The 144,179-nt window shown below is 40.8% G+C and overlaps 2 protein-coding genes across 2 annotated transcripts; both read left to right on the top strand.

The window, feature by feature from the left end:
* The first annotated feature begins 25,529 nt into the window (after positions 1-25,529).
* Positions 25,530-111,001, top strand: LOC121864849 (small conductance calcium-activated potassium channel protein-like). Its single transcript, XM_042364015.1, is given in 12 exon segments — positions 25,530-25,567; positions 30,346-30,625; positions 48,521-48,711; positions 49,587-49,740; positions 78,369-78,623; positions 80,926-81,092; positions 84,482-84,639; positions 84,642-84,814; positions 93,185-93,295; positions 103,951-104,078; positions 105,882-105,951; positions 108,620-111,001. Coding segments are annotated over 12 exon segments (2,205 nt in total). The 3' UTR covers positions 109,100-111,001.
* Positions 111,002-117,431: 6,430 nt separating this feature from the next.
* Positions 117,432-123,723, top strand: LOC121864841 (collagen alpha-1(III) chain-like). Its single transcript, XM_042364007.1, has 9 exons — positions 117,432-117,683; positions 117,812-118,240; positions 118,535-118,717; positions 118,887-119,408; positions 119,640-119,873; positions 120,176-120,592; positions 122,566-122,926; positions 123,192-123,437; positions 123,665-123,723. The coding sequence occupies exons 1-9, from the start codon at positions 117,432-117,434 to the stop codon at positions 123,721-123,723; spliced, it is 2,703 nt and encodes a 900-aa protein (XP_042219941.1).
* The last annotated feature ends 20,456 nt before the right edge of the window (positions 123,724-144,179 follow it).

Raw genomic sequence — 144,179 nt, 5'->3', positions numbered from 1 at the left:
GTGGGTCAGTGGGACAGGAGACGTGGTTGTGTGTCGTGGTGGTGGATCAGTGGGACAGGACACGTGGTTGTGTGTCGTGGTGGTGGATCAGTGAGTTAGGAGACGTGGTTGTGTGATATGGCCCTGGATGATGAGTGCAAGCAATTAAGCAGCAGACGTATGAAAGCCTTGTGAGGGGGGTGTGGCGGGAGCAGGGGTGGCGGGAGCAGGGGTGGCGTGGGGGCCGGGATGTGCCGGGGGCAGGGGTGTGGGCGAAGGCAGGGGGGGTGGCGTGAGGGCAGAGGATGTGAGTGAGGGCAGGATGTTGTGTGTGGGGCTGGGGGATGTGGCGGGGGCAGGGTGTTGCAGGGGGGCAGGGTGCTGCAGGGGCAGGGGGTGTGGCGGGGTGGCAGGGTAAGGCGTGGGGCAACGGCAGGCGTGGGTAAGGCGTGTTGAAGTAGAAGGCGTGGCATCATGATATAGTAGACTGGTGGTATGAAATATACTTATTGAAGCGAAGACCCGTGCGGCTGCAGACCTTGAAGAGTAAATCACACACACACACACACACATCGCACGCAAGAAGAACCTGAAGGACTCTTGTCTCTTGTAGTGCATAAGGAAATGTCTCGCTGGTAGAGTGGGTTAGTTGGTTCAGTGTAAAGTCTCCATCAATCATTTATCTATCACTACTGTATATTAAACTACTCACCCGACTGTCTCCGTAGATTTTGACTGTTTTACAAGAGTTGACTAATTACTGTGTGTGTGTGTGTGTGTGTGTGTGTGTGTGTCATTTGTACACATTCCCCCTGTACCCATACACACACAATTAATAATATAGGGCGTCATCCTTTTTAAATCAATACACACATACTGTTTTTACCTATTGGAGATTATTATCCACGAGGGTAAATAGTGTGTACGTGATTTATTGAACATTAGACTTGATATTAGTGGTCATTGGAGAGCGATAAATCTCTCTGTTCCATTTTTAATTACCATTATGTCTAGACGAGCAATGGCAGAGGCAGTTCTCTTTTATATTTTCTCTATGTATATATGTGAATGATACGTCAGAATATACATATGATTTCCCTCTATATATATAAGAGAGAGTCAGTTCGTTGATGTGAGTTATATTTCTCATCACATTACCATAGGGCAGCCATAACGTGAGAAAGGGGGGGACTTCACAAAGCTGGGAGAGAGAGAGAGTGTGTGGTGAAGTGTGGTGGTGCAGAGCGGAAGAGGAGGTCCGCTGACAGCTGACATTCAGGTCTGACCATTGCGGGAAATTGAGAGGCCTCCAGATTTTGTTCCCTTTCCTGTATTTTTGGCTCGCGTCTACCTTAAAATTGTGCTGGTGTGTGTGTGTGTGTGTGTGTGTGTGTGTGTGTGTGTGTGTGTGTGTGTGTGTGTGTGTGTGTGTGTGTGTGTGTGTGTGTGTGTGTGTGTGTGTGTGTGTGTGTGTGTGTGTGTGTGTGTGTGTGTGTGTGTGTGTGTGTGTGTGTGTGTGTGTGTGTGTGTGTGTGTGTGTGTGTGTGTGTGTGTGTGTGTGTGTGTGTGTGTGTGTGTGTGTGTGTGTGTGTGTGTGTGTGTGTGTGTGTGTGTGTGTGTGTGTGTGTGTGTGTGTGTGTGTGTGTGTGTGTGTGTGTGTGTGTGTGTGTGTGTGTGTGTGTGTGTGTGTGTGTGTGTGTGTGTGTGTGTGTGTGTGTGTGTGTGTGTGTGTGTGTGTGTGTGTGTGTGTGTGTGTGTGTGTGTGTGTGTGTGTGTGTGTGTGTGTGTGTGTGTGTGTGTGTGTGTGTGTGTGTGTGTGTGTGTGTGTGTGTGTGTGTGTGTGTGTGTGTGTGTGTGTGTGTGTGTGTGTGTGTGTGTGTGTGTGTGTGTGTGTGTGTGTGTGTGTGTGTGTGTGTGTGTGTGTGTGTGTGTGTGTGTGTGTGTGTGTGTGTGTGTTCAAAAGATTTGTGTAGGATTTTGAAGATAACACACACACACACACACACACACCTTCAATACTAAATAAAATTACACATTTCCCGATATATTTTAAAGAGGATCCTTTTATTTTCATGTCAAGTGTTTTTTTTTTCGCGGTGATTGTGGTCTACGACTGTAATGTATTCAGCCCGCGAAATTGGCTTAGGAACATCCTCAAACCTGATTACAATTGGCTTCCGCTGATTAGGTATGGATTTGCATTTTCTCAATAGAAGGGGAAATGGGGTCCCAAAGATGAGATGGAGCGAAGGAGGGTTTAGTGTTTATAAGTAGGGTGGATCTTTGTCCTAATTGATTGGAGGTGCTTAAATAACTCATCTGTGTTAGTATATTAAATAAATACATCTACAGCTGCTAAGGAATAGTAACTGATAATATATATATTGAGATAAATTTCAAGCTTAATATTGGGAGTTATAGTGAAAGCGAAACCTATGATACTTATCTGAATATATTCTATAAACCGAAGTCAAAGTCACAATCAGCTAACGGACGAGCAGTGACGTCATAGCCCAAGTGACCAGGCCCCGAAAACCCTTGCTAACAGAGGCGACATACATACCTCTAGACGTGTTTCTGTGCTGTAATACTTGATTCTGGAATTAGAGACACCAAGAATCGCCCAAATCCCTTTACGGCTGTTACAAAAGACTGGTGTTAACATAAATGTGTCCATTATTCCAATATGTGTCATCTGGCACGTGGCAGGATCCTGGCATCCAACTGGGGTGGGGGGGAGTAGGAAAAAACGGCGCCATAATTTAGGTGAGATTTTTGGCGACTAAAAGTTAAAGTTTGTGAATACTGTCTCGAGTTAGGGAGTAAATCCCTGCGGAGGGTAATCACTCCGCCGCTCCCCGCACCGTGTTGGGAAATTATCAGCTAAAAATGTTTAGTTGATGTCAAAACCAAACACCAGACACGTGTGAAGTGGCGAATGGCGCTGGTGTTGCCTTGATCTAGACTGTGACCTTTGACTCATTGACCCCCAATATATAGCTGCTGTTGTCGGGCTTATGAGAGTGAGTACACGTCATGTATAAATATTTTACTGTCTAATGGTTTATCACCTGACAGTAGTGAAGGGAACTACTGTATCCTACCAAACAAGAGGCTATTGGTAATATTATAATCATTTAGTCCTTTGTTTAGCAATATATTTATCAGGTGAAGAAAGTATCTTTACTCTGCAACACTTCACTACATTGTTACACATCTTTTATCCCCAAGCTGTCATTCTGGTTCATTCCAAGTCTTGAAGTAGACCATCCAAAAGCTTATCAAGAGATCCTGTTCCTTGTAAACTGCAGTCGTCTATAGTTTATAAATATTAGTGTTGTTATTGTAATGCAGGAAACAACGAAGCTAAACTGATTCACATTCTTTAAACTGATTCACATTCTTGAACTCTTGAGAAAATCATTCAGCATCCAGCACCAACATGAGGTTCACTGTGACTCTTGTTAAAGCTGTCACCAGTGTCACGAGCCTGTGTTTGCTGGACCCGTGTTGTCTCCCCACCAGTCACTGCCTCACCAACAAAACAGATTTACTGATGGTTTAAAACTTTAGATAAAGGTATACTCCTGTAAAAAACTTTGTTGAAAGTTTTATAATTAAAATTTTCTTTATAGTTTTATATATAACATTATAGTCAAAATATTAGTATTGTATTAGAGTTTTGTTTACTCCAATTGTGAGTTGCTGAGGATTGCCAGAGTATCGTTTATCCATTCTTCCATTATCTTAGTCGGTGGTAATTCGTGTAACCTTTTTTTGTCTTGATGAAATGTGTTAACGGAAAATCCTAAGTCTGACGTCACCATTGTTCTGAGCTGCCGTTGGTGGTCTTAGTAGCGTCATCAAGTGTTAATACGTGCTTAAGAAAATATATATTTATTCATCAATGGACGAACGAAACATTTGATGCTAAATCGTATCTTAAACCTTTATCAATTAGTTATAAAAGAATTGTTACGAGTTGGGGAGTTAGAAACTGGTTTAGAATATAGTTAAAAGTCTACCCAAATCCCAACAGGCAACAACAATAAAAAAACTAGACAAACAAAGACAATCGGACTATAAAAGGGTAGACAAAGGATGCGAGTTTTTGTTGTGTATAATAAAGTACAATAAATTCCTTAGCAAAATATCCAGCTTTCTATAATTTACCCTTAACCATACTTAACTTAAACATATGCAACATTGGCTTAACAGTATATACATATTTATACAACATACAACAATCTGAAGCAAGTGGAGGTGGGAGGTAATATAGGGTTACAATACTCAAGTGCGGTGCTGAAGTGTCTGACGAGTAGGGCTGAGCATTGAAGAAGATGGTAGGTAGTCACTGTGCCGTAGGTTTCCAGGATAGGTAATCCAAGTGTGGTCACTTCCCAGAGTGAACTGTTCTCTCCTCGATCCGGAGCTGATGAGGAAGAGTTGGAGGAGGTGACTCAACAACCAGGATATGGAGAAAGGAAACCCGGAGTGGTGACTAAGACTAGTCATACTCGAGTCGCGTCCCTAGATGGCGTTGCTCAGTAGTGCTGGGTAGTTAGATCATGACACAATAGATGGCGTGGTTCATAATAGAATTTATAGTTTATGGAGTTTTGTCTATAAATTATTAAGTATTACTGTAGAATCTGTAGCCCCGTTGTCAGAGCTGCAGGAGAACAAGAAACTACATACTGTAATTTGATCATGGGTTCCACGTCATCGGCTCCGGTGAATTGATAAAAAACATTATTGGTTCAATTCATCTAAAACTGACACAGTTTTTGTTAATTTCACGAAGTTGTTGAAGCTACTTACCGTTTCCTAGTAAATTCAAAGTAATTCATTTTTTCCATATCCAACACTTGGACCGCTAACTAAAAATATATCCAAGTACCAGACGATATATAAATACAATTCATAAAACTGTTAACTTAGTTTTACCCGTTAATATCTACCGTATATACAATTCTCATAACATTCAAATACACATTAAGATACACAACATACGACATCGCAAACACAACATCCACTAATTACCAAAACCCAAAATCACAAAAGAAAATCACTGACCATCTCCCACGCCCTCTCTCCATCACCCAGCACCCTCATCATCCCATCTTACACAACACACAGACGTATCTACCAGTTGGGTCAGGTCAAGCGAAGGACCCAGGGAAGAGATAGCTGCTGCGTCAGAAGATATTATCAATTGTTCTACCTCTCTGGTATCGACAGGGACCTCAATCAGATTTTCTTTACGTTTTCCGATGACATATGGTGATGGTGTTGGAACCTTATGGGGATTTACCAGCCCAAGCGGTGTTACCCCTCCTCTCTCTCTCTCTCTCTCTCTCTCTCTCTCTCTCTCTCTCTATGGTGTCCCTTACTTCTTTTTTCATCCACTTGCTCTTCCTTTCTCACCTTTTCTCTCACAACTCGCTCTTCCTCCCCTCTCCCTCGCGAATCTTCCTCCCCTCCACTTTTTTTTTTATCCTACTCTCCTCGCTTCTACCCCTCCCTCTTCCTTACTTCCTCTTCCTCCTCTCGAATATCCCCCAATGACCTTCTGGTGGAGTGGGGGGGGGGGAGATTGTGATCCCATTTCTAACAATAATTTCCTATACTGAACGTCCCCTATAACTACCTATACTGAACGTAACTACCTATATTGAACGTCCCCTATAACTACCTATACTGAACGTCTTCCCAAACATCTTCCAACTTTCTTCAGTAACTCGCAACTTCCCACAAAACTAATGCAATATCTGTACCTCCTGTCCGCTGTAATGGCCAGTGCTAAATTGTATTGAGGCTTTGTGATTGTCTGTGTGTTTGTCTGTGTGTTTATGTGTTTTTTGTTTGTTTGTTATTTTTGTTGAAGGACCCAGGATAGTATATTGACATTAACAAAAGGGTTATTAGTTTCCGATGAATTTTTCTTGGGGATTTTTTTTTTCTTTCTTGGAATTACAATGGCGTATTGAAACAGTATTGGAGGAACGTATTCTTAGTAAAAAAAGATTATCCTGTTTTTAGGTTTATTTCGATCTTTTTTTTTTTAATCTGATGAGGCTTTAATTTTTTTTTTTATATTGGCTGGTAAGAAATTAAAAATAGACAAGTTTTATTAGTACGATTCCATGTTTTTTTCTTTTTTTCTGATAGGAGGATAATTTTTGCGTATTTTTTAGACTTTTATAAATTATGATGCCATATTGTTTAGAAAATAATATGTTAGGGAGTTTTTTTTAGTTTTATATATATTGTAGCTTGCATTTCTCTCTCTCTCTCTCTCTCTCTCTCTCTCTCTCTCTCTCTCTCTCTCTCTCTCTCTCTCTCTCTCTCTCTCTCTCTCACCTCATTGTCTTTACCTACTCAGTTCTTTCAGTGATTCTTTTTCCGAGTTAATTAAGTGAGGCAGGTGTGCTCCGAGGCTCCAAATAACTCCATAATAAAGATACTTTTGCCGTCGAGATTAACCTTAATTTAATTACAAGCAGAAAGGGGAACCATGTAAGGTGGCTGGGAGTCTTTTGAAGTGAACTCATTACCAGGATCAACAAGGTTTTTTTTTTTTTTTTTGGTCTCAGGTAAAGGAGATTGAGGAGGTCAGGTCCTAGAGGCGATGTTCACTGAAGTTCTTGTAATTTCGATCGTAGGATTTTGATGTTTAGGTTATGGTTATCCCCATTTTTTACTGAATTCTTATATTTAGAGAGTCCCCAGTAAGTTCACCTCCCATGTTTACACTTACGTAAAAGGACAAAAGTTTCACGAGCACACAGCCGCGACCTCACCAGCTCGATCCCCTGTCCAAGCACATATTAACGAGCGCCTGAGCCTCCCCTTCCCCCCAACACATAAAAGTAGTATTTTATGTATTATTCACGGAGGTAAATATTCCGCTACACATTGAAAGCTTTTAAAGGTATTTATATAAAGTACTGAACCACATTGTAACATTTTTATGACAAATAGTGCTTGCTCTACTGAACACACTTGTCATATGAAATTATTCTGCATATTTCAGTGACAAATTATAACCATAAATGTGTCCAGGGCGAACTGTTGTTGTTGTTGTTGTTGCAGAGTCAGCATCAAGTTGTGTTACTGGCAAAATTCCTCCGTCCTAAAAAAGTATATTTATAAATCCTTAAGTAAAGATGTTGATCATTGTAATAAACATTTACTGAAGTGTTGTAAAAATAAGTTTATGTGTGTGTGTGTGTGTGTGTGTGTGTGTGTGTGTGTGTGTGTGTGTGTGTGTGTGTGTGTGTGTGTGTGTGTGTGTGTGTGTGTGTGTGTGTGTGTGTGTGTGTGTGTGTGTGTGTGTGTGTGTGTGTGTGTGTGTGTGTGTGTGTGTGTGTGTGTGTGTGTGTGTGTGTGTGTGTGTGTGTGTGTGTGTGTGTGTGTGTGTGTGTGTGTGTGTGTGTGTGTGTGTGTGTGTGTGTGTGTGTGTGTGTGTGTGTGTGTGTGTGTGTGTGTGTGTGTGTGTGTGTGTGTGTGTGTGTATATCTCTTGAGTCGGTGGTGGAGTTAATGACAGGAGCCAATATTCCTTCCTCATATAAATTTATCTCTGTCAGAAAAGATGACATAAGAATTGAGTCATCATCTGTTACGTTAAGCTGTACGTAACAAAACATCCCTCACGCGGGTAGGACATATCAGTAAAGTCATGAGCTGCAGATTTGATTAGGACATAATACAAACGATTATCACTTTGAAGAAATATTTAGTTACTTCCTTTCATTTCAGGCAGAACGTTTCCATTATTATCAGTCCATGTAGCAGTTCTCTCACGGATGTTCCTCACTGATTCACGTAACAGAAGTATTCCTTAAGTGTTGGGCTGAGTCTTATCACCTTATTCAATATACGAAGGAAAATATATAGTCACTCAAAAAAACTATCTGTACTTGGGGTGATCGATGAATTTCAGAATGAGTGCTGTGACTCCTGTTGTCTCGGTAGGGTTGTCAAAATCCTTCATCCAACGTGTCATATTTTTTCATCATAATTTTGTATAGATAGTTTTTATGTGTATTCTGAACATTTACACTATTTTTCGCACCTTATTATTTTTAACCTTTAAATACGATGGCATAACTCCTTCAGAGGTCATCGTTATCAAGGGGGCTAGGCGTCGTACTGAAGGGAGGAAGTTATTGTAATGAAGAAGTTAAATTGTCGTACTCAAGAGTTAAATTGTCGTACTCAAGAGTTAAATTCATGGATTAAGATCGTACTCAGGAGGGTTAAATCATCGTACTCAAGGGTTAAATTATCACACTCAAGGGGTTACATCATCGTAATCTAGAGGTTAAATCATCATACTCAAGAGATGTCATCGTAATCAAGGGGTTAAAAATCAATCTACTCAAGAGGTTAATTCATCGTACTCAAGGTGTTAAATCATCGTAATTCAAGAGGTTAAGCTCATAATCAGACAGCCTCTTTGCGTCAGCCTCCTCCTCTTCACTTCACAGTCCTCCAAACACACACCACCGTCAGTACCGTCCACACCACCACCACCACCACCACCACAACTGAGACAGGATGATCCCCTCCCTTGCCTCAGCCTCTCTCCTCTGGTTTACTCAGTTCAACATTATCTCCTCGTCTCTTCTCCTTTACTTTCTCTATTTTTACCATTTTTGTTTACACATTTTCATTTGGTTTCTTGATTTTCTCGCGTTATTCAGTTCCTTCCAAATGAGGTTCTTGTGCTCGTTAAACCCTTGTGATAACCTGTCTTCTCCAGCTATCATCTCCTCGCCATTTATATCTTCTCGTTAATGTTATTTTATTCCTCTTTTTCTTACGTTTACTTCCTACTTGCATCTGATACTTATAGGTCGTTATGTTTTTATTTTTAATTAGCACTGCCAGTTTCATTGTTCCGGTATTTATTGTTATTCCTTTTCCTTCCCATTATCTCATACCAACGTACCTCAGTTGCACCTATTAAGAGAGCCCCCCCCACACACCAACCACCAACACAACAACCCACCACCACCACCACCACCATCACCACCACTTTAACTCTATTTATCTTTGTTTGAATTTATCGAAGCACAAAAATTCATAATAACATCAACAATATCTCCCGAATTTTCATATGTGACTAAAAATTTCAATCGTGTGTGTCTGTCAACCAGTAGTCTTATATACACTCAAAGTCACGTCTGTGTATATGTTATTGTATTCCTGGGAGTTATCTTTGTGTATTAATTGTTGAGGTAATCGTATATGTAATCTGTTCTAATATCATGAACTTATCGGTAACTCGAGGTAGCTTACAAGGATGGATATTTTCGACAGTTTCTCACTATAACAGAAGACCTGTCGTACTCAGGGTCAGTTCTGGCTTGTCTAAAGATGCAAAATAAATATATGTATAATGTGTTTTTTTTTCCTTCCTCGTTGGCCAGAGGGACGAAGATGACTAAAAAAGGAATTACGATTTTTTTTATAAGAAATATTTTACGATAAATCAAATTCAGTTTCATTAATATTCTTTTAATATATTGACATAAAATTAAATTATTTATCGGTTTTCAGTGTTTAGAAGTTTAAAGGTAATTAGTCATATTGGTTTACGGATTTGTTTAATTTTTTTTTTTTTTTTCATATCGTTAAAATATTATGAAATGACACTGAAGAGGTAGGAAAATTTCCAACAACTTTAGAAACATAAGATAAAACCCACAGAAACTATATTTTGATGTGATTGCAATATTTATAACATGTTGCAAAACGATTGACATACGTTTTATAAAATTTGAGGCAGTGCAACATAATCAACATGCACCAGTATGTAAATGGACATAATATTAGCCTACACAAACAGAAAAAACATACACACGTTTACAGCAGGAATGTTTAATAGAAAAAAGAACAATGCAAACATGAACAGTTTTACAGACTGAACGGCGCAAATAACCGTGGCCGTGGAAGCAACTAAAACAAGTAACAATAACACGTAACAGATATCGAACTGAGCAAATAGTCCTGGTAGTTGAAGCATCCAAAACAAAAACACAAAAAACAACAAAACACATACGGCCAAATTACAAGTGGTGAGAGAAAGTACACACACACATATACACACACACACACACACACACACACACACTTCAGGAACATCATACACCGTCATGCGAAGATCATATTTACTGGTGAAACTCGAGGGAAATTACTTTTTATTATTATTATTATTATTATTATTATTATTATTATTATTATTATTATTATTATTATTATTATTATTATTATTATTATTAAACTTGGCAGGACTATTTTTTCGCCTTCAGGAGCTTGGGTGTGTTTAATAGCAGGCGTGGTAGGATTAAAATTGCAGATCTGGTGGCCATATTTATTGCATGATGTGTCCGAGGTTTGGTTAGGTTAGGTTGGTAAATATGTACTAGTCATCAACAATTATCAGTAAGGGTAATGCAGCTCTCTAGTTACCTGGCAGAAGACTACTGCAGTTGATAGTGTTTTGGGATGATGTCTGGGGTCATTATACAGGTTTATGTCTGGGGTCATTATAAAAGTCTGGGGTCATTATATATGCCTGGGGTCTTTATAAACGTGGGTGATACTAGAAAAGGTAAAGTCATATAGGTAATTAGATTTCTACATTACACACTGTAGCCTGGGAGGGGAGCTGAAGGCGTTCGGGGATATATCACGTGTTTGACTTTAGGAGGAAAAACATACATGGTTGGCGCCTGTCGCTATGTAAACAGACCTGAGGTAAAAATGCCAACATGGTCGAGCCAATCCTGGGTGTTATTCTGTTAGCTTTACACAGTAATAGGTGCTGGCCAATTACAAGTACAGTACTATTTGAGGGCGGCTGTAACTCACCCTTAATTGGTGCTGTGTAAATGACGTAGAGCCGACCAATCAAAACGAAGCTGTTATACTATGTTAGAAAAAAAATTATTATATGGGGGGGTGACTCTGATAAAACCCACAGCTTCTCTGCCTAGATTCCAACTTAAACATTTTCTATTGTAAGTAATAAACAAAACTGACTTACGGTATTTGGTAATAAGCTTATAAATTCACCTTTACTGTTAAAATACATTACACTTATAATATTTGTGTACATGAAAACAAATTCCTTAATAATGAAATAAAAGTTAACTCCAGGTGACACATTCAACAAAAGTGGCCAGAATGTTACTAATAAATAATAAGAGACGAAACATCTTGGTACATACGCGTCACTCTTCCATGCACATCATTTATGCTATCGTGAAATTTTTTGACTCATTCTTGGACAAGTTTTTTGGAGTTCTTTTGTCATGCAGATAACTCATGATTACAGGCATGGAAACACGGTGACTTCTCCATCACCCCCGGCCTGACCGATGGGTTAAAAATATGTAGAGTGTGACCCAGGGAGAGAGACAGGGAGATGGTGAGAGATGGAGTGAGTGTGGAAAGGGAGGGAGGAGAGAGAAGCGGAAAGTAGTGACACATAGGTAAGCTTTACACCCGCCATTCATACTAAAAGCAGAACCATAACGCTGTCGTGAGTTCCCCTTGTAATTCATTGAGGCAGACCAAACTAAGCTAGGTAAGCCGCCTGTGTGCCACCAGCTTAAATATCGAGCTTACATCCGCCTGAGTTATCCCACTCGTGAGATTAGGTCATCGTACTAACAAGCTTACTATCGAACAGCGACGAGGTCAAGTGACTGTGCAGGTAGGGACGCGAGGTGCAATATCTTATCAACCAGGGACCCTATCTATATCTTTCCAGTCTTTATCTATCAAGAATATCTATCTTTCCAGTCTTTATCTATCAAGAATATCTATCTTTCCAGGCTTTATCTATCAAGAATATCTATCTACCTTAAGGGGGGTTAATCATCGTCCTTTAAGCCTTGAATAGTAGGTAACCCAAACAAAATTACTCCGAGACTCTTGGCGTAGCTGGAGAGAGACCAAAACACAGTCAGGTATCATGTGAGAAGTAGATGCATATTGCCAGTCTGTGTGTACCAAGGGAGTCACTGGGTTCTGTTAGTGATATAATCGAGTCCAGGAACACAGAGAGAGAAAGAGACTTCACTTTAAATCGTATTCCATCTAACTCAGGGGATTAAAGTAAGTAAATCATTTTGTTGTGGAGCGTGTCAAGGGTCTTGGCTCACTCCCAGAATACATAATTCTTGTGTCGTCTTGGCTAGTGTGTGTGTGTGTGCCAAGTGTGTGTGTGTGTGTGTGTGTGTGTGTGTGTGTGTGTGTGTGTGTGCAGTGTGTGTGTGTGTGTGTGTGTGTGTGTGCCAAGTGTGTGTGTGTGTGTGTGTGTGTGTGTGTGTGCCAAGTGTGTGTGTGTGTGTGTGTGTGTGTGTGTGTGTGTGTGTGTGTGTGTGTGTGTGTGTGTGTACCAGTGTGTGTGTGTGTGTGTGTGTGGGGTGTGTGTGTGTGTGTGTGTGTGTGTGTGTGTGTGTGTGTGTGTGTGTGTGTGTGTGTGTGATGACATATGTTCCGGTTATTCATTCTACTGTCAGTGTCAAAGTAACGTTTTTTAAAATATAACTGATTAAAAAAAGTGTATATTAATTTGATACACAATGCAGTATAGATATAATATACACACAAACACTCAAACACATACACAAACACACACTCAAACACACACAAACACACACTCAAACACACACAAACACACACTCATACACACACAAACTCAAACACCTACACACTACCCAGCCAGTCTCTTGTATCAACGTGGGTCATTAACTCCGTCTCATCACACCGACCATCACTCCTCCCTGTAAACCCTCGTAAGTTCCGTCGACGTGTACCTCCCATACGAGCCATCATTAAGCCTTCACTGCGCCTGATGTATGCTGCACATATTAGGCCACTCAACCACCGTCAACCTCCTCTCTCACTTTGGGTGTGATCCAAGACATTTTTTTCATCCTACGCAATAGATTAATTTATGGAAGATATATTTACTTTGGTTATATAACATGATTTAATTAGAAAGTGAACAGATATGCAAGTGGTATTGTAGGAAGTTTTGATTGTGAGTGAGTGAGTGAGTGTGTGAGTGAGTGAGTGAGTGAGTGAGTGAGTGAGTGAGTAAAATCAAGAGATAGGAAGAGAAGAAATAGCACAGATGGGAGAGGAAAGTGATTTAAGGAGGTAATCGAGAAAGTCAAGGAGAAACATTACCCGTAAAAGCTTCCAAATTGTTGCTCAGAGAAACTATTACTGTTTAGACGTACTACACAATGATCCACAGAGATGAAACAAAGAGATGTGTAGCCTTAAATCTGTTCGTTTATTTGTCATTAATTAAAACAAAAAATCTATTCACTGTTATAATTGTTAATTTTGTCATATTTTTTTTTCCATTTAAAGAATTATTACATTTGCTGGATTATTACGATATTGTATTTTTCACCTGTTTTTCTTCTCTTCTACAGGTAATTGGTGTCTCGTTTGTGTGTTCCATCGACGCAGGTGAGAGTAAGTGAGTCTCAGGTGTCTATCACTAATTGGCCCTCGAACATTGACAGTTTTAGTGGTTTGTTGTGGTCTGTCTTATGCTAATCTGGTACATTTAATCTTAAGGTAAGCGTATATGTCACACACACACACACATACACACACACACACACACACACACACACACACACACACACACACACACACACACACACCTGGCCACTCTTTTATACATATTACCACCACAATCTTTACAAGTCTTCTGGTCAGTTCACTGTTACTTTTGCATAATGGACCCCTACCAAATTATTTTAGGAAGGAATCTAGTCTTTCCATCGTTATTATAAGCAATTACTGTGTTCGTTTATCGCCTCACTCCCTACACAACGAGAATAATATCACTGTTTGGTCATCCTGTTGATATTAAAGTAGTTCCTGTGTTTGGTGTTTGTTTAGACCTGTAGGCTTGGTTTACAACAACAAGACTTTCAGCACCGGATCTAGCTTCCTCGCGGGGGTGGTAAAACATGAACTAAGGTAACGAAGCTCCGCCTATAAATCCGGAGGTATTTTCTCGGCCTTGAAGGAGTGTGTGGTGGGAGAGCCGTCGCCTCAAGGCTTCCTCCACCTCTTTGGAATTTGTTTTTTCTTTTTCAGAGGTTTGAGTTTTTTGAGGTACCAGTCTTAAATTTTTTTTATTTTTTTTATGAGGTAGGTTCGTCAGTTGGTCGACTCCTGTGTAAACATTTTATGTAACTTAAGAAATGAATCCGACTTTTAAAGGCAGAACTTTCCAGATGAAGTTACATTTTCCACAACTCTTTACCGTAGGTGTTGTCACTGTCATTTATGGATATTGTCGACCTTAATTATACACAAAAATAAACTTTCAAATCATGACGTAATAGATATAATTTTTATTTCTACAGCTGTGATTGACGTAGTCTTATTATACCTAAAGAATGGACTCTTTGATGCCTGGTACAGTTTGTAACTTTAGTTTTACTTTGTGAAAGTTTGTTGAACTCCATTTAACTTGAATGAAGTCTTTACCTCTCGTAACTCTTGTCAATGTAATCCATTATAGGGGCGAGGGGGGGGGAGGGGTAATTCAGGCTCCCCTACGCTACCAAAAAAATAAGCATATAGCTGGATGGAACTCATAAGATGTCCATTTTTCGAGTCATTCTCCCTCCTTGAAACTTACATTACCCATTGTTATACGGCCATGTGTAGTGTTATATAATTCTAGATTTTTTCCATAAACTTTAGTAAATGGTAAATGATAATAAACAAAGAGGAACATGAGGCTAGAGTACATATGTTAAAGAGGATACATGACGTGGGGTACTGCGGGTGTCTGTGTTGTGCTGCATTCTGGCCAACCTTCGCCATTCGGGAAGAGTAATGCAAAATGAACGAAAGCTTAGATCCTTGATATTGGTATAGCTGCATTCCCGGGGGCTTTAGGCAACACAAACATATCGAGAAAGAACATTCCAAAAAGGATTTCACAGATTTTTATCACGAGAACATCGCTAAGAAAGTATTTATTTCCAAAGGTGAGATTTCGGAGGTTTATTTCGTAGTATAATGCAACGGTACACTACATACTGTAAGACTTTATGGAGGGATAAAGTCTGTATGTCATGAATTGAGGATAATAATGCTTTTAAGCCTCACTCGGGGTGGCGTTCTCCCTGCCAGTAATTCACTTAACACCGAGGCCAACACAGAGGCATCTTAAATTTGCTCCTCTGTTTTAAGAATTTTAACTTATTTGCTTATTATTTGTTCACTCTTTCTCTCTTGTTGTTTGAGAGTTTTTTCCTGCTTAGTCGGACAGGGGCGTCTTGAGCCCTCCAGAACGTGACTTGTGGTGAAAAAATCCCAACAAATCCTACCAGAGGAAAATTATGTGGCTATCACCCCTAAGACGAATCATTATAATAATCATAATACAAAGATAATGAGGAAGAAAAAGGGAAAAACAAGAAAATAGAAAATATTGACGATATCTCAAGACGAAATAAACTTCTGGGGTAATATTTTTTCCTTCACTTTCCATCCTCTGTTGCTCCGGGTGTGTTCTTCTAAACTTCTTGCATCCCGAATCCGTAGCCACCTGATGGAGTTACTGCCGACTCGCTCTTCCGAATCACTCCACTTCAGAAACAACGGACGCGAGTGAGTCAAGTCTTGGGACCGAGTTTGTGTCGGCACTTTGTTGGCGACTCGAATACTTTTAAGGCTGGGAAATATACCTTCATGATAGAGAGAAATATAGAAAGATACGTCCAAAACACAACTACTACTCAGCAACCTCTTGTCTTAAGCCTCTCTTATGGCTCATTGTATTACCCATCAACGCCATAACTCACCCCGCCTCTTCAAGTCAGCTTAGCCGTAAAAAATATTATGAACGTAACTCAGCTTTGCCTCAGTAAAATGGGCTTGGAGTCTACTTAAGTTTACTTTAAGGGAAAAAGTTTTTATCTTCTGAAAAATACTGATTTTGTCTTAGAAAAATAACGTAATTTAGATATTATTATTTAGAGGTGTTGGTGATGATTGAGACTGACGTATTGTAGAAGAGGATTGTCTTTGTAAATATGTTAACATCAAATAGAAAGAATAAATTTACATGATTGATGAAAAGAGAGAGTGTGTGTGTGTGTGTGTGTGTGTGTGCGTGTGCGCGTGCGTGTGCGCGTGCGATTGATGTAGAGGGAACATTCCTAACATAAATATATTTACTTTTCTCTATATATTTGAACAGAAGTATATTCATTAATGTTCTTTTAGGCGAGAATTATCGGCTGTAGGTTAGTTGGCCTTGTTGCCATTATAGGATTAGGGTCTGTTAAAACTAGGGCCCATTACGTGTTCATTTGAGAGAGAGAGAGAGAGAGAGAGAGAGAATCATGGAAAAAAGTAGTTTAAAAAATACATGAAATCGAATAAGGGAGTGAGCAGAGACGCCAATAATTGATTGAGTAAACGAGTGAGCAAGAAGAGGGAGTAAGTGAACGAGAATATAGGAGAGAAGGCCTCAGTCTCAGAGCACTGCGGCTGCCTATTTAAAGTCCTGAGCAAGTTCAACAGACTGAAGTGTAGGCAGGCTATCCTCTCCTCTCTGATTGGTTGAAGCCCAGGCAGTGTTGGTGATCTGGCCATACTTACAGGCAATCTTATCAGTCCAACAACCGCACACTGCCATTGTCCCCACGCGCTGAAGTCAAGTCACGGGGGACCTGGAAATTGTATTCGTCTGTGGGTATGTTTATTATGTTCCGTCTCGGCATATTGTAGACGTGATAACTTGAACACAAAGAAAGCGTTTTTTTTTGTCTTAACCTGACCTGACCTGACCTGACCTGACCTGACCTGACCTGACCTAACTTTAACAAATTTGAGTCGTGTATAATTATCCATATATTTTTCTCGTTTTTTTGTGGATTTATTAATTTATCGTTGTCATGGTGTACAGTTTGGTCATGACATTATCTACAAGGTTCAACTTAATGACCATGAAAACCAGTCACTCCAAAAAAACTATCTGTACTCGGGGTGATCGATGAATTTCAGAATGAACACTACGACTCCTGTTGTCTCAGTAGGGTTGTCAAAATCTTTCGTCCGTTGTGTCATATTTTTTGAACACAATTTTGTATAGATAGTTGTATGTATTATGGATGACTGTACATGAATAACCGAACACGTACGGTCTTAAGTACAGTACGTGAATAACCAAACATAATACAAATTCACAGTTCCATAAGATTACATTTATTTCATGTTCCCAGAAAATATAATTCAGATAGTGTTTCAACAGATATAAATATTCCAGGGAAATTTTGCCAGATATTTACGGTATTTTGTTAAATAAAAAAAAAAACTCTACCAGCTGCCAGGGGTTATCGTCAGTGTTTTTCAGTCACTCAAGTGTGTAAGTGATAAAGAACCAAGAGTGTTATATATAATAACGATAACGAGAAGAGAATATTGTGTTATAGTGAGCGATAAAAGCCTGTGTGAAACGTGACGTCCACACTTCGTTACTCCCTTTACGTAAACACAAAATAATTAGATTTCTTTTTGTTTTTCGTCAGCGTGGATATTTTTTTTTTCTGTCAGTGAGGTAATGACTTTGTGGTTGAATCGGTCGGTCAGTCAGTAAGTCAGTCAGTAACAGAGAGAGAGAGAGAGAGAGAGAGAGAGAGAGTTGAGGGTGAAGGTGAAACTGGTAAGAATTTATTCGTGCATTTTCATATCATTCATTTTTGCACAAATATAAAACCTATTTGTCTTAACTTTTACACTAACACGTATGTCTGTCTGTCCGTCTATCAAGGTCAGTGAATTTTACTTTGACCGAAGCATAAATCATATATTGGTATAGAAAAATAATGATATAACTTAAGAATATATTGTACCATATATCCTCACTAAAGTCAAGGCTCCGTTTTGGAAGTTGACCCAAGACATGACTGACTACAAATACAAATGACCATTAAAGTGGACAGCTCCCCAACCATCGTTAAAGAGCCGTAACTTTAGACAAGATGGCGGAGAATATTGAGTACTGAAGTGCTTGAAAGTTTGTTGTGATAAATCCCCGAGCCAAGTTGGGTTAAAATTGTTCAGTGTTTGTCCTAGTTACCTTGTTATCAGCTAAATAGACAGATTCATGGACTTACAGCCTCAATTCCTATTTTCTTCTCCAGGGACTGCAGCTGAGTTTAGGCACAACCTGCTCTTTTGATGAAATAACTTTACTTAATTATATAATCATTATATATATCACATACACACACAAGACCAGATGAGGCCCTCCACACATACACACAGGACCAGATGAGGCCCTCCACACACACACACAGGACCAGATGAGGCCCTCCACACACACACACAGGACCAGATGAGGCCCTCCACACACACACACACACACACACACACACAGGACCAGGTGAGGCCACACACACACAGGACCATGAGCCACACACACACAGGACCAGATGAGCTCCACACATACACACAGGACCAGGTGATACACACACACACAGGACCAGGTGAGGTCCTACACACACACACACACACACATACACACACACACAGGACCAGGTGAGGTCCTACACACACACACACACACACACACACACACAGGACCAGGTGAGGCCCTACACACACACACCTGATGTAGAGGAAAAATGTATATAAGCACCAACTACCCAGTGACAATGTACCCGAGAGTTTCCGTGTAAAATCTTCAAAAGACACTGCTGCAGAAGGGTGGAGGAGGGGGGCGGCCCCAGCCCTCCCTGCTGGCTACTCCCAGCTGGGGGAGAGAGAGTGAGGAGCCTGGTGAAAAAGAATGAGACTTAGTGGAGTGCTAGTTTACCCCGGCTGAGCCTGTGTTATAGAGCCTTCGACCGTCATTAGCCGGCTCATGGAGCTTGGCCGGGTTCAGTGTAATATTCTCACCCTGGAAGACTACGGCGTGTTCAATGTTTTTTCATCAGGATTATATGTTTAGAATTACTGCTGGTCATCATATATTAATCTTACTGGACAAGATTGTTTGAACACGTGCAGAAAACAAAACAGAATATATATATATATATATATATATATATATATATATATATATATATATATATATATATATATATATATATATATATATATATATATATATATATATAATTTTTTTTATGGAACTGTGATATCTTTTTATTTTGTGTGAGAACTGGAGCGTCTCTGCCCTTATCCCAGGTTCGTACAGTCAACACCAAGTTTGCTGGTTGGCGCTTATGAGGTGCGCGCTAATTTCCGGCACCCAATCAACGATCAGGAAGCGCTGGGCCTTGGCAGGAAACTCTGGTGTCAGGAACCTTTGCTTTTTTCTGCCCTTAGACTTGGACGATTTTTTTATCGTCACAAGTCATTATTTCTCGTCTTGACTGATCCTATGATACATGTATGCAATTTTCCTAAGCACTCTACATCATAATCATTTTTTTTCTTTTCCAAGAGTTGGATAAAGTAATATTCCTATTGCCTTAATGCTTCATTATTGAGATATGCAGGTACAATGACAGTAGTGAACGCTGCCTTCCAACATTGCCAGCTAGGAAGGAGCTGTAGGCAGCGGCTAATCATTGTTGAGGCAAATTTAGGTGGACTGGGAGGGTGATGCAAGCTAGAGACGAGCTGTGCTTTACTCCTGACTTGATGAAGATAGATCGTCTACTCCAGCTAATACAAGACGCTGCTTCATTATTTACGACGACTCGAGTGACGTGCGGTATACTGGATGAGAAAGAAACGGTTATGAAGGATCTGGTTTTTTGCTGTTTGTTGTAAGAGGAAAAATTTTCCTTTTGTTTGCTGTAATTAAGAGCCAAGCACAAAGGCAGAGGCTGTGGGCAGACTTATGCTCTCCAAGTTAGAGAAGGAAGTGTAAACTGCGGCCCACGGTCATGGCCGATGGAGGTGTTCTTACTGTAAGGTGATGAGTGAGAAGAATCATAAACGAATAAATTATTATTATTATTATTATTATTATTATTATTATTATTATTATAAATACTGATGATACTAGCAATAAATACTGTTCTCCACAGAGGTGTTTGCTCTGCCTGGATCTTGCTGTTTTTAAAGTTGTAACGTTCACTTCCGACCTTCTCCCCGTCCCTAATTAATCATCGGTTTAGGTGGGAAAAAAATATGGAATTGTTCAGATTATGAAGAAATAACCAAAGATGGTAGAGAATCAGTTGGGCAGACGTGGCGTCATATATAAGTTGGACCCATCTCAGGTTTGTAGTCCTAAAGTTGTTAAATTGATATATAAAAGTGACCATCGCTGTCATGAGAGAAACTTATTGAGCGAGTGGTCATGAGTGTGTGTGTGTCTTTGTAGTTATAATTAAATTTTAAGTTCAACAATAAAAGTTTTTGTCTCATAAATCATCATGAGGTCAAGGGGGCGTGTCTGCTACATTGTATTCATTGTAGGAAGTTTTTTCTTTCTTTCCTTAAGAGAATTTTATAATGAACTTTAGATTTGTATTTTTGGGGCCAAATTCTGGTCATGTGTTCAGTCATATTTTTAGTAGCATCTCTCCCCTCATCACAGCCTTAAGATTAGACACTGCGTTAAATATCTTCCAGTTTCATTGCGGTTATCCATCACTCGTGGATTTTTGCTGACTGGCCGCTGACTGCTGACAACACACCCAACGTCAGCTTGGGATTTAAAGAAGATTATTTACTTGTATCATGATGTTGATGTGTTTGTTCAGTCGTTAGTATTGTGACTACAACCACGAACGTAACAGGTGATGGAGGTCGACTGAGGAGGTGCAGGTCGAGTGAAGCGGTGAAGGTCGAGTAATAAGGAGGTGGAAGCTCGACTGAGGAGGTGGTGGACGTCAGGAGGAGGAGGAGATGGTGAAGGTCGAGTAGCAAAGAGGTGGAGATCGAGTGACGAGTAGGTGGAAGCTCGACTGAGGAGGTGGTGGAGGTCAGGAGGAGGAGGAGATGGTGAAGGTCGAGTAGCATGGAGGTGGAGATCGAGTGGCGAGGGAGTAAGAAAGAGGAAGGCCATTTTCAATCTGATTTAATGTAAATAGAATGAGAAGTAATGGTAGCCTTTATCGTAGCAAAATTCGCGTGGCTGCTAGTTGCTAAGTACAGAGTTATGTAGCCAAATTTCCTCTTGTTACCTTCCTCTTCTCTACTTGTTCCTACCCTTTTCCACCTCTCTTTCCCTTCCCCTTCTCTACTTGTTCCTACCTTTTTTCCACCCACTTCTTTCCCTTCCTCTTCTCTATTGTTCCTGTCTTTTTTTCCACCTCTTTCCCTTCCTCATCTCTAGTTTGTTCCTACGTTTTTTCCACCCACTTCTTTCCCTTCCTCTTCTCTATTGTTCCTGTCTTTTTTCCACTTCTTTCCCTTCCTCTTCTCTAGTTTGTTCCTACCTTTTCTCCACCTCTCTTTCCCTTGATACTTTCTCTCCAACGACCGCTTATTTTTCCCTCCTACCTTAAGCTAATATACTTTAGTTACTTTCGTGCTTACAATAACCTCGGCGGCAGAAACGTCATAGGCGATTAAGAGAAACAGTAAGTGAGTTGCCGCTAAGTAAATATTGTACCTGGGATCCCGCCAACGACCGCCGTAATAAACAGTCCATTGCGAGGAATCCCAAGACGTTTATGGGGGAGGACACAGGTGGTTGCGAGTCGCGTCAAGAGAGTTAGGGGCCAGTGAGAAACAAGCAAATGACACTTCTTGTCGACCACGGCTGGGGAAACTTTAGTAAACTGTGACCTCAAGCAAACTACGAGAAGAGGGTCGAGAGGGTGATGGTGTTGCAAGGTTATAAAAATAAAATCTAAAATCAAATTTGTGAGAAAAAATATTTGTTTATGTTAAATAAAACATGAAATTACCAGCTTCTAACACTTAACGTTACAGGTAAAGTGTACTGTAAACCTTTAATGTATGTGATGATAGTTGGTATTTTTTTTATTAATATATACAAATGTAACGTGTAATTATATCCTCCTTTTTCATTGAGAACTCTTATGTTAACTTGAAGGACAGTACAGTAGTAACAGCATAACGTCACTACGGGTTGAGATGAAAGATTCTCCTCCTGACGATAAGCCGTTGGATTAAGTTGAATTTTGACGGAAAAAATCTCGACGATACGTTCATATTATAAGTAAAAACTACAAGTAACAGTCACATCAATTTCCTCCTCAGTAGGGAAATTCGAACTGGGGGCACCGGGATTACCACTCCGCCATCGTACCCACCAGGCTGGGATATACGCCACTTTAGACGTAGGGAAGGGGAGGGAGGGGGGATAAATATGCAGCCAGCGTCAGGGTTGGCGTGACTGCGGCAGACCTCAGCATCCCTGGCCCTCACATCAAAGGTTCGTGGGTTGGGAAATTGCATACTTGAGCCCCAGGAACCGCCGGTCCCTTGCGGTTCACTCATCCCGGAATGTAGTGCATTTCATAGTCAGATTACTCGTTACAGTGATGACGGTAGCGGACATGAAAACTGTATCGATTTCCGGTTACAAGGTCTCTTCCTGTGTATTAGTTCCCGATGACAGTGACGCTCCCTGTGTTAGTTGCAGTGACGCTTACTATCGCGTGCCAGTTACAGTGACGCTCTTTGTATCAAGTGTCAGTTGCAGTGACGCTCTTTATATCAAGTGTCAGTTGCAGTGACGCTCTTTGTATCAAGTCCCAGTTGCAGTGACGCTCTTTGTATCAAGTGTCAGATGCAGTGACGCTCTTTGCATCAAGTGTCAGTTGCAGTGACGCTCTTTGTATCAAGTGTCAGTTGCAGTGACGCTCTCTGTATCAAGTGTCAGTTGCAGTGACGCTCTTTGCATCAAATGTCAGTTGCAGTGACGCTCTCTGTATCAAGTGCTGCAGTGACGCTCTTATATCAAGTGTCAAAGTGTAATCAGCAGTGACGCTCTTTGTATCAAGTGTCAGTTGCAGTGACGCTCAGTGCCAGTTGCAGTGACGCTCTATCGCGTATCCAGTGCCAGTTGCAGTTGCAAGTGACAGTGACTCTCTATGACAAGTGCCAGTTACAGTGACGCTCTTTGTATCAAGTGTCAGTTGCAGTGACGCTCTTTATATCAAGTGTCAGTTGCAGTGACGCTCTTTGTATCAAGTCCCAGTTGCAGTGACGCTCTTTGTATCAAGTGTCAGATGCAGTGACGCTCTTTGCATCAAGTGTCAGTTGCAGTGACGCTCTTTGTATCAAGTGTCAGTTGCAGTGACGCTCTCTGTATCAAGTGTCAGTTGCAGTGACGCTCTTTGCATCAAATGTCAGTTGCAGTGACGCTCTCTGTATCAAGTGCTGAAGGATGTTGAATTGATTTTATGTAAATTTAAAAAATAATTTTATTGTTTTAGAATATTGCTTTTAATGTGTAAGAGAAATACCGGGTAGTTTAGTTATTCCTCTGAATGAAAAGAGTATGGAAGCCAGCTAGGATTGTGAAATAATTAGTGATCGTTAAACTACTCCAAGTATAGTGTGAAAGAGCCTATTGATTGAAGAACCTTTTGATAGAAGAAGCAAGTCCGGTAGTGTGTTAACTCTGTAAATTATGTGAAATACGTTTGTATATTGGAAAGACTTTGTTATTGTAATACATATGTAATTTCCTCAATAATTTCACAACGTTAATATTTTAAATATTAACTACAATATTACTCAATAATTATAGACCAATTTGATATAACTGACAACCTATAAATAATTCAAACTACTTTATATATTGTGAGTAACTGGGGGAACGTTTGGTGGAAATTTGGGGATGTTATGAGTACACAGAGGCAGTGAGGTCCCGTTATATTTACTTAAGATGTCTGAATGCCCGATTCATTATAATGGTAACGTATCTAAGAAGAGTATATTCACCGTTATGAACATTGATATAAGTTGTATAAATTTGTAATATTTAGAATTATAATAAAATGTTTAATATATATATAAACCGGAACAGAGTAAATTATAATTATTAGTAAACTGGAATTTTTAACAGGATTCGAACACCAGCCTCTGATTGCGTGAGAGATCGGAGAGCGAGAATAGAAGTCCGAGTCCCTATTGTATTTCATATCTTGAAGAGGCCAGATGTAGTTGTATTTCCCTCTCATAGTTTTTGTAAATAAGTGATTATACCCCAACAGATGGTAAGACAACTGTTATTTTTGTATTTATTTATCAGTTCTAGATGTAATAATATTTTATACAAGTGAATTATTAAGTGCTTAATTATTGACGACAGTAATACAGTGTTGACGATCGGCAATACAGTGTCAGTTGCAGTGACGTTCTTTGTATCAAGTGTCGGTTGCAGTGACGTTCTTTGTATTATTGAGTGCCACTTACAGACAGACACAACAGACAGACAGACAGGCAGACAGACAGACACAACAGACAGACACAACAGACACAACAGACAGACGATAATCAGCAATTAATCAGATGGTGATTGAGCGAACACCCAAAGAAAATCTACACCTCATTTATATAAATTATAAGTAAGTTGTTCTAGTATGCCCTAATGGAGGCGAATGCACACACTCGACCAACACTTCTCCAACACCTGGGCACGATGGGTGTGAGAATAAACAGAATGGGTCTTGTCATCTGGGAATGGTTTCATATTCTACGTTAATTTTTGTTCAGATTGCATAATGCTTCTAGCGTCCCAGAAGTGTTTGTGAGAGTGTACAGTCAATAAAATAAGTATCGATCACCCTCAAGGTTCGGTGGAATAGTAAATGAACCCTAAGAGCCACCTGACGCCGGTAACCACAAGTTTACAGTTTTCTCGTCCTGTTTCGTATTGTTGTGGACGGCAGGTGGTCCATACTTGTGTTAGTGATCTAATTGTGCTACTTGGATTATACCAGTTATAATTATAAAAAATATCTATCATTACTATTATTAATATTATCTTGTTACTTTTATTTATTTATTTATTTATTTATTATTATTATTATTATTATTGGTGGTGGTAGTAGCAGGAAGAAGTGGTGGAGGAGGAGCAATTCCAATATATAGAATAAATTGCAATTTAAATTACATTTTATTTTAAAATATCAATTACAATTGCAATTACGAATAATGATGTAATTAGTTACTCAACTTTAATTACAATTTCTCCAAGCCACACCGAGCAACTGAACCCTTGCAGTCAAGAAAAAGAAACAAGAGAACAAGTTTCACTTTAAATCACCGCACTCTATTATTAATATTGAATGTGACAAACAGTAACTCATTTTTTTTTCACTTTCACTTCACTAATTACAAACTAATTTTGCAGTACGAGAGCTGCTCATATATCTCTCGAGTACACGTTTATGAGCATTAGTCCCAGAAGGACTCTACTCCCAGTTGGGGTGAAAAGATTTCTTGCCGAGGGTGACCGTGCAGCTCAACATTTCCCTGACCAGGTGCTTCAGAGGACACAGCTTCAGAGGCTCTCCTTTGGTTGCCGGGGACATGAAGGAAAAGAGTCCGGGCCTCTTTGATGGACTTGGGTCAGTAGAGGAAGATTTGCCTTTTTTCTCATTATTTCCTTTTCTTCGTTAGATTCAACAAGTAGCACCTTGATCTCTCGAAGGCCCTGAACTTATTGTCGTGAGAGGACAGCCAATTTAGTCTTGAAACACGAGGGTCAGGGAACGCTACTGCTGTAATGTCACCCATCTTCAGAAAGGAATAAAATCTTCTCTAGACTGATTTCAAAAGGATCTCACACTAGAACAGACTAGAATCAGGCAACTGCAGCATGAATTGTGCCTCTCAAGAATCGGCACAACTTGTGTCAGTGCTGCAGCCGCCATGTGAGATAATGTCTTGTTCTGCTTCTCCCCACCACTCAATAAATCAACAGCTGTGTTGATATCTTCGGAGTTTTTCCAAGACATATTTCACCATCTTGAGCTGTGAGTTCCACCTTGTTACATATGAAGACTTTAAGGAAAATCCTTTTACTTGGAAGTCGACCTCCGAATAGCACTCACAAGAGATGACATTTTTGGGATCGCTGTAGCCAGGAAAGCAGCTTTGACTTCCAGATGATGAAGACCACATCTGACACAAAGCTGCTGAGTGTGATAAAAGCAGCTCATACGTTGTCAAAATATTTATAACATATATTTTTCTATTCTTTAAATCTCACTATTCCCTTATCATGTAATTGTAATTTAACGAAATTTAAAGAGCCACTTACAACTACAATTGTAATTAATTTTTATTTTGAAAATTACAATTACACAAAATTTAATTATTTACATTCAACTTCAATTACAATATAAATTACTCCCAAGACTCGTAGTAGGAGACTCAGCCACAACAACAGTAATAAGAGAAGCAATAAGCCTCTGTCAGTGAGGGAAGGAAGGATCCTGAGGGAACTGGCCCTTTGCGTGTGGCGGTGGACGTCTCGGGTAGATAAATCGACTGGTACCTATGGCTGCCCCGCGTCATCACTCTCCCGTACCGATGTTATCTTTTCTCTCTACCTATAACCTCCTATGATTACTCTTAACAGGCCACATCCCACTAATCGGATTGAAGCCAGGTCTAATGACTCCCAATCGTTGTAACTAATTCCCGATATCTTCAACTACTCGCCGATATAGGTAATTAAGTAATGATCAGAAATGTTTGAAAAATTTCTTGAATATGGTTTACGCTACTGCAGGTCAGGTAAGGCTAGGTCAGGTTACGTTAGGTCAGGTCAGGTCATACTGTTTTGTACTTGGACATACCTGCAAGAAAAACAATATTGAGTTAATGCGATTACTGATGTTGCTCGTATTTTCGTTGTAAATATCGGAGTTTTTTTTAATGGGATACCCAATGTTTTGCTATTTACGTCATATATTTTTTTTAACGCAAGTGTCGGTTTTTTACGGTTATATCTATCGTAAATATAACCTCCTATGATACGATCACTTGTGTTTTTACAGGAATTTCCATCGTAACTGTTTCCCCTGTCTCTTTCGTGCGATTAATGTTGCTTATGGTCTTATATCTGCCGGTAAATATCGTATTTTTTTTCTGCTTGGATGTGTCGATTCTTTCACGGGGGAGCGAGGGAAACATTACCACCTAACGCCTCGTCCCGGAAGCACAAACAAAACTCCCCAGTTGCTGGTGGTTTGCTCTCCGATGGCAAGTAGGCCACGTAGAATACCACCATTTATCGTTCCTCTGCACGACACTTCTCCAATACAACAGTGTGTGGAGGGGGAAGTGAGAGGGGTGGTGATAGGGTGAGGGTAGGGAGAGGGGTGGTGGTAGGGTGGGGGTAGGGAGAGGGGTGGTGGAAGGGTGGGGGTAGGGAGAGGGGTGGTGGTAGGGATGTGGAGGGGGGAAGGAGAGGGGTGGTTTGGGAAGGGAAGATTGATGAGGGCTCACGATTTTACCCGTGAATTATAGGGAAATGCAGAGAGCTTCATTTATTCAGTGTTACGTTATCGAAAAAAAAATTAGACCGTATTTTTTTTTTCGGGAGGAAGGACGAACGAGAGGTGAGCGGTCTTATGAACGTTCAGTAGAGGAGGAAAAAGAATATAGGTGAAATGAGTCCCCCCAAAATTTATAATCCCTTTACTGATTTATTCATTAGGATTTAGAACTCATTAAGATTGGTTTCTATTAAGCATGGGACTTATTAGAATTAGAACCCGTTTTATCTGGTGTCATTAGGATTCGGATCCATCATGAGTGAACCCCAATAGGTAAGGTTAGTTTGGGGTCAAGTGGCCAGTTACCATGGAGGAACACTTTTACAATGTGTCAGCTAAACGAATCTTATCACACTTGTTTACTGACGTCTAGTATTAATGAAAGGTTACAGAAACTAACTCCTTCTGTTGTCTCTAGGTTTTAATTTGGTGCTCAACATTTAGTAGTGTTTTATATATATATATAATAAAACTCAAGTAAAAGCTGTGAAAACTACCTAGAATTATATTAAATTTCCCTTCAAATAATTTTATAATTGATGTGAGCGATATCCTTCAAACCTACGTCTTTGTTGGCGATATAAACAGTCGTCCCACACCGCCACGTCCCGCGGAAAAAATATTTCTCCTTCCAGTTTTCAAACGAAAATAACTCTCCTCCTTTATCTTCAGAGGGAGATGAAACAGATCTATGAATACAGATAAAATGTTACATGTCGGTAAGAAAGGATTTCACCAAGAAAAATAAGACTTTCTTGTAGCGTCTAATAATAATTCTTTTCGGGAACTAAGTATCGACAGATTGTCTCCTTATTCCGCCAAACAACCGGTTCCCCGGAATTAGGGAATAATAGTGATAAACTGATATCGTTGGCAGTCAATGGAGGCCATCAGAATCCATTTGTAAGAGACGTGGGCTGAGGAGACACAGTGGATCATGGCGTAAGATTAACTTAAGCGTTTACAGAACATTAACTTGTGGAAGGAGACTGTGTGGTTTAAACTCTATGGGATCGCTGTGCCATGCCTGTAATCTTGTCACCCTTTGGTAGGGCCGTCCCTAGGAGGGTGCGGGGCCCGGGGCATCTCAGCCACTGCGGGGCCCCAGATTATGCGGTCAGAGGAACTCACCCCCACCAACCCCCATGGGACTGTCGCTATGGATGGGAAGGTCACGGTTGCGATGGTGGCGTAAGCCGTCAGGTCAGATTAACCAGTCAACAGGTAATGTGTCCTAGGGCACTGGGTCTAGTGCTGGGCCCCGCGGGGCCCCCACATGCGCGGGCCCCCGGGCGGTCGCCCCTGTTCGCCCCCCCCCCCTAAAGGACGGGTCTGCCCTTTGGTTATAGAACTTTTTTATTTTGTTTATTATCTTTCTATCACTTTAATCCTCTTACGTTCATGTAAAAGGGATCAAGAGAACACAAACTTCAAACGACTGGGAGGAATCAGAGGCGGGAATGTTTGTGTGAGACGAGAGTGAAAAGCGTCAGGATTGAGCCAGAACAGTAAATGATATCCCCATACACACACAAAACACCTGTCCCTCTCCTCAACTAACATAAACAGTTCACAGTGATTCTTTAACCTCTCCAATGATTCACAAGATGTAGTAATATTAGCACACTGCATATAGTAAATCAATGCTAATACATATATCATAATTTTGTATGAAGGGGTTGATGATGTGTGTATGCTGTATTGATTAATTAGAGAGTAAAGTGGTTGATTGATGTTTGATATACATACAAACTTTGTACTTGTAGATTTCACAGTTTTAAGTATTATTTGGTTTTGTACGTGTCTATGTGAACGACTGTAAGAGTACTTGAAACTCTATAGACATTATCATCGTTAAAGACAACTAGTATTTCAGTAATCAGGTCAGCAGAGGTCTTCAGTCATCAGGTCAGCAGAGGTCTATAGATCATTGAACTGAAACTAAACGAGAAATTAAAGGCGACTTGCAATTATGTATTCTAGGGAAGTGACGTCAGGACCTCACTCTTACCCAGCAGGGGAAAGAAATCTTCATTAAGACGACACCTGCAATGGGGTGTGGAGGTGACCTTCAGCCCCCCCCCCCACCCCCCCACTCTTCCAAGTCTCTCCATACTTCTCCAGGTCCCCTTTTCTAGCACTATCAATACAACCCTAACACCATCCACACTTCTCTAGCACTATCCACACTTCTCCAGCACTATCCACACTTCTTCAGCACCATCCACACTTCTCTAGCACTATCCACACTTCTCTAGCACTATCCACACTTCTCTAGCACTATCCACACTTCTTCAGCACCATCCACACTTCTCTAGCACCATCCACACTTCTCCAGCACTATCCACACTTCTCTAGCACTATCCACACTTCTTCAGCACCATCCACACTTCTCTAGCACTATCCACACTTCTCCAGCACCATCCACACTTCTCTAGCACTATCCACACTTCTCCAGCACCATCCACACTTCTCCAGCACTATCCACACTTCTCCAGCACCATCCACTTCTCCACATCTACACTTCTTCCCATCCACACTTCTCCTTTTCACTCCCACACTTCTTCAGCACTATCCACACTCAGCACTATCCACACTTCAGCCTATCCACACTTCTAGCACTATCCACACTTCTCCAGCACCATCCACACTTCTTCTAGCACTATCCACACTTCTCTAGCACTATCCACACTTCTTCAGCACTATCCACACTTCTCTAGCACTATCCACACTTCTTCAGCACCATCCACACTTCTCTAGCACTATCCACACTTCTCCGGCACCATCTACACTTCTCCAGCACTATCCACACTTCTCTAGCACTATCCACACTTCTCTAGCACTATCCACACTTCTCCAGCACCATCCACATTTCACCAAGACCGTCAATACTTCTTCAAGATCATGAACATTTTCTTTGATCATCCAGACTCCCCCATGGTCACCAACACACCTCCAGGACTCCTAGCCTTCTTCTCAGGACTCCCAGCCTTCTTCTCAGGACTCCCAGCCTTCTTCTCAGGACTCCCAGCTTTCTTCTCAGGACCCCGGACAATCCCCCAGGACTCCAGACACTTCTCAGGCGGTCCATTACAGTATATTCCGCCTTTTGCCTCCTACGTATGACGGCTTCTTCCCCTCTTACCGTTCTGCCTCACTAGTTCCGAAAGCCGTCTATTCTTGTCTCCTAAGACCGGCCACTTTAGTTTCCAATTCTGTAGCTGCGTTGTGCCTGTGACTACGATTTTTCTCTCTAAAATTCCGGTACATTGTGGATTCAGTGGGTTTTTTTTTCTCCAGGTTTGTTTATCTGATTAAAGTGTTGTGGTTATCTTGTAAACGAGTCTGAGTTCTTGTTTATATTCATGTATAGAGGCAGGTGGCCACGAGGGAACGGAAACACAAAATGATACAAACGTTTCTATGATCGTTGACATTATTTGAGAAGACAGTTGGAGTGAGCTGCCTGGAGGAGTTAAGGCAATATTTCAAGAGGAATTTGCAAAGGAGAAAGTCTAGGATCGGGTGTTGGGAAAGGTAATCACATACACGTGTCATTATGGTTGATTCGGGTTATGTCCCAACACTGTCCATAAATACCTGTGGTGAAATACTAAAGTTAGATAATTATTGAACACGAAAAGATAAACGAAATAGCGATTTGTGATATTTTGGTCATAGTAAATAAATAGACCAAGGGAAGAACGGGGGAATTAAACAGGAATTTAATTATAACTCCACAAATGCGTCAGAAAATTGTTTGCTGCCACAGATGTGTACTTGCTGCCTAATATAATATGCTAATGCACATAATGTACGTTTTTAATCTAATAAAACATCCAGGTTTACAATTAGCATTTATTTAACGCTCGAAGCGAAAACGGTAGGCAACGTTATGTTAATGAAAATAACCCACATATTTAACATGTGATTGCAGCCCAAACACACACACACACACACACACAGAACATCAGGATAATTGATCATAAAACGCATTACTTTGTGTCGATAATGGAGGTTAGGTTAGGTTAGGTTAGGGCACCTTACCCAAGCAAGTATGAGCTATAAACATGACTTCTCCCTTGAAATGTGGAGAAAAGACTAAGCGAGTGATGAGGACTGTGGGTGGTGGTGGTGGTGATAATGGTAGTGGTGATAGTAGTGGTGGTGGTAGTGGTAGTGTAGATTAGTTATGGTAATGGTGGTAATAAATAGTAGTAATTGTAGTGGAGACGGTGATAGTATAGCAAGAATTTTGATAGTATAAAAAATAGTGGTAGTAGATGCTATTGATAGTGGTGGTAACAGAAGGTAGTGGTGATGGTAGCAGACGGTAGTGATGATAGTGGTTGAAGATAGAGGTTGTAGTAGAAATTAGTAATAGTGGTAGTGGTGGATAGTGTTGACAGTGGTGCTGTCAATTTCTCATTATCTTTTCTGTCTGTATCTCACTATCTCCTCTGTCCATCTCCCCCTTTCTCCCTTTCACCTTCAAATTCATTATTCTATCCTCTTAACTCTTATTTTCCTTCCCTTCCTTTCCTCTTTCACATTCACCCCTTTTTTCTCTGCAACCCAAATCTTTTTTTTTCAGCTCTGTCATTCACTCTTATGTAGTGTCAACAGTATACAAGGGACCCAATGAGAACTAGATAATCAGCATTTGTTGTAGAGTATAGTGGCTGAGCTGTTTGTTGATGTAGTCCATTACCCCGAGTCTCAGTTGGAATCCACCACGGAGACTTAACCGAGAATGTGTTTTAAAGAGTACACCTGTATGTACTCGTTTGGGTTAGACTCTCAGTATCTCCGTCCACCAGATGAGTCTTGAGAGAGTCTTATCCCATGATAGAGGCACAGTAAATAGACGCTTCATGTGTAAATAATGAATCTCGATAGCAAGCAGGTGGCGAGGAATGAAAAAGAAAAACACGTTGTGACTCTTGAACAGGAACATAATACTTATATATCTTACACAAACTCTCCCCGTCTTGATGGTGCTTTAAGGAATAATAACCACAAGATGAAAAGCAAACATGTATTAGGAATATTTCTTCACTGTTTTTATCCTGGGTGTTGTTATATTGATGAAGTATATACATTACCCTGTGCCTCTGTTGTTTCATACCAAGGAAGTGTTTCTTCCTATTTCTTCCTCCTCCTCCTTCCCTCTTCCACTTCCTCCTCCTCCTCCTGCTGCCCCTCCTCCTCCCCTTCTTCACCAGCACGTCCAAACACTATGTCACGATTAAATGCTTCTGACTGAATAAACCAACCGCAAATTCTTCCGATGCGCAAAATTGTTATTGGTTAGCCTCGGCAACCTCACCAGAATGCGTCTGCGGGGAGGAAATATCTATCCCTAGAGAGCTGCTCTTATACGCTCTCTAGTCGTCAACACACACTGGCTGTTGCTTACCAAGAGAGTCCTTCCTTACACCCCAGCAGCCTTATTACGTGTGTCACGACGGGCCGCCTCAGCTCGTTACACACGCGAGTTACTGTAACAAACTCAAGTGATCGTAACATTTTAAAGGATAGTTCCTACGTCGCATATATTCAGTAACGCATTTTGGTGGTGTGGTCAGCAGGGAGGCGGCCCGGGGCAGTGTTCACCGTTGATGCTGCCTCGCTACTCCATTTTCCAACTCCGCGAGACTTCCTGCATTTTCTAACTCAAGGCGAAATTCTTACCAAGGCATCTTTTGTTGTTTTCTCTAATTTAATTTGCGATATAATGTACGTACTTTATACACTACAAAAGATGATGAAATTTTTGGATGTGATTTTCGATGAAATTCCCATAGAAGAGGATTACATGGAAAAAGTAAATGGGATCCGTAGGTCGGACAACTTATCAGGGGCCATGCGGTTACAGCACAAGGAAATAATCACCCTTCGGTTAACAAGGAAACAGTGTAATCACCACAAGATTCAATCACCTTCACTTCCCCAACAGTAAAGTTAGGTACCCATTCACAGCTGGGTGTACTGGGGGTAACCCAGGCGCGGGATGCGAGCGATGAATCTACTCAACCAGCGTACCACTTACTGACTTCAACCTCCCAATAATGTGGATTAAACAGCGATAAACGGTGTTGAATCTTCCCTCACCTTCTATTGCTTCTTATGTTGTTGTTATTTACACTTGTTCTGTTTTGTTTCGGCTGTGATCTCTTATTTGTTCTCACCGATATAACCTGAGAAAATAGGAGGTTAATATTGTCCTCTGTCAACCTGTCTCTGCTTCTCTCTTGTGGTGCCCTCAGTACCGCTGATTACACAGAAGCCATGTAAGTTATTGTTACCCAAGTGGACACAAGTTTAGAGGATGTCAAGTTAAGTGATGCACAATAAATGCTCTTTGAACTGGAAAATGAAATAGTCTGAGTGGGCGGATACCGATAAGAGACATGAATTATTGCGCTGCACAGCCTTTACGACCACCAGCTGTTGTAGCGGTGCTGTTACTGTGGCGGATGTGAAGTAATACTGCTGATTCTACATGTGGTGTTTTGAAATGTTACTACTGCTGCTGTAGTTACTGCTACTGTTACAACTTGTATTACTACTGCTGAAACTGTTCCTTTTTTTATTACTACTGTTTTTAATTCTGTTGTTCCTGCTACTAGTTTTAATTCTACTGTTTCTGTACTGTTATTGTTAAGTCAGGCATTTCCGTTCCATTACTGCTGTTGTTGATGTATGTGCTCGTCCACTCCGTCATAGTATCACAGGAGCCGGCCGTCTGCTCCCCGGCCACACGTTATTGCCTCCACTCGACCTCAACCTAATTACTTGTTATTTATCCCCGAAGTTTAAATGGGTCTCTGTACTCTAGTGACTTTCAAGGGTAGTGTTTATTGAGAGGTGTCTGGCTTACCCGCCTCGTGACAGGTCTTACCAAGATGTTCTATTGGTTGGTCTCTCAGAAATGTGTGGGTTTGGTCTCTCTCTACGATGTGAGATCTTTTAAGTTGGTTTGAGATCTGCGGGGTTAATTTCCTGTGAGAGATATTTGGGATCCGTCTGAGAAATATATAGGTTGGTCTCTGGGAAATTTATGGGTAACTGTCTTGAGAGATCTGTAGATTAGAACCTATTATTATATCAAACGACTATATAAAATATCTGAATACGATAAACCATACAAATCCAACACAAAAAAGTAAAATATAAATTGTAGAAAAAGAAACTACAAGATAAAACGAATTTTATACAAAGAAAATAGATTAAAGGAAACCCGAGCTGCACCAACCAGGTCAGGGGGAGAAGAGAGAGGTGACAGGGAAGGCACATTCCTATGACCACAAACTCAAAAGCTTTTTCAGCAGCTATTTGGCCCCGCCCAGATAAAACCTTGTACTCTCCCCCATTACCAGTGTGTGTGTGTATATCTGTCTGTCTGTCTGTCTGTCTGTCTGTCTGTCTGTCTGTCTGTCATACAGTTTATGATAGAGTCTTGCGAGGTCCAACACACTGAAGATCTACAGCACTAAACACTGTTCTTATGGCTATAACCGCCGGGAACAAGTCACTTTTACAGATGATTGTTTTTCCCGACACACTATGGCCAGGGAGCTATGGGAGCAACTAACACTATCACTCTCTCTAGAAACACAATTGTATACAGAAACCTTCACATCGATTATATAGAATGCCAAAAGTTTCCCTGTCATATCCCACAAAGACGCTGATGACTTACACAGGATAACTTAGGAACAATACCTCACTTATTCACTTAGTCTCTCGTGTTTTTACTGTGAGAGATGATTAAGCCTTTGTAGATTAAAAATAACAAAGTATTAAAGACATTCAATATCCTATGATGGGTTATTTTTGGTGATCCATTGTTAATATTGTTTAATGATTTTGTTTTTCATTAGGAAACGATAAAAAGAACCAACTATTTTTTTTTGCTCCTGAAACACAAACATTCCCTTGATCTTACCTACAGAGAAATTGGAGTCAGCCGTAGATAAATTTCTCGTTAACTTTCCTGCCTCACTCTCTTTCTCTCTTTATTTCTTTCCCCGACCTTTTCTCTTTCTTTCCCTGACCCTCTCTCTCTCTCTCTCTTTATCTCAACCACCTCCTTCCTTCCTTCCTCGGTCACGTCCACCTTCCTTCCTTTATCTCAGTTCTCCTTCCCCCTTTTTTACAGCAGCATTAACTTCCTACTGTGTTTTTTCCCCGGAAACTCGTTCACTAATTCACCAACACTGAACAATTTTTCCTTATCTTCTTTCACCCGGTAGAGGAAACATTTACCCTTACAGCAGACTCGAACGTTTGTTTTCCCTCAAATCAGGAAACTTGAACGACAAAAATATCATTACATTGTTTATTACATTTAAAGTTTGGGAGAAAATTTCCTAAACATTTCTATTCCTGGCTGCTGCTTATAGGCCGATCCAGGTAAAATGAACTGGTATTTCAAAGTCTATTAACTGTGATTTTTCATTGTATTATAGTTTTGTTTATGTATAATTTACGATGAAAAATAACACCCACCTGGTATAATTTGGTATAACTAATCACATATAATAACTCACAAGTACAGGCCGTCAGGTATTACTTGGTATAACTAAATCACATATATACACCACAAGTACAGAACACCAGGTATTACTAAGTGCTGGAAGGAATTTAGACACAACAGTGCTTCCTAGTCCTGGGATATCCTGTCAGAATTTAGTCATTTAGGCGAATATACGAATCTCAATATCAATTCAATTTCAATAGCAGTTTCATCCGTCGTTGCTTAATATGCCGGCCAGTTACTTTTCTTTTTCATTCTCTCCATTTCCGTTTTCACTATCTATTCCTTCCTTCCTTCCTTCCTTCAAGTCTGTGTACCTCCTGACGCTCTCTATTTTATTTCCTCGTTATAATCTTTTACTTAGAAGAAATTCCATTTTATATATTTATTCTCTTAAATCCCGTTAATTGTTCTTCCTCCCTCAGCTATAACACCAGAAGATTTGACTCATTTTATGTATCTGTTGTATTGACTTCTCTTTTCTTTATTCGTCTCCCCTTGCCATATACTTCCTCGGGAGAGAAACGATTTCACCTCAGTATCGGCAGGAGCAGCGTTCTCTCCCTCCCTCCCTTCCTTCCCTCGTCTGTCTTCCACCTCTCTCTCTCTCTCTCTCTCTCTCTCTCTCTCTCTCTCTCTCTCCTACAGACACAAACTCCTCCTCCTTCATCACCACTCAATAGACCATAAAAATAACCACCGTTTATTCTCCTCCGCACTCAAGGCGTCGTATTGTCCTGTAAGATGACCGTAAGAGGTCAATTTAAGTCGAATGAAATTCCGATCGTGTTAAATATAAGACGATGGTCGACCGCCACGAGAGGAACTCATACCAGTAAGAGAGATCCTGGAGGCAGCCGCATGGTCTTCAACACGATTTCCTCCTCAGGCAAATTGGTCATGATCTTCATTAAAACTAAGAAAAAAAGTATTTATTATACACCATAAACAAGAATATGATTGGTTCTCACTTAACCTAACCTAACCTAACCAAACCAAACCTAACACACATGGATGAGAATCTTTATCTTTGCCGGCAGTGTGTATTAAGGAATCATAAACTACAAAAGAAAATCTATTCGTTTGTCAATATATTGGGTAAAGAGTTTAATTTAGGTCAGTGTGTGGCCTCCGCTTCCCACAAGGCAAAACTCATATATTTTCTTTGTTTTTATCAGTTTTCATACATATTCAGTTATTTCACTCTCTCTTTTTCTCCATTTTCTCTCTCCCCTTCCTTCCTGTTCAACCACCTTCCAGTCCCCGTTCTCTCTCTCTCTCTCTCTCTCTCCCTTGACAGAGACAACCAATAAGTGAGAAATACGGTGAGAGATGGTACACCTTTCACACCCACTCCCTCCTCCCACACTCACTCCCTCCTCCCACATTCACTCCCTCCTCCCACAGTCACTCCCTCCTCCCACACCCACTCCCTCCTCCCACACTCACTCCCTCCTCCCACACCACTCCCTCCTCCCACACTCACTCCCTCCTACACAATCCTCCTCCTCCCACCTCCCTCCTCCACTCACTCCCTCCTACACCTGCTCCTCCTCTCACACTCCTCCCTCCTCCCACCTCCATCTTTCTCTCCCTTCCCCTCTCTCTCTCTCTCTCTCTCTCTCTCTCTCTCTCCCAAGTCTGGTATAAGGGCCCAGGTGTCCCGTTTTTCTCAGGTACCAATTTCGCGTGTGGAAGAGGAGGGTGAGGAGGGTGGAAGAGAGGGGTGAGGGAGGAGGGTGAGAGGGAGAGGTGGAAGAGGGGTGAGGAGGAGGTGGAAAGGGGTGAGGAGGGTGATGGGGTAGGGAGGGAGGTTGGGAAGGAGTGAGGAGGAGGATGGAAGAGGGGGTGAGAGGAGGTTGGAAGAGGGGTGAGGAGGAGGTTGGAAGAGGGGTGAGAGGGAGGATGGAAGAGGGGTGAGAGGGAGGGTGGAAGAGGGGTGAGAGGGAGGGTGGGGGGTGAGAGGGAGGGTGGAAGAGGGGTGAGAGGGAGGTTGGAAGAGGGTGAGAGGGAGGATGGAAGAGGGGTGAGAGGGAGGATGGAAGAGGGGTGAGAGGGAGGGTGGAAGAGGGGTGAGAGGGAGGGTGGGGGGTGAGAGGGAGGGTGGAAGAGGGGTGAGAGGGAGGTTGGAAGAGGGTGAGAGGGAGGATGGAAGAGGGGTGAGAGGAGTGAGAGAATGATAGGAAAGAAGAAATGAGTGGGAGAGAAGAGGGAGTGGCAGAGATGAGAGGAAGAGGAGTGGTAGAGAAGAGAGTGAGAGAGGAGTGGGAGAGAAGAATGAGTGGGAGAGATAAAGAAGAGATAGGAAGAAGAAAGAGAGCGAGAGAAGAGAGAGGGGAAGGAGAGAGATAACAAGATGTGTATCCCAGGTTAAGGGAAGGGGTGTTGACGAGGCCCCTATGTTCTGCCCTCACTGTTACAAGACAGAGATGGAGGAATGTTACTGAAATATCCACTTCCTGGGGTTTTTTTAATACCGAGTTTTCTTCCTATGTGAATTACTTGGCAGCCAACCATGTTCATTTCCAATTCCCAGCCAAAAAGATTTCTCAACAGAAAAAACATTCAAGGATATTACTATTATAATTTGACGATTTCATTTTTATATATTTCCAATAGTGCCAAAGAGTGTCAGTAAAGGTGCTTTTCAATGTGCTGATTCAGATTCTGGGGGCAAAAAAGGTGAAAGACCTATTATATATTTTTATAATTGATTTTAAGGTGCATTTTTTTCAATGTTTTTCTTATCGATATTTCGTTCTCAAATTTTAGAAGTGATCCAGTTCAGTGTTCATTTGTGGGAAGGAGACCACTTGGGGTAGATCAATAATACAGGGAAAGTGTTTACAAGTAACTACATCTCACAAAGGTCCAGCACGCGAACTTGTCCACCAATCAGTTCCATCGTTGCAAGACAACTACCCATTCATTCATAAGTTTAAGTATTGTAACCCTGCCACTTGTACGCAAACCTCACCACAGGGGGTAAAGGCAACTGTACCATATGGTGTAGGACAGGCGGAAACAGCTTGAGTACTCACAAGGGGAAACTGACCCTGGCGTGAAGTAATAAACCTCACAATAAGAAGCAAAGATTATCCAAACGAAATCAATGAAAGGCCAAACAGACAAAGATTTAAACAATACGAATAAAAAAACCAATGAAGAAATACATAATAATAGTATTGTTAGTGTTTGGGTGATTGTGAATAATTTTTCATAGGACGTTGCTAATGCAGAGAAGAAAAGCAGACGGGGAGAAATAAGATGAATAAGATATATGTATCATTACAGAAATCAGATACTTCTTTTTATTATCTAGTAACGTTACAACTCTTATCTGATCCACTTAATTTCGTGTTCAAGGTGTGTGTGTGTGTGTGTGTGTGTGTGTGTGTGTGTGTGTGTGTGTGTGTGTGTGTGTGTGTGTGTGTGTGTGTGTGTGTGTGTGTGTGTGTGTGTGTGTGTGTGTGTCAGCAGGTCATGGACAGTCACACGCCCCTTCATAACTCGGTTACTGTGAGTTAGGGCCCACTTACTCCACGTCACTCTTGGTTGCCATGGTGATGATCTTGAGGAACACCGATGTTATGACAGCCTCATATTTTATATAAGAGATCTGGAAGTGATTATATATTTGCGCTACTGAAGACATTTTTCACTTCCTCTCCTAAGAAAAGAGAAAAATATAAATGAACTGTAGACTCGGTATAGGAATGTTGCCTGGACGGCGTCTTCATTAACGAGTATCATGCTTCCTGGGCCATTATTTTATTTATCAGGTATTCATAAATACTTATAAGACCTTACAGTTGCACACACACACACACACACACACACACACACACACACACACACACACACACATTTACACACACACGCGCACACACACCAGAGTGGGAAATATAAGTGGAATTTTTATTTTTACTAATTGTGATAATATACTATATTACTAAAGCAATCTATTGTATTGTGATATTTTGTAAATGAAGATTATAATGAAACTTCTTTTTTATACTGATCAAATATTGGTCCACTACACTGATAGAGTTCGGGAAACAAGGAGGCATTCTTTGCTCTCTAGTTTACAATGAGGTGCACAGGCAAGAACCTTCCCCGTTGTTAAGTCATTGGTGGTTTCAGTGAGCAGTAGGCCCAGGTGGTTTGAAAAGAACGCATTTTTACCCCAGACCCGAGTCTCTGAACCTACTGAGGCAAAGTATATGTTCAAGTTCCCTGTGATTGTTGCATTTTGGTTTTCTTTTAAGCTATCTGCACTGCCTTGTGTTCCATGGGAGGTGGGCAGACTGAAGGGAGGGGGTGGGGGTTGGGTAGAGTCACTTGTACCGTTCTACTCCTGAACTGTCAGGTCTGAGGACGCGAAAAACCTTTAATACCAGACATCAAACGTATCAAGGATTCTTTTGATGGTGTCACTGATATTACTGTGTGTTGTGTCACTCCCCAGAGCTCCTACAGTGGAGACAATAAGACACCGCATCGGTCAGCCAACACACACACACACACACACACACACACACACACACACAGATGCATTTGTATTCAGTGCGGACAGAGGCAGCGAAGCGAAGGAACTATACCAATACCTAGAGCCCGAGGGTGAAGACGTGTGACCAGAAAGAATTTGGAATGGCCAGAGTGAAGTCCTTACCGTGAACACCTCCTCTCCCCGGCGTGAGGATGATGCTCCCTCAAGCATGACTGAGGGAGTCAATCTTCTCCACAATAGGATTATTCCATTGAGTTACTTGACGCTTCTTTATTGGGAAGATGATGGGATTGGTTGTGAGTACATTCCATTGGTTGTGAGTACATTCCATTGGTTGTGAGTACATTCTATTGGTTGTGAGTACATTCTATTGGTTGTGAGTACATTCTATTGGTTGTGAGTACATTCTATTGATTGCATCAGTGTGCTTGTAGTCAATGGTATTAGCAGAGTACATTCTATTGGTTATGGGGACATTCTATTGGTCGTGTCTGTGCTTGTACTCATGGTATTAGCTGAATACATTCTATTGGTCGTGTCTGTGCTTGTACTCATGGTATTAGCTGAATACATTCTATTGGTCGTGTCTGTGCTTGTACTCATGGTATTAGCTGAATACATTCTATTGGTGGTGTCTGTGCTTGTACTCATGGTATTAGCTGAATACATTCTATTGGTCGTGTCTGTGCTTTTACTCATGGTATTAGCTGAATACATTCTATTGGTCGTGTCGTCGTGTTTGTAGTCATGCACCTCCGTCAGAGCTGTTTAATATTCCACAAGAGTAGCCTCGACCAGTCATATTTCAGAGTGCTGTTTGTTCTCTCGTATGTGATTTATCTTACATATGCGTCGTGAAGGAGTTATTCTTCCGGTAAAATATCCCTAAAAGTGTTTATGATTACATGATTTATGATTTATCTGTTCGGTGTGCTTGGTTTAAATGTCTCTCTAAAGGGCCTTGAACATGGAAACTTATGTGACTCAGACAGACAGACAGAGAACACACACACACACACACACACACACACACACACACACACACACACACTTAAGCCAGATATCACAACATTCCAACGACCAACTCTCTAAACTATTTTAATTAGAAGGTCATATCGGAGGTGAACAAGAGGTGGACTAATACACTCTTACCTCCATAATAATCTGAGGAATTTCTGGTTTAATTCATCATCTTAAGACGAGATGAACTTGATGAGTGTTTTTTTTTTTTTTATTAAATTCTTTGAGGTTCTTGTGTCTTAGAATTCCACCTCGAGATGCCTGTTAGTCCCTAGACCACGAAGAGATATTTGGTGGTCGGGAGAAGTGGACCGTTATCATTAAGGCTTTTACTAAATGTTATAAAAATGTTGTTGTTATTATTATTTATCATTATTATTACTACTATTATTATTAACGAATTTACACAAAAAATCAATATCGTAAAGATTATTAACTACCATAACAAGATATTTCTTCGAGTAGATCAATACTTTTTGAAAGGAACACACCAGCACCTGGCTTTACCTCTGGGCAATATTGGAACAAGACTGAGCAGTCACCAAATTTTCTCATTGGTTATGGTGGAGCCGTAGAGGTCACAATGTCTTTGACTTGGATGTAGGAGCGGGAGCCAGAAGGTTCCCCTGCTGAGAGTACAGTTATCATGGCATGGATTGGTTATTTTATTGTGAGAGAGAGAGAGAGAGAGAGAGAGAGAGAGAGAGAGAGAGAGAGAGAGAGTTTTGTATGTTTTTCAGTCACTCAGAAAGGCCATCAATTTCCAGAGCTTCTTGGACTGTTTGCATAAGATGTTTGCATTTCCAAATTGAAGAAATAAGTGACACGGTCTTGTCTATTATGTGAGGCACTTGTCCCACTATTACTTTAATTCAGTAAATAAACAGGAATGACACATTAGTTCGGGTAGATATGAAGAAGAAATGCAGGAGAGAAGGAAGATATTGAAGGAGAAAGGAACAGAAGAGAATGACGAAGAAGAGCAGGAGACACTGAAGGAGAAAGAGGAACAGAAGAAAACGAGGAAGAAAGAGTAATTGAAGAAGGAAGAAGTAAAATAAAATTGAGACGATAGGGAAGAAGAAAAAGAGTGTTGGGAAGAAAAGAAAAGAGGAAGAACTGATAAAAATTAATACGAAGAAGGAAAAGAAAAATTAAAGAAAATAGAAGTGAAATAGAACGATCTTGATAAAAGCAGAAATATTTACCAAATTTTCAAAACGTAAAAGGAAAGACAATTTTAAGAACTGGATTATATGGAGTCTTTCGTTATATTCTTGTCTGTGTAATGTATTTAGCTGCCCTCTATGTTTACAGTCGTCGATAATATTGGTCTTGAGACGAATCCCATACATTGAGGATGGTAGAGAGAGAGAACTGGAAACTATCAATACAATTATTCCCCGTTTAGTTTCAGGTGATTAAGATATTCCATATTTATTGTCCCTCTTTTTATTTTATCTTATATCTCTCATCTTTATATTTTCCTTTTTCTTTCGGATCTCTTTCTCCTCCTCCTTCTATTCCTCCTTCAGTCCTTTTCTCTCTCCCCGTTCTTCTTCATTTCTCTGAGCTAAAGAAAGACAAACAGCGAGGAAAGAAAGATTTCAACGAGAGAGATGGAGAGGGAAGCAGTCAGGGCAAAGGGGAGTGAAGGTGAATAATGGAAACCTTATTGAGAAAATTTATATTTTTTTCGTTATCAAGAGAAACACTTGAGGGGTTAATGACCTGAGGCCCTCACGTGAAGGAGGGGGAAATACACACGATGATAATGAGTGTAAAGAAACAAAACATAGATAAGAAATGACGTGAATTCAACCGCTGGTGACTTCTCATCAGGAAAAGAAAGGAAAGGTAACACAAATAATCAGGTTTCGCTTACCTTCGTGTTTTTTTTTAACGGCCCAGTGGGTGTTGTGGTCGGAAGAGGGGAAAAGTCGATGACGCAGGTTTCACAACGCAATCGGGTGTTCCAAGCTAACCTGGGATGTTTTGCTTTGAAGGGGGGACTATCACCTATCCCTTAAATTGCATACTTCAACCTTTAATAGACTTCGGGTGGGCAGGAGCACTTTTGGTTAGTGTCCTCAACATTAGTCACACGTACAGCTAAAACTCACACACTGATCCGTCTCTTGTGGTGTAATAATTTCATGTTAGAAGAGGAAACTAGTCTCATTTTATAGGGAAATTACGATAGCCAATGAAACTAAAAAGTCGTGTTTCCGCCTTTACCTAATGAACAGTTATCGTCAGCTAGAGTAGAGAGAGAAGGGGTTGTGTGAGAGCATTATGTGTGTGTCCCAGTGTTTTTGCTAATCAATTATCACACCTGTAAATTAATTTTCTCTACCTCAAGTCTCCCAACCTTCCCATAAAATACACATTGGTATAAAAATAGAAGGAAAAAAAACCCAACATAACTATTTGTTTCCCAATAAAAGTATTTTCCCCGATACCGACAAAGGTAAATAGATTATTGGACGGCGTTAAGGGTCCCCCACGTACCTGGGATAATGGTCAGATTAATCCGTGTTCTGGCTTACTGTGTGAACTTGAGATTGTGTGTAGTTATGTGTAGCAGCTGAAGAGAACCAGAGAATGTAAAAGAAATGTTATCTTACTATTATTTACACTAATAATAAGAATAATAATAATGATAACAATGATAATAATAATAATAATAATAATAATAATAATAATAATAATAATAATAATAATAGGTTCTAAATCATCTAAGTCTCTGTGTCATCCCCTCGTTTACTAATTTATTATTCCTATTTTTTCATCTCTTCCTATCATCATCTACCCTTTCAAGTCCTTTACTACACCTCTCTCTCTCTCTCTCTCTGTCTCTCTCTCTCTCTCTCTCTCTCTCTCTCTCTCTCTCTCTCTCTGTGCCATTCCTTCACTTCCCTTCCCCCATCCCAGTATATTCCATTTACCCTTTTTCTTCCTCATTTACCTTCCCTTTACTTAGTATTTCTCTACCCTCTTTCATCTTCCTTTCACAATTCTTTCTTCTCTTCAATTCCCCTCTACTGTATTATTTTCTTTACACAACTTCCCTCTCTCCCCAACTCCCCTCTCATTCACCCTCGCCTCTCCTTCACCCTCACCTCCCCTTCACCCTCACCTCTCGTTCACCCTCCCCTCCCCTTCACCCTCCCCTCTCCTTCACCCTCACCTCTCCTTCACCCTCCCCTCCCCTTCACCCTCCCCTTTCCTTCACCCTCACCTCCCCTTCACCTTCACCTCTCCTTCACCCTCCTTCCCACCTCCTCTCTTGCCCCCTGATGTTCAACTTCCTCAGATGAATTCATTAAAGTTCTGGGGGTCGTCCTACGGTCACTCCTCCACCTGTTATGAAGTCTGCGAACACAGGGCGACCCTATACACACGCTCTCTTGTTGTAGGTGATACGGGCCCCAAGTTCTTATGTGGTTCTAGTCTTTATGGGCCCCCAGTTCTTATGTGTTCTCAGTCATTATGGGCCCCAAGTTCTTATGTGGTTCTAGTCTTTATGAGCCCCGAGTTCTTATGTGTTCCCAGTCTTTATGGGGCCACAGTCCTTATGTGGTTCTAGTCTTTATGGGCCCCCAGTCCTTATGTGTTCACAGTCTTTATGGGCCCCTGTCCACATGGGCCCCATTTCTAGTAGGCCCTGCTCCTAGCGCTACTAACCACTACGATTGGAGACCATTTATGATTTCAGGGATCTTATAACTGTGGGCTCTTTATAACTGTGAAACCTCCATATATCGGACTTCTCTCTCCATATACTGTAGTCCGTTAAATAGAGGTTTCACAAGTATAAATTTTGTGGGGTTTAATAACAACGATCAGAGTGTTTTGTAGAAGTCCTGGATCCCTTCTAATTCTGCTTATGTGGGTTTTAATGGTCTTAGGAAAAGATTGAATCAAGTTAAGGGGATCGAATAGTTCGTGCGTTTTTTTATATGAATTGTTTCACTTATACTGGTTGGTATCGTTCTCCCTGTCTGTTAAATGCTATGGTTTCTACGTACAAGGTGTTTGGGATGTTTCCTACTACTACTACTTCTATTACTACTACTACTACTATTACGACTACTACTACGACTACTACTACTACTAATAATAATAATTATAATATTTCTTCACTCTGTCACTTACGAACATACATAATAATCTAAGATGACATCGATTAAATATGGTACCATTAAGGAGTGGATCAATTAACTAAAAACTTACATTATAGAAGGAAGATGAAACACGGGGTGAACATACAAAATACAGAAACTACAGTAGGTTGGCGAGTTATGTAGTACTAATGCAGCTGTTGTTTTGGACAGCTGCACGTGGTAGTTCTGTCCAAATATTGTATGTGGACAGGTGTGTATGTTTATATATGTGTGTGTGTGTGTGTGTGTGTGTGTGTGTGTGTGTGTGTGTGTGTGTGTGTGTGTGTGTGTGTGTGTGTGTGTGTGTGTGTGTGTGTGTGTGTGTGTGTGTGTGTGTGTGTGTGTGTGTGTGTGTGTGTGTGTGTGTGTGTGTGTGTGTGTGTGTGTGTGTGTGTGTGTGTGTGTGTGTGTGTGTGTGTGTGTGTGTGTGTGTGTGTGTGTGTGTGTGTGTGTGTGTGTGTGTGTGTGTGTGTGTGTGTGTGTGTGTGTGTGTGTGTGTGTGTGTGTGTGTGTGTGTGTGTGTGTGTGTGTGTGTGTGTGTGTGTGTGTGTGTGTGTGTGTGTGTGTGTGTGTGTGTGTGTTACTATTAGAATTGTACTACAGGGCGCGTATCATTCTCTCTCTGCTAGTCTACCTGTACTGAGTGTAGGCAAGTGTACACGTAATCGTTTGGTTTAACAATCTCATAAAACTGTCAGAGTACATTTGTTCTCTTGATTTAATGCATATAAATCATGTCATAAACTTCTGATGGAAGGTTACATCAGAAAAACTCATAAACACGTCATTTTGGCCAGACCTAGTGTAGTGTAGTGTAGTGTAGTGTACTGTACTCATTAACATGCATGGTGTATATCACAGATTACTATGTACGAACAACCATTATTATGTAGGTGCAGAATTTTTTGTTTTAAGCCACACAAGATAGTGAGGCTTCTCTCTTAATCACCATCATTGGTAATATATTATCTGACTTAATGAACCTGTGTGTGATTTCTTGTCCTGTTAAGAAAGAACATCTGGCTACAATAGTGTGACCGCCATCTGTAATGCTGTAAAGTGAGGTAGTCTAAAGCCTCTCGCAGCGCCATTAAGGGGAACCTAACATACGTACCATTAAGGTCTCTTGTGCCATTATTATATATCGTTCTCACTTTGGGACTAACTGTTACTGAACCTGAAAATTCAAACTTCCATCACTGTTTGGCTTCAGTGGAAACATTTTTTTTTTACTCGACAATAAAAGAGAAAAAAAATGGACACGTGTCGGTATGTCATTATTTGATGACTTGTGTCAGTCATTATGAAATATATTTTTTTGGGGGGGTAATTCCATGACGAATTCATAATAGGAATATATTTCACACTTCCATCATGGTGTGTAGCAACGCGTGAATATATATTTGTATACATATTAAACGAACATGATTTATTGATGCCTTGTTTTTCGTCCATTGTGATAATCGCTATTCACCTTTTTGCTTGGAAGATCTTTATTTTTTATTATTTTATTTTCCTTTTCATTATAACGCGAGTGTTTTCAGCGCCTTACTGATTATATTATTTCATATACAACTTCCTCGTTTATGATTTAATATTTATATCAATAGTCCTTGACACCCACCCATCCAAATACTGGCGTCAGTTATCGTAATGAAATAAATTAATAATTATTAGTAATCAAGTAATCTAGTTTATTCGTTTTTAGTGTTAAATAGTTTTCAAACCTTAATGTTAATATAGGTAGCGTGTGTCAGGTGAGGGCGAGTGTTAGCTGGTCCGGCAGTGTGTATCAGTGACATGATGATCGGTGCTGCTGATGATTGATGCTGTTGATGATTGGTCCTGTTGATGATTGGTCCTGTTGATGATTGGTCCTGTTGATGATTGATGCTGTTGATGATTGGTCCTGTTGATGATTGGTCCTGTTGATGATTGGTCCTGTTGATGATTGGTCCTGTTGATGATTGGTCCTGTTGATGATTGGTCCTGTTGATGATTGGTCCTGTTGATGATTGGTCCTGTTGATGATTGGTCCTGTTGATTGGTCCTGAAAATCAGTTCCAACATTTTTGAAAAATATTTCACTATTTTTCATTAGTGACCTTTGACTTATTATAAAATGATTGAAAATATATGAAATCCAAATTTATATATTCTTGACTGGGTGTACCGCCATGTATATTGGTTGACAGGGAAAAATAATGGACCATAAGTCTACAAGTTTCCATTTTATGTGACCTTGGATACCTATAAGATGGCTAAAACTACATATAGTGAAGATATTGTAAGTAAAACAATGCATCTTTACTTCATATCTTTACAACTGCATACGTGTACCAAATTCCGTGGACTTTAGTTAAATAATGGTGAGATAATGACTAAAAAAAAAAAAAAATATATATATATATATATATATATATATATATATATATATATATATATATATATATATATATATATATATATATATATATATATATATATATTATATATATATATATATATATATATATATAAAATTCTGACTATGCCCCAATGCTGTGGCTTCAGTCTCGCGTAATTTAAAAACGAAAATATGAGTTTTGTATTTCCTTTCTTAGACAACGTGTGTGTGTGTGTGTGTGTGTGTGTGTGTGTGTGTGTGTGTGTGTGTGTGTGCGTGTGTGTGTGTGTGTGAGCGAGCAGACACATACAAAGGCACAGACACACTACGTCAGTATCTTCTGGTAAACTCTGGAAGGAAAATAAGTTATATATCTCGTGGACGGTGACAGCCAACACCTGCAGGAAGGACACCCAGCTCAGAGGACCTCACGGCTCCCAAGCAAGACAAACACCAGGCTCTGAGTGGCAAACACCAGGTTCTGAGTGGCAAACACCAGGCTCTGAGTGGCAAACACGAGGGCTTGCATGACGTGTTTGTCCAGCAGACTCAATCCCACGGGGGCCGAGGCATTCTCTTGTTGTCTTGGGTTCCAACTTCCTCCACCTGTTGCTGTGTCCTGTTTCTGTGTTAGTGGTGTTGTGTGTTGGTGGTGGTGTTGGGTGATGGTGGTGTTGGGTGTTGGTGGTGATGGTGGTGTTGTGTGTTGGTGGTGTTGTGTGTTGATGGTGGTGTTGTGTGTTGATGGTGGTGTTGGGTGATGGTGGTGTTGGGTGATGGTGGTGTTGTGTGTTGATGGTGGTGTTGTGTGTTGATGGTGGTGTTGGGTGATGGTGGTGTTGGGTGATGGTGGTGTTGTGTGTTGATGGTGGTGTTGTGGTGTTGTGATGGTGTTGGGTGATGGTGGTGTTGTGTGTTATGGTGGTGTTGTGTGTTGATGGTGGTGTTGGTGATGGTGGTGTTGTGTGTTGGTGGTGTTGTGTTGATGGTGGTGTTGTGTGTTGATGGTGGTGTTGTGTGTGATGGTGGTGTTGTGTGTTGGTGGTGTTGTGTGTTGATGGTGGTGTTGTGTGTTGATGGTGGTGTTGTGTGTTGATGGTGGTGTTGTGTGTTGATGGTGGTTGTGTGTTGATGGTGGTGTTGTGTGTTGATGGTGGTGTTGTGTGTTGATGGTGGTGTTGGGTGGTGATGGTGGTGTTGGGTGTTGATGGTGGTGTTGGTGTTGATGGTGGTGTTAGGTGTTGGTGGTGATGGTGGTGTTAGGTGTTGGTGGTGATGGTGGTGTTATGTGTTGGTGATGGTGTTATATGATATGTATATCTACATTGTTTCCTATATTCACGTGTTTTACTCTATCCTCTTATACAAATACTGTTATACACTCACAGGATATATTTCTCCCCTATAATCTTAACTCCAAAACGATATATAAACATGATATAATTACCCTCCTATAGAATTTCCATCCCTCTAAATTTCAAGTTTACTCACAAGATATTTTTCTCCATTCTACAGGATTCCTCCGCCTCTCACGCCTTGAAGACCTTGATCAGCGTCTCAACAGTCATTCTTCTGGGGCTTATATGTGCCTACCACGCCCTTGAGGTTCAGGTGGGGTACTGTACAGGTGGGGTACTGTACAGGTGGGCAACTGTACAGGTGGGGTACTGTTCAGGTAAGTACTGTACAGGTGGGGTACTGTTCAGGTAAGTACTGTACAGGTGGGATACTGTACAGGTGGGGTGCTGTACAGGTGGGTACTGTTCAGGTAAGTACTGTATAGGTGGGGTAATGTACAGGTGGGGTATGTACAGGTGAACGACGTATGTGACGCCCGATAATCAGGTAAATATAACCTCAAGCCAGCAGGTGTTATGACAGGTGTAAGACAAGTATGACGCACCTCTACACTCAAGGTCTAAGTGAATACACCCTGAGTGTTACAGGTATAGAACAGGTATGTCAGTCTGTCACACCTTAGATCTTCAGCTTAACGCATTCCGAGTTTAGCTGTGTATGAATGAGCAAAAATTATAGTAAAATGCTATTGATATTAAGATTTGAATACTGAAGAGGAAAAACGAAAACTCTTTGTACCGTAGCTATAGTCTCAATGTAATTTAGATACCATTTTATGACGTTTTTTTCATTGACTATAGTTACAGTAGAGTCTTAAAGCAATTCTGATGCCACACAATAACACACTTTTGTTTTCATGGTGATGTGTGAAATGATACAAGTGTTACCTATAGAATTTGGTCCGAGTATTCCAGGTACGTGTGGAGGTGACTAAGAGTTACCTGTCCTGGTATAGTGGTACTTCCTTGAGAATTGTGGTATCGAATCCTGCTGTGGGTGACATTTGTTGTTATTTTGTTACTTCAAGCGCCATTTTGTGAAGAAATATTCCCGGTGTATCTTATAATTACGGTAGAGTCTGTGGGGAATTTTGATGCCATTTTGGGATGTTAATTTATCAATGTTATAATTATAGTCGAGTCTTCGCGCGATTTCGACATTATTTTTAGTAGTTTTTTATCATTCATGGGAAAGTTCGACGTGTGAAAAGTTTGAAAAGTTCTACATTGCGAAAGTTTAAGAAGTTCTGTCCATTGAAAGTTTGGGATGGTATAACGTGCGAAAGTTTAAGAAGCTTTACCCAGGACGAAGGTGAAGCTGTGGGGACAAGACTATGGGCGAAGCTGACCACTGAAGATAATTGCCTAAAGCCAGCGAGGCGGGAGATGGGCCTGTGGGCAGTTATTGGTGGTAGGTGGTGGAGCGGAAAGTGACCCGAGCTAAAAGTGGTGGAGCGGAAAGTGACCCGAGCTGAAAGTGGTGGAGCGGAAAGTGGCCAAGTGGGAAAGCGGTGGAGCGAGAAGTGGCCAAGTGGAAAAGTGCCTGAACAAGCAAAGAAGACCGAGCGGAAAATTGTGAAGAAAGTGGAAAGTGAGCAAGTACAAAGTGCTAGAATACGCGGAAAACCGAGTGGGAAAGTGACCAAGTAACAACTAACAGAGGGGAAAATGGTCGAGCGGGAAGGGGTTCAGTGGATAGTGTTTGAGTAGTAAATAAATAAGCGGAAAGGCGTTCACACAGTAGACAGTCAAACAGAAAGTAAATAAACAGCAGAAAGTACCACGAGAGCTAGAGACCGAGTCGAAAGTAGCCGAGCAGAAAGAGTACAAGCAGAAAGCGGCAGAGCGAGATAGGCAGAACAGAAAACTACCTAACAGAAAATCAAGCAGACAACTATTCTGAAACTAACGCTCCAGACATTATTTGCATTAAAACTCGTAAAGTGAAGACATATTTACGTCCTTCGTCGCGTTTTATCTCCAAGTCTCCACCTATTTAGGGAAACGATAACGTGAAACACTAAAAAAAAAATCATAATGGCGTTTCCCTCAGGTCGCCTAATTCCTATGTTATATATTAGATTGCGACCGTCCAGATTCGCTCAGCATTTGCATATCCCACTAGTAACAACACTGACCATATCGGTACCAGTTTGTGAAGGTCTTTTTCTACTGGTGTCAATTAAGTTTTTCTCCTTATACCTGAAACGAGAATTAAGAGGAAAGGAGGAAAATATGTATATAAATCCTTAATGAATGCAAGATACTAAAGCTCCTACTCGTGTGTACCAACTTGAAAATTTTTTTACACGATTGACATACTCTTAGTGTGTGTGTGTGTGTGTGTGTGTGTGTGTGTGTGTGTGTCTGTGTGTGTGTGTGTGTGTGGACGCCAAGCTAATAGTGCACTAACTATCTTAACACTAATTAGCTTTACTGAGTGGAACTAACTGCGCGATACTAACACAGGGTCTCGGGAATTACTAAGTTAACGAGAGAGTCGCATGTTCACTTCACACACACACACACCCACACACGCACACACACACACACACACACACACACACACACACACACACACACACACACACACACACACACACACTACACACACACACACTACACACACACACTAACGCCCAAACACAATCATTTAATTATAATATCTTTGTTTTTTAATATTTCCTGGTCTGAGAATTTGGAGCATACTGCATTAGAAAATTAATCATCATCCTGTTAAAATGGAATAAAAATGTGAATTGTTACAATCTGATGTGCTTGTGTTTACTATCTGACGTGCTTGTGTTTACTGTCTGATGTGCTTGTGTTTACTGTCTGATGTGCTTGTGTTTACTATCTGACGTGCTTGTGTTTACTATCTGATGTGCTTGTGTTTACTGTCTGATGTGCTTGTGTTTACTGTCTGATGTGCTTGTGTTTACTGTCTGATGTGCTTGTGTTTACTGTCTGATGTGCTTGTGTTTACTATCTGATGTGCTTGTGTTTACTATCTGATGTTTGTGTGTTTACTGTCTGATGTGCTTGTGTTTACTATCTGATGTGCTTGTGTTTACTATCTGATGTGCTTGTGTTTACTATCTGATGTGCTTGTGTTTACTATCCGATGTACTATCTTTACTATCTGATGTGCTTGTGTTTACTGTCTGATGTGCTTGTGTTTACTATCCGATGTGCTAATCTTTACTATCTGATGTGCTTGTGTTTACTGTCTGATGTGCTTGTGTTTACTATCTGACGTGCTTGTGTTTACTATCTGACGTGCTTGTACTATCTGACGTGCTTGTGTTTACTATCGATGTGCTAATCTTTACTATCTGATGTGCTTGTGTTTACTGTCTGATGTGCTTGTGTTTACTATCTGATGTGCTTGTGTTTACTATCTGACGTGCTTGTGTTTACTATCTGACGTGCTTGTGTTTACTATCTGATGTGCTTGTGTTTACTGTCTGATGTGCTTGTGTTTACTGTCTGATGTGCTTGTGTTTACTATCTGATGTGCTTGTGTTTACTATCTGATGTGCTTGTGTTTACTGTCTGATGTGCTTGTGTTTACTGTCTGATGTGCTTGTGTTTACATCTGATGTGCTTGTGTTTACTGTCTGATGTGCTTGTGTTTACTGTCTGATGTGCTTGTGTTTACTATCTGATGTGCTTGTGTTTACTGTCTGATGTGCTTGTGTTTACTGTCTGATGTGCTTGTGTTTACTGTCTGATGTGCTTGTGTTTACTATCTGATGTGTGTTTACTGTCTGATGTGCTTGTGTTTACTGTCTGATGTGCTTGTGTTTACTGTCTGATGTGCTTGTGTTTACTGTCTGATGTGCTTGTGTTTACTGTCTGATGTGCTTGTGTTTACTATCTGATGTGCTTGTGTTTACTGTCTGATGTGCTTGTGTTTACTGTCTGATGTGCTTGTGTTTACTGTCTGATGTGCTTGTGTTTACTATCTGATGTGCTTGTGTTACTGTCTGATGTGCTTGTTTACTGTCTGATGTGCTTGTGTTTACTATCTGATGTGCTTGTGTTTACTGTCTGATGTGCTTGTGTTTACTGTCTGATATGCTTGTGTTTACTGTCTGATGTGCTTGTGTTTACTATCTGATGTGCTTGTGTTTACTGTCTGATGTGCTTGTGTTTACTGTCTGATGTGCTTGTGTTTACTATCTGATGCTTGTGTTTTTATCTGATGTGCTTGTGTTTACTATCTGATGTGCTTGTGTTTACTGTCTGATGTGCTTGTGTTTACTGTCTGATGTGCTTGTGTTTACTGTCTGATGTGCTTGTGTTTACTGTCTGATGTGCTTGTGTTTACTATCTGATGCTTGTGTTTACTGTCTGATGTGCTTGTGTTTACTATCTGATGTGCTTGTGTTTACTATCGATTTATCTTTACTATCTGATGTGCTTGTTTTACTGTCTGATGTGCTTGTGTTTACTGTCTGATGTGCTTGTGTTTACTATCTGATGTGCTTGTGTTTACTATCTGATGTGCTTGTGTTTACTATCTGATGTGCTTGTGTTTACTATCTGACGTGCTTGTGTTTACTATCTGATGTGCTTGTGTTTACTATCTGATGTGCTTGTGTTTACTGTCTGATGTGCTTGTGTTTACTCTCTGATGTGCTTGTGTTTACTATCTGATGTGCTTGTGTTTACTGTCTGATGTGCTTGTGTTTACTATCTGACGTGCTTGTGTTTACTATCTGACGTGCTTGTGTTTACTATCTGATGTGCTTGTGTTTACTATCTGATGTGCTTGTGTTTACTGTCTGATGCTTGTGTTTACTATCTGATGTGCTTGTGTTTACTATCTGATGCTTGTGTTTACTATCTGACGTGCTTGTGTTTACTATCTGATGTGCTTGTGTTTACTATCTGATGTGCTTGTGTTTACTGTCTGATGTGCTTGTGTTTACTGTCTGATGTGCTTGTGTTTACTATCTGATGTGCTTGTGTTTACTATCTGATGTGTGTGTTTACTATCTGATGTGCTTGTGTTTACTGTCTGATGTGCTTGTGTTTACTATCTGATGTGCTTGTGTTTACTATCCGATGTGCTAATGTTTTACTATCTGATGTGCTAATGTTTACTATCTGATGTGCTAATGTTTACTATCTGATGTGCTAATGCTTACTGTCTGATGTGTGTTTTACTATCCGATGTGCTAATGTTTACTATATGATGTGTGCTTGTTTACCATCCGATGTGCTAATGTTTACTATATGATGTGCTTGTGTTTACTATCTGATGTGTTTATTTAATGTCGGTGTGTTAATCTTTTTGGAACTCGTGTATTGTGAGTAAAGAAGACGTTTTTTCAGTGTGTCTATGGGATACAAAAATAATCAGGGTTACCTAACTGTTAATATGTGAACTGAAACATACACAAAGGCTCCTGAATTTCCACAAAAAAGTGTCGTGCCAACTTTCAAACCCTGCTATGACCCCGTAACCATTTCAAGTGTACAGTAATCACAGCATTAGACCCTGCAGTATAAACAGATGAGGTTGAAGACATTAAAAATAAGTATTTACAGAGTGAATACGTATGATATTACTGTAAGAGTTGAATGAGAGATGGGGGTTGATGCCCTGGATGTAGGTTAACAGAGTCTTGAAGTGAATTACGTTGGCGGCAGCAAATGGAAGATGTAGGCTGCCAGGTGACAAGTTAACCAATCACACACACAAATGCAAAAGTCGTCCCCACAACTAGAGATATCAGGGTAAGACGCGGGGAAGTGTGTGTCGACATGTTCCGTGTGTACTTTTAATTATTTTTTTCATGGATAAATTAACTCTCTTAACTCATTCCTCCAATAGAATCGCTGGTGTTAATGGTTGAAATAATCCTTTGATATACAATTGTTTTTCTCTTGAGTTATAACGTAAGCTTGTACAGGGAGTCTCAGCATCACCAGTCATAAACACGTAATAAGGCGTCACTGTTCCCGACATGCTTACCTGGTTACTCTAGCAGACCTTTGTTGTGATAGTGAACTGTGCCCACCCATGGAACAAATGATTACATGAGACACAGACCAGCTACCATCATTTAACAACCTCAACTAGGCCTTCCACGACACTCACACGAACTAACGTAAGGTGTGCGGAGAAAAACACCATCTAGCCCTCGAAGATGATTAGTTTTGTTGCTGTTGAGTCATATATCCCAGATGATATTCCAGTAGATCATGCAGATATATACTCAAAACAGGCTGTTATAGCTAGGGCATGACTAGTGAACAGGATATAGGCGTCAAGGAACTCTTCTAGGATCTGGTTAAGATAGTATCAATGGTTGGTTGGTTTAATATCGTGATCACTCCACCACCTTGAGGACTATTGTTGACACACTGCACAGATCCTGGAGCGTCAATGTTGTATTGATTGTATAACTCTTCTTGTTTCAATTCAATAGCTTCAGATATTACCAGCTGAGATGAATAATTTTAATGAGACAAATGGTTCTCTGTATGACTCTCAGTGTAACGAAGTTGTATATTGAGTGAAATGGGATGGAATGTTCACTGAAAATTTAAGATATGCTAAAAAAATAACATACTCAATATTCTTTCTTCTTCTTCTTTTCTCTTAAATCATCCTTTTTAATTATCCTTCTTATCTGCTAACTATCATTCCCCCTCTCTCTGTCCTCACCCCCTCTCACCCTCCTCCCCCTCTCTCACCCTCCTCCTCTTTTCCCACTCTCTGTCCCTCCTCCCTCTCACCCCCCTCCCCTTCACCCTCCTCCCCCCTCACCCTCCCCCTCCCCCACCTCACTCTCCTCCCCCCCCCCTCACCCCCTCCTCCCCTCACCTCCTCCTCACCCTCCTCCTCCCTCACCCTCCTCCCCCTCACCCTCCTCCCCCACCCCTCCTCCCCTCACCTCCTCCCCCTCTCCTCCTCCCCCCTCTCCTCCCCCACTCCTCCTCCCCCCCCTCCCTCCCTCTCCCCCCTTCCCATCCCCTATTCTTTCTCCATCAACCTCTTCTGCTTCCCATTTTAACCCAGACCTCAACTCCCCATCAACCCTACGTCAACCTCCTTCAACCTCCAACTTAGTGTTTCATCAACTCCCTTAATCCATCAACAAACCCCCATCTCATCCCCATCAACCCCACTCAGTCCCCTATCAACCTCTCTGTGCTCCCATCAAGCCCACTTAATCCCCATCAGCCCTCTCATTCCACCGTCAACCCCCCACCCTTTGTGCCCCTCAACCTCCTTAGTACCCTCACCAACCTTTCAACCCCATCAACCCTTTATCCTCCATCAACCTCTCAATCACCCATCAACCCCTCAATCACCCATTAACCCTCCACCCATCAACCTCTCAATCACCCATTAACCCTCAATCCATCAACCTCTCAATCACCCATCACCTCAATCACCCATCAACCCTCAATCACCCATCAACCCCCTCAATCACCCATTAACCCTCAATCACCCATTAACCCTCCAATCACCCATCAACCCCTCTCAAAGCCCCCATCGGAGCCCATCAGTGTCCCATCGACCCAGTCCCACCATACAACACATCTTTGTTCCTGACGAGAATTTAAGATCCGCTGGAAACATCATCAATGGCGCCTTTGTGTGTGCTGTACAGAGTGGCCGAGGAGGGTCATTTGTTTACCTGTTGAGGGGGGGGGCTATTTCCTGAGGAGGGGGTGGAGGAAGAGGAGGAGGAAGAGGGATAGAGGAAGAAGAGGAAGGGTTTGAAAGATGAGAGCGATGAAGGTTGCAAACGAGGGAAGTGGAAAGTGGTGTAGAAGAAGAATGGAGAGGGTAAGGGAAACTAATGAAGAGGGGAAGAGGAAGCTGTAGTGGAGAGGGAAGAGGAAGCTGTATTGGAGAGGGAAGAGGAAGTTAGTGGAGAGGGAAGAAGGAGAGAAAAGTTGAGAGGGAAAGAGAGGGTGCGTGGAGAGTGGAATTGAAGATACAGAGGGAAGGGGTATGAAACAAAAGAGTAAAGAGAGAGAGTGGATGAGGGGTGGAGAGGTTTATTAAACAGGGAAGAAGAAATGGGAGGAAAAGAGGAAGATGGAGAGGGAAGAAGGAGGAAGAAGTGGTGATAGTCTGAGTGTGATGAAAGTGATTATAGTTTGAGTGCGATGAAAGTGATTATAGTCTGAGTGTGATGAAAGTGATGATAGTTTGAGTGTGATGAAAGTGATGATAGTTTGAGTGTGATGAAAGTGATTATAGTTTGAGTGCGATGAAAGTGATGATAGGTTTAAGTGTGATGACGTGAGAAATATACTTAGTAGTGATCTCACGTCCAAAGGGGAAGTGACGTGTTGTGTTGGGGAGGTCTCAACATCACAAGTCATTAAACCTTGAAGTGAGTGATCCTGGCCACACACACACACACACACACACACACACACACACACACACACACACACACACCTTCATCTTAAACGAGTCATATCTGTAGAATAATATATTTTCCATCTACAGAGCCTTTTTTATTATGGGGGGGGGGGTGGAGTGTAACTAATTTACCACGAACATAATCTTTTTTTTTATGCAGTTAACCTTAGTGTGACGAGATAATGATTGTGTTTGGTCACGTTATCTCATACTAAACATAATTCCCCTTCACATTATCTGAAACGTTATCAAGAGTATCTGTACAATATCTTGAAACTCACTACTTTTTCTTTTTCTAACTTTTATACTTTCATTCTCTTTTCTTTCACTTTCTCCCTAACTTTTCTTTAACTGGGAAAACCATAATTGTCCTCGTGATCAATTTAGCTAGGGGCCTACAGTATACCGTCCCTTACACCCCCCCATCACAAGTCATACCTGCACCAGAGAACCTAAATATGTAGCAAAACTCACCTGATGAATTGAGCTTACCTGGATTACAATCACTGCACAATTCTCTCTCTCTCTCTCTCTCTCTCTCTCTTACTTCAATGTTCTATTACGGATCATAATTAATAAAGGCAGTTAAGAGAGGAATACAGCCACCAGTAATCCTGATTTGTTTGAAGGTCTCTCGGTTAACCGGGCGCGGAGCCGGATAAACCCCCACCGTCCCGTAAATACAACAAATGAACGCACGGCCTGGGAATGTGTATCCGTTTTGAAGGGGGAAATTCAAGAAAGGAGAGAGCCCAGCTTTGTGGAGGTTGGACCAGATTTGTGAATTTATTTGGAGGTATTTTGGAGAGGACATTTGTGGATGGACCAGCTGGCTATAAACTGGAAGAGAAAATTGAAAAAGGAGATGACTAGCTTTCTGGTAGAGTTATACGACAGCTAAAGACAGTTTGGAGGAGGAATTCAAAGAAAGCTGAGCCAATCAAGATATATTTGGAGGATATACACGAAGCTGAAGCCAATTCTGGAAGGGACCATCAAAATCGGAACATAACCATGAATTCTTTTAGGCAGATGGAAATTAGAGGATAAATTTCGAGGGAAACTTTTAAGATTTCATGAAAGAGTAAGAATTATTGATAATATTACATAAAACTAAGGAAAATAAAGGGGAAATATAAGATTAGACCGATCAACACCTACGGACAATCTGGGAAGGAAAATTCAAGGTTGGACGAGAAAACTATAAATTATTTTGAGATAATGTGCAAAGTTTAGGGCAATTTCAATTTGCTATTCCAGCTTTCCAATTACACGGTACCTCAGTCACGCCGAAAACGTGATGGACCTACGTTTGTCTCCCGAGCAAAAAAAGAAAATAAAGAAATAAAAAAAAAAAAACCCCGACCAGCTTATATGTTTTTGTTCCAGGCTGCTGTGTTCTCAGTTTATTTATTTATTTTTGGGGTTTGTTTAAAATGGTGGATGGAGGTTGTAGAGGGGAGGTTGAGGAAGGGGTGGGGTTGAGTGAGAGGAGGGGGTTGAGGGAGGGGTGGGGGCTAAGTGGAAGGGAGGAGCGGAGGTTGAGTGAGAGGAGGGGGGGCTGGAGTGGAGGGGGTGTTGGGTGGAGGGGAGGAGGAGGTTGAGTAGAGGGGGTGGGGAGGGAGAGGAGGGGGGGTGGAGAGAGGGGTGGAGAGGAGGGTTGAGTGGAGGGATGGGCGGGGGGTAAACTCATGTGTGTTCCTCGTCTCTCTCTCTCAAAAATTAAAGACTATAATGAGAGAAGAATTTTTCTAAGTATGGTTCAGTCCAAACAAGAGGACACAGTACAGTATATACCATCCGTTACGAGGAGCAGGTAGCAGCTATGTGACTCAGCCGGGCAGCCTGATTCACGTTACGACTTATAAAATGAAATATAATAAAATAGAACATGTTGGTCCGTTCAGTCCTATATTGGAAGGAGATTTACATAATGTAGTTTGGGCTTTTGTAGGAAATAACTGGAACTGATATGATAAAATGCCGGAAACTCGATTTATATATATATTTTTAATTTTCAGTATTTAAAGTCTTGTATATACTTTACTTTTAATAGTCAAAATATTTCTATAGTGAGTCAGTTGCAGTAACTAGTGGTTGTTAATGATAAAGAGTATATTTTTATTTAACGTGATAATTCTCTACACTTTTGACGTAAATAATCAAGGGCACAGAGGGCGGCTCCCTCTCATGGTCCACATAACCAACAAACTGTGAATTTATTACCTGGTTTATGCTGCGGCCATTACTATTAAGAACCGTCATCCTTCACCATCACCTTCCTGATGATGTTGGAGGAGAGGAACTCAAGTAATCCCCAGGCCGGAGTCTTTGAACTAAAGGTTAGATTAGGCTATGACAGGGATAACTAAGGTTAAGTTAGGTTATTTTAAGGATAACTTAAGGTAAGCTTAACTAAGTTTACCTTATGGCTGGCTAAAACGAAGCTAGTATAGGTTAGGTTTAAGTTATTAAGGGTACCGTAAGTAAAGTAGGTTCTGTAAGGAATAGACTAGGTAAAGCTAAGTAAGGTTATGTTAGGAGTAAACTTAGATTAGCTCAAGTTAGATTGTGTTTGGATAGATTCCGGGCCTGAATTTGTCTAGTGCTTGTTCATCGGTCAAAGTGTCTGTCTAGTGTCTGTTCATCAGTCAGGTGTCTTATATAGTGTCTGTTCAATCGGTTTATGCCTGTTATATGCCTGTATAGATGTTGGTGATCAGTCAGGTGTCTTATATAGTGTCTGTTCAATCGGTTTATGTCTGTTATATGCCTGTATAGATGTTGGTGATCAGTCAGGTGTCTTATATAGTGTCTGTTCATCCGGTATATGTCTTTCAGGTGTGGGTGTCTGTTACCATTTTGCTTTACCTGACTAATTCCTCTCAAGTGAAGACAAAATAAACCAGAGTGACCTCAATGTCTTCGTCAGCAGCCGTATAGTTTTTGTTGTCTTTACCCTTCTCCCTTCTTTTCTACTCTTTATTATCGTTTCATCCCTTCACCCTTTCTTCAACCTTTCCCTTCATTTTCCTTAACCCTTCTCCTTTCCTTCTTTTCCTCAGACTCCTCTCGTTTCTTTCTTTTTCTCAGACCCTCCTTCTACCTATTCCTCCTCTCTTCGACCCATCTTTCTCCCATTTGCTTATCTCCTGAATTTCTCCTTCTGCATTCTTTTTCTTTATTTGCTTACCTCCTCTTTTTTCTTTATCTTCTTCTCTTATTGCCTGTTTTATCTCTCTTCTTTTTCAGTCTAGCATGTATCCATCAGAGAGAGAGAGAGAGAGAGAGAGAGAGAGAGAGAGAGAGAGAGAGAGAGAGAGAGAGAGAGAGAGTGTCGCCTCAGCAGCTGAATATCGTCTAGTATGAGTAGCCTCCACCACCGTCAACCATCTGTCTCCTTAACCCACTAGCTCCCCTCCTCTCTGTCAACCCACCCTTTGTTGGTTTCCTTAATCCGCCTTATTTATCACCTCGTATCATTTATCTCTTCGTTATCAATAAGACGCTTTATTTCTTAAGTACTTGACATCAGAACGGTCAAATTGTGGATAATTAAGTTGTTCTATATTTAGGAAACTTAGGTGTTGTTACTCGTATTGTCATGTCATCTTTCCTGATTAATAATAATTGGTCTTTTTATTATGGAGGAATCTAATTTTTGAAAATCTGTAATTCTTTTAATTATTTCATCTTCCAATCCATAATTACTCACTTTCTTTTAGGTAGGAGAGGTGATGGGGGGGGGGGGCCTATAATTATTTTTGAAGGTTCAGATTTTTTACAATAAACCCAGGTTATGGGTCGTATTTTCATAGGGTTTGGATTTGTAGCTATCCTATCTGTGTTGAATTAGTTGAGCCGCAGATCTATGCGGCATTCCGTGACTGTAGCCTCATAGTCAATATCTACTACTACTACTACTACTACTACAGTATTTCCTTGAGAAGGTTAACAGTAAGGCTCTGTACATAATATGTTCATTATTGAGTAAGTCTTGTCGAGTTATATTGATCATCTAATAATACTGTACATCAGATACATTATCTCATAGATTTACCTCCAGACATTTATGTTAGTGTTTGATAAATATATAAAGTAATGTAATAATATTTTAACACCTTGTTTTTCCATCTTTGCTTTTTGTTTATATATACAATAGAAATATAGTATTACAGCTTCCGTAACCCATCCTATGCGCACACACACACACACACACACATGTTCACACAGACACACACACACACACACACATGTTCACACAGACACACACACATGTTCACACAGACACACACACATGTTCACACAGACACACACACACATGCATACTCACACATGTACACGCACACACACACACACACACACACACACGCATACTCACACATGTACACACACACACACACAATCACACTGTGGTGTGTGTCCTTAATGAATGCAGTGCTTATACTCCTTATGTATTCTCAGAATCGGTTATAAGAAAGAAATTGTCAAAGTTAAAAGTTCGTAAGAGTCCTGGCCCTGAAATGGTGCATCCCTGAGTGCTAAGAGAATTGTGCAATGGGCTTGCTGAGCCCCTGAAGATCCTGTTCTGTAAATGCCTGGATGAGCAAAAGGCCCCCAGTGATTGGAAAATGAGTTATGCGATTCCTATTTTCAATTTTGGGAGATCGACACTCCACAAATAATCATAGACCAGTGAGCCTGACCAGTATAGTGTGTAAAGTACTTGAGAGCATTATAAGAGATGCCCCTGGTCATGACCCTCAACTTGCCAGCACTTTGGAGTCTCAATTTGAGTTTGTCAAAGTGTTGTTTTTGCCTCCCAACACTACATCAATCATACATCCAATGGACCAGAATGTGATCAGCAACTTTAAGAAGCTGTACATGAAGAAAATGTTCAGGAGATGTCATCAGGCAACTTCCACTGATCCTGAACTAACACTGGCACAGTTCTGGAAGACTCAATTTAACATCCTGGAGGCTGTAAAATTGATTGTGTCCTCATGGCAAGAAGTCTCCACTAGATCCCTCAATTCTGCATGGAAAGCACTGTGGCCATCAGTAGTCCATGATTTTGAGGGATTTCAGGAAGAAGCAGAGTTGGACCAGGAGATTGTGTCCATTGGTCAGTCATTGGGCCTTGAAGTGGAGGAGGATGATGTAGAAGAGCTTGTGATGTCTCATGAGCAGGAACTTACTCCTGAAGACTTGCAGCAACTGGATGAGATGTTAGAGGCTGACAGTGGTGAGGAGGAAAAGGAAAGTGATGACCATATGTCAACTTCAGATTTGAAAGATGTTGTTAACCACTGGGAGAAGTTCAGGAAACTGGCTTCAAGGCACCCAGATGTGGAAAAATCAGAACTAGCTTTGTGTAATGTTGAGGACACAGTGGTCTCCTTCTTCAAACATCAGTTAATGATGAGGAGGAGAGATGCCCCACAGACAAAAATTGACAGTTTCTTCACTAAAAGGCAGTGGGAACAACATGCTAGCCCTCAGCCTTCCACTTCAAGAAGGAGAGAGGATGTTCCTGCTGGAGAATCTGTCAGTTCAGAGGCTCCTGACATTTTCATGGAAGGTGACTCGCCTTCCAAGAAGCAGTAAAATGCTTCTCCTCCACTTCCACTTCCTTCTCTTCTCCCTTCTCCTCCTCCACCTCCCACTTCAAATTCACATCATCATCATCATCATCATCCAGGAGCCTTCTACATACACACCTCAAAGTAAGTGTACTTTACTACCTTTTTGTTGACTTTAGGCAATTTTCGGTGAGCTGGAACCAATTACCCAAAAACCCATTGTAACAATGGTTTCGGTTAACGAATTTTTCGGTTAACGAGCAACCTTTTGGAACGAATTGTAGTCTCGATTTACGTGGTCAATTAAACCCGTGGAGGTCCGCGTAAAACGAGGAACGCGTAAACGAAATAACAGAACATATAGGATTAATTGAAATAGAGACTGGGCCGACCCCCAGACTACACTTTTTCCGACACAATACGTACGTTGTAGTAAAAATAACATCTTAATTTTATGATGGTAGGGACACACACATAATATATAAGGTAAATATCAATAAGAGAATAATATACTGTACAGGTACAAGAGAAATATCAAGGTTTTTAACACTTACGTTAGTAGAAGAAATTGCTTGGCGCACGGGGATGGCGGCTGGTTCCGAGGCAGATGGCAAATTAGTGGCCCTCAGGTGAATCACTTGTATCACTATCCACTACAGAGGTTAGCAGGGCCTCCCTGACAAACCCCTCAAAGTCCATATCGTCACTGTCACTATCACTGACTTGGGCTGGCTGTGGTTGTGGTGGGTTGCGGGCGAAGAACTCGGTTTTGTTACGTTGATGGCTAGCATTGATGTGGTCGTGATACATCTGGATATACGGCTCAATAGATTGCAACAGATGGTTATTGGAGACTTCGTATCGGTGATTCACTGGGTCTTTGGAAAGGATGAGCTTGAGTTTCTCGGCCAACTCGATGGCCTCCTTTACATCACCATGTGTTAACTTCTGTTCTTCTTGTTCTGCCGTACCACCTGCCTCCTCACTGACATCATCATCTTCCAACAACTCGTCCGCAGTCACCTCAGGTTGCCTGATTACCTCCAGGATGTCGTCGTTGGTGGTCTCGGAGAAGCCTGCAGCTCTAACACTCTGTGCAGCCTCTCTTGCAATGTCCAAAGCCACAGCAACAGACTGAACCTCACCAGCCACCGCTTGACTCTGCCTCCCACCTGGGATACCCTGCAACACATGCCGCCACGCGTGATGAATTGTTGCCACAGACAGGTGCCCCCATGCCTCCACCAAGAAATCAACAGCTTTCTTCACGTTGAACATCTTCCAAAACTGTTTGACTCGCACTTCATGCTCCGCCAACTCTTGTTCTGGATCCTCGCTCTCGCTGCCACTCAGTAGGTTCCGCAATTCATCCTTGGTGTTGGTGAAGTCGTTCAGGAGCCGAAACTTCTTTGCGGAGAAAGCAGCCTTGACGTTACATATCGACTCCTGATCCATGGGCTGGATTAACGACGTAGTGTTAGCGGGAAGGAAGAACACTTTTACGTTGGGGTGACGATCCAGCAAAAGGGGCGAGTGTCCTGGTGCGTTATCGAGGAGCAACAAAATGTTGAATGGCACATTATTTTGCACGCAGAATTTCTTGACATCAGGAACGAAACAGTCGTCAAACCAGGAGAAGGACAGACCAGTGAACATCCACGCCTTCCTTGAGGTTAGCCAGTGGACATTTAACTTGCTCATGTCCACGTTTTTGTAGGCGTGCGGCTTGCGGGCTGTGTGGATCACAGATAACTTGAGCTTACAGGTGCCGGAGGTATTGGTGGTGAACAGGACGGTGATGCGTTCCTTCTGCATCTTCCGGCCCCTACACTTGCTGGCAAACTTGACTACAAATGTCTTGGAAGGTAAGTTCTTCCAAAAGAGCCCGGATTCATCCATGTTGAACACCTGGTCGTCTGTGTACTGTCCTTCCTCCATAATTTCTCGTAAGAATGGGGGAAAATTCATGGCGGCAGCCCAGTCAGCACTTGCTCCTTCACCAACAATTTCCGTTTTCGTGATCTTGTTACGACGTTTAAACCCTTGCAGCCACCCAGTGGAAGCAGTGAAGGGTTTGGGTTCTGCAATTCCCATCTTTCGCGCCACTGACACATACAGTTCTCTCGCGTAGTCCTGCAATGCCCAAGTGTCGACCGCCTCGTTCCTTCTCGCCTGACGAATCAAGTAGCTCACCAATAAATTCTTCGTCTTGAGCAGCACCTTATTCTGACAATACTTGACCAACGAGGCACCTGCAGACTTTGTGATGCTCATATGTTCTTTTATCTTGGCGGCATCTTTCTTGATGGTGCGGATCATTGATTCGTTAACGCCATACTGTCGCGCCAGATCGACCTGCCTCGTTCCTTTTTCTAATTCCTGAACGATTTTATATTTCACTTCGTAGCTTAAGGTGCGTCGCATCTTCTTGGACTTAGGGTGGCTTGGTCCAGGTAATTCAAGGCTTTTCTGTGGTGGTGGGAGTCCAGTAGATGCCATTGTTGAATAGATTAGCGGGCACAACAGAGAAAGTATACACGGTGACTTAGGACAATGAGACTGGCGCACTTAAGGTCAGCGACTTATTCCCTCTGGTGGCAGGGCATGTAATGTTACATTAGAGCAATCACAGCTAGCGGCGGAGGAAATGCGTGGGTGGTAAGGATGCGTGGCCCAATCACAGCCACATACGTCATATGGCGTCATATATATATATATATATATATATATATATATATATATATATATATATATATATATATATATATATATATATATATATATATATATATATATATATATATATATATATATATACACTATATATATATGCTGGAACGTTCCTGCTTAACACAATTACTCAAGGTACTTTTTGTTTTGTTTTATCCTCTTCGCCACTGATCGGCTTGTTAGCTGCTTGGGCGATCGGTCACGTCTCTGATTACTTTTCCTTTTCATTTATCTTCTTCACCAAAAGATCAGCTCGCTAGCCTCCCGGGCGATTGGTCACGTCCCTGTCACGCACTGTTGGTAAATACTGGGCATGCACCGGCTTCTGAACGTACCTGAACCCGCTCCAGTGTTGGTCAAGTCTTGTCTTGCAAAAGCTCACACTCGGTGCCCACAACACACTCTGGTAGATTGTTCCAAGAGTTTACAACCCTCACTCCGAAAAAGTTTGACTTCACAGTTTTCTGGACTTGCGGCTTCTTCAATCTTGAGCTGTAACCCCTTGTGGGGCGAGCGTCCGCCAGCTCCAAGTAAGGACTCTCAACTGAGTAGTGCCCCCTGAGATGCTTATACACCTCAACTAGGTCCCCCCTTGCCCGTCAGTAGTATAAGATAGGCAAGTTCAGGCGCTCCACTCTCAGGGTAGCTGAGGTGCCGAAGTGCAGGCACCAGTCTGGTGGCCCTCCTTTGAACATTTTCAATCAACTGACAGTCCCTAGCATATCTTGGGGGCCAGATGGGGTGACAGTACTCCAGATGGGGAAGCACTTCACTCCTGAAGATCGTTACGGAGGGACGGACCGTCTAGATGTCTGAACGACCTTCTTATAAGACCCAATAAATTATTTGCCTGATTTACCTTCTTCTCGCAATGGCCCGAGAACTTCAGCTCATTGTCAACATACACACCTAGGTCCTTCTCACACACAGTCTCAACTAGTGCAGTTTCTTCATCCCGTTGGGACATATGATATGCCTCCTTACCGTTGGTACGCCCCAGGTGCATCCTCTTACACTTCGTGACATTGAATCTCAGCAGCCATTTCTTCAACCATTCCTGGAGCCCACAGAGGTCCTTCTGCAGTTCTTCACAGTCCGCTTGGTTCTTAATTTCCCGAAATAACTTGGCGTCATCGGCAAATATTTGTATGGAGGAGTGTACAACGTCAGGCATGTCATTTATGAAACAAACAAACAACAGCGGGCCCAATACACTGCCCTGTGGTACCCCACTTGTGACAGGTACAGATGACAATTTCGTGCCATTTATCACCACACACTGCTTGCGGTCATGTAGAAAGTCTTCTGTCCACGCTAGGACATTTCCCCTAATTCTGTACCCTTCCAGTTTGATATTCAGCCTTTCATGGGGTACACTGTCGAAAGCTTTGGCAAAATCTAGGTAAATATTGAAGATATTACTTTCCCGTTCCAGAATATGGGTCCAAATATCCAATACCTTGAGCAATTGTGTTAAGCAGGAGCGCCCCGGCATAAAACCGTGTTGGCAATCTTTTACAAGGTTGTTTCGTATTAGATGTTCCATTGCGGCATCTCTGATAATACTCTCAAGTACTTTACATATTATGCTGGTCAGGCTTGTAGTGGATCTCTCCCCTACAAACTACATCCGCATTCCAATGCGACAGTATCCTAGCAACCAAATGAGCGGCCCAGAGGGGGGCGTCACCAGCTGCTATCGTATCCTAGCAACACGGGGGATCGCCACCTGCTCTAGCCTAGCAACGGAGTCAAGAAACCAGCGAGTTCCCACAGGTTTACTTCTGGCTGCTGTGTATATAAGCTCGAATTCTCTCCACTGAGACTCAGTCTGGCCTACGTTCCTGAACACGCAACACCACCTCCAAGCAGGCTCCTCGCTGTCCAGCCCTCATTCACCCTGGAGGACAGCAACACGCAACATCTCCTGCACAGATACCTCAAGCACGCTACTCACTGAACGTCTCTCTCACCACAAGCTTCTCACCGCACGGCATCTCCAGCACCAGACTGTCTTTCATATAATATATTTTATATAAGAAAACCACCACCTAGAGTTTCCATCAATCCCATCTTGAGTGCTAGACAACATAATATCACGTTACCCTACAGGCTCACCGGTCTATAGTTGTTCGTGGAGTGACGATCGCCCTTCTTGAAGATAGGACTCACATAAGCCACTTTCCATTCACTGGGGACCATTTGTTCATCCAGGCATTTACAAAACAGGATCTTCAGGGGCTCTGCAAGCTCGTTGCACAACTCTCTTAGCACTCTAGGATGCACCATGAAAGGTCCAGGACTCTTATGGACCTTTAACCTGGACAGTTTATTTTTAATACTCTCTTCTGTGAACACAATGTGGGTCAGTGCTGTGTTGAACCGTCTGTCCTCAAACGCAGGAAGGTTAGTTGCATCCTCTCTTGTGAACACCAAGGAAAAGAAGCTGTTCAATGCCTCAGCTTTATCCTGGTCAGAATCTGCGTAACTACCATCCACCAGCCGCAGGTCTGATTCTCCTACTCGCGTTTTCAATTTCGACTTTGCATAGCGGTAAAACGCCTTTGGGTTTGACTTGACCTCGCTTGCAACCAGCCTCTGCAACTCCTTTTCAGCCCTCCTACACTCTATCTTTGCTTGGTTTCTGGCTCTTGCATACATCCTCCTGTCTTGCTCATCGTTTGACCCAACCCACGTCTTGAATTTCTGGGTTTTCTTCTTAATTTTGTCGACCGCCGCATGGTTCATGTGTAGGGATCCCCTCGTATTCCTAGAAGCACTGGGTTTGGTCTTGGGTATAAATTTATCGATCAAATGGGTCATTTTACTAGTTATGATATTCAGTGTAGTGTCTGCGTTCTTGTACCTTAATAAGTCAGGCCAGTTGATACCCCTCATCTCTTCCCTCATCCCATTGTAATTTCCCTTGTAATATTTGCTCCTTGGCCTGGCCTTATCCTGAACTAGGTAACAGTTAAATCTGAATGACAACACAATATAGTGACTGGTGCCAACTGGGGCAAGGTGTTCCAGTTTGGCCACCATACCCTCCTCGTTTGTTATGATGAGGTCAAGTGGCTTGGGTGTTTGCTCCCCTCTGCAATGTGTCGGGTCTCTAACATGTTGGAACAGAAAATTATCTCTCAGAGTTTCTACAAAAAGAGTAGCAGAGTTATTCAAGTCATGCGGGGTGGACTCGTTTCTCCAGTCGATTTCGCCATAGTTAAAGTCCCCCATGATAAGGAGGTGGCTAGGGGTGAGCATCGCTGCTTTGTTTATTAAGGTTCTTAAGTTCCTTTGATTTAGTGGGCCACAGTTTGGGGATCTGTAGATACACCCGACGATAAGTAAGTCCCTTCCCTTTAATTTAATTTTACACCACTTGGACTCTTCAAAAACATCCTCTCTCTGTACCCTCACCTGGCTGGCTCTAAGGTCTTGCCTAGTGTAGATAACCACATCCCTCTTGCAAGTTTCTTGAGAAAGGTTCGTAAATGAGTCATATCCAGCAATACTGAACTCACATTCCTCTGGATGTTTGGACCCGAATTCTGGAACAGGGTGGCAATATCGACAATAATATGCACCTAGATTTTGTCAAGGCTTTCAACAGTGTACCCCTGAAAGGCTGAAAATAAAATTGGAAGAGTACGGGATTTGGGGAAGTGTCTTAGCATGGATTGGAGACTTTCTCTATGATCGCAAGCAGTGTGTGGTGATTAATGGCATGAAATCGTCATGTGTACCCATGAGAACAGGGGTACCACAGGGCAGTGTATTGGGCCCACTGTTGTTTGTTTGCGTCATAAATGACAAGCCAGAAGCTGCACACTCCTCCATACAAATGCTTGCGGATGATGCCAAGCTATATAGGGAAATTAAGAACCAAGCAGACTGTGAAGAGCTGCAGAAAAATCTCTGTGATCTTCAAGAATGGTCGAAGAAATGGCTGCTAAGATTCAATGTCATAAAGTGTAAGAGGATACACCTGGGACGTACCAACAGTAAGGAGGCGTATCATATGTCCCAGGGACGAAGAAAATGCATTAATTGAGAATGAATGTGAAAAGGACCCAGTTGTGTATGTTGACAATGAACTGAAGTGCTCAGACCATTTTTAGAAGATGAACCAAGCAACTAAATTATTAGGTCTTATAGGAAGGTGCTTCCCCGCCTGGAGTACTGTCATCCCGTCTGGTCCCCGAGATATGCTAGGGACTGTCAGTTAATTTAAAATGATCCAAAGGAGGGCCACCAGACTGGTACTAGCACTTCGGCACCTCGACTACCCATAGAGATTAGAGTGCCTCCAATTGCTTTGCTTATACTACAGACGGGCAAGGGGGGACCTAATTGAGGTGTATAAACATTTGAAAGGGCACTACTCAGTGAAGTGTTCTTACCTGGAGCTGGCAGACGATCGCCCCACAAGGGGTCACAGCTCAAGGTTGAAGAAGCAGCAAGTCCAGAAAACTGTGAGGGCAAACTATTTCAGAGTGAGAGTTGTGAACTCGCAGAACAACCTGCCAGAGAGTGTTGTGACGGCACTGAGTGTGAGCTGCTTCAAGACCAGACTTGATCAATACTACAGCAGGTTTAGATACATTCAGGAGCCAATGCATACCCACTACTTTCCAACAGTGCATAACAGATATGTGACTTATCGCCCAAGTGGCTAACGAGCCGATCATTGGTGAAGAGGATAAAGGTTAAGTCTTAGCTGGTATAAACAGATCTATCTCCTCCAAGGAATATAGTGTCAAAATCGCAGAACGACCATTAAAATACTAGTGTTCCTGTGCTTGCTTTAATTTATTTACTGTTTTACTTCTCTACTCTTTTATTTCTCTGCCGTTTTACGTATCTACTCTTTTAGTTAATTACTTTTTTACAGTACAGTACTCTTATGTTAGGTAATATTTTTGTATTAATATTACTGTTTTTATTATTTTCATTTGTTTAGTTCCGATTTCACTTTTTTTCAATAATTTTAACTTGTGCATTTTTTCCTCTTATTTGACCTTGCATTTTAGTTTTAGTTTGTTGGGTGGAGAGTCAACACCTGAACCACTGGATGAAGTTTGATCACGTAGATAGATACAAACACTGAAGGCAAACACTGTGAGATTGCTTGGATGAGAGAATCAACCTTTTTTTTAACCATCCTTGCAGTGTGTGATAGAGATCTTATAATATTTGTACGACAGATATTATTAAATGTTTCTCAGTTTATTGTTTTTGTTTACATATATTTATGGATATGAACTCTGTGATATGTTCTTCAGGTCCACATGAATCCTTCTTTGAGGTTTCTGTATTTTTTTATCCACTTCAGATGACAGCAGGAGAGGAGTACTGATATCATACTCAGAATTATTTATGCCGTTATCCCATAGATCAGCTCGAATCCACTGTTTATTCCTTCTTTATTATTGGTACTGTTCAAAAAATAGATGAAAGAAAAATTAAAAAGTAGTATAGTCTGAGAGAGAAAGAGTAGCATAGTTTGAATGTATAGTTTATTAAAAGAAATCGCTGAAACAACTGTGGCTCTGTGTTTTATTAATTACGTCATCAGAGGCCCGCACCCCTGCTACAGATGCTTCCTTACTATAAAAAATTAACTTACGGGTATATGATGTAAATTTATATGAGATGTAAACAATATGTAAAGAAACAAAACAATAACCCGGAATAAATAATGTATTAACCTTATACGAACATTCCCCCAAAACCAAGAAATCTCCGACCCACATACTGTACTATACTTATGAGGTGTTACTTGATGACTGAATTGACAAAACTTGTATACTGTATATGCAAAAATCAGTATTCAGTAGATATGACTTTTTGAGACTGTAATTGACCGACTCATGATACGGGAAATATTAGGCTATATAATCGTATCTATTGCAGTTGGTTATTGAGAGATTAAGATTATAAAATACTCGTAAGTAAACATTTCAAGTACTTAAATCTTAACCTTATGTTCTTCACTCATGTTAAAATTGACATCAGGTGAAACACTCCCTTGGTCAATGCTGGTGATGACACACTTATGAATTTTAAAATCATATTTAAATTTTTTTTTTTTTTTTTTTTTTATCTATCATCCTCTTCGCCACTGATCGGCTTGTTAGCCGCTTGGGCGATCGGTCACGTCTCTTTTCATTTATATTCTTCACCAAAAGATCGGCTCGCTAGCCGCCCGGGCGATCGGTCACGTCTCTGTCACGCACTGTTGGCAAATACTGGGCATGCACCGGCTCCTGAATGTACCTGAACCCGCTCCAGTGTTGGTCAAGTCTTCTCTTGAAAGAGCTCACACTCGGTGCCGTCACAACACTCTCTGGTAGATTGTTCCAAGAGTTTACAACCCTCACTCCGAAAAAGTTTGCCCTCACGGTTTTCTGGACTTGCGGCTTCTTCAATCTTGAGCTGTGACCCCTTGTGGGGCGAGCGTCCGCCAGCTCCAAATAAGGACACTCAACTGAGTAGTGCCCCCTGAGATGCTTATACACCTCAACTAGGTCCCCCCTTGCCCGTCTGTAGTATAAGCTAGGCAAGTTCAGGCGCTCCAATCTCTCAGGGTAGCTGAGGTGCCGAAGTGCAGGCACCAGTTTGGTGGCCCTCCTTTGAACATTTTCAACCAACTGACAGTCCCTAGCATATCTCGGGGACCAGATGGGGTGACAGTACTCCAGATGGGGAAGCACTTCACTCCTGAAGATCGTCACGAGGGACGGACCGTCTAGATATCTGAACGACCTTCTTATAAGACCCAATAATTTATTTGCCTGATTTACCTTCTTCTCACAATGGCCCGAGAACTTCAGCTCATTGTCAACATACACACCTAGGTCCTTCTCACACACAGTCTCAACTAGTGCATTTTCTTCATCCCGTTGGGACATATGATACGCCTCCTTACCGTTGGTACGCCCCAGGTGCATCCTCTTACACTTCGTGACATTGAATCTCAGCAGCCATTTCTTCGACCATTCCTGGAGCCCACAGAGGTCCTTCTGCAGCTCTTCACAGTCCGCTTGGTTCTTAATTTCCCGAAATAACTTGCCATCATCGGCAAACATTTGTATGGAGGAGTGTACAACGTCAGGCATGTCATTTATGAAACAAACAAACAACAGCGGGCCCAATACACTACCCTGCGGTACCCCACTTGTTACAGGTACAGATGACGATTTCGTGCCATTAATCACCACACACTGCTTGCGGTCATGTAGAAAGTCTTCTATCCACGCTAGGACATTTCCCCGAATTCCGTACCCTTCCAGTTTGATTTTCAGCCTTTCGTGGGGTACACTGTCGAAAGCCTTGGCAAAATCTAGGTAAATATTGTCGATATTACCACCCCGTTCTAGAATATGGGTCCAAATATCCAATACCTTGAGCAATTGTGTTAAGCAAGAGCGCCCCGGCATAAAACCGTGTTGGCAATCTTTTACAAGGTTGTTTCGTAGTAGATGTTCCATCGCGGCATCTCTGATAATACTCTCAAGTACTTTACATATTATGCTGGTCAGGCTCACCGGTCTATAGTTGTTCGTGGAGTGACTATCGCCCTTCTTGAAGATAGGACTCACATAAGCCACTTTCCATTCACTGGGGACCATTTGTTCATCCAGGCATTTACAAAACAGAATCTTCAGGGGCTCTGCAAGCTCGTTGCACAGCTCTCTTAGCACTCTAGGATGCACCATGTCAGGTCCGGGACTCTTATGGACCTTTAGCCTGGACAGTTTATTTCTAATACCCTCTTCTGTGAACACAATGTGGGTCAGTGCTGTGTCGAACCGTCTGTCCTCAAACGCAGGAAGGTTAGTTGCATCCTCTCTTGTGAACACTGAGGAAAAGAAGCTGTTCAATGCCTCAGCTTTATCCTGGTCAGAATCTGCGTAACTACCATCTTCAAGCCTCAGGTCTGATACTCCTACTCGCGTTTTCAATTTCGACTTTGCATAGCGGTAAAACGCCTTTGGGTTTGACTTGACCTCGCGTGCAACCAGCCTCTGGAACTCCTTTTCAGCCCTCCTACACTCTATCTTTGCTTGGTTTCTGGCTCTTGCATACATCCTCCTGTCTTGCTCATCGTTTGACCCAACCCACGTCTTGAATTTCTGGGTTTTCTTCTTAATTTTGTCGACCGCCGCATGGTTCATGTGTAGGGATCCCCTCGTATTCCTAGAAGCACTGGGTTTGGTCTTGGGTATATATTTATCGATCAAATGGGTCATTTTACTAGTTATGATATTCAGCGTAGTGTCTGCGTTCTTGTACCTTAATAAGTCAGGCCAGTTGATACCCCTCATCTCTTCCCTCATCCCATTGTAATTTCCCTTGTAATATTTGCACCTTGGCCTGGCCTTATCTTGAACTAGGTAACAGTTAAATCTGAATGACAACACTGTATGGTGACTGGTGCCAACTGGGGCAAGGTGTTCCAGTTTGGCCACCATACCCTCCTCGTTTGTTATGATGAGGTCAAGTGGCTTGGGTGTTTGCTCCCCTCTGTAATGTGTCGGGTCTCTCACATGTTGGAACAGAAAATTATCTCTCAGAGTTTCTACAAAAAGAGTAGCAGGATTATTCAAGTCATTCGGGGTGGACTCGTTTCTCCAGTCGATGTCGCCATAGTTAAAGTTCCCCATGATAAGGAGGTGGCTGGGGTTGAGCATCGCCGCATTGTTTATTAAGGTTCTTAAGTTCCTTTGATTTAGTGGGCCACAGTTTGGGGATCTGTAGATACACCCGACGATAAGTAAGTCCCCTCCCTTTAATTTAATTTTACACCACTTGGACTCTTCAAAAACATCCTCTCCCTGTACCCTCGCCTGGCTGGCTCTAAGGTCTTGCCTAGCGTAGATAACCACACCCCTCCTGCAGGATTCTTGAGTTAGGTTCGTAAATGAGTCATATCCAGCAATACTGAACTCACATTCCTCTGGGTCGATTCTCCTGTTCTTGTACAACAGTTCTACAACTCCTACAATATCTGGTTGGTGTACTCTTAGTAGTGTTTCAAACTCCTCTCTCTTATCAAGGAACGTGTCAGTATTAGTGTACATGACATTCAAGCCAGAATTTGTTCTCGGTAACGTCTCTGCTCTTAGTAATAAACCCGCTCCCCCCACATTCTCAGAAGCTGCAGCATTTGCTAAGTACACTGTATTTTGCAGGGTGTGGTTAGAAATGTCATTGTTTACACGGCGCTCGTTCCCTCCTGTCCGGTAGGCTGAGCTGGTGCCGCCTCCCGGGTGGGGGGTTGAGTGGGTGGAGGGTTCACTGCTGCCCCCTGGCCCTGTGTCGGCACACTTGTTTCCACTACCCTCCCCCTGAGTATAACCCATGTACACCTGTCCCCGTTCCTCCTCGACTCCTCCCTCTTCTGCTTCAAGTCCTGCAGGAGCTTCTTGTGCTGTTCCCTCTGCATTACCGTGCGGTCTGGGTGAATAAATACATCCCGAAATGCCTCGCTCCTTGCTAAGTTTTTTGCCTGCCGAATAACTTGCCATTTCTCCTCCTCACTCCCTAGTGTGATCCTGAGGGGGCGAGGCTTAGCCCCCTGCTTTTGTCCCAGCCTCCTCACATCCTGAGGGGTTGCTGGAATCTTCAGAACCTCTGTGCAAATATTTTGAAACAGCACCTTGTCGTGTGTTTCCTTACTCACAGTTCCCTCCGCCTGGCTCTCGGTGACTCCAAAAACTATTACATTGTTCCTGCGCTGGAGCCGTTCCTGGTGTTCCTCCTCTCCCCTAACAGTAGGTCCGTTAATTTTCATTTCTTCGACACACTTTTTCAAAGTCCCAATCTGCTGTAGAACCTGTACTGATTCTGCATTACTCTCCGCCCTCCCCCGTGGCCCTCCTAATACGTCAGCATAACTCCTCTTAGCAACCACCTCCATTCTATTAGCTACTTCCTCAGTATTAGCAAGGATCTCTTTCCCAACTTGCTCCAGCTTGTCAACCAGCAGGGCTCCTTGTGATATATTTTAGAGGGTATGAAGATCTATAATAAAAATAAGACTTCAAATGTGTCGTTTAGGAGTTAAATTCTTACTTTTACTTTTACTTTTATCCTCTTCACCACTGATCGGCTTGTTAGCCGCTTGGGCGATCGGTCACGTCTCTTTTCCTTTATATTCTTCACCAAAAGGTCGGCTCGCTAGCCGCCCGGGCGATCGGTCACGTCTCTGTCACGCACTGTTGGCAAATACTGGGCATGCACCGGCTCCTGAATGTACCTGAACCCGCTCCAGTGTTGGTCAAGTCTTCTCTTGAAAGAGCTCACACTCGGTGCCGTCACAACACTCTCTGGTAGATTGTTCCAAGAGTTTACAACCCTCACTCCGAAAAAGTTTGCCCTCACGGTTTTCTGGACTTGCGGCTTCTTCAATCTTGAGCTGTGACCCCTTGTGGGGCGAGCGTCCGCCAGCTCCAAGTAAGGACACTCAACTGAGTAGTGCCCCCTGAGATGCTTATAAACCTCAACTAGGTCCCCCCTTGCCCGTCTGTAGTATAAGCTAGGCAAGTTCAGGCGCTCCAATCTCTCAGGGTAGCTGAGATGCCGAAGTGCAGGCACCAGTTTGGTGGCCCTCCTTTGAACATTTTCAACCAACTGACAGCCCTTGTGGAGTTGCCTTTTAAAGTTATTCTTGCACATTAAAACAACATAGACTGGTTTATCACCTCCACCAAAAATCGTATCGTACTTTAAGAATACAGTACAGGGTATTTCTATTTCCACTCCTATACCAGAACTACAAAGATAGGTTTGGTGCCAACAAGTTAAAGGTCTGGCTGTATGTTAGCAAATATTAACACAGTAAACATTCTCTGTTCCATAACTGTTTGTAGTCAGTTTCAGTATTTTTGGTGGGGGATCAAACGATAGTAGTGTAACAGACAGACAGAAGGCAGAAGGATAGACAGACAGATAGACAGACAGATAGATAGATAGATAGATAGATAGATAGATACTAGATAGATAGATTTCCTCATTAGAGCGTGAATATCTACCTTCTTATATTTAACGTTCAAAAAAGTTATCTTCCCTCCTTGACACAGGTTCTCTTAACATTTCACTGACCTCAAGTTCCTTTACATATCTTCTGTGGCTTCTCTGGTTCACTGAGTCTATGTACCTTGATGTAGCTCTCCTTATTACTAGGAGTCACACACTTCTAAGATCAGTCAGATTTTGTGTGGTAGTGTAACAATATGTCGATCATTAATTCGAATAATTTCAAAAATTTTCTTCTCATGAAACTGATGAAATATATGTGATAATGTCCCTCTTGTTATCATTTACTGGGTTTCTCAGAAAAATACATACAAACTCTCTTACAGATTATCTTGGATGTTGTGTAAATGTTTGTCTTAAAACAGTAATATTGTCCCATACTTGCTGATGTATGGCGTCTCCCACAAGTGAGGATAATATTGTACAGACATTCACATGATCTCTATAAAAATCTGTTATGCAGTGGGTATACATTTTATTGAGACACCCTGTATATGCCCTCCACGTCACCTCCCACTCCCCTACACGTCACCTCCCACTCCCCTACACGTCACCTCCCACTCCCCTACACGTCACCTCCCACTCCCCTACATGTCACCTCCCACTCCCCTACACGTCACCTCCCCCCCCACGTCACCTCCCTCCCCTACCGTCACCTCCCTCCCCATGTCACCTCCCACTCCCCTACATGTCACCTCCCTCCCCTACATGTCACCTCCCCTCCCATACTCCCTCCCCTACACGTCACCTCCCTCCCCTACACGTCACCTCCTCCCTACACGTCACCTCCACTCCCCTACACGTCACCTCCCACTCCCCTACATGTCACCTCCCACTCCCATACATGTCACCTCCCACTCCCCTATACGTCACCTCCCACTCCCCTACACGTCTCCCCCCGCTCCCCTACATGTCACCTCCCACTCCCCTACACGGCTCCTCACTGTCTCATCTGCCCTCCATGTTACCTCCCCCTCTGCTTTCATTTAAATTTGATAGATTTTTAATACAAGTGTCTGGTTTTATATGGGTGTCTCTCAAGCAACCAATATTTAATGTTATTCTGGGGCATTCATTGACATTTTACTCCTCTGGATAATACCACGCACTTTTTCTTCACAGTTATTCATGATCGACAACTGTGCAGATGACTGGCGCATCGCGATGACCTGGCAGCGCATCGCTAGGATAGCCATGGAGCTGATCATCTGTGCAGTTCACCCGATCCCTGGAGAGTATTATTTCTTCTGGACCACCAAGCTCTCCAACCACGGCGGCCTGGAGGACTCGGAGTGGGTGCCCATAGACATCACCCTCTCCCTCCCTATGTTCCTGCGGCTTTACCTCATATGCAGGGTCATGTTACTACATTCTAAGGTCAGTCAGGTTCAGCTGGTGCGTCCTGAGGTCAATCAGTTCAGTTTTATTCTTGGACTCATAGGTCGTTTAGATTCATAAGTCAGTCAGGGTCATGTTGTTACTTTCCCACATCAATCGGGATCACACAATATTCTTACATTATAAGGGCAGTCAGGATCAGGTTATATATTTATTTATTTTAGAGCCAATAGATGATGATGTTATTATTGGTAGGATGGACTTCCTGGCCAAGATACCTGATTAATTGTACAGTAATTACATTTTATGGGGCCAAATATAATGTCAATCAGGAACAGAACCTGACCCAAATTTTCACAGGTATAGTGGTGGGTTTGGTGAGGTTAAGGTAGGTTAGGTTAGGGCAGGATATAAAGGTTAGGTTAAGTTCACTGAATTAGGCCATGAGTAGGTATGTTACATTAAATTGGACAGCATTAATGTAATTAATGTTTTGTTACTATAAGGTAATTAAGATTAGGTTATTTTAATGTGGCTTAGTGTGGTCATGGCGGCTGAGTGAACACCACACCCGCTTCCAAAGTGTCACTATGAATGGATACTTGAATTTGCAGTTGGAAGGTGAAGGCCCTCAAGTACAGTTGCTGGGCACATTTCCTTCTTGTGTACCATAGGTTCTAAAATACACTGTGTTGCGTCTGCACTGTCCCTAATTGGCCGTCAGGCCTACAGTACTTTATGCGACTCGCTATCATTTCCTTCAACTTAGATTAGGTTCCCGGAAGTGGGATTCATAAGACCCATTTTGGGGTTGATCTTGCTGAAACCAGGTATGCTGGAGACCTGGAAATTATATATTCTAATAAGAATGAGATTATTAATCTCGAATGATATGAAGCCTTTGACATAAAGAAAACCAATTCATTGAACTGGTAAACAGATATAACCTTAAGAAAACGAGTAATATAGGAGGAGGAAGCAGCCAGGCTCAATGAATTAGCCCATTAATGGACAACAGCTGGATTTAACAACATTAGCTCAGGGTGTGTGACTTCCACCTGCCCTACAAGAGTCACCTCGCCTGGGAAGTGGAGCACCTTTCTCCGTCTTTCACCTTCATAAGCACCAGTTATTCACCTACTCCTGCTGCTCTCCAGAGACACAGGGGAGATAAGGGATTCACCATTTGTGTTTGCTCATTCTCTGTGCTTCATCCTCTTTTATTTCACATCATTCTTCTCCTCCCTATCATCCACTTTTCATGAAATCTACCATACTTCTGTTCATGACCTTCACTTCATCTTCGGTTGATTATTCTTTGTCTCTTTCTGTCTTTCTGTCTCTCTGTTTCTCACATTCACTTTAACTCCAGGGTATTTGTTTCCCTTTAAATTATATATAACTTTGCATCCAGAGTAGGGGGTTCTATTTCCTCTTAATTCCTGATACATAAAAAAAATTCTCTAAAAGGGTACTACTTTCTCTTCCCTTTCGGAGGACTTTCCAACAGAACTCCCCTTTGATCTGCTCCATCCATCCTCGAGAGTCTCCCCCTTATCTCCATCCTCTCCCTCTAGGCCTGTAACCAACCGGAACTAACCTATTGTGAGTGATTCCTTTTCTCTCTCCACTCTGTCACAATCCCATAAAACAACTGATTTCTCTTCCTCATAAAATAACCCACTAGGGCCTCTTAAAAATCCTTTCTTTTCAACCATTCAAGGCTTTCACCATCTCTCGTTGAAAAGATTTTGCTGAATTTCCGTCAAAACTTATCTGCTGTATATTAACCCAACTCGCATCACGACATGGATTTTTTTTAACAAGCCGGAATTTTTCTCCGTTTAATGTTTTTGTTATTTTACTTGACTCACTGAGTGCATCGCACCTTTACAGTATATAATTTATCCATCAGTACTCGGTTTTGGATTCCATGTAAGCCTTTCCTTTAACAATGTTGAATTCCTTTTTGGCCTTTGTCAGTCCACAGTACGATTTCATTCTTTGTTTCTTTTTAACTAAGCTTTTTCCTCAGAACTAGAGGATCACTCTTACTTTATTCATATCTCAGTGAGGTTGAGGTTCTCTCATACCTACGTTAACTCCTGTTTCTGGTTGTTGTAGAATTCTCTCATATTTGCATCAACTGTCCTGTCTCTCTCTCACTTCTCAGTGGTGATGTCTCCCATATCACCATTTTCTCTCTCTCTCTCTCTCTCTCTCTCTCTCTCTCTCTCTCTATATCTCTCTCTTCTTTGTGTTGTCGTCTCATATCTCCATCATCTTTCGAATAATCCCCCTTTGTAGCAAGGGTTAGAGTTCCCTGCTCTTCGCTCGACAGCTGTTTACGGATGCGTCGTCGCGGAGTATTGGGGCGCTCAACAGGATCAACTTCAACACGCGGTTTGTTCTCAAGACTCTGATGACGATCTGCCCAGGCACGGTGCTACTCGTCTTCATGGTCTCTCTGTGGATCATTGCCTCGTGGACACTACGCCAGTGTGAGAGGTAGGCCACACCAGACACACACACACACATTCACACACATGCATGCATACACACACACACACACACACACACACACACAGACATGCATGCATTCATACACAAACACACACAAACAAGCACAGATATATTCACATATACATACAGAAACAAGTACAGTATGGACAAAAAAAAAAACGGTGGCATGAAGACACACACACACACACACAGTGTATATATAACTGTATATTTATTTTTGTAAGGCATAACAATGAACATGTTAACACACACACACAATACTTTACATGCATTTTGGTACAGAATGTGTTAGTAATAATGAAATAATATAATACTTTTGAAAAGAATGGATATTTCCCACTTTCAAAGTTTCAGCTTGATAATGGGAAAAAAAATTGCATATACAGTAGTTTTATTCATTTTAATTTGGTCATATCATCTTCCTTTATAAACATATTAGGAGTAAAAAGTTAAACAATGGTGTTTCCATAAAAAAAAGTGATTATGTGAGATTCATATTGATAATTGCATTGTTTCTTTTTTTAAGTTATTGACTGATAGCTTCTTATTTTTGTATTCATTTTTCTTTCCAATATGAGTGTGAATTGCATAGAACACTGAAAGTTTAGCAATAATTTAATTTAACTGCATCAGAGCCAAAGAATGAGACGGGCCTCTTACTGCACTGTCACACACTTTGTTTCTTGAAACAAAAATGCTTTTTTTTTTACATAGTATCTGGTTTCAAGAACAAAGGAATGAGAATAAGTTTCCTCATTATATTGTAACTAACAGTACAGTAATTATAACCTTTAATGATTTTACAGGATGTCTTTGGTAAACTATAACCTTCACAGTTTACAAGAAGATTAAAGATCCACTTAAACTATTTTTGGAACAAGGTTGTCTGGTTCATCTCATTCTGTAGGAGCTGCCACGCTGACCTTGTAGCTTGTGTGTAGATTGTTCCCATACTGACTGCAGGCCTCCCACCTGTAAGCTTTAGTGCAAATTCTCGTCATATGTGTCTCTCAGCATCATATGCTTGACGCTTGTTGGCAGCAATGTAGTATGCAAACACTTGTTACCATATTAACAAATACAAGTCACGAGTACACATATGTGCCATAAATTGAGCGCTTAAGTGCCCTAGGCTAGTAAAAGCTTATTCAGTTTTTGGTTCATTGCCACTGTTCACAGAACACAGGAAGGAATCCTTTATGATGGTCATCTGGATATTTCTTAATATAGTGTTATTGATGTTAACGTTACAGACCACGACCAACACGATATAAAGCGTCATATTTCTTAACTCTTAAATCTATTCTTTGATAAAGTCTCACAGGAACTGCAGTCAATGATTTTACCTCAGATTTGTCTTCATTGCTTTAACTTTCCCTAATGATTCTCTTTAAATATTTTTTTTTTTCCGTGTTCTTCAGACATATCCTGATGTCCTTAAACGGTCTCCAGATCAGCGTGTGCATCTACCTCATGTTGCCTCTTTAGTTAAATAGATAATCATCACACGATTAATTTCTGTCTGCAAAAGACGTCTAGAATGTCCCTTAGAACTCCACATGCGGAGACAGTATGCATGTTTTTGCTGGTCTCAGATTCCAATACAGCTTCTGAACAGATGGCAGCTGAGAGTGGCATCGGCAGCTAGTTACTAGACTTTAGATAGTGGCAGCGCACGCAATCATGCCGATGCTGCTTAAAGTTACCACTGATCTGCTGTGTTAGAATTTGGGATCAATATTATTATTATAATTATTAATTGTCTTAGATTTTATCATAGATAGTAAAATAGAAACAAAAATAGAACGTCAAAATAATGCCCACTAAACACTTCCAACGTGATGTACTTCAGCCCAATATTAGCATTAATCTTTATTCAAATGATAATTTTATCTAATTGTATTTTATTCTTGCAGAATATTCAAAGCAAGTGGAGCTCACTTTCACAGTCGGGCCTCCGTACATTACAGTATTTATGGAACTTAGCATCTGTAGCCTTAAGTTTATTTAAGTAGTGATGTGAATGGCATACTAGACGTACCAGTTATATCTCTTTTGGTTCCTTATGCCTACTAGAAACATTACGTTCTTAGATATGGCTTCTAGTCTAGTTACCAGCCTTTTTTGGTCAATATATTCTTTTTCTATACCATGTATAATGTTCTCCCGCAGCACAGTAGCCCCAACACCATACCGTTCTCAACTCATTGGTCAGTCACTAAAGCCTGCCTTCGGAAATACTCATTTTCTTGATTTGGCTGAAAGCTTTCATGTGCCAATACTTGTTGCCCGAGGATGCCGCTTCAGACGCTCAGCTCAACAGCAGATGATCCTGGTGTTTGCCTCAGATCGGCTGATGAGAGTTTTCAGCAAATCAGAAGTTCATTTTCCGAAGGCAGAGTATTGTATCAGTCCGCCTCTTTTTCATTGCCAAGCATGCAATAACTCTATATATATATATACATATAGTTTTACATATGTATACATATAAGAGCCTCTCATATTTTTAACAGTATCTCTTATGATTTTCATGATATATATACCAACGGACTTCACTTTACCCTCTCAGGTAAAGGTATTTTTTGTTGACTTGATGCAGTAGCTTGTTCACTCCTGCTGTTGATTACATGATCGTCCTACTAGTTCCTCTACACACTCAGAGTGGCAGAGTGTGTAAGGCAGTGACGATCACTGTGATAGTGATGGCAGGTGTCACAGAGTTCCCCCTCCCTCCCTCCCGCCCTCCCTCCCACCCTCCCTCCCACCCACCCACACCCCCTTCCCCTACACCCCCCATCCCCCTCAGCACCCCTGCAGGGCCAGTTGGGGCTACGGTGTTGTTGTGGGGCAGCCACGATGGGGACTGGCCCGGAGTACGTCTAGGGCCCAGTTAAGGGCTCATTTAGTAACTCGAGCCCTAAGCTGTTTTTTTCCTCACTGAGGTTCATTTCAATGAATGAAGCTCAGTTTCTATAAAAAATGGCTTAGTTTAATAAAAGGGCTCAGCCGTGAACAATATAGTACAGCTATGAACACATGGTCTTAACTGTCGCCACGTGCTCTACACGTCACGTGCCCTGCTCACGTGACGCTCGGTGTTGTCTCTCTCACTCTCTAACTCCTCCTGGCCAATAGCCATCTAGTTGTGTAGATTGATACCGGCCTGCTTGGTGTATACCGTCAGATTAAGCCCTTGGCATCAAACCACTCCCATTTAAATGTTGCATCCAATCATGTTCTTGCAATGAATCACCCGGTTGATGAAACCACGCCCCTTACTGGTTGTTGTCCACCCTGATTGGTGTTCAGTGGTTGACCTAACCCCGGGCGAGTCCCGGGAGTCACTCTTAATGGTCATGTCTTGTACTCTATAGGTATCACGATGAAGAACATGCTAATCTGCTTAACGCTATGTGGCTCATCGCTGTCACTATATTATGTGTTGGGTACGGGGATATTGTTCCTAACACGTACTGTGGGAGGACCATCGCTGTGGCTTGTGGAATCATGGTAAGTGGCCACTCTACCCTTGCCCCTCTTACCTGTCACTGCTCTCTCGCTCTCCCAACAGGTACCATGACGCAGAACATGCCAATTTGTTGAACACCATGTGGCTTATAGCGATCACATTCTTGTCCGTGGGGTATGGTGATATTGTCCCAAATACTTACTGTGGGAGGGGTATAGCGGTGACAACAGGCATCATGGTAAGTGGCGCCCGCTCAGGTGCAACAGAAAACGACATTCAGGACGCAAAAGAGAGTTATCACTAGCCTCAACCCAGCCCTTGTAGCCTTGCGAGTTTATGATTATGATCATCTCTATATAAGATTTTCATAATTTATTATTGATTATCATTTAGTTCCTTTAATCAGTTATTAAGTAACATTAACACCAAACTTAATAATCAGTCATCTCTTGTGTTCTTTGCCATTAACTCTCTAGCTTATTTTTAGTGAGTTCCTGATTTTGTACATTTGTGCGTTGTATATGCTACTACTACTACTACATCTTCTTTTTACTATTACTATTACAACTATAACTTTTCCTTCTACTATTACTACTACTGCTACTACACTTGTGCATCCCTCACGAACATGCGGTAGAGATCCTTGCATGAGAGTCTATCTTAGCTTGAGGCCGCACCAGGGCTGGGTTTGCACTGAGACGTGTCAGCTGGTCATGTTGACGGCACCTGCTAGGAGAGGACCTCACCGCCGTACCGGGACACAACATCATATCCTCCAGCTCGCGCAAAGAATTAAGTCAAATAAACAAGAGCACCGCAAACAAGGCAACTTACCCCACCACGGCCCAAAAGCATAAACTTCCTTCTTGACCCAAGGGGCAGACATGTCCCAGGTTTCTTTGAAACTCCATATGGAGAACTTCAGTTATAGGGAATAGAGAAAAAAAATTACAGATGCCTGTTAAAGGGAGGACCGAAACCTGATAAGTCCAATATCAATAAGTTTTTTGTCTTAATTTTAGGGTATGTATACGTGCCACAAATGTGGAAACAAAAATCATTGATTCCGTTTGACCTGACAGAAAATGTCACAACATGGTACTCCATTATTATTTATGTATGTGTACTGTATATATATATATATATATATATATATATATATATATATATATATATATATATATATATATATATATATATATATATATATATATATATATATATATATATATATATATATATATATCCACACATTATATATGTCGACAATTGTACTAACTGGAAAAGTCTGTGTAAAATAACCATACTGTACTATTTAACTAATCAGTTACTTGTAATCTTATTGGAGATATTGTAAAACTGTATAAAAAGTCATATATAAGATAAAGCTACAGCTCAACAACTAACTAACTCTTGCACTACCTGAGTGTCTGTACCTGTAATAACTCACCTGTATGGATAAATCATATTTCGACGTGTAAATCTAAGAAAGAAGATAAACTAATGATACGTGAAAGGTGAAGAAAGTCATTAATAATAATATTAATAATAATAATAATAATATTTAATGAGTGAATTACATAAAAAAGTACATTGAAATTGGTTCAGAGGTTAAACTTGATATGACAGACAGGTCACCATAACATTAGCAGCAACACTTGGGATCCCCCCTGAGGATGATGCCATTAAACTTTCACAGGAGTGACATAAAAAAATTTATACATCTGTGAGCCATCCAGGATGATTTATGTAGAAAGAACGGAGTTTAATTATTTGTCGCCCATGAATATGTAGGCCACATGATCCACCAATGATTTACAGTACTGCATATCTAAATTACTTATAAAGGACCAAGCTCTAATGGAGTAAGTACTGTAAATGAAGGATGCAATATTTTAATCAGAATTTATCTTCGTAGATAAGGAATCATTCATGCTAAGACACGAGTCCTTTCAACTTTTAAGTGTTGTAGGAACTTGGTCAATGAATGTTGATTTAGAATCCTGAATGTTGAAGTACCAAAATTAGAATCAACAACAAATAGTTGCTTATCTTTAACAAGTTTTGGAAATATAATGCAAAGTATAGATTTATAATACAAACTGATTTTTGCACAAAACGCACCTGTTAATGCTAGTTGGGTGTGTGGATGGAAGTGGCCAATTGCACGCCGCTCTCTGAATTACTAATAAGTCCCATCATCTGTGGCAAGGACACTGTATTATGTGTACTGATAAACTGGTTGCCCAAATGACTACTGAGCTTATCTTTACTGATCAGTGACCGCTGTGAGAAGGATTACCTCTTATCCTAAATATCGGCATGTGCCTTCAGTAGTGGGGAAGAGCCTGTGTTCTCTATAACTGGCTGCGTATCCACTACATGGTGTACGGTGACGTGTCCCCCCAAACGAGAGGGATTGTGTACTCTCCTCAGTGAGCGGTGGGATGTCCTCTCCGCAGTGGCCAGTAAACAGCTGTTGTTTTGCATAGTCTCTTGACGCTAAGGCAGCTTCTTGCTCATGCATGATATACCAGGGCTCTCAGTGCCACCCTAAACAAAAGCTTTTCCTTCTAACAAACAACAGTTAATTTCTTTTACTCTTTTAAAATTACTTTCTTGTATGCTGTCAGAATAAACTAAAAAGTCTCTTCTTAAAAAAAAAGGAGATTTGCAAATGCACTGTTAAATACTCCCATTTTAGTTAACTCTCTTCATTACAGGTTTACAAGGTGTAGTTTCAAAAAGATATGCAGCTTGAGGTCTATTCTATGACTTGACTTTGCACATGGCTTTGCCACAAGTATCTTTTTGAAATCCATTAAAAAATCTTCAGTGCGTTAAAGGAGTGTTCATGGGTGGGCCTGGAATATAAATACTGAACTGTTCAACAGAGGGAGTGATCATAAAGGGGACGCACGCATGTGACCATGTGACGGCCAACAAATATTGGTGCATGAGTTTATGCATGGTTTGTTCAACAAAGGAGTGTTCTTTGTGACAGAGTTGCTGCCATATATACTTTTTTTTTTACGGTGATCAATGATCATGTCAATTTGTCCTAAATTTCCAAAACAATGGTATATTTGAATAATAACTGCACAGTCAGGTATGTCTTCTTCAGACCATTGTCTCTCAGAGTACTGTAATTAATTATGTAGGTTTTTATGACTTGGCTATTGTAAGAGTCCCACAGCCCAGACAGTAGTGTGGACATGGGTGCTGTCTTCCATAGGTGTAACAAGTTAAAGTTTTGGTTGTCACTCCTTCATTATCTGGTTACCAATGTTTTACACTTTGTAAATCCCAACAACTGTGAATCACTTTCTGGAGATGTTTTATATCAACCAGACTTAATAAATTTTCATTCTAGTAGAGAAATGAACATTTTAGAAAATACCTTGTACATACATCTAAGAGTAAATAATTAATGGAAGAATAGTACAAGTGTCCACACTTTTCCTTTTTATGGAATTTTAAAATTTGAAAATTATTATGCTATGAGAATTCCATTTTAACATACACTTTGAATGCTAGGCATGTGCAATATTTCTTCAATATACAATTTGCTTACTACACTATCACGGAGTTCTCACAGCTACTTATTATTTGCGTAAGGGTGTGGGACGACTTAGTAAAGTATTTAACATCAAGCTTTGCATAAATCTTGAAGTTATTGTCTCCTTAAGAGAGAAATGAGTCTTTCACTTTTTGATAACTTTGCAGTACTGTATAAAGCAGAACATGATATCTAGAGTAGGATTTGAGACAATATTTAGAACATGTATTAGTAGTGTATAATTATACAAAATTTTGACTTAAGCTTTATTCATAAAGTAAGCTTGTTAAAATAATATATATAGCTTAGCTTAGCTATAATCATTAAGTATATGCTATTGATCTCATATATGTTCATTATACACCACCTACATACTTCATATTTCTTAATATAATATGACAACATCTTCCTTTTGACCTCTTCTTCTTTTTCATCATTTTTGTATTCCATTGTTTACAGTCTGGCTTTTTCCTTTTTCTCCTTTTTATGGAGTCAACAAAAGTAAAAGTGAATTTCGAAATGGTATCTCTTTATTGTTTCTAGGTGTCTGTCAGTCATAGTGAGAGTTTGTGTGTGTGTGTGTGTGTGTGTGTGAGAGAGAGAGAGGTTGTGTGTGTGCGTGTTCATCGATCAGTGGTGAAGAGAATAAAAGTGTGTGTGTGTGTGTGTGTGTCCTGTGCAAGCCGATCAGTAGCGGAGAGGATAAAAGTGTGTGTGTGTGTGTGTGTAGATGTGCATTTGTGTTTTTGTGTGTCTCTCTCTCCTTGTCCACTGAGGTTAAGTATTCAGTGTACTATATCTGCATTGCCCCTGCCAGGCCATTAGTCATATTTGGCAATGCTGCTTTTGATCCAGAATGCAGTAATAAGCTGATTATCTACTCAACCACAAGCTGGTCAACTCACTGTTACAACCAGCATATTAAAATCAATGTTGTCAAATATAAAAGTAATTATTCACAATACAGGTAATTATATGAATGAAAAATTACAAAGTTTAGAAAATCTTCAGATAAGCTTATTTATATTTCGAAATTAATATTAGTATGAGTAATTTTGTTGATGACTACTGCATATACTGTACTAATCGAGAATACACGTTTAGTTGTTAAAGCGCAGTAGTAAAACAACAACATTTGACAGAGTGACTGTCCTAATGTTTGATACCTGATGTTTTAGTGTATTACCTGGTGTACAATATGTCTGTAAAGGCTATAACTGTAGAAGCACAGTAAACATTATAACCCAGAATTTTTACTTCTAAAATCTGGAACTTTTAAACCTACAGAACATAACTTTTAATTCTGATCAGGTTAATTTCTCGTCCCTCTATTGATAGATACATTCAGTTGTGTAATTTTTTATTGTGTTTGCTGAGAATGTTACAGTGATAACATCAGAAGAAAGATGATCTCAGTAAATATCAATACTAGTAAAGCCTGTCCACTCATATTTATTACCTTTGCAGAACCGAAGTGAGGAGGTAGATTCTTGTTCTGATTTATTAATATCTCTCGCTTGTACAGTACAGTTCATACATCAGACACTTGCATAGCAGATTAATCTCAATAAGTGTTAATATAAATTACATCTCAGGATTAACTCTAGAAAATATTGCAAATTGACTCTCACCTGAAATTATTTTTACCTTTGGTTCATCTCTTGGTTCATTGAAATCCATATAAGTGTGAGTAAGAATGTTCATAAGTTTATTGTTCTAAAATTTATAGAGTCCTTTGTTCCAATCTAATTGAACTTTTGTTCAATTTCTTTAATATATTTTATGAATAACTGTGCACAAACTGATAAATTAGTTTATTTCTTCTATAATATCAACATTTAGTCTATATTCTGTCTTTCTCATTCTTCTTAAGTTCTATTTCCTTTCTCGAACATCCTCAATCTGTTGCTTATTGACATGTTTGTAGAATTATTTCATTCCATTAATAATTAGATCCATCTCCCTTACTTCTTCCTAATAATTACTTTATGATGACTGATGTTGATATTATAATGTATTAATGAGCTTTAATTAAGGTCCATATGCACATATACTAGATTAGTAACTATGCAAGTCATCAACATTTTAATAACTCGGTATCTTACATGATATTGTTCTGTGCTGTTGTACGCATTCTAACGTACTGAGTTTGATTTTTTTAGTAATTTTAATATTTATAGTTCCGGCTTTAATTCACTATATTTTTGTGCATCGGATATTTAAGTTTACCACTTATCTGTCGACTTCCATACAAAAGAAATTTGTTATATTATGATTCACGGCACTGAAGTCTGATTCTCAAGTTATACTCAGTATCTATTCAAACTAGATACAGTACTGAGAACTAATTAAATAAAATTATTCATATATTGGATTTGTTTATGGAATTCTGATACATTTTGAACAGCTTGCTCTTTTGGCTGAACTAAAGGTCACATTAATATTTATTTCTCTTGGGACTTTCTCAGATCCATTTCCTGTTAGTTTTCTTATAAATGAAAGGATTAATAGAGAAGAAATATATCCTTGTGTTCTATAAATAAGTACCTTTTTCAATTTGATAAATCACTAATTTCTGGCAGAGAAATGTTACGAAACCTATACAGTTGTGGTAATGAAGACATCGATAATGATCTTTACAGTAAATAGATAATTGTCATTATCAGGGAAAGTCATTATAGTCTAAAAAAAAAAAAATAATCATCAGGGATAATGTCAACTTTGAAAATAAAAATTTGTCATCCTATTATCAGTATGGGAAGCTGTGCCTGTCTATTTTCATTTACTTGTTAGTAAAATTTATCGTTATATTCTTTATTACATTACAGCCCTGCATAAAAAGTGCAGGTATCCGTACTATGGGCCACAAAAATTTTCCATTGAGTACATTAAAACCAAAAGTTAAATACTTGTATTCAGGGTTACATATTCCTACAAAGTGCTAGTTTATTACATTACATTGTATTTCCTGTAATTTTTCAAGCTCTTTACTAAATTCAGGATCTTTAGACTTAGAATATTCACTTAAGGTTAGCATTCTCTTCTCTCAAGAGTGCGGGTCTATGTTGCTGGGAGTAGGTAATGATAAGTCATCCAGGCCTGAGGCAGGTTGAGAGCACCCCTCACACTTTACAGTAGCTGGGAGTGTTGTTCATGTTTATGTCATTGGACCTTCCACATTCTGTCAGTTAAATTCCATATTACCATAATTGCCCCTTTACAACCCTAACCACTATGCTGCAACATATATAGAATAGGAATAACCCCCTTCTCCCTTGGTTACACTGGGCCCCAAAACAGCAACATCCTCCTCGGGGAAAAAAAAAAAAAAACGATGATTCCCTCGGCGAGTATAATGATCAGGATGTTTTAGACTGGAGAATGTGTTGCCTGACCTTGTACAGTGTATACATATAAACATGGAACCTTTCATATGAGATGGAACTGTAAAGCAAAGGAAAAGTAAAGTAAACATTGAGGTGAAAAGAACTGGTAGAATTGAATAACTGAAGAAAAAAACTGGCAGAAATATAGAGTTCTTCTTTAACATCACTTTGTGTGTATAAAATTATAAAACTTTAAGTACAGTAGTTAAAGGTTAATATATATTGTACTTGATCAATTTAGAATCTATACTCAATGCATATCTAAAGCACCAGTCTCATTAATTTGTCTGGGATTCTCTCAACTTCCAGATTGTTATTCTATAATTTCCCTTTAAACAACAAAAGAAAATAAATAGTCATGAGCAACTTCAACAGCAAGTAAATCCATAGTACTGAAAATGAACTGTACCAACTATAATGCTATGTTCAGTAAGTAAAAATTAGTACAAATTTGAACGATTATCAGTTTAAGTAAGGAAATTATGGAATATATAGCACTGTCACTGTTTAGAACAATTGATGCGAAACTTACCCGTGTCTGAAAGTTAATATTGTTTACCAAATTTATGATACCAATGTTGACCTTAATTAGTGATTAGTATTCTATTTTCTTTTAAGTTTATTTTGTCATATGATAACAACTTCTAAGCTACAATAAAAGAAAATCATGTCATAAACAGTACACTATTTTTTTTATTTTTACTTGTTCTTTATATCTCTTTTTCTGTCATTTATCATTGACCTTATAATAATTGAAAACAAATACCCTAGCATTCAAATTATATTTCTCGTAGAGTTTCATCAAATCAATGGTGATGATATTTGTTGCTTCCTGTTACAATCTCCTACAGCAGTTACTTAAGCATTTCTTATTCCCATCATGACAATCTTTATCAATTTCTCTTCTTTATAATGAACATGAAATCTCGTTCATATTCTATACTAGTTTAGGAAAATATTTTCTTTCCTCGACAGTAATGATTTAAGCTCATGTTAGTGATCAGTATCTAAGCAATATTTATCGTGACCTCCACATTTAGAATTGAGTGTTTTCTTCTTCCTGGGAGTGGTAGACAACCTAGCTTACCTATTTTGGACCAAGGAAAAAGCATTGCTTGTATAAAATGGTCATGAAATTAATGCTTTTCAGCTCTTTTTTTTTCTTGATGAAAACTTATTTTTTTTACAATAGAACAATAATTGTAGTTTTCGTTTTTACTTGAAACTACCATAAATCCGACATTAACAAAACTGCTGTAACATAATTTATTGATTTTTTTCTTAATCTGTAGGCCATTAATTTTACCTTCCTTTTGTGGAAGTTGGCCACGGGTCTCATCTTCCAGTGCAGCTACGTCTTTTCATAAGATTTTATCACCAAAAAATATTGTCAATCTTCTTCTCAAAATTTGTCATTTCTCTGTCATAGCGTGTAACAAATGTGTTCTTCTCTTATTACATTTTTCCTTCTAAGACTAACATAAAACTCTCAGACGAGAATCATCACATTAATCATCAGCTTCCTAACCATAACTAGTTCATACAGCTTTTCTTCCTAAGCAGTACCTAATAATGACTAGCTATCCTCTGCTGAACCTGGAGCTAGCGTGTGTGTAATGTATTCTCAACCTGGCACTAACCTTTCCTCCACTGCCGCCACCAGGGGGCCGGATGCACTGCCTTATTGGTCGCTGTGGTCTCACGTAAAATGGAACTTAGCCGTGCCGAGAAACATGTTCACAATTTCATGATGGACACACAGTTAACGAAGAGGGTAAGTCTTGAAGAGCTGACTCCACTGCATCATTCCTTGGAACAGCCCCTGCTTGTGCTCCTGGCAACCTCCCGCCTTATGGCTGTGACGTTGTTTTCTCTCGCATTGGAAAAGGCCATTTGTAAACGACCTCACAGCCACCAGCGAGAAGAGTAATCGATGTTGTCATAGTCGATGTATAAATGTGTTTTTATTTTTGTCTTTCTTCCCCTCCTTCAACCAAAACCTACACAACCATCAACGTCTCCACCACCGCCACAACCCCGTCTACATCGGTTGGCCCTGCAGGGTAACGGGAGCATGGCCTTGGTTGTGGCAGTACTGCTCACTAAAATACAAATGCAGCCTGCAGAAAAGAGGGTTCATATTCTTATGATGGAAAAGCAGCTCAATTGGAGGGTAAGGCGAGTGGGCTGCATGCTTAGGACTCATAATGGTTGATTTTACTTCTGCTCCACTAACACCTCTTGGAGTGTTGGACTTGTCAGAGCAGGTGGCAAGGCATCGAGTCAGTGAAAAGCATCTCAAGCGGTAGGCAAGATTTCACATTACGTCTAAGTTTGATCCATGTCTGTTCCATGTGGCCCTGTCATTTCTTCAATTTATATTAGTTTGTCTTTTCATGTATATAATATTTACATTGCTTAATTTAGTATGCTATGACTATTTGTACTAGCATGAGAATTTCAATGATCTTTCACTCAGAAGGTAACATGAGTAGTATGTTAACTGTTCACTGATTCGTCGATATAACCCAAAGTAGATGCCAGATATTTCTTGTTTTTTTTATTTCACATAAGATTTCACAAATAAAACAGAAATAATAGGAGAGAGAAAGATGAATTTTTCTTTCTAAACACCCAACGTGGCCCTTGTACAGAAGACACACATCCACATCAAACATTAACACCAATCCTATTAGTAGTAGAGAATACTGTATTGATCACTGATACTGTTTTAAGTGTCTGAAGTCATATTCCATTTACAGTAGAGGCATTTGTAGGCTTATGAAAATGTGCTTTGCGTTCACATCCCTTTTTGTCTTGCACCCTTCCAGTACTGGTAGTTACACCCGCGTAGAATTGTTTGTCTCTTCTATCCTCTGTAGCCGAGTAAAGAGCCAAGTGTTTTTGTAACCGGATCAACCTTCAGGCAGGGTTTTGTTGCATGAGGTATTACTAAAAGTTAGATCATTACTGTTTATGCCTCTGTCACACGTATTCAAAGAAGCAAGAGTCTGTACTGTTATTTGAAAGGGATGATTAGAATTACCATATTAAATCTCTCATCCTAATTTTAGAAGTAGGTTGTATATAAAGTCAAACAAGAGAAAAAATACCTATTTTAGTCTTGTGAGTTCTGAATATGGGGCTTATAGTATTTAAATAATGACCTCACAATCCGTGTTTACATCCTCCATACAAATGTTTGCCGATGACGCCAAGTTATTTAGGGAAATTAAGAACCAAGCGGACTGTGAAGAACTGCAGAAGGACCTCTGTGGGCTCCAGGAATGGTCGAAGAAATGGCTGCTGAGATTCAATGTCACGAAGTGTAAGAGGATGCACCTGGGGCGTACCAATGGTAAGGAGGCGTATCATATGTCCCAATGGGATGAAGAAACTGCACTAGTTGAGACTGAATGTGAGAAGGACCTAGGTATGTATGTTGACAATGAGCTGAAGTTCTTGGGCCATTGCGAGAAGAAGGTAAATCAGGCAAATAAATTATTGGGTCTTATAAGAAGGTCGTTCAGATACATGTATCTAGACGGTCCATCCCTCGTAACCATCTTCAGGAGTGAAGTGCTTCCCCATCTGGAGTACTGTCACCCCATCTGGTCCCCAAGATATGCTAGGGACTGTCAGTTGGTTGAAAATGTTCAAAAGAGGGCCACCAGACTGGTGCCTGCACTTCGGCACCTCAGCTACCCTGAGAGATTGGAGCGCCTGAACTTGCCTATCTTATACTACTGACGAGCAAGGGGGGGACCTAGTTGAGGTGTATAAGCATCTCAGGGGGCACTACTCAGTTGAGTGTCCTTACTTGGAGCTGGCGGACGCTCGCCCCACAAGAAGTCACAGCTCAAGATTGAAGAAGCTGCAAGTCCAGAAAACTGTGAGGGCAAACTTTTTCGGAGTGAGGGTTGTAAACTCTTGGAACAACCTACCAGAGAGTGTTGTGACGGCACCGAGTGTGAGCTCTTTCTCTTTCAAGACAAGACTTGACCAACACTGGAGCGGGTTTAGGTACATTCAGGAGCCGGTGCATGCCCAGTGTTTGCCAACAGTGCGTGACAGAGACGTGACCGATCGCCCGGGCGGCTAGTGAGCCGATCTTTTGGTGAAGAAGATAAATGAAAAGGAAAAGTAATCAGAGACGTGACCGATCGCCCAAGCGGCTAATGAGCCGATCAGTGGCGAAGAGGATAAAAGTAGAAATAAAGTAAAAAGTATACTGTGGTACCACGAGATCAGATGGCAATTTAGTCTAAAGAATAAATTGTTCTTAGCATTCATTACTTTTATTACATATCTTATTATTTCCAGTACTAAATATGTTTCTCCTCTCATCTTTCAGTCTATCTTTTGGTCTTTTCTTCATCTTCTGTCCAACTATCAGTTTTTATGTTTGTTTAGAAGTTATTAGAATATAAGTTAAGAAAGATTGTCATCCCTTCAGTAACTTATTACTTTGTGTGTGGATATAGTTAGGTTAGGTTTTCAATGTTTAAAATGATGTATTAAAACTGCTAACCTTAAACTCAAGCTTACTTAAATTGTAGTATTAGGAAGTATTTAAGCTTAAACATATGGTGTCATGTATAGGAAGATCCCTAAGCGTAGATTATTCACATTAACATAATAGCCCAAAGAACATAACTGTGCTAATTCACAAATAATTTAAATTTGAGGGAGGATAAGATAGATCACCTTAAGGAATATTTAATACCACTTCATGCAATTTAAATGAACTGCATAAGTTCCTTATAGCATAAATCTAAAATACATTAAATTATTTCAGTGTAAGAACTCCATTGACAGAGGTGTTATTGTATATATTAGGTGTTAAATATACGGAGTCTTACTTTCTGCACTAGACAACACCTTTTGAATATTAAGAATTATACAGTGTTGTTTTTTGGAGGTGATCAATAATGTCAAGTTGCTGTAATTTTAACTATCCTAGTGAGGTAATAGATAAATTGTCCTGGTAATTGGTTTAAAACAGTGATCAATGGCCAATTGTTCATATATACAGGGCACTTGACTCGATTACATAGACTTTAATAACTAATTTTAATATTGAACCGATACATTAAAAGCACGTAATCAGGCGATGGTTATATATACTGCACACAAGTAAACTCATGGATTCCAAATTATGATTTTAATAATGAAAATGGGTAATATAATCAGCCTTCTGCATTCTTGTTTTGATAGAAAGGTTTGGAAAAATAAAATGTTATACAGTGGTCCCTCGGTTAACGAACACAATCCGTTCCAGCAGGTTGTTCGTTAACCGAAAAATTTGTTAACCGAAACCATTGTTTCAATGGGTTTTTGGGCAATTGGTTCCAGCTCACCAAAAATTGCCTAAATTCAACAAAAATGGTAGAAAAGTTCACTTACTTTGAGGTGTGTATGTAGAAGGCTCCTGGATGATGATGATGATGATGATGGGAATTAGAATGGGGGTGGAGAAGGAAGAAGAGAAGGCATTGGGGTGGAAGAGAAGTCACCCCATGGCACCATTTCACCCATAAAATTTTAGTTCTCTTGGTGTATTTCAAGATTATTTTCTTTAAATCAACACTGCACTGCATTATATATTGTCGATATGTAAAATATATTTCAAAATGACCAATAATTTGCTTGGAAACACAGAAAAAAAGCGTTTAGTTGAAGAGAGTCTCAAGCAAGATGTTACCTCCAGTGAAAACAGAGAGAGACTAACGCCTGTTTGCTGTGTTAAGAGGCTGGATGCAGCGCATTAAACTAGTCACTTTACCTTCAATTATGTTCAATAATTGTTAAAATGACTAAAAAATTGAATATTAAACTTTTAAAATTATTGAATAGTATAAACTTCTTGATATTTACAAAAATAGTAAGGAATTTAATCCCTAGAACCGATTAATGTATTGGCGGACTAATACTAAAGCTGGTTGACCGGCCAGTGCAAGCGAAAACATGTTGAGGTCGGTTCGTAAGAAATTCGTTAACCGAATTTTTGTTCGTTAACCAAATTTAAGAATCTTATGGGAGGCAGTTCGTTAACCGAAATTTCGTTAACCGAGGCGTGCGTTAACCGAGGGACCACTGTACTATATGTAGAAATTAAGTTTATTGCAAAAATGTTGAGAGAGATCAATAATTGTGGTGTATAAACTTGTTTTTTGGTAGTGGTGAATGGAATTAGTAAAGCCTCTTTGAATTCATGATTGTAAACTTTATAAATGATTCCTCTCTAAATAAAATATACTCTTTTCAACTTCATGCATAATGAAATATTAATATGACAGCAATTATCAGTTGTGATTGAATTCATATGTGAATAGACCAGTTAAATATGCAAAGTAATTGAGCTCAGTAATGGAAATATTAGTTAAAATTACAAAACTTATCTCTAGGATTATTCCCATTTTTTTTTAATATCAGGAGGTAATACAATACGTGTTGTGGACAGAGGATTTCAGCTTATAGCAAATTGCTGCGTAGTCAACCGTTATTAAAACGTTTTGTATTACGAAGATCATACCTATACTGTATGTAATGTTTAGTATTTTAATGCATAACCAGAGTAACATGTTTACTCTTTTCATGATGAATAGAAAACTCATTCTTACTAGAATGGGCTTCAATTGTAACAGGCTGCATACATAGTCTCTGGTCAATTAACTTTCTAAATTTATATTATTAACACTTGCCACTTTAAGGTACAAAGTTACAGAGGAGTTTCAATACTATCTGTCGCCATGCACATATTCATATGTATTTCAGTTACTAGGAATAGCATCACTAGATATTAGTAAACTCTGCCCACAGACACACCTCGCTAGGTTCTCCTAGTACCACCACCCACCTTCTGACTAGAGGCAAAGAGTTAGACAGCTACTATGAATATGATAATTTCCTGCCACGCTTGGTTATATGCAGGCTCTTTGCTTATGTAGACCTAACGAGGGCAGTGTAGTCGCATGGCTTTGTTGGCTAGAAGACAACACCACTACCACTACAGACCCTTGGTGTGTGGTGTAAGTGTGTGGTACATAGATTGTGTCCTGTGTGTGGTGTTCAAGGTATGTAGTGTATGATGAGCCGTGTGCTGCAGCATGTTTCTTTGGAGTTAGAAGAACGTGTCATTTATAATAATGTTGAAACCTTGATGACAGTTGTTGGCAGGTGTTTAAAGTATCTGAGTGTAGTACATGTTTGCGGATGTTAGGCTACTCATATTGTGAATGCCTGAGTGTTTGTGTAAAAATATGTAAGTTCCCAATAATGTTTAACTCTACAGAAAGAGACCTGGTACCCTCCTCACAATATTGTATACTATATTTTATTAGAATCTAAATACAACTTTTTATCATATCAGTGAGGCTGAACCCTGCTATTGCTTACCCTCGATATCCATTACAAGTGTCGGCAAACATTTAACTGGGATGATTAGTTGATTATATTCAAATGTTGTGTTCTATTATGTCTTGATATTTATATTTTTCTACTGGTCTGTATAGTTTTATAATTTATGCTCTCCAGACTATACACAGTAGTTTATTCATGTCGTGTATTTGTCAGTTTTCAGTCCCATGGAAATACAGTGATATCTCCGTTAGCCAGAACAATTGGTGCAAAGCACTTCCGGGAATGAGAGATTTCCAGGTAACGAGACAACTCTCTTAAAGCCGGAAAAAAATCCCCCATCCCCAGAATTTTCCTGGTAACGGTAAAGTGTTCTCGGAAGTTACAGAAATTGCCCATTACATCATCTCTCGAACCCGGAAAAATATCCCTCATTCTCGGAATTTTCTGGAATTTTCCAGGTACCGGATAACAGAAAATTGTTCTCAGAATTTCCAGAAAATGTGCCTGATATTCATCTCTCAAACCCGGAAAAAAACTGGCCCATCCCAGGAATTTTCCAGAATTTTCCGGGTAGAAATTGTGCCCCTTGGAAAATTTCAATTCCGGCTATCGGAGAGTTCCGTGTTTGAGGGATTCCGGCTATCGGAGATATTACTACACAAATACACACAAAAGTAGTTCTATGTTCAATGTACACAACCCAGATGCTATACCATGAACAAAATGTGAGTAAAAAGCTAGATAATTGCTTGACTAAGCACTTAGTCACTATTGATACCGAATTTCAGCTTTCTAGCTCAAAAAGTGTCTGAGATATCTCCCTGACGAGCAAACAAGTAAGGAAGCAAGCAACAAAGGAAATGAACCTTTACATATTCCTCACTCACATGTTTCATGTGGTCATGAGACAAAATAAATGAAGGGGCCAGCAGTCTACAATTACCCTTCAGCAATAAGCTGTTTTCCACAATATCCCTTACAAGTTACTGCCAGCCCCTGAACCCAAGAGGTCCAAAAATCCCCAATGTATAGTACTGTACATTGTAAAAATTGTAGGGTATAAAAAAGGTATTATAGGCAAATAAGGATATATTTACCACAAATACCCACTTGATATGTAAAATGCCCTTATTTCGACCTTCTAGGGTATATTGCTGTCGATAATACCCTTTATGTTGCAATTGGTTCTTACATTAGCTCTTGCTGATAATTGTTTTTCTTTCTCTTTCGATATATTCGATTCATTTTTTTGTGAAATGTTTACAATATGACAGTGAGTGTGTACCAAAACATCAATAACCATAAATTTTCCTTTAAATGCCAGATACCACTTCCATCCAACCATGAGTTTTGATGACACAACAGACTGTTTTGTAAATTACTCTAATGTTATTATGGATTGAAAATTTATTCTGATTAATTACATGAGCTACTTGGGTCATCTTAGCAGAATATTATCGTGATGATGTATGGCGAAGAGAAGATGAAGTATGATGTTAGTTATTTAATGACAACATGTAATAACCAATCTTAATGATCATGTTTAACCTAAGTAACTGCACTGTACATGAGGAGGAGGGGAGAAAATTAAGTGATATGGGATGATTTTTAAAAACCCTCAGTTTCAAATATGCGGAGCGAGCCAATGAACAATGGGTTACACACTGACTTCTTATTCACAGCCAATCAGTGCAACACTGAGCGGTGCTAAGCCGGTCACATGAACGCAGGACCCAGTTCGTTGTTTTTGGAGCTACTGTATTTTTGCATAAAAAAAAATATATTAAGTGACAATGAGTTCATCAAAGGGTGACTGTTGGTGGTAGGAATGCAAGAAAGAGAAGCCATGATGTGTCTATGGAAAATGACTGCCAGAACGTAATGTCATAAGTTATTGCCAAACAACTGGGAGTCTCTTTAGTCTCGCACCATGTCATATACTCCGTTGTTTTTGGTGATACTACATATAATGTTTGTGGTATTTTACTGGTTTTTACAGCATCCACGATATAACTGAAAGATAAGTGAGGACTGTCTTGACGGTAAAGGGGGAAAAGCGGCATACAAATACTAATGTGAGGAAAATCAGTGCAAAGTTATTTTTAAAGGGGTTCTCTACACCTTGATATACCCCTATGCAACTTAAGGATTTTAAATAATTTTATATTTATATACCCTTTTGTAGAGTAAGGGTTTAGAGAATAATGCACACCCTTTATAGAGTAAGGGTCAAGAGAATGATATACCCTTTCTATCTGCAAGGATTTATTAGTAATCATATACACTTGAAAGGGTTTTTCATTAGGGTCATTCTCAAAACCCTTTTCATAGCCCTTTTTACAGTGTAGGAATTTTCTTAGTGTCTAGTACACAGTTTTACTCTACTACCAAATTGTACATCAATTGTTATGGTACTATTTTGGGCACAATAATGAAATATTTATAGTCCTTTATTTTCCCGACTACAGAACTATTGTCTCTTGCCCCTTTTCTTTCCTTGTTTCTCTCTCACTTTTGATGTTTCTCTCTATTTCACACTTTTCTTATATATACAGTAATTCATTGTCTCTTTTATTCAGTGTTTCTACTCTATTCTATGTCTAATGTCCATCATTTCTTATACAGTGAGTTCTGCTATAACGCGTGTTTTGATAACGCGAATTTGCTCTAACGCGAATTTGCTCTAACGCGATTTATGAATAGAGGAACGATATTTGTATAACGCGAACGCTTGTTTGCTGTAACAAGATTTTTGCTTACTATTTCTCCAATTTTGTGGTATTAACTGTGAATATGGTAAAGAAGAATAATGTATCTCCAAGAAGCGTTCTGGTGATCGAATTCCCGGTGATGATCGTAAAAGAAAGGATATAACACTTGAAGAGAAGCTCGATGTTATCAACCTCAAAATCACCCTTCTCCCCCATCAATTTATATTCATATTTTTTCAAGGTTAAGTGTTACATTTACTGTATGATTTCATTATTAGATATGAATGGAACATTTATTTAGACTGTGCTATCCTTTGTGTTAGGTTAACTACTAATTTTTTTTCGATTTCGAGTAGTAATCTGCACCTAACCCTATTTTCTCCATAAGCCCTGTTATTTCTATTACGCGATTTTCTATAACACGATATTTTTCAAGAACACAACTATCGCATTATAGCAGAACTGACTGTATTCCCTGGCTTCTTTCTTTTTCTCTTTTTTCTAATTACATGTATTTCTTTATTGCGTCTAATCTACTATATCTTTTCACATTATATATATATATATATATATATATATATATATATATATATATATATATATATATATATATATATATATATATATATATATATATATATATATATATATATATATATATATATATATATATATATATATATATATATATATATATATATATATATATATATATATATATATATATATATATACACAAATCAAAATAGCTATTTCATATACTGTATGTATATGAAGTAGCATCAGTAGCATAAAGTAACCTATGTACCAAGATATATTGTAGTATAAAGTAGCATCAGTAACAAAACAGATAACATAAAGTAGCATAAAGTAACTTAAGTAGCTTAAACTAATACAGTATACTGTACAATAGAATAATATAGCACCAAATAACAAAAAGTAACATTAAGTAGCGAAAAGTTGCAGCTACTAGCATAAAATAATATCAAGTAGCATAACTAAGATCAAGTTTTGTATTGCACCAAATAGTATAAAATTATATTAGGTAACATAAAATAACAATAGTAGCATAAGATAATAACAGGTAAAGTAGCATAAGTAACACTACAGTAAGCTGGCTAATGTAACATCATATAGTTTAAATCACTCTTAAGTAGCATAAGTAGCATCAAGAAGCATAAAGTAACTTCATGTAACTTCAAACAGTAATAAAAAAATATACCCATAATTGTATCAAATAGCACAAAGTATGATAAAATAATAAACTATAACATCAATGGTATAAAGTAATATAAACAGCCTTGTGTAGCTTTACGTAGCAAAAAAGTAACATCAAATAGCATAAAGTAACATCAAATAGCATAAAGTAACAAAGTAGTAAGTAAATAAACGAAACATTCAATAGCATAGAGTAACAGTAATTACAGTAGCACTTCCGAGCATCGATAATTATAAGATCGTATCTTCTTGTAAAACCTTTTTAATGCTATGGAACGCCTGATGAAATTTCTTTAGTTATAGTAAACTTTAGGCCCAGGATAACCAAGAGAAATTCTATGGTCCAGTAAATGTAATACCGTGATAAACTCTATGGCCTAATAAAGTTAATACCATGATAAACTCTATGGCTTAATAAACTTAATACAATGATAAATTCTATGGCTTGGTCAACTTACTACCATGATGTACTCTATGGTCTAATTATAGTGTTATGGTACACATATGCAGGAGAATGTTATCATAATCCTGATAATAAACAAATAAATATTAAACCAAACTTACAGGGTCACTGAAATAACCATTAAAGTCAGTGACAACAGTATTGAATTAATAGTTCAGAAACTGTATCAGTAAATTGAGGAAATGCACAACACTTGGAATTATTAATGTACCACTTTATTTATATGAATAAAAGTTGAAAATGTATACCAATAAACAAATGAGTGTTGTATAAGCATGAACTAGTATTTGATGTTAGTAAAAGTTATTTATGTGTAAGTATACCCTTAAATCATCCTTTGGGAGCACCTGTAGTCCCCTGTAGATGTATTCTTAAGATGTCTATACTGACGTCATGTATTATCACTATAATTACCCTAACAGTTTACCTGCAGTATCCAGGTAAGTTAACTTCTATACTATTCTATGGAAGTGGAAGCTCATAAGATTTCTAATTTGTTAACCAATTAAGATGTAACAACAATTTAATTTAGTTGTCAAAAGTTTTATAAGCTCTTTCTATTCATTAATAAAAATACTAATATCTGAGTTTATAGAACCACCTCTACAGGTACACATAATCTTAATAAGTGTTGCCATTTCTCAGAAAATGTTGCTAACTTGATCTTATCCACAGTTAAAAAACTCAGCCGCCAATGTGCTGAGAGAGACGTGGCTCATCTACAAGCACACCAAGCTAGTGAAGAAGGTGAACCACGGTAGAGTCCGCACTCACCAGCGCAAGTTCCTCCTCGCTATTTACGCGTACGTCCTCACATCCCCTCCTGTTTTTCTAGTCCTCTTTATTTACTAGTTTATTGTATTTTCATATATTATCCCATTTTTAATCTCAGCTTGTGTTTTCTCATTATTAGTTTGGTTGTTCTCATGAGGTATGGATGTTGAAATAGCAAACAAAATTCAAGTTGAATTTATTTGGTGAAAATTTTCAGAAATCTTCGTTGTTAAAAAAATCAATGATCATTGTATCTTTTCAATATAGCTTACAGTCTCTTATATTTAATTCTTCAACATTCAGAGGAATTAATAACATGAGCTATAAAATCAAATTTACCCAAAATTCCCAGTCTTTGAGATTTTAAATATCTAACTTCAATATTTTACCATTTCCCGTATTTTCTTTTCTCAAACTTATTCATTTACTCTTTCAAATTTCAAAGGTGGAAGAATGGCTCTATAGTAATATGAAGCTTTGGTTTCATTTACAAGAAGTAAATTTAACCTCTATCTGAGCACCTCTATCCTACGGAGAATTGCTTCTATGCCTCACACTCTCTCTCCCAACCAGCTCTTGTATCTGCCCTCATAGCTCCTTGAGCCTCTCTCGTGTTAACTTCTACTGGATTAAATGATTTGTTTAAGTCACCTAACCTCTCCCCAAAATGGATATTAGCCTCTCCAAACTGACTAACATGCTTCCGGAATAGCCTAAGCTGCCCTTGGGATTTGTTCTCCTTTATTCACACTCCTGGATATCTGCCATTAATGTTCTAACCACTGACTCTAACATAGCTATCTCACTTTATATCTCTCCCACACACTTTGCTATAAATTTTCCTAATATGGCCACAAGAAAACCTATCCTTATATTCATTACCCAGCTCTAGCTCCAGCCTTTCCTTCGAACCTAACACTAACCACCTGCCCGCTGCTGTCCCGAGTTCCATTACTGTATTCAAGTGCTTCACCCACGTACTGTACCTACACAGTATAAGGTTCCCTTTCTTACCCTAATACCTTCTAATGTCTTGGGCCTTTCTATAACTCCAAGTTCACTATTCACAATGGGGTCTGCACTGTTTTTCAAGTCCACAGGTTCTATCTTTTGGGGTTCATCTATATTTCCAACGGCTTCAGCTATTTCTTTCGTTGGAGACATATTTCTTTGTGGTTCTGTAATACACAATATGAGTAGTATGGGGGCATATAACATCCTAACTTCTATTTTGAATACAATGAACTTTCCCAAAGCTTCACTTAACTCTGCTACCATTTGTATGAAACGATATCTGTGGGTCAGCCTTCCATTGTTCCACGACTATTTTAACATCCACACCTTATGCAGGATCAGAAATGTGAAGTTTATACACAAATATCAGTGTTGATATATATGATGTATATAGGTCACAAGTACACAGTCTCATACAAGATCATACGAATTTTATTATAGACTAGAAGTGGATGAAAATGTACTTGACACTTACTGTAATAAGATTATAATAGTGAAATCAATTTGTTTCCAATCATTTTGAACACAAATATGTAATGACCAATTGTTATGATAGCCTTATTATATACCAATGAATGCTGGACTATTTACTGACAAATGTTTAGGCAGCCATGATTTGTAGACACCAAAATATGTTAACTGACAATTATCATATGCCATTGGTCATTGTTAGAAGAAGAAATTAGACCAAATTATAAAAAAAGGTAATAGTGGATATCAATGACCATATATTCATGTTTATTCTCGGGTATCTGTTTTATACTTTTTCCCAATCCCTTATGTTTCATCCTAACCTGACATACATTCACCTCCCACAGGCTGAGGAAGGTGAAGATGGACCAGAGGAAGCTGATGGACAATGCAAACACCATCACTGACATGGCCAAGGTGAACTTTTTTCTTTGTGTTAGATGATTAATCACTCACACAGGGAGGTGCTTCGATGGTAAATTTGGTGAATTTATAATTAAAAAGCAAAAGAAAAATTAATGGTTTGAGGCCTTTAATGGGGGAGGCTTCCATCCAATAGCTGGTTAATTCAGGTTAATGGCGACGATGATGATGGTGATGGTGGTAATTTTTAGCGGTCATTTTGATTTTCAAACTATGTCATCACTGTTAAAAACTTGTCACTCAACAGGATCAGCCTTAGACATTAAATGTCTTAATTAATAAGGCATATAATTTCATTAAAAAGAAATAAGGATTATGTTCTTATCCAAATCTCATGTGCACCTGTGATATTATGTGTGCCTGACAAAATGTGCACATGTGGCATCATGTGTACTTGTGACATTATGTGCACTTGTGAAATCATGTGCACTTATGGCCTGTGATGTCATGTGCCTATGTCATCATGTGTATCTGTGGCATCATGTATGCTTGTGACATCATGTGCACCTATGTAATAATGTCAACCTTTAACATCATGTGCATCTGTTACATGTGTATTTGTGGTATTATATGCACCCATCACATCAGGCATTCCTGTACCATTACAGTATGTACATGTGTCATCATGTGCAACTGTTGCATCATGTATACCCACTGATATCATGTGGACCTGCTGTATTATGTGCATTTGTTATGCCATGTACAGTATCAGACCGAAGTTTGTGATACAGTCAAGCTGGAGGGTGCAAAGTCCGTCCTATCCTTACCCAGGCAGCAGGTCTCTGTCCAGCCATCGTCCCCAACACATAAACAATCACCCAAGCAGTTCAACAAACGAGCTCTGATACTTCCATTTCTCAATAAGGACTTGGAAAGGATGTCATTTATCCAATCATTGTTTGACATAATAGGTTAGACCATTATTAGATAATCATGACATTTTTTGCAATACAGAAGAGACATTGGAGAGAGTATATCTTAGTTGCTGAGGTTTGCAATGATTAATATCAGATTCCTCCAAGCTTTATTTTCCCTCATAATGGTAAAGAGAATGTTTTATCATCCTCTGTGAAAATGGTCTTATCATAGGGTCTACCGTGATGTAATGGATGACATAATGGGAGTATAGTTGACATATGAGTGACCTTGATTAATATAAAAGTGAATCACAACTAGAAGCAGAGCACAACATTATTGATTAGGGTTGGATGGAAAAATAAGGTCAAACCACCATGACCATATTTTATTATTAGTTATATTCATATAGCTAACCATAAATGTTACCGAGCTAATGTTACATAGACTCAATATATTTATAAATATTTACAGTTAAAAAAAAGTAAAACAATGATTCAGTCAGTAGTCAGTCTAGCTGCCCTTCTTTTCAATGCCGGCCTGTAGCTGTATCATGTGCTCCTGTAACGTCTTGTGTCCTGTATCATGTGCTCCTGTGACATCTTGTGTCCTGTATCATGTGCTCCTGTGACATCTTGTGTCCTGTGTCATGTGCTCCTGTGACATCTTGTGTCCTGTATCATGTGCACCTGTGACATCTTGTCCTGTATCATGTGCTCCTGTATCATGTGCTCCTGTAACGTCTTGTGTCCTGTATCATGTGCTCCTGTGACATCTTGTGTCCTGTATCATGTGCTCCTGTGACATCTTGTGTCCTGTGTCATGTGCTCCTGTGACATCTTGTGTCCTGTATCATGTGCACCTGTAGCCTTGTGTGCACTGATGGCATCATATCTACCTGTGGCATCATTTGTACCTATGGCGTGCACCTGTAAAACCATCCGTAACTGTGATGTCCACCTGTGGCATTACGTGATATTGCATGTTCCTGTGACATCATGTACACTTTTGGTCCACATGAAGCCATGATGGTTAAAAACAAAGTATATTTGTAGTCATCAAGTTATCAAGGAGTATCACTATTATCTCTGCCCTGATTGGTGTTGTTCTCTCGCTCATGGGTATAGTCATATGTAGGTTGGTTATTAAGATAGCATGACTTTATCTTTTGCCTAGGCATATTCATATCTATTCTGATACAGTACTGATCTATCAGGTGATTCTCTCACTCTTTGTGATACTAATATACTATATCTACTCAGAGATTGAATAAGTCTCTCTCTCTCTCTCTTTCTCTGTCAGTCTTATTTATCCAAAACTTTATTTATTTGATGATTTAAATTATTCAGTCTTATAGGCACATACATTCACACTTTGTTTCTACTGTATCCTGTGTCATCCATCATGAACGAGCTCAAATGCACTATTCCATATCCCCTCACAGATATAAAACCGCGAGTACAGTTTAGGCTGGGAAAACTCTGTAAGAATGAGTTATCTAGATTTAACTTTCCCATAGATTCAAAGCACTGATGTCTTATTTTTCATTAATGTATTAATACACCTATAAACACCGCTCAGATTATGATTTTGTGCAAATTTATTATTGATAATATCTGTTCTGTCCCTCAGATATTAAAATATGTAGGAGTGTTATTATATTGTTTATGTGTTGGAGTTCCTTGACAATGTCCCCAGACAGTCTAGTGCCTCACAGAACCCTGTAGAAGTACCCCTACAGTGTGTATCACTCACACTCCACACAGGCAGTATTTTATGTTCCTCTAACACTATCATACCTCCACAGACTCAGAACACCGTGTATGAGCTCGTGTCGGATATGAGCGGGCGTCAGGATGTGTTGGACGATAGGGTCAGCTCGCTGGAGGACCGCCTTACCTCCATCCAGGAGTCCTTGGATGCCATCCCAGACGTCTTGGCACGGTGTCTGCAAAAGCACCAGGAGCTCCTGGACCAGCGGCGCCTCACCGGCCCATCCTCCAACTCCCTCCATCCTGACATGGCGGCACGACCCGGTGGATACCCGGTCCTCTCAGCGAGTCAGTCTCCGAGAAGTTCGAGTGTCTGGCAACAACAACAACAACAACAGCAACAACAGCCTCTGCCACAAGCCAGTGCGCCGCCGCTGTTCCCACGGACGGGTCTAAGTCCAACGTTGCCAGCGCTTACGGCGCCAGCGACTGCTGTAAATAGCATGTCAGGGGAGCGATCGCCCCCCGCGCCAGGGTCGCTGAGCGCACAGTCGCTGCCCAAATCGGAGGCGTGAAGTCAAGCCGTCCAACTGCGGGCAACAGCAGAAGTGAGAGTAGCAACCGAAGTTGTTTGTAGGCTACTGCTGATGTCCGCATCCTACTCGCTTCAATACTCGCCACTACACCATCATCACCTCTACCAAAACCTTTCCACTCCTATGGTCCACCACATATATCGCTTATTATGGGTCCTCAGTGGCTGCTATGTGGCCTGCTCACCCGCCACCGCCTCCTCCCATTCATGTCTGCAACCTCTTCTCTCCTCCCATCACTCACTGCATCATGTGATATTAGACAAGACAAATCATGGTGGCAGGACAGCTGAAGAGTTCTGTTCACCCTCTACAGTTCATGACACTTTTCTCCAGTGGCTCACTGAACTCCTAGCAAAGGTCGACGCCTATTGTCGGGGGACTACTGTTCTTACAGGATAACTGAACTCGTTATAGAGTGAAGACTTTTCCTACCTATACTCTCGCTGTATCCGTCTGTACGTTGCTAGGATGTTGCAACACTTCGAGAATGACAAACATCACTGCTGAGGGTAACATTGCTCTTGGGCCAAAATTAACACACCCTAACAGCTTTAATTCCATTAATATGGTTGTAACAGGATTTTTAACGGAGGTCGGCGATGCTTGTGAGGGTGTCAGCGGTCCCTGGTGGATGTTAACACCCTCAGGAGAAAGTCGATTGTTGTAAAGGAAATATAACATTCCTTCATGAAGGTTTAGACTCACAAATGGACAGCATCTCTCCCTCATTTGTAGAAGACATGCTCTAGATGGAGACTAACGTCCCTGGTGGACGTAACAGCTTCGTGGGATGTGTCTCATAGTCCTTGATGAGTCGTCTTTTGCTGGAAGAACACACCTGACGACATAGAAGTCTTGGAGCAGATAAGATCACTTATAGGGAAGATGATCCCAGCGCATAATGTTTTGTGTAAGACAACTTGAGCATAATAACTCTTTTAGAGTGATGAGCATATTCAGTACCACAATTCTTTCTCACAAGGTGCATGTCTACAACACTTCTGGGTTAATGTTCACGATGCTTCACGGTGTAACTCCTCGACGTTCATGAGTGTTTGTCTATGATACTCCCTGTAGTTTGTCTTCGCCATCCCATGATGTACGTCCAAGACACTGTTAGGTGTATGTAGACTCTACCCCAGGAATATATAAATTTTACACCCTGGTGTATGTGTTTGACACATCTGGGTACATACTTATATGCGACACTTGACTGTTCATCCTAGACACTTCCAGGAATGTCGGGGAGATACTCTCTGAAGATATAAATGCCTACATGATAGCTAATGCTCATAGACTTAAATAAGGATGGCTTATCCATCAAGCGGAATTTGACAGATCACTACCTACAAGATGTGATGCATAGTGATGGTTCTAAATATGAAGAAGAACACTCTTTGGTGGATGCTGATGATTTCTTGGGTTAAAAAAAATGCGCCAGAGAGAATGAAATATAATTTAAAAATGCAAGGGATAATCCTCAGACGTGTGCGTCATCTCGTGAATGAAACAATATGGACTAACCAGAGTGGAGAGAATGCCTCCTGATAATAGACAGCACCTTCTGGGGGAGGAAGGACAGGACAGCCCCCTGGCGATGGACATGCTCCCTGGCGGGGCTGCCCAAGCCAGTAACACTGCTACATATCAGGCCAGAACCTATCACAGGCTCTGGTGCTTTATCCAAGCCCCTCCCACCCTCCTCCACCCTAACTACCTTGATCCTCCCCCCTCCCCCCACACATACCCAGTGTCCAGGTGCTTCTATGGCCTATATACTGCTCTCATGAACGATAAATCAGTGAGTGATTAATATTTTGACACAGATTACGATGGTTATAGTATCTCGAACATTAAAAGTGTTTTATATATATATATATATATATATATATATATATATATATATATATATATATATATATATATATATATATATATATATATATATATATATATATATATATATATATATATATATCACAATACTGTCACGTACACAATAAAAGTCTTTAAAGATCGATAAGTCAGATAGCGATGAGCCACATGTTGTATGTTAGCTATGGCTTGTATCTGTGTACATGCTTCTACCTACAAGAGCGAGTGGTCGACACACACTCCTTACTATGGTGGGTTTAGTACAAATAAGTCCTTCATTCATATATATAATATATATACATATATATAAACATATAAAACAAATATTTCCTAACCTCTAGTATACAAATTACAGAAGCAGGACAGTAGACTTTAAAATCCAAATAAAAATACAAGAAAAACTGTGCAAACAAAAAGCTGATTATATTTCTGTCAGGGATTTTGAGCCACATTAGTTAACTGGGAAATGTAGCTGTTGTGAAGAATGAGGTCTGGCCAAAACTCGAGCTATTTCTCTTCGACTGATAACTTTCTTTTCATTCGTTCCACGCCACGACTGAAGTGCTTTGCTTTTCTGAAATCCACACTGTTAAATCTTTATAAATGATGTGTATTTGAATACACTTTATAATAATTACGCCTTTACTAGCTATATCTAAAGAAAATAACCAAATATATCTTGAGCTGGGGTAGATATGAGTAGAAGCAATTTTTTGCAAAGTAGATTTTCAACCAATTAGAAAATTGGGAAGGGGTTGACAAGGTTCCTGTGCCTTTAGTGTTGACCATAATTAAGTCATTTCATTAAAACGGATAAAATCCCTCATTGTACTGTACTTAAAAGTGAACATCTAATGAGAAAAATTTATGTTCATTACACACACATATATATATATATATATATATATATATATATATATATATATATATATATATATATATATATATATATATATATATATATATATATATATATATATATATATATATATATATATATATATATATATATATATATATATATATATATATATATATATATATATATATATATATATATATATATATATATATACACAGTGATCTCCGTTAACGAACTCAATCCATTCCAGAAGGTCGTTCGTTAACCGAAAAGTTCGTTAACCGAAACCATTGTTTCAATGGGTTTTTGGGTAATTGGTTCCAGCTCACCTAAAATTTCCTAAATTCAACAAAAATGGTAGAAAAGTTCACTTACTTTGAGGTGTGTATGTAGAAGGCTCCTGGATGATGATGATGATGATGATGGATTTAGAATGGGGGTGGAGGAGAAGGAAGAAGAGAAGGTATTGGGGTGGAAGAGAAGTCACCCCATGGCCTATTTCACCCATAAAATTTTAGCTCTCTTGGTGTAATTCAAGATTATTTTCTTTAAATCAACACTGCACTGCATTATATATTGTCAATATGTAAAATATAATTCAAAATGACCAATAATTTGCTTGGAAACACAGAAAAAAAGCATTTAGTTGAAGAGAGTCTCAAGCAAGATGTTACCTCCAGTGAAAACAGAGAGAGACTAACTCCTGTTTGCTGTGTTAAGAGGCTGGATGCCGCGCATTAAACTAGTCACTTTACCTTCAATTATGTTCAATAATTGTTAAAATGACTAAAAAATTTATTAAACTTTTAAAATTATTGAATAGTATAAACTTCTTGATATTTACTAAAATAGTAAGGAATTTAAGCCCTAGAACCGATTAATGTATTGGCGGACTGATACTAAAGCTGGTTGCCCGGTCAGTGCAAGCGAAAACATGTTGAGGTCGGTTCGTAAGAAATTCGTTAACCGAATTTTTGTTCGTTAACCGAATTGAAGATCCTCATGGAAGGCAGTTCGTTAACCGAAATTTCGTTAACCGAGGCGTTCGTTAAACGAGGGGTCACTGTATATATATATATATATATATATATATATATATATATATATATATATATATATATATATATATATATATATATATATATATATATATATAAGTGTGTGTATGACATTAAAGTTTTTATAGCACTGGGGTGAATTTTTGCTTTTACAAGTATTTTGCACCTGGGAATATATACTTTTACTGTCGTTAGGGCATTATATGACTTCTCTGATGCTTATCAGTCCACAGTATTCTATACGATAATTATATTATAGAATCAAAGTTTTTTGCCTATGTATTTGCAGTTAGGGACGCTGTCCAACACGGAGGGTCATAACTATACATTGTTATTTATTTTCATGAAAAATATAAAGTTAAAGGGAAAAAACTATATACGTGTGTGAAAGTCCACTATCTGTTTCTGATGATCATTGAAAGTGTAACCATTGCGTACTATATAAGTTTACTTGTTACTATTGTTAAGTACTAGTTTTATATAAGAAGAGAAACACATGGTTTTCTATACCGACGGGTGTCGCAGGCTTGTTTTCTATATACATACATATATATAAGTATATATATATATATTCCGGTGGTGCCAGATTGTTCGTCTGTATATCTCTGATATACACCACCTTTTTGCGCTTATTTTATAGATCTGGCAACGCTGATCCTCCCCAGAGTCAGGCCTGTGTGCTCGTCGGCAAACTGGGATGTTGTATGGTTTTATCACTTGACTTTAGCCCACTCTGTTACAAAATATGATGACCCTGCAGCACAGCTCATGACACGCTCACCGCTACTCAACCAAGAGAAGTTTTTTCTTAATTCGTCTGTGATATGATTTGATAAATTTCGTAAGATTAATTTCCTCTGTACAACTGATTATACAGTATTTATTTTTGTAGGTGAATATCTTACTAAATGAAATTATTTATCATGACTTAAGTTCTTATTTTTAGTAATCTATCATAAAAAATATGAAATGAATAACTCTCAAGGATTTTATTGCTCTTTTGATGACACCTCAGATCTTTTATTTCAGTATATTCACTGTTTATCACTTAGTCTATCTGTAATTTTTTCAACTATTCGTCGTAATGGCTACCTGTCTAAAAGTTATTCCTTCAACGATCAGTTTGGTTGTGTATGAATATCTATCTTATTTATGTACATATATTTCTTTATCAAAATTTATGTCTATTTACCAAATAATTTGGTCTTCGAACATAGCCATATAGATTTCTTGGTGATTATATATGATATTTACATTATATCATACTTTTGGGAAACACTTCTCGTTGCATCACTTAATTTAAAATCTACTTATGTGATTTATATTTTTTTACGTAGCTTATCAAGAAAGTTCACAAGTCACTGTGCTCTCAAACTTAATTCAGAACTAGATGATTAATTTCTTGAAACATTTACTGTAGTATCATGTATATTGCTCCAGTTGTTTTGATTTCAAATCATTGCATTATTTTCATCAGTGGGGGTTAATACAAATGGTTGTACTAATATGTATTTTGGCCACTGTGTGTGCTAAGATATATTACCTTAATCATTTACGTATATTCGTGAACACCAAAATTATCATTAGTAATAACTTTTGACCTATTCAAAAGCGCTATACATGTCCATCGTTTCAATTATTTCAAATACCTCTGGAGGACTGTGGCATATAATTCTTAAATACAATAAAATTAATATAGATTTACAACACTGCACTTCACTGCGGCAAGTGTTCCATCAGCTGGTTGCTCGTGTCATCCTGTGTTCTGAGACTGACGTCACTTTACAGCAGTCGGAGACCGACACAGCTGAGACCTGACGCCAATGGCAAATATATGTCTCCTTTTGTATACACAAGTTTCTTTTATACCCCCTACCTATACCCTAGTGAACAGATAGCAATTGAAGGAGAAATTGTATATACTGTACTGTACTGTACTTGTATAATAGAAAATGATGGCCAATAATGGCCCATACACTCATAATTTTCAGAAGTCAAGTAAAGAATAATCTAGTCTTCAATAATCACCGAACTCCTATTGAGGGTGTGAGTGTAATCCTGACCGGCAACACATTACTTCAGGCTACGCAATAATTGAATCAACAAAAAACATAAATTTATAAAGGATATATTATACACCCACATGTTCACTAACAACAAATATGAAATAACTACACCCAGTAGTTTATATTTTCATCACTCTGTTATAGTAAGACAGAAAACTTCACACCTGCTGCAATTACAGTAATATCTCCCTTAGCCGGAATCCCTCAAACCCGGAACTGTCCGATAGCCGGAATTGAAATTTTCTTGGGAAATCATTCCCAAAGCCGGAATTTTCCGGAAAATTCCGGCCTTGGGAACAATTTTCCGAGGGGTACATTTTCCGGAAAATTCTGAAAAATTTTTCCTGATACCCGGAAAATTCTGGAAAATTCTGGGGATGGGGTGTTTTTTTCCGTGGAATTCCGAGAAAATTTTTCCGTTACCCTGAAAATTCCGCGGATGAGGGATATTTTTTCGGGTTCGAGAGATGATGTAATGGGCAATTTCTGGAATTTCAAAGAACAATTTTCCGTTACCCGGAAACTTCCGGGAAATTCCGGGGATGAGATATTTTTCTCCAGCCCTGAGAGTCGACTAGTTACCCAGAAATCTCTCATTCCCGGAAGTGCTCTGCACCAATAGCTCCGGCTAACAGGAATATCACTGTACCTTCATTGCCATCGTAACTTGCAGTCAGATCTTTCTTTAGAAAATTATCATAAATCTTATTTTAGAGTTAGATAGAACTAATTTTGTCATTTTGGCTTACCGTTAGGCGAAAAAATCTATTAAACGTCAGTCAACCCTGGGGATGAACTGAACTTTAGGTCTCCCTGGGGATCACCTGAACTGTAGGCACCCCTGGGGATCAACTGAACTTTAGGTATCCCCTGAGTATCAACCGAGCTATACTGTAGGCATCCCTGGGTATCAACTGAAATTTAGGTACCCCTGGGGATCAATTGAACTATAGGCACCCCTGGGGATCAACCAACTTTAGACACCCCTGGGGATCAACTGAACTATAGGCACCCCTGGGGATCAACCAACTTTAGACACTCCTGGGGATCAACTGAACTTTAGGCTCCCTCTGGGAAAATTTTGGCCATGTTTACAAAGAATCATGGTCATTTGTAAACAAAGTAGTTTAGATTTTCTTTCTTAGTTACCTTTGTTACAAGCTCTGTGAGACAATCTAATAGCAGGCATCTCCTGATGAAGTCAGGCATCCGCTGGTGACCTTAGGCATCCCCTGGTTAACTCACGTATCCCCTAGTGAACTCAGGTATCCCATGGGGAACACAGGTATCCCCTGGTGAAATCAGGCATCCCCTGGTGAACTTGTATGGTCTTTGTGGGTCCCGCCGCTCATGAAAGGGTCTCTCAGGGCGCCACCACTACTGTGAGGGTCCCTTGGGGCGCCAATGCTCCTGGGATGGTCCCTGGGGGCACCGCCGCCCTTGAGAGGGTCCCTTGGAAGGTCCCTGGGAGCACCCCAGAGTGGGCCTATGGTTGCGCCACTCACCCCTGGGAGGGCATCTGGGGGCGCTGTCGCCCCTGTGTGGGAACCTGGGAACGCCATCATCCGTGGGGGCGCCACCACCCCTGGGAGGGCCCCTTGGGGCGTCTCCGCCTCAGAGTGCCCCCAGGGACACCACCACTCCTGAAAAGGTCCCTGGGGGCGCTGCCTTCCCAGAAAATGTCCCTTGGGGCACCGCTGCCCTTGGGAGGGTCCCTGCAAGAGTACCTGGGAGCGCTGCTGTCCCTTGAGGCGCCACCGCTTTCGGGGGGGTTCCTGGGGGTGCTGGCGTACCTTGGAAGGTCCCTTGGGGCATCGCCTCCTCTGGGATGCGTGCTGGGGGCGGTGCCGCCCCTGGGAGGATAACGGGGGCACCGTCGCCCCTGGGAAGGTCTCTGTAGACGCCACTGCATGCTTAGAGGGTCATGGGGGCGCCGCCGTCCCTTGGAGAGCCCCTGGGAGCGCCAGACCCTTAGGGCCCCTGGATGCAGTAGTGTTTTGCGCTATTTAAAACTCTGGAAGATGCAATGTTAAATAAATACACCGCTCATCACATTTGCAGTATTATCACTTTCTGAAGAAGGTAACGGAGAATAATATCCAACAGGAAAACATAAGTTGCGGCGTTGTGCTGACTGACTGCTCTCTTCTCCTATTGGCTGTAATTTGGTAGGTGAAAAGAATAGAACACCAATCATAATTCAGTAAGGGACTGCTGGAAGTATGTAATATATATGACACAACGAACAAGCATGCAATGGGTCCCCCTGGAAACCCTTGGTAGGGTCCCTGTGGGAGTGTGTGGGGCACCGACTCTGGGAGGGATCCTGGGGGCTCTGCCGTCCCTGGGAAGGTCCTTGTGCCCCTTGGAGGGTCCCAGAGAAGGTCACTTGGGGCGCCACTGTTCCTAGGAGTGTCCCTTGGGGTGCCACCGCCTCTGGAAGGGTCCCTATGGGTGTCGCCGCCACTAAGTGGGCGTCTGCAGGCGCTTCCGCCCCTGAGTGGGACCCTGGGAATGCCACCACCCCGAAGAGGGCCCTAGAAGTGCCACCACCCCTGGGGGCATCGCACGCCCCTGAAAGAGCCCCTGGGGGCGCCGACGCTTCTGGGAGGGTTACTGGGGGTGATGCTATATCTGGGAAGGCCCCTAGTGGCGCCGCCGCTCCTAGGAGGGTCCTTGGGGGCGCCCCCGTTCCTGTGAAGGTCCCTCGGGGCAGCGCCCTCCCAGGAAGGGTCCCTGGACGCGCTACCGTCCCTGGGAGATTCCTTGGGGGCGCTGCCGCCTCAGGGGACCAGTCGCACTCCTAGGGGACTAGGGGCTCTCCCTGTAGTCCAGGGGCCCTTCAGGGGTCCAGGGGCCCTTCAGGGGTCCAGGGGAAAACTCAGAATGCCAGAGGCCCATAGGACCTCCCAGAATCCCAAAAGCCCTCCCATGGGCCCTGACGGGGAGACAGGGGCCCTCCCAGGAGCTTAGACGCATTCAGGGGCACTCCCAGGGACCCAAAGCCACTTCCAGGGTCCTTCCCAGGGCCTCGAGTCAAGGGGCTCTCACAGAGGCACAGGGGCGCTCCTGGGGACCCAGGGACACACTCAGGGACCCTCCCAGGGACCCAGAAATCTTCCCAGAGGCCCAGGGACAATCACAGGAACCCAGAGGCCCCTCTAAGAGCCCAGGGGCCTTCCCAGGCGCTCAGGGGCACTCACAGAGCCCCATTGGCACTCCCAGAGGCACTACCAGGGGTCCAAGAGCCACCACAAGGGCGTAGGAGCCCTTGCATGGGCCCAGGCGCCCTTTCAAAGTCCTTCCTAGGGACCCAGGTGCCCTCCCAGGGACCCAGGTGCCCCCCAGGGGCTCAGTTGTCCACCAGCAGCCGACCCATGGCCCGCAGGGGCTCTCCCAGGGCCCAGTGGCCCTCCCAGGGGCCTAATTGCTTTTCCAGGGGAACAAGGGCCCTTCCAGGGTCCCAGGGGCATTCCCGGGGCCCTTCCAAGATCCTAGGAGCCTTCCCAGGGGCCCTACCAGGGTCATTAAGATCTCTCAGGGGCACTTTTAGGGGCCATCACAGGGATCCAGTCGCCCTCCCATGATACCAGAAGCACTCCCAGGGGTCCAGAGGCCATCCCAAGGGCCCAGGGGCACTCTCAGCGGCCCAGGGGCACTCTCAGGGGCCCAGAGGCACTTTCAGCGGCCCAACGGCCCTCCCAGGGGCCTAAAAGACATCACCGAGGCCCAGGGGGCATCTCAGGGGACCTGGGCTACTCTCAGGGGCGCAGGGGCACTCCCAAGGGCTCTCCCAGGGACCCATAGGCATTCCCAGGGGCCCAGAGGCACTCAAAGGGACCCCTAGGTCCCAGGCGCACTTCCACGGGACCAGGGGCTCTCCCTGTGGTCCAAGGGCCCTCTAGGGGCCCAGAGGAACTCCAACCAGTCCAGGAGCCCTTACAGAGGCCCAAGGGCTCAGGAGCACTCCGAGGGGGTCTAATAATACTCCTAGGGACCTAGGGGCCTTCCCAGGGGATCATGGGCCCTCCCCAGGTTCCAGGAGTATTACTCGGGGCCCTTTCAAGATCCTAGGGGCCTTCCCAGGGACCCTACCAGGGTTCCCGGGCTCTACTAGGGGCCCAAAGACACTCCTAGAGGCCCTCATAGGGACCCCAGGGGTCCAGGTGCCATTCCAGAGGCCCAAAAAACTCCTAGGGGCCCATGGGTACTCCCAGGGACCCAGCGGTCCTCCCAGGGGCCCAAAAGACATCACCAAGGCCAAGGGGGCATCCCAAGGGACCATGGGTACTCCAAGGGGCCCAGGGTCCATTTCAGGGGCCCGGGGCATTTCCAGGGACCCAAAGGCACTCAAAAGGGCCCCCAGAGGCCCACTGAGCATCCCAGGGGACCATGAGTTCTCCCAGGGGCCCAGGAGTCCACCCAGGGTCCCAAGCGCCCTCCCATGATCTCAGGGGCATTCACAGGGGTCCAAAGACCATCCCAGGGGTTCAGGAGCCCTCTCAGGGGCCTAAGGGCTTTCCGAAGGGCCCAGGGGCCTAAGGGCTTTCCGAAGGGCCCAGGGGCCTTCACAGAGGCCAAGGGCTACTTCTAATGGCACTCCCAGGAGCCCAAGGGCCCTACCAGAATCCTAAAAGCTCTACCTTGGGCCATGACAGACACACAGGAGCCCTAAGACTGGGGCTCAGCAGCACTCAGGTGCCCTCCCAGGGATACAAAGGCACTCCCAGGGGCCTTCCCAGGACCTCGGGTCAAGGGGCTCTCACATAGGGACAGGGGCGCTTCGGGGGCTCAGGGGCACAATCAGGGACCCTTCCAGGAGCCCAGGGGCCTTCCCAGGCACCCAGTGGCACTTCCAGAGGCACGACCAGGAGTCCAGAAGCCCCCCAAGGGCGTAGGAGCCCTCGCATGGACCTAGGCGCCCTTTCAGGGGCCCTCCTAGGGGCCCTAGTGCCATCCTAGAGGCCCTGGTGCCCTTTCAGGCGCCCAGGGGCCCAATGGCCTTCCTAGGGGCCTAGTGGTTTTCACAGGGGCCCAGGGCCCTCCCAGGAGCCGCCCCATGGCCCCAGTGGCCCTTCCAGGAGCCTAGGAGCCTTCCCAGGGGCCCAGGCGCACTTTTAGGATCCCTCAGAGGGATCCAGGTGCCCTCCCATGATAGCCATAAGCACTCCCAGGGGTCCAGAGGCCATTCCAGGGGCCCAGCGGCTCTCCCAGGGGCCCAAAAGACATCACCGATGCCCAAGGGGCATCCCAGGGTACTAGGGGTACTCCCAGGGACATAGGGGCACTCCAAAGGGCTCTCCTAGGGGTCAAAAGGCCCAGGGACATTCCCAGGGGCCCAAGGGTACTCAAAAGGCCTACTTGGCGCCCAGGCACACTCCCAAGGGCCCAGGGAAACACTCAGCAGTTCCGGGGCCCTCACAGAGACTCAGGGGCTCATGAGCAATCCCAGGGGCCCAATGGCCCTCCTAGGGACCTAGGGGTTTTCTCAGGGGCCCATGGGCCCTCCCGGGGTCCCATGGGAATTCTCAGGGTCCCCAGGGGCCCATGGGCCATCCCAGGGTCCCAGGGGAATTCTCAGGTGCCCCAGCGGCCCATGGGCCATCCTAGGGTCCCAGGGGAATTCTCAGGTTCCCAAGGGTACCTTTTTTAGTATTATTCACCAATAAAATAAATATAGAAGCACAACCGACTACCTGGACGTAGGGAGAATATGGTGAAGTTTACCTCCAAGATTACCATAAGGTATTGGCCGGTAGGGTTAAGACCGTGATAAGTAAAGCCAAGAGGAATAATGAGCTGAAGATAGCAAGGGAGGCTAATTCAAACCCCAAGGGATTCTATCAAATGTATCAAACTAAAACCTGAGAAAAGATTGGACCAATACAGTCAGATACCGGCGAGCTAACTGATAACCACAGAGAAATGAGCAATAACCTGAATAAATATTTTTCAACAGTTTTCATCACCGAAAATTTAAACATGATACCCGAAGCTCCGACTCTATATATAGATAGTGAAGAAAATAAATTAAGCGAGATAGTAGTGACTAGTAACGATGTTAGTAAGCAAATGAGATAGTTGCCCAAGTACTAAAGGAATGTAAGGAAGAGCTTAGTATGCCCTTAGCAAAGTTGTTTAACATGTCCTTAAAAACAGGTGTAGTACCAGAATCCTGGAGAATAGCGAATGTAATACCGATTTTCAAGAAGAGAGATAGATCAGTATCCTCTAACTACCGTCCAATCAGTCTAACATCAATTGTAGGCAAATTACTGGAAGCAATCATTTCAAACTCTATTCGAAATCACCTGGAGAAGAACAAGTTGATCAATGATTCCCAACATGGCTTCACAAGCGGGCGTTCATGTCTAGCTAATCTATCAACATTCTTTACATCAGTTTTCGAATCAGTGGACGAGGGGCACAATTATGATGTGGTATATCTCGACTTTAGCAAAGCCTTCGACAGAGTCCCCCTCGAAAGACTAATAAGAAAAGTGGAGGCTAATGGCATTAAAGGTGATATTCTAAAATGGGCGTGGTTACAAGACAGAAAACAGCGAGTGAGCATTAACGGCACTAAATCCCATTGGAGCAACGTCACTAGTGGAGTTACGCAAGGCTCAGTACCTGGACCATTATTATTTATTACATACATAAACGACATAGATATCGGCATAGACAGCAAAATAAGTAAATTTGCTGATGACACTAAAATAGGACGTGCAATTAAATCTGACGAGGACTCTGCAAAACTACAGGAAGACCTAAACAAATTTTTCGAAGGGTCTGAAAAATGGCAGATGAAATTCAATGTGGACAAATGTAAAGTACTCAGTATAGGGGATGTAAACAGGGAAACCAGATACCAGATGAACAACGATCATTTTGAGAAATCCGACTGCGAGAGAGATTTAGGAGTAATAATAAGTAGGAATCGTCAGCCAAGTAAACAATCTGTATTTGCTCGAAACTAAGCTAATTAAGTACTTGGGTTCATACAAAGGGGTGTTAGTTACAAAGCTAGTGAGGTCATCTTAAAACTATATCTTGCGCTTGTGAGACCTCACTTGGATTACGCAGTTCAATTCTGGTCACAGTATTACAAAATGGATATAGAATCCTTGGAAAGAATTCAGAGGAGAATGACAAGACTAATCCCGGGCATTAGGAACCTTGAGTACAGAGACTGGTTAAAGCATCTTAATTTGCACTCCCCCGAGAGACGTAGAGTGAGGGGCGACATGATCGAGGTGTATAAATGGAAGTCAGGGCTAAACAAAGGGGAAATTACAAAGGTACTCAAACTATCCAACCAGGAGCAAACTCGTAACAATGGTAATTAGACAAATTTAGATTTAGGCGCGAAATAGGTAAACATTGGTTTGAAAATAGAGTAGTGAACGACAGGAACAAGCTACCAAATATCACCATTAACTCGAATACGCTGGATAGCTTCAATCATATTTTGGATGGATATATGAGCAATAGGGGCTGGGTGTAAACGGGACTGCCCAGTATGGGCCAATAGGCCCGCTGCAGTTTCCTCCATTCTTATGTTCTTATGTTCTTATTCAGTAGGCGCCCCACTGGCCCACCGAGCTACTCGGGCAGCCCCTGGGGGGACTCGGGCAGCCCCTGGGGGAACTCGGGCAGCCCCCGAGGGAACTCAGGCAGCCCCCTGGGGAACTCCAGCAACCCTCGGGGAGACTCAGGCAGCCCCCGGGGGAACTCAGGCAGCCCCTGGGGGAACTCAGGCAGCCCCCGGGGGAACTTAGGCAGCCCCTGGGGGAACTCAGGCAGCCCCCGGGGGAACTCAGGCAGCCCCCGGGGGAACTCAGGCAGCACCCGGGGGAACTCAGGCAGCCCCTGGGGGAACTTAGGCAGCCCCCGGGGGAACTCAGGCAGCCCCTGGGGGAACTCAGGCAGCCCCCGGGGTGTGGTGTGGTGTGGTGTGGGGCGATGGTGGTGTGGTGTGGGGTGATGGTTGTGTGGTGTTGGGCGATGGTGGTGTGGTGTGATGGTGGTGTGCTTATGTGTTAAGCAGTTTTATTGTTCACCGATCTTTAAAATCTTAATCAATGGGATAATATTCAACATCCATACACATGGACGCTATCAAAACACACACCCACTCTACACACATACATAATCAAGCACTAATACTGAATAGAAATTTACGACTACTAAACGTATCCTTTGCCCAGAAACTATAAATTTAGAAGTCCAGAAACCCATGTTGCCTGTGATGTGGTGCACAGAAGAGGTCCTAAGACCCGTGTTAGGTCTAATGTGTGACAAAGTTGGAGCAGAGAGCTGTGTTTGTGTTAGGTGGAGTTATGATTCACCTGCTTCAGGTAGTGAGGAGAACACGGGAGCCTCCCCTTTAGTTAACGCCCGCCGGTCAACAAAACTTAGAGCTCTTGCCGGCGATGTCACACGCTGGAACACCTGTTGGTTGTCATGACAACCTCTCACCCGCCAAAGGCCAGGATCAACTCTGCCACGCCCGCCCGCGCCCTCCCTCATGCCACGCTCCTGTTTTTTTCCCACTAGCCACTCCCAAGTCTGCCTCTCTACTCGTCCGCACCTTCTTCACCACATCCACGCCCTCCCTCTCACCCTGCCTACGCAGTACTTCTTACGTTGCTTGTGTATTCCCCGTATATTTTTATTATAGATACAAATGCTACTTGCAGCATTCTAAGTCCTACAGAAATTGCCAGAGACATCTTCTGAGCAGTGAAATAAGGACAAAGAAACATAATATATAACCTTACACGTGACAAGCACGATAAACTATCTCGGGAATTAAAGTCTCAAGTGTCTTATTTAGATTACAACCATTTGCAGAATTTAGTAAGTACTACAAATTATAAACTGACTTCTAGAATTGAACTCGTCCAGTACCACAAACTTAGAAAACTAGGTTATGTTCACGACGGTAATCTCTCCCCTAATAAGGTGATTTTCAACTACTCAGATTTGTCCCTCTCTCAAGTAGAACAACAAGCTTTATCTAAAGGTCTGAAATATGCTTTTAATCCCCGCAAATTAGACTTTTTTTTAACCATTTCCTAGGTTTTGAGAGTCTTTTTAAGAAACTGTCTCCTCTTAGTTTATATGATCCAGTATCAAAAGGTTTGCATTATTTCATTAACTCTTTCCACCACTTAGCGTTTTGGTCCTATTATTCATACAACTCGTTCAGCACCAAACAAGCTCTTTCTAAGGAAGAATTTCTCGCACTTAAAAACTTAGCATCTAACGACAATATTATCATCACTAAGCCAGATAAGGGTAATGGGGTTGTTATACTCAATAAAACGTCCTACATTGAGAAAATGATGAATATACTTAACGACCGAACTAAATTTGCCCCCAACTCTAGACGATTTATTCAGGGTAATTCTTAAGTATGAGGACAAGATTAACAGATTTCTTCGTAAACTTAGAAAAAATAACGTCATTAATGACTCCTCTTTTTTAAAACTCTTTGTTAGCGGATCTAAACCAGGTATACTGTACGGTCTACCAAAGGTGCACAAGGATGAGTGTCCCTTATGCCCTATATTGTCTGCCCTTGGCACCTTCAACTATAATCTGTCTAAATTCCTCGTTCCCATATTGTCACCAATTACCTATAATCAATACTCTGTTAAAGACTCTTTTAGTTTTGTTAAGGAGCTAGCTAGCATCTCGTTCAACAACTGTGTTATGGCTAGCTTTGATATAGTCTCTATTTACCAACATCCCTCTTGCCGAAACTACTGTCATATGTACAGATGAACTGTTCTCAAATACTAATATAATTGATGGATTCAATGGACCACAATTTAAAGAATTTTTAAAATTAGCTGTAAATGACTGTTTGTTTTTATTTAATAACAAAGCTTATAAACACTGTGATGGTGTTGCTATGGGTTCACCTTTAGGTCCCATGTAGGCCAACGCTTTGCTCTGTCACCACGAGAAGCTTTGGCTAACCGAATGTCCCCCCCCCCCCTAATTTAAGCCTTTGTTCTATCGTCGGTATGTTGATGACCCTTTTTTAATTTTCAGATCACTTGATCACGTCCCTATGTTCCTAAATTATTTAATTTCGAAACATGGCAACATCAAATTTACTTGTGAATTGGAAAAGGAAAATATTCTTCCCTTCCTTGATGTTAATATCCACCGTCTTCATAATAGTTTCGAGACAGCCTTATACAGAAAACCAACTTTCACTGGTTTGAATTCAAAATTTTCATCTTTTATTCTTCTTAATTACAAACGTAATCTAGTACGTACTCTTACAACAGAGCCTTTAATATATGTTCTAGCTATTTCCACTTGGATATTGAACTAAAATACATAAAGGAACTACTCTTTAACAATGGTTTCCCTAAGAGATTTATAGACACTTATATTGGCAAAACCCTCAATAGGTTTTTTAGTCCCACACAGCCTCAAATCCACAGTCCCTAAATATTCTGTCTATTTCACCATCCCGTACACAGGCGCACTCAGTTTCACCCTTAGAAATAAACTTAAGAAGCTTTTCAATGAATTCTATCCACAAATTTCTCTGAGACTAATCTTTAAAACCCAGAGTTCAATTAAAAAATTCTTTACAATTAAAGACACCATACCCACACACCTGCAATCCTCAGTTGTTTATCAATTTACGTGTGCTAGCTGTAGGGCAGCATATATAGGTAAAACTAAGAGACATTTGATAACTCGCATCCATGAACACTTGGGCCGTTCCGTTTGAACAGGCCAGTTAATTACACAACCACCACATTCAGCTATTCGTAACCACGCCCACCAACATGACCACCCGTTTTCGCCGTCTGATTTCTCAGTTCTTGGCAGGAGCGACTGTGATACAGACCTCCTCATTATGGAGGCATTACACTAGTATAAAGCAAAGCCATCGCTTTGTGATATGGCCTCGAGTGAAGTGTTGTGTTTTCTCACTAAGGCTCGTCTGAATTAAGGTAATACCCCCCTGTATATTTTATTTCATACTTTTTATTCCTGATTTTAGCTGATTGTCTCTCGTCATTTTTGTCGGTTTTAAATTGGATTGCTCTTTTTTAAATTTGTAAAGTTTATCGAAGGTAAATTTACGTATAATATTATGTTTTTATTGTATATCACCTGTATTTTTTAAACTTTTTCAAAACTTTTGTGGTTTTAGGCTCTGATGATGGAAAATGATTATTTCCGAAACGTTAGCGATTAAAAGAAGCTCACATGGTCAAGATGTTTGTGTTTACCCTGGTTCTCCTCTTCGTTATTAAAGTAATATTGACGAGATATACTATAGGATTTAGGTACACACCTGGAATTCATTCATGTTGTGAAGTTTTATAAGGATTTCGTCATCGTTTATCATTATGTATCCTACATGAATATAAAAGCATTTCAGACAAGTCTGTAGACAGTAAGGTAGGATTATGAAAGCACAAACAGGTATACGAGTAGAGTGGTGTTGACAAAAGAGAGGATGTATGTATGCGCGTGTGTGTGTTTAATAATAATAATAATAAACGGTTTATTAATAGAGTTGCAGCCGGTGGCTGAAAATATATAAACTTACATTTGATTTAGACATAATGATATGCGTTGAATACATTTACAAGGCTGTACAATACATAAATCAGGAGTTGTTTATTATATTAACAATAGATGGGATGGTGCTATTCTTATATCTCTCAGTGCGGCCTCTTATGGGCTGAATTTTTTTTGTAGTGGAGGACCCGCTCGAGGTGGGCGGGGGATTGCCAGTGGCAGGAGGTGGCGATGACGAGGAGGGTGCAGTAGTCCACTGCCAAACCTTGCCAGTGCTTGGTGGTGGAGTTCACTGAGGGATGGCATTTCCAGGGTGGGGAGAGCTTTGTTGTAGCCGGAGTAGTCTTCGCCGAGCATGATTCTGCAGGCCTTTTTCTGTACCTTCTCTAGCTGGCGTAGTTGGGTAGAGTTGAGAGAAGACGACCAGGCTGGTGAAGCATACGTTAGTTTGGGGAGAATAAAGGCGTTGAAGATAGTCCTCAGCTCTGGCGTGGGTGTTCCAAGTGACCTAAGTCGTCGTAGCACGTAGAGTCGGTACGAGGCTGCCTTGATTGTGTTTATGTATGTATGTATGCATGCATGTATGTATGTGTTTGTGTGTGTGTACGTGTGTTTACGTGTGTGTACGTGTGCTTATGTGTGTGTATGTGATGTAATGGTCAGCATCCTCGCCTCGCAAGCGAGGGCACTATACTCCACACAGGACACACTGAACTTAATCACAATCTACCCTCATGTGAACAAGGGACCATACAAAACAGCACTCGGCACCAAAGACGTACAAAAAGCTATCGACACAGTCTGACACGGCGGACTAAAATACAAAATATGCACAAACTTCAACCTCCCCAAATATCACAACAAACCCTATGCAACCACCCAACAGACAAACGTATGAGAATTAAATTCAAACACGAAAATTCTGATTACTTCCCACTGAACGCAGAAGTTCCACATGGCTCAGTCCTTTCCACAACACTATACTCTCTTTACACCAATGCCCTGCCTGATCCCATACATACTGACTCACTGACCATACAATACGCCGACGACGGAACACAACTAGTCAGACACGGAACAGCACTAGACTACCTTACAGAAAAAAACACGTAGGGAACTCTAACAGGTCAAAAGGTGGGAAGTCAAATGGCGTATACAAACAAACTTCAACATATCACAAATCGCCTAGTTTGGCACAAAATGACATCATCTTCGCCACATATACCCATACACCAATAAACCAACACCCAGTACTTACAAAACAGACAGAGTATTATGAGTGACATTTGACCACACCCTCACCATGAAACACCACATCATGAAGATACCAATAGCACAAAGGGCACTCACAGGCATACAAAGATTCAGAAGTGCAACGACAAAAACCAAAACACACTTATGCAAAACACCAATACGCCCCATGTTAACATACATACCTATCACACTCCAGTTAGTAGCACCAACCAACATTAAAAAACTACAAGTCATGGAAAATAAAGCACTGAATTGCCTACACAACACACACTGGAGATCCTTCACCACAAACGAACACCTACATGAACAGAGCAACAGTCCACCTCTCAACATCTAATGGAAACTATTAAGTGACAAAACAGATAGAATAGTTCCTAACCACACATCACAATGGCAGGAATACTTTGACGACATCATACTTCACCGCAGATACTCTATGTTTGTCTTTGGTACCCCCAAAATGTTCTATACTACTGAGGGTATACACAAACACTTGTTATCTTGAAAATAGGTTCTTATTCTCGTATGGGAGATATACAGAGGAACAATAGACAGAGCACTTCCACACCTGAAGGACTAGTGATCTCCACTCTTTGTATCACTCCGCGCTGGCATGTACAGATGCCAGCATTCACAAGCTGAATACATAAAATGTAAATATGATAATTCACATACATAACATGGTGCATAATAAATGGAAATATTACATAGGATTAATACATGTTCTGTAATACTTTACTATACATAATTAATAGAGTAATATAAGAATACACAGCTTAAGGTACTACTTCGTGTCCATATTATACAGATACAAAAACAGGAACCCCTCCATAATAAACAGACCCACTACACCTCCTCTAAAATAACACTCCTATATCTGCACTTGGGCCGTCTGAGAACAATCCTGGTACACCACATCAAGGCGCTCTGAGTTCAGATATTCTCCACTCACCACCTCACTGAAACTCTGATGGTGCAATAGCAATATCGCAACCAATGAGGCTTATCCGAGGTCCGATTATTTCTAAGAAAATCAGAGAATTAGTCCCCACTTTCTTCCTAAAAAAAACCCCACGACGATACCCTCATTCCTCCATGCAACGAATACCCTGACATTTTAAGATCCGAGATTCAAAACTCTTCCTTTTCAAACAGCCCTGTTCATGTTTGGCAGAAGAAACTCAAAGACTGTACGTTCTCCTGTCACTAAACAACTCTACTACAAGTACCAACTTATTTCTTCCTTTTCTACTGGGCGAGGCATACCAGGGTTCTGGGTTCAAGCTGCGGCAGTGTGGGTCTTGTCGCGTCGGTCGTGCAGCTGGAGGTCTATTACTACAATCCTATAACAACCAGGCAGCTGTGTTAAGCCACGACACCTATTTCTACTCCTACTACTCACTTCCATCCACCTGTTGTCCTTCCACTGAAACTTTTCACCCGTCACTTGGTATGTGTGTGTGTGTGTGTGTGTGTGTGTGTATGTATGTATGTATGTATGTATGTATGTATAGGAGCACACATGTCCAGTAAAGCTACTTTGAAGCCAGGGTCGTCTCGGAATTGATTTTAATGTAACGGAGAGCAAATACCTAAAATCAGGGCAAAAGTATGTATCTAATATACTATAGGACTGGCTGTCTGTCTGTCTGTCTGTCTGTTCTGGGCAGCCGAAACGGCACAATCGTGTTTCATCAAACTTGGTGGAAAAATCACAAAAAATTCGTAGAGTGGAACAAACCTGGTCCCATGTCGATGGTTTCTTTAGGAAGGCATTAATTAACCATTTTATTTTCGATGGAAAACGATGCAAGTCTACGGACTTGGCGCACCCTAATTAACCATGCAAGTCTACGGACTTGGCGCATCCTCATTCGCTGTACGCTAGCCAAGCATGAGCGTTCAAACTTTCACTGGGCACGAAGGTGTCCGCGATCACTTGTTATTAACTAAAACAATGACTTATCAACTTCTCTTAACAGTAAACCAAGAGTGATTATGAACTTTATTTCTAATATATTAACTCTTAAATATAATAGTAAACGAGACAGACGTAGGATTAACACCCGACAGATAATTGAATCCCAAACTCAACATTAAACACAGCACCACATAGGGGTAAGGCCCGACATTATTAGGGTGATACCTGGCTAAAAATAATGATTCACATTACTGTACAATACTTAAGGTTCTGTAGAGATCTCGATTAATACTCGGTTGGCTGCTCGGAGTCCACCATACAGTTCACAAGCGACTCGTGTAAAGGGCTCCACACATCTGGGCGAGGCGAAATTCTGTTGCAGGCTGGCAAGGGGGGGAGCTCAAGGTGTGACAACCATGTGGGTCGTTTGGCTTGTTGAGAACGACCAGCCCAAAAGGACTGAAGTCTTTATACACAAGATATTGGCTGCCCGTTCTTACAGACCCTCCCTATAACACTATTTAAAGGGAGAATCTACATTAAATTACACTCGGAAATAACAATAGCATTATCAGTAACAATAACATGAACAACTACAATAATACTTGCACTCGCAAATATCACTTGACTAATAAGTATAATGTCTATCACACAGTCTGTCTATGCCTCCCTTTCCTACCCCTTCACACACACAAACACACACACAAGAGCACAAATACACACGCCATTATACCCAAGGAGCGTACTCAAACGTATGTACGTACAGTATATACCACCACACACACACACACACACACACACACACACACACTTTTGTTTAAAACTATGGATGCGGCTAATTAGTTCCTTTGTGAAAAATGGTAAACGCTGGAAAAAAAGAATAGTCGGATCAATCAACTCGCGGTTTCATGCAATTAATTTAGGTCAATTTTGGCGAGGAGTTCAGTCCTGGAACATCGAATGAATGGTTATATTTATACAATAATGATCATTTTCCGTTATTATTGGAGATGTCTATAATTGTGAAATCCTAAATATATATAAACTACACCTCACTAGTCAGGAATCGAACCTGGGACCTCTGCGTGTGAACATGGATCGCTACCACAACAAAGCCTAAGATTGTTTTTTGTGGTGTCAGGAATCGAACCCAGGACCTTCAAGTGCAAATAGGGGATGCTACCATGTCACCATAAGTAATTTAATAGGCAAACTAGACTGTGTTGGTATTTCACACACACACACACACACACACACACACACACACACACACAGTCTGCTCCTTCGTCTTACTAAGAAACGTTTGTAAAATCTTACCTTTACTCTTTCCACACTAACTTGGCCCACAGGCCCCATCCCTCTTCTATACTAATAGCCGATTGGTTCATAGAAAATTCAAACTAAAATGTGTTCACAATTGGTAAGCAGACCTGTTATCTAAAAAATTACGTTAAATATCTGAACTATCAAAATGCAAATGATTTCAAGGCCTTAGGCACTTCAGAGAGGATGTTAGAAATTGTTTAAATATTTATTATAAAAGGTCGATATAAATATGCGCTTATATACGCGCAATCCGGCGGGTGGCACAATGTTCAGTAGAATCAATTCGTTATTTGTAGCTAAAGACAAGGGGGGCGGAGCCCACCGGTTAGGAGGTTAGTTTAAGTAACTTTAAGTCATTTGAGCAGGAAACGTCAAAGACGAAAAGTATCTTAACAATGTCTAAACCACCGGAAAAACTCATTGCTCAACAAAAAATCCATGGTTGTCCACTTGTAAAAATTTACCAGCGTTGAAATACTATAGTTCATGAGCTGGGCAATTTGCGTCAATGAAATTAACAAACGTAAAAATCACTTTCATTTTACATCTACATGAAAAAATAACTAATAATAACAATATTTTCTCATGTATTGTGGTGTTTCAAGCGAATCTGACCATGTCCGTCGCAAATGAGCCGTTATGGAGATATGACCCCCCCCCCTCCCCCCACTATTACCAACAATATTGGTTGCCCAAAGTGGACAAGGCTTTGAAGTAGAAGAAAATTGTGGGGTAAAAATACTCTAAAAAATGAGACGAAATGAAACCTTCTTACCAGAGAAACCAGAAGGACCTGATCTAACCTCCGTTGTGTAAAAACTTACCTTAATTAACAGATGCTAAAAGGTAAGGTGGAGCTACTTGTAGGAGGAAGTGGAGTATAGTCTTGTTATCGTTGTATTCGGCTTGGAACATATACAGAGCGAAATATTGTTGGTAATGTTCCTTCTTACTGCCGGCACGAAGAACCCAACTCTTGACATCCTTCCACAATCGTTGTATGAACTCCTGTAGCACTTCACAGAGGTTGGTAGAACACCATGAGCCTGAAAAATGTCAATGGCAACGGCTTTGTTTTCAAATACACGATGAATGGTTTGCAGAGAGAAGCCATGTTGCAACTCACAAAATTTAAAACAGTGGTCAGTACCCTGCTCCGACCCCATGCTTCGCCACTGATCCGAGGCGTGCACGACCACTATACGTGGTAACTGATCGTGTAAACGAGCCCTTAGTTACGTGAAACCGAAATCAACGCTGATTGGCAGTGGTAGCAGTGGTAGAGGGTGGGTGCGCCGCGCTGCTTGCAGATTTGGGTTTTTGTTTATAGTGCATTTTGGGTGATTTTCACCCGAGGTTTGTGATACAATACACAAATAGTATGTTTGTTATTTACGTTTTCTTCTCTTTGCATGCAGTGAAATATAATTTTTTCAGGGTAATTTAGTGACTTTAGTGAACAATGGCAAAGAGGTCTGAAGATATTCTCTCCCAGGATGATCTGGACCACATTCTGAACACTACTGGTGAATTACCTGAGGACCTAAGTGATCTTGAAAGTGAGGATGAAGGACAAGTGGATAATTTAGAATTTGAGGAACTATATGACAGTGATATAGACCAAGATTACAACCCTGAACCTAGTGATGTGGAGAGTGATGAGTCTAGTGATAGTGAAGTGCCCCTTCTGCCACCATCAAGAAAAAAAGCAAGGTGTACGTCAACCCCTGCAAAACGTCGTGGTGCCTATAGGTCTCTTGCCCCTGCTCCTGCCCCTAGCGGTTGATCTCCTTGAGAACTGCGACATGACCTTTGTGGGGACCATCAAGGCGAACAAGAAGGAAGTTCCCAAGGAGATGACGGATAGGAACAACCGCAGGCTAGGGTCAATTGCGTTCCTGTTCACAAAGGAGCTGACTCTGGTGTCCTACGTCCCAACAACGGCCAAGACGAAGAAGAAACTGGTGCTACTGTTGTCTTCCATGCACACACAGCCAACCATCGGAAACACCGGCAAATGAGAGGTGATCGAATTCTATAATGCCATCAAAAGTGGCGTAGACACATTCGACCACTTCTACCCTGTCTGTGCTAACTGCGTGCCAAAGTAGGTTGAGTTCTTGGTAGTTGTCAGCAATACTTATTCATTTTATACTAGCCATCAATAAATGTCAAGTTTCAAACCACAGGAGAAAGATTTTCTGAAATTTTTGTCACTTCAAAAAAATAAAAAAGTTTCACCTAAAAAAAATCCATTGAATATGCTTTCAATCACTGGGTAATTTATTAGTGATCCAAAAGTATCATTTAGAAGGGTAAATAATAGTTAAAATTATTTATCATAAATATATATTGCAGAGAGGGTATTTTTGCCTTTCAAAAAATACCCTATTTTTAGGCTCTCTCCCTACAGCTCGTAGTGATGCTGGGAGGTTGCGGCTGCTACCGCTGAGGCTCACCTGACCTGGCAGTACCCACACCAACGCTCAAGCCTTCAGCTGCAGTATTATAGTTCCTTAGCTTTTTTATGTTCACTCGTATAGTAATTTTCAGTATTTTTAGTCATTTTTTCTAAGTCACCCCCCAAAGTATAAGTTTAAGTTATGTCGTGGTTCCTAGGGGGAAACTAAAGCAGAAGAGTTATATTTTCCATGTATTTTTGTAATTTTAATATATGTTAATCACAAGTACGTTTTTTATTGATCCGAAAATTGGGTATTTTTCTCCCGGGGTTTGCGATGTATGAAGTCGAACAGATCGTTTGTGTTCTATGGTTTAAGCAAGGTTTTCACATGATTTATGCCTATGACATGTACTGATGCAACGAAGGTCGCCCCTCAGACAAGAACACCGCTTTGTTAGGCAGCTACTTCTACAGTGGCATTATTCAGATTAAGTGAAACCGTTCATCCCTTCACGGTTTAGTCACTGCTTCCCTCATCAAGCAGGACACACACGCCCGTATTATTAAACAAAATCTTCCCTTGAAGAGGGTCGTCGTGTTTCAACCCGAGTTTTAAACTGAATGAGTCCTGAGGAACACCGCAGTACTGCACTTAACGGGGTGGTGTGGAGGTAAAATGGACTAATTCCAATAAAATTAATTTATAATATTGGAATTAGTCCATTTTACCGCCACACCACCCCGTTAAGTACAGTACTGCGGTGTCCCTCAGGACTTATTCAGTTTAAAACTCGGGTTGAAACACGCCGACCCTCTTCAAGGGAAGATTTTGTTTAATAATACGGGCGACAGTCACCAGCAACACTTTCTCACGGAGTCACCTGGTAAAATGAACAATATATATATTTTTTTCTTTACGGAGATCTTGAACAATATTAACCAGAACGACGAGTTATGGCTTGATGCTCCGGATATTGTACTTGCATAAGCTAAATAATCATGTTTTATTTTTTAATTGGACTTCGTTTTCTTGATAATTGTAATCTACATATTTGCTCAATTACCTTTAATGGGTAATTTTAACGCTATCTATTTCACATTTATTGCTATTGTTATTGTTCACTCCTATTTGCAAATATTTCTCAGGGGTAATTTTCACGTTATTTCACATACACTGCTTTTGCTTGAGTTCACCCTCTCATATCTGTCTGCGTCAAACAATAACGATGGACAGTCCTCCCCCTTGTGTAAGCCGAGAGTTAAACCTTGAAGCCAATATAGAGAAGCTCGTTTTTACGTCTCTACATAGGGAGAAGACTTATTGTTTTTGATGTCTTTCTCTTTATCTTTCTTCCTTGTTTCCATTCATATACAACTGTTATTTCTTGTCTAATTATATAAAAATTCATAACACACACGCACACACCGTTAGCAAAGTCATCGTTTATTTTATAATGCAGTACCAAGGTTATTATAGTGATTCCCTCAGAAATAAACTGGATAAGTTGTAAACACTCATCGGTTTGGGCAAGCATGGTTTGGGTTAGCGTTCCTCCGCTAAGAGCTCTGGGTCTGGCCTGTTACTCACTACACTGCGCTTGACTGCATCACACGATAGATAATTGTCCATAATGAGTCATAGCGAGCTCTTAATGATCTATTTTATTAAGCGATGAAATTTCTACTTAGGACCGAAATTTTGTTATTACAGAATGGTCGCGTTTTTCTTTTTCTTAGGGTGAGGGAGAAAACGTGATATTTTTACTCAGGGATCGTTGAAGTGTTTTATAAAGCATGTTATACTGATATCATTACTGCACGATGAGTATTATCTCATATAAGAACTCATTACAATAGAAAGGATTAGGAAGCACCGGGACGTGTTAAAAATGCGCAGAACATTTCAGGCAAGGAACTGTCGAGTTTAAGCTCGCTCAATGGATTTAGGGAAAAGGTTTTGTGTGACTTCTTATGTTTTAGGATTATTGAATTTATTTATTAGTTTTACAAATGGCAACCAGGTGAGCTTAAATATCCTACACACATGCGCCAATGGATACCTTACGAGCAATGTGGAAAACGAGGTTGTGGTCGTAGTATGAATTATGAGATACAAGGTGCTGTACAAGGCACCCGGAGTGAGGGTACTAATGTAATTCTTGATGAAGGATTGTGTGAATATACATGGTTGAGAGGACGCAGCATTCGTCTTCTGTTTTAAGGGATGTTGGTTCGATCCCGGAACACTCCCACTCCACCCAGCTGCAAATAGGTAGTGAAGGCGGCCACGCAGCCTCCAAGGGTAACCAAAGGTGCATGTAAACTGTTCCTGGCAGTCATGCCGATAGGACCCACTTACAGCAGTATGGATTGTCTAAGTTTACAGATAAATATATAGACGTTTTAAATACAAATATTGGAAACACTGAGCGGATACGTTGCAATTAGTAGACCTCGGTTAGGTAACTGGCAGCTCCATGTAAGAATCGGCGTGAGTTATTGTCTCTTGTCTGCTGGCCAATGGAAGGGCAGCACGTCCACAGGTAACACCAGTCTACCTATTGGGTCAAGGCAGATGATAAGTTTGTACTGGTAGTTAATATTTTTTCTTCGGCTGATGGGTTATGGCAAAATTAGGTCAGTATGATATGCGACCTGGACGAGATCGGATGGTTTTAGTTAACGTCAATTTAGAATACAACTTCACAATACATTGTTAATTCGCTCAAACAAAACTCCAGTGCGTTGTATAAGTTGTACATTTTGTCAGTTAGGATTCTGTAATGATGTTATTTTGTTTTCTTACGTCACATTTACATTGTTTAGTTTATAATTTGTGCGATGTATGAGTAATGGAGATAAAGATTGCCCTTATAATTAATGTTTTTGTGTGAATGAATAAAAACCTCTGACCTTTTACGAAACATTAATTGCTGGCTCTAGTGTTTATTACAATGTCTGATGTGGGTTTGTGTATTAGGAAATTAATTTATTTCCTCCCACGTGTAAATTATTTTATTTCTTGACAATGAAACCATCTATATTGTATTTATATAACGTGAATGATTATTATAATACTACTGAGGTGTTAATAATTATATCTGAATATCTACCTGTGTAAAAATTCATTAATTGCCAGTACATGAATTATTATCTGGATGGTTAATTGATTCATTAAATAAATTCATACATGGAATAATTGAGCTCTCCCGTTATAGGTCAAAATTTTTACTATCCATTAGAGTTACACGTCAAAATGTTTATAAGTATCATTGAACTAATAAATGACTTATCATACTTGTAAGCTTATTAGCCGTCAAGGAGGTTAGTCTTAGTGTGGTTACTTTGTTATGAGCATAATCATCTAGTATTAGTCCAGGAGAAAACATACAACGTTTGGTAGTGTCACTAATATTTTATTTTTTAAATGAATAACTAAGTGAGTATAAAGAAGGATGACGAGAATTAGTCATAAACTGAGTAAACGTTAACTGACCAATAATTACCTGAGTCAGTAAGTTTGTCACAGTCGTTTAGTGTTTTAGCATCGCATTCTTAGAGCTGGTTGATGGAGGTGTACTGCGTTAACCCGTAACAGTTGTACACTCACAACAAAAGTATCGGTGCATACTGTAGTGTGAACAATTTGAGACCAGTGACGAAAGGTATTGGGAAAGGCGAATTGTTCCAGCCATATGTTGGCAGCCCTGATTGTCAGCCATATGGCAACACTTAGTAGAGGTGGGGGGGGTTTATGAGGATACACTTACCAACCTTCCCGACATATCTCAGTGTATAAGTATCGTTTCGGAACTCGTCGATCTCACCCTGCACCGATACTTTTTGGTGCGAGTGTACATTTAACGAGAAATATACCATAATTTTACTTGTTTTTCACTCATCAGCCTCACAAGACCACTACTTTAGATACGAGATTATTTGGTGAATCTCATCGCCACAAACAACACTCTTGCTTTTATTTAATATCCCTTAGTATCAGAGACCATCTCAGCCTTGTGTTCATCATCTCTGTAGGTTCTTCGTTAAGTGAGTGAATAGTACAAGAGTGGTTTGTGAATTATGCTTTTTCTATCAGACAATAATGAGACACATTTGCTACGAGTAAAAAATTTTCCTGGATGCTTTATAAAGTGAGGAAACACTGAGTATAATTGCAGTATCGTAATCGAGGTAATGCTGTGTAATCTGAACGGGCACTGGTACTCTGAGATAATATGTCCAAGAATATTCGGAATAATCTGAGGGTTATAACATGGCCCTCGGGTAACTATCTCCACCAGGTGTGTGTGGATCACTCAGAGTACCAAGCGCTGCTAGTGACACCCTGTTGCTCACCTCGTCTGGCACCAGGTTTGACTGTATTTAGCAGGAAGTCTTAAAGATTTGACAATACCAATGTAGTTATACGAACGGTAACATTGTCTGCGAATTCATAAATGGATCCATGAAGAGAGATGCTGCAACTCAACACTGTCACTGTCATCATATCAAGTATTTTCCATCTCATTTCCACGCAGAACCTAACCCTCATATTACACATATCGATAAATTATTCCTAATATGTGAGTAAAAACCACCAACGTTGTGCCTGACTTCCTGATAAATTCCAACATTAAAGCTTCACTCTTGGGCACGAACAACCCATGATGACACTTTAATATGAAACTCTGTATCAGGACTACCAATATCTTCACTCTGTTTGTCTTATAGATCCTATGACCAAATTCTACCATTTTTCACTCAGTACCGTGGGAACTATCATGTCGTGTAGAATATTGACAGTTTTCCATCAACATCCTCCATACTTTAAAAGCCATATCATTGACCTTTCCATGACGTGTAATCTTAAGCGTTATATCTGTAATAGTTTATGTAATGGTGTCCATGTTTTCGTCGGATTCGCCTTACAACACCTTAATCCGGAATTACTTAAGATTTTTTTCTCGTAAATTGACTCGTAAGTTTATAAGCTGTAATATTGGAGTGGGTAAAGTCATGAGTAGTTCCACATAATTTGTAATACTATGTAAGTGTAAGACTGTGGTGATGAGGTGGTGTCTTGGGTATGACAACTGGTAGATAGTGTGCTAATTTTCCCGTATATTCCACAACTCTTCACCTAGACGTAATGATATAGCATTGGTCGTCATGTCCGTTGTGTCAGGGGCTAGTCTTCAGGTGACTTGGAGGTTCATAAAAGAGGTGAAATTCGGAATGGACATTATCCCCAGCATGATGACAGAGCGGATCGTTAATGAATTGGCTTGATCCGATTCATGTTGGGACGTGGTTAATTTGGTTATCTTAGTCCTGGCAACAAAGACAACGACTGAGTAAAGTTGATTTAGTTATATCAGCCATTTAACCCATGAAGGTAAAGATGTTCGGGGACATTAGACTTCAAAACGACTTATACTTAATTTTGTAATGGCGAGATGATATTAAAAAGTAAAAAAAAAGATGAGAATTATAGATAGTTTGGATGTGGATTTATTACCAAGACTCCAACGGCACGGCCACACCCTAATGGAAATAAGCTGTCTGGAAACTAATGTTTTTTATTACATTACAATAATTACCAGCAGCGTGGAAATTGCGGATGTGTGAGGCACATCCTGTTAAGTGGAGAGGCAGCGGACCACGGCCTGGTTCACCTGCCCTCTGGCCGACCTGTCACTCGCACACCGAGGAGCTGCCACCAACTGACCTCACCTTGTAGGTAGACAGTGCAGTTCGGATTCTCATATTTAGGTACAGACTACTTTCCCAAACAATCTTTACCATACCTTTGTCCCCTAAATAGTGCTAAGGGAACCTGTCTAGTTAATTTACCATACTCCGTGTCATATTTTTGTGCTTGTGACTGAAGCTATGAATTTAACGCATTCGTACGCCTATGTTTACAGGGAGCATTTATCGGATGGACCTGTGAGATTGTGTACACGACAACCCCAACTGACACATCTGTTCTCGAGTGTTACCCAACAAATTTGTCTGCTGTAACAGGCTGGTTGAATTGTGTGCCTGGTCAATACATTGGTGTTGAAGTAATAATTTATATTCATTCAAAAAGATAAAAAAGTTAATGCGTGTTATTATGTAGCTGATGTAGAGTAACAGTGAGTTATATTTTTATTCATGCAGGGAGACATTAATAGTAAACAAGAAAGTGATTATATTTCATGCTTTAATTATTCATGCGTGCTGATAATTATAGTGTGTTGTAGTTAATAGCTCATTGCTAATTAATATTAAGTGAGTTGCTAAGTTGAACATGTTATTTATTACGTGTAGCTGATGTGCACTTTCCATTTTTCAGTCTATTGTATTTATGCGACCAGAGTGCTTGTACACATGACCAATAAGGTGGATTATTTTTCTAACACTCTGATGAACTATGGGAGATTGGAAGGTACAGTGTGCTCTGTGCCGGGTCATTGACAAACTGATCTACAGGCATATTCAAGCTGCCTTTACTAGCACACCATGGATACGATACGAGTGACGAAAGAATATGCTTAATCGTATTATTATAGGTGCCTAAACATCCCATTGTATGACGGCTGAATGATATGAGAGAGAATGGAAGTCAAAGGTTAAGAAGTGAGAAGAATGAGGGAGGTGAAAGAAGATAAGGGAACTTTTACACACTAGAGGGAGCAATATTAGGGTAGATGCGTGATGCAACTAAAGCTCGAAACGAAGGTAAATGGTAGTCTGAATTACATTGACACACTGACTATGAAATAACCATTATCAGGGGCAAAGCCGAGATTTTCAGTCAAGAGAGTAGCAGGTCTGAGGTGGAATAGATACAATGTTAGGTAATGGAGTATTAGAGACGAGTCGGTGTTCTTTAGAATGTTTGAGGGTTTTTTTTATGGTAGAGTCCATATATGTTAATGATAGAGGTAAGAGCTATGGAACAGCCAATAGAAGAAGATAGGCGCCTGTGATCGGGTATGGGAATATTACTAGAAGAGCAAGACAGACGAGAATGTTTAAAGAGGACAAGAGAGAGTCTCGACGAACATTTTTTTATTGAGGAAGAGGGTGAGTTACTATCAGTCTCCGGTGGTGTGTTTTTAGGTCTGGGTTGAAAAGAACAAAAAACTCTAGAATATGAAGCAGGTACTGGGGATAAGGTATTACCAGAGCCAAAGGTTAAAGTGTAGGTAAATATGGAACCTAGAACTTTGGCTTTATCTTAAATTGCGGAAACAATTATGAGATGAGAAAAAATGAGAAGGAGTTTGGTTGGATTAAAGAAGCTGTTGAACAAGAACTTGATTAGTGATCATAAATATTTGTCAATATTTGGTTCAAAGTGTTTTTTGAGGTTAAGGAAAAATTTCATATTGTTTTATCGGTATTATGTCTAACAAGAGCCTAGGCAGTTTCTATACGTTGTAAGTTTCTTGGTTTAAAGGAAGTTCCCAGCGTCTGTAAGAGGCTTGGTGGAGCTTCGAGTTGGCAGAAAATGTACCCGGGAAGGTTAGTAAGTTTATTTTATGGATAGAGATGGATAAAGAGTTCATTGCTGAGGTAAAAGGTTTGTAAAACGTTGTCAACAGGGATGGATGGGTCCATTTTCAAGTTCAAAGTGGACTGGGAATAAAATTCGCTTAAACCTTCCCAGTGAACTTTATCAAAGTGCAAGATGGCGTGTGACTAGGAAGGGGAGGAGGCGAGAGAATAAGAAAGGATGCAAGATGTGGAACTATATAATGATACGAAGAACCTATTGGAGAGGGCGCAACAATACTAGGTAATTTTGGATGCCTTGTGGGAAACTAGTCCAGTGTTTGCTTTATGACCCAGGAAAGTCATGGATGCATCATGTATCAGGCAACAATGGTAATAGTCTACCAGCTCGCGGACTACCGCTTGATTCCATCACCCCTAAAAGACAACGCCGAGTAAGTGTGTGGTGTAGAGCTCGCTGAGTAAAGAATCAAATTAAATACAAAGTAGGGTGAAATACCTGTTTGTATTTGAATATAAATACAGTCCTTTTCCACATTTATATTCGAGAATCTCGAAAAAAATATGTATTTGGATTGTATTTCTATTTGATCGTTATACAGGTATTTGATGTATTTGCTCAAATACATATCACATATCGTCTGGGTGATCAAGTGGGCCACTGACCTGGCAGCAGGAAGCACAGTCACTAATTTGACCCCAGACCTGGTACAAAGTAACCCGACAAACTATTGAGGTTAAACTGATTTACAGCTCCAATATAATGTCTTCGTGTTTAGTCATCTACAGTATTCATTGACTTGGTCAGGTCGTTCAGCTCAGACCTCAATTACATATCTCCTGTGGATACAGATTTTTCGCAGTCAGATTTGGAATTGAACTCATAAATCAATTCAGCTCGTTAATTTCCAATTCCAAAACAAAAAGAATTCTCGACCCCCAAAAAACAGCTTGAGAGTTTTAATTTTTCAGAATACTAATTTTGCTCAGAATCTCCCCAAAGGTACAACTGAACCCAGAGATTCAGTTTGTGAGATCAGAATGTGATTACTCTTACGAAATGCTTTGGATATACTCTTCCTTTATAATATTTCTATAAACAAAGCAGTACAAGAAAATAATAAATAAAACTTTTGCTCGATTAGTGGAACGGGGAAGACAAAATGGAGAAAAGCCTTTGTCTAGATGTATTATGAATTAATGCATAAAACTATTATCTAGAAAGCTTTAACCGTATATTTAATAGTCTCCATAAAATATGTAGCTTAAGCTATTACCCTAACGCAGATCTCAAGAACTAATCTGTTCAAAAATTGCGCCTTAGAATATCTTTCAGGTATATGATTTTCACCAAAAAATAATGCTGAACAGGAAAGGTGTGCTAAACCTCCCACACTATATTGCAGACTGGCATTTGACTGAATATATTCGTAGTGGTACAGTTTCACAGAGAGCAATCTATTGATTAAGGCTATCAAAGGCTTCACCTTCACCCGGGATCGAGCGCCACCCACCCATTTAAAACAATTGTATGAATTATAACATTTTCACGAATTAATGGATGGACATAATCGTCATGCCATCAACCCACGACCAACAACAACAACCGAACTGTGAAAATATAGATGGATGTAATTGCAAAAGGATGTGGGTATACGAAGTTAGATCCAAGTAATACAAGAACACCTTCCAGAAGTGAAATATTAATTCTTGGTCGTAATATAGGCTACGTATGGTGTCAGTATCACCCTTGAGAATGTGCGTTTGTTGTATCTATATAAGAGGAAGTTTATCATTCTAGTGACATTATTATTCTATAAATAATGCGCTCTGTAAAATCAATACAATTACAGTACACACACACACACACATACGCACGCACACACACACTTCCTTCAGCCTTCATAGGGTAAGGACGTGTGTAGTCGGCGCTGCCCGTGGTCTCTTGACCATGGAGACAGCTGCCAGCCCGGTCTGTCGGGCCCTTCCCCTCCCCCATCTCCTCCTCCCCATCTGGATTTATCAACATCCTCCCACCAACAGTACAGTGCAAAGATTGTTGATCAACCCACAACTGATATACAAAAGTGACAAATTCAACTCGAACAGGAGAAACAACTGTTAGAGCGACAATCAGTACTTAGCGGCCAATGTTGACCTGACACCTTGACCTCACGCACACAGCCCACGGTACACTTGCCACCCCAACACTGGATGAGAAGCCAAGAAACACTCCAAACTACACCAGGAGAGAAATGAGGACTCCCTACTCCATCCAGGTGAGAAAGTATGAATTCCTAACTTCATCACATGAGGAACAAGAACCACCTCCACCTTGTGTGAGCTGGAGGACCTACCCGGACCATGTGGTACATCTGCAGCTGCAGCGAGGTAGCGGCATAGCAACCAGGTACAACGGCCATCAAGACAGTGGGAAGGACTTTGTTGGCGCCGACATCAGGTCACAAGGATGTCTACAGACCAACTCCCACAGTACCAGATCTACAGTTAATCTATATGTTGACTCTATGTTTCGTATGTTTTTGTATTGAAAGCTTTTGCCAATCAAGTCACTCAATCCACGATTTCACCATATGTAACTTATCATCTCTGTTCATTGTATATTTTCAGCCTTCGAGCTGCCATGTTTTCTTAATAAACCGTTAATTATTATTATTATTATTATTACACACACACACAATGATAACTCCTTAACCTACCACGTTCTTTGGGGTGTGAGATGAGGAGGTGTTACGAACCCCTCCACCCAGCACTACGAACCACGCCATCTATTGTCTTGATCTACCTACCCAGCTCCACGAGCAACGCCATCTAGGGACGAGACACGAGTATGACTCGTCTTAGTTACCACTCGGGTTTCCCTTCTCCATATCCTGGTTGTTGCGTCACTTCCTCCAAGTCTTCTTTGTGAGCTCCAATTCGAGGAGAGAGGACTTGGCTCTGGGAAGTGACCACAGGATCATCTATCCTCTAAACCTACGGTGCAGTGACTACCTACCGTCTTCTACAATACTCAGCCTTACTCGTCAGCCATCTCAGCTCCTCACTTAAGTATTTGTATCTTGTATTGCCTCCCCCACGTCCACTTGCTTCAAGATTGTTTTATGTTTTATTAATATGTATATACTGTTAATGTTTAGGTTAAGTTTGGTTAAGGGTAATTTATAAGCTGAATATTTTGTTAAGGGATTTATGGTACTC

The sequence above is a fragment of the Homarus americanus genome, unplaced genomic scaffold (genome assembly GCF_018991925.1).
Source record: "Homarus americanus isolate GMGI-L3 unplaced genomic scaffold, GMGI_Hamer_2.0 scaffold59578, whole genome shotgun sequence".
NCBI classification, from domain to species: domain Eukaryota; kingdom Metazoa; phylum Arthropoda; class Malacostraca; order Decapoda; family Nephropidae; genus Homarus; species Homarus americanus.
Note: the sequence above shows the minus strand (reverse complement) of the source record. Positions and strands in the feature narration are given on the sequence as shown.

Excerpts from the sequence above, each read along its gene's own strand:
- LOC121864841 (XM_042364007.1), top strand. The coding sequence starts at position 117,432 with ATGGGTGTCGCCGCCACTAAGTGGGCGTCTGCAGGCGCTTCCGCCCCT. Across the intron at positions 119,409-119,639 it reads GGCCCAGGAGTCCACCCAGG|ACACACAGGAGCCCTAAGAC; the intron begins GTCCCAAGCGCC and ends GGGCCATGACAG. Across the intron at positions 122,927-123,191 it reads CAGGCAGCCCCCGGGGTGTG|AAACTATAAATTTAGAAGTC; the intron begins GTGTGGTGTGGT and ends TCCTTTGCCCAG.